At 33.9% G+C, this 144,179-nt stretch overlaps 5 protein-coding genes across 7 annotated transcripts; 1 reads left to right on the top strand and 4 right to left on the bottom strand.

The window, feature by feature from the left end:
* Positions 1 to 3,870: 3,870 nt before the first annotated feature.
* LOC106128309 (uncharacterized) lies at positions 3,871 to 5,086 on the bottom strand. Its single transcript, XM_013326626.1, has 3 exons — positions 4,865 to 5,086; positions 4,602 to 4,748; positions 3,871 to 4,210 (listed from the first exon to the last, which is right to left on the bottom strand). The coding sequence occupies exons 1-3, from the start codon at positions 5,033 to 5,035 to the stop codon at positions 3,974 to 3,976; spliced, it is 555 nt and encodes a 184-aa protein (XP_013182080.1). The 5' UTR covers positions 5,036 to 5,086; the 3' UTR covers positions 3,871 to 3,973.
* A 25,316-nt stretch (positions 5,087 to 30,402) lies between these two features.
* Tob (Transducer of ERBB2) lies at positions 30,403 to 61,831 on the top strand. 2 transcript variants are annotated; one of them, XM_013326945.1, is made up of 4 exons: positions 30,403 to 30,694; positions 58,115 to 58,413; positions 59,172 to 59,263; positions 59,828 to 61,831. In XM_013326945.1, the coding sequence occupies exons 2-4, from the start codon at positions 58,125 to 58,127 to the stop codon at positions 60,164 to 60,166; spliced, it is 720 nt and encodes a 239-aa protein (XP_013182399.1). In that variant the 5' UTR covers positions 30,403 to 30,694; positions 58,115 to 58,124; the 3' UTR covers positions 60,167 to 61,831. The 2 variants fall into 2 exon arrangements, with proteins under 2 accessions (XP_013182399.1, XP_013182400.1); XM_013326946.1 differs by lacking the exon at positions 30,403 to 30,694 and adding an exon at positions 42,908 to 42,963.
* Positions 61,832 to 62,001: 170 nt separating this feature from the next.
* Positions 62,002 to 72,492, bottom strand: LOC106128358 (zinc finger protein Xfin). Its single transcript, XM_013326700.1, has 5 exons — positions 72,164 to 72,492; positions 71,393 to 71,539; positions 71,222 to 71,302; positions 70,780 to 70,860; positions 62,002 to 68,278 (listed from the first exon to the last, which is right to left on the bottom strand). The coding sequence occupies exons 1-5, from the start codon at positions 72,302 to 72,304 to the stop codon at positions 63,938 to 63,940; spliced, it is 4,791 nt and encodes a 1,596-aa protein (XP_013182154.1). The 5' UTR covers positions 72,305 to 72,492; the 3' UTR covers positions 62,002 to 63,937.
* A 1,458-nt stretch (positions 72,493 to 73,950) lies between these two features.
* Positions 73,951 to 114,788, bottom strand: Rab26 (RAS oncogene family member Rab26). Of its 2 annotated transcripts, XM_013326702.1 has the most exons (6): positions 114,469 to 114,788; positions 111,228 to 111,389; positions 110,686 to 110,796; positions 76,179 to 76,287; positions 74,855 to 74,965; positions 73,951 to 74,504 (listed from the first exon to the last, which is right to left on the bottom strand). In XM_013326702.1, the coding sequence occupies exons 1-6, from the start codon at positions 114,472 to 114,474 to the stop codon at positions 74,260 to 74,262; spliced, it is 744 nt and encodes a 247-aa protein (XP_013182156.1). In that variant the 5' UTR covers positions 114,475 to 114,788; the 3' UTR covers positions 73,951 to 74,259. The 2 variants fall into 2 exon arrangements, with proteins under 2 accessions (XP_013182156.1, XP_013182155.1); XM_013326701.1 differs by lacking the exons at positions 110,686 to 110,796; positions 111,228 to 111,389; positions 114,469 to 114,788 and adding exons at positions 77,301 to 77,411; positions 77,789 to 78,049.
* Positions 114,789 to 139,882: 25,094 nt separating this feature from the next.
* Positions 139,883 to 141,701, bottom strand: LOC106128285 (uncharacterized). The gene is made up of 3 exons (XM_013326593.1): positions 141,206 to 141,701; positions 140,613 to 140,795; positions 139,883 to 140,304 (listed from the first exon to the last, which is right to left on the bottom strand). The coding sequence occupies exons 1-3, from the start codon at positions 141,653 to 141,655 to the stop codon at positions 140,167 to 140,169; spliced, it is 771 nt and encodes a 256-aa protein (XP_013182047.1). The 5' UTR covers positions 141,656 to 141,701; the 3' UTR covers positions 139,883 to 140,166.
* Between the last annotated feature and the right edge of the window lie 2,478 nt (positions 141,702 to 144,179).

Here is a 144,179-nt window from a genome sequence, read left to right as displayed (position 1 = left end):
TAATATTTGAATATGAAATATAATATCGAGTAATGTATTTGATATAACTTCCTCGACCCTATCTTAGCAATTCCATTGCAAACGACAATTATATTGAGTGACTATTAGACTGAGTTCAGTGAAACAATTGAACGTTGGGCGGTCATTGAACTCAAGGTTAATAAAGCATGAAAATACAAATGGTAGAGTGCAACGTCGATGCATACAGGATCATAGATCAAAGATACCGTAGCTCCGTTGTATCAGTTAATAGATTGTTCACCCCGCGAGGTACACGACAAATCTAAATGGACCGATAGCATGTCGAGTTATAAAGCAAAGATTATAGATAAAGATCTAAGAAGTGTCCAATACACCAATGGCATCGGAATTAACAAGAAGGCGTCTGAATTTTTTAAAGACTAATTTGAGAGCTTCTAACAAATTTTTCTATCATCATCATCATTAAAAGCCCTTTATACGTCCCCACTGAGAGACTCGGAGGCTACACTGATTATAGTTATATGTAGCATAATCAGGAGTGAGTAGACTATACCAAGCAACGCTGTCCCTGTGCGTGTTGGTTGACTTCACACATATCTTTGAATTTGCAGATATGTGCAGGTTGCATCAATTTTTTTTTCTTTACTAAGAACGTCGGAGAAATATACATATTATGAAAAACGGGAAACACATTGGTGCAAGGCGGATTCGAACCCAGGACCTACAGATTACAAGTCAAGTGCTTTACCCCTAGTCACAGTCGCTCTAATATTCCAATACCAAACCTTATTTGACATAATATTCCCTTATATCTAACCTTTATTATCAAATAAGATTAGTACAAAAAATACGTGTGATCTGTGTAGCACCTATTATTGTACTAAATTACAACAATAGTTTGCCGTAAAACATACCATTTTATGTCTCTATTATTGAGTGAAAAAGTGCGATTGCATTTAATATGAAATGAATTTTCAGTACGATATAAATCACTATAGAAATATTCAACGAAATTCAGATACATTTTAGTGATGAAGTGCTTGAATGCAGGCATCGGGAACGCATTTGATAGTCATTAAGTAAAACGCTGCCTCCGCCAGTGGGTACTCGTGTAAATTTAAACGCTCACTGAATTCCCAAAGTTAAAAGTAATTGCTACATCGCAATAAAATTACTATTTTACTGGTAAATGTTTTGTGAAGTAACCGGTTGCATGAATCTTGAAAGTATGCTACTGTAGTACTTCAAAGATACGTGTGAAGTCAACCAACCCGCATTTGGCCAGCGTGGTTGACTATGGCCTAATCACCCTTAACTTAGGGTAGGCTCCGAGCCCCTCGGTGGGGACGTATAGTGAGCTGATGATGAATACTTGTAAACACTTTTATTAACTTGTTGTATTTACTGTTCCAAAAAGAAAAAGAGTGATGACGGTATGCTTTTAAACAAGTGTATAGACAGTGGAACCCTACTTTATTATCCGAAGGAAAACATATTTAACACTTAACAAAGCGACAAATGTTTTTCGGACACTATACATATTCGGTAGTTAATTAATAAATCGATGATAAAATAAATTTGTCAGAAAAAAATATCAGATTGGAAAGAAATCTTTAAATCTGTAGAAATGTATCGTATAATTTTGGATTTCTTAAGTGTTATAAGTTGCAACATAAACAAAGGTCGGGTGGCAAGCTTTCGTGACTTACTGACGTCATCGCGCGCTGACGTCAGAGCCCGCTGCGTACATGTGGGTCAATAGAGCGCCTGTTTGCCTGCCTGCCCGGCCGGGCTGCACCCTGTAGCTCGAAATAGGTCACTGTTCTAAAAATACTCACCTAGCTGCAGACGCCTTTTCCCTTTTGTCGGATTACATTTGGAATCTTAGTGCGAATTAGGTTATTAAAATATGAGATTATTAATTAATCAAAATTAAATTGGTTTGATAAAATAGCTATTATACTTTACTGTTTATTGATCAATTTTTAAATTTTCTTCTACAATACTCAAGTTACACTTAAGTAAATTTTCTAAGTAATAATATTTGCCTTCAAAAGGCATCCGACATTTTCGCCGTGTACTGAATTGGCAGAGCTCCTAATGTGCTAAGCTTGTACCATTTAAAGAATAACTTAACTTAAGAGCTCCCGACTGTGCTTAAGCTTGGGCTACTTATTATATTAGTTTGAAAAGTTAGGTCATATTCACTTGTTTACTTAGCTGTAACAAAGGCCTGTTCATACACATAAATATGAATTATCCACAATAAAGCGTAGACTATATTTAATTATGGTAATCTACAGAAACAAACGACCTTGTTGAATCATAATCTTCAATGTCAATTTTTAACAGTGGTAGAGCCCGCTTTAACATCTTCGCACGAATCGGCCCCGATCGCCCGGTGAAATACCACGACCACACAGAAGACAGGCGTGAAGTAGAAGCAATTCCGCGTTTCGTCTGATGAGTGTGCGTCCCGGAGGCCTAATTTAGTCCTCTTTCCCTTCTCATCCTTTTCTTTATAAGGAAAGAATGGGAAGTGGAAGTGGACTTTCCGGATGAGAGGATGCATGGAAAGGAAAGATATTTTCTTTTTGTGCATTCTCTTCTCCGTTGATTAAAGGTAGGCAACGCATATGCAATTGCGTATGTCTATGGGCAACGGTCACTTCGCTATTTCAGCGATTTCATGTGGTCGCTCGCTCGTTTGCCACCTTATGATATAACAAAAATGTTATTTTTTTTAAAAGATTTTTTATACTTTTTTAAGATGAGAAAGAGGTTATAACTGAAGTGAAACTCACTGGCTAGTTATAAAGAAATTAAGAATATTTAAAATAAATTAAAAGAATTGTTAAGATAAAATATTATTAATTGTCAAATTTTTATTAACCCCTTAATTCGACGAAATGCTTTGTAGCAATTTTTTTTTTAGTAAAGTCATACGTAATTTTCTCTAATATAGTTAAGTAGTTTTTTTTTAATTAGTTGTTCGTCACATTGAACTCCATGGAATTAAGGGTTAAACCATATAAATTCGGATGGTCCTTTAGAATTAAATGAAACATATTTATAAGAAGTCTAAAATAATATATATCTCATATCTTAATAAAATTTCATGCAATGCTTTTATTATTCAGTCTGGCCGCAGTTGACTTGCTATTGTTTCAGCGAAATGGTCTCTATGCAAATATATCGAACATGAAATTACGCCGCCGCCCCTTGTTCTGTTTCATTGCAGCAACGTTCCTAAATTGATTTTGGTGCACACAACTATAAATACAACTGTAGTAAATTACTACGAGTTTTATTCTACACTAATATTATAAATTGGAAAGATTTGACTGTTTGTTTGTATTGAATAAGCTTCTAAACTAAAGAACGGATTTGAAAAATTCTTTCACTGTAGGAAAGCTGCAAAATCCTCGGATGTCATAGGTTATATTTTTTTTAATTCTGCGCAGACAGTCGCGAACAATTACCAGATAAATACAAAATTCACTTAATATTAACCTTGGTAATTTACGCGTGTGCCTACACGAGGCATGTACCGTTTACAGTAATGTCTTACAACAAAGTTTAGACAGTTTTTGAGCAGTTGTTTCATAATTAAAACCAATTTAAATGTAAGAAATATACAAAAAAAACCACAGAAATTGTGGTAAGATATTTAAATATATTTGACTCTAATGGTAACAGTTACAGATGTTAATGTGGTAAAAATCTTTTTAATATCTATAATAAACGATTACGATTTACTTCTGTGATTATTTAGTTTTGTTTAGTTAACCTTCTGAACTATTAAAATTGTGTGGTGTGATTAAAAGAGTGTTTAATTCCGGCAACGGACTGCATCCTCAAAGAACACTCGCACATAACCCCAAAGGTACGTATGTATGTGACTAGTTAAATATCATATTCAAATTATAATCATTAACAGATTCCGATCTAAGTTTAAGGTTAATCTGTGTATAAATATTTCAGAACGAATTCAATCCAAATAAATACCGAACGTTGTAACTTGTATAATTGCTGTGTTGACCTCTCGCCTGAGGTCAACGTAGCTGTCGCGTTCGTGGTCCCAAAGAAATGTAATAGCGTTGTTGAAACATTGCGCCCTCTTCTGGGCTATCGTCACAATAGTTATGATTCTATAACGATTGAAATTAAGATCTTTTATTTTACGCATCACTTCGCCTGCTATACGCAAAGCTAAGTTTGGAGTCTCCTGAAAAATTCATTAAAAATAATTTAAAAAAAAACTTTATTCTAATTTCCACACAAGGGCAGGAAAGGAACAGTAGTCGTTGCAGTACAGTCAGCTGGATAAACTTGTATACAACTTCGATTTCAAAAATATGTATGCACTTTACCGTCCTTATGCTTCTAACCATGAATACATGCCAATAATAAATACGTGCATACGTATACTCGAAACATAAGGCGGATACAAGATTCTGTAGTCATATCTATGCAGTTGACTGTACTTGATAGTAAGCGTGCATACAAAGAAGCAGTACTGCCTTGTCCACTGTTCTAAGTCATTATGCTATCCTGGTATGAAACTAGATTAAGCGTTAGATAAAATTAGTATACTGAAGCAGTTTATTGGAACTCACTTGATCATTATACTTGTGATCGGTAAAAGTTTCGTCTAATATTTTATTAGTCTCCATCTCCACTATTTCGTTATCGAATTTCGTTCTTGGATCCAACTGGTACGTAGGTAAGTACATTAATGGAGGTCGTCTAAACTCCATACCGACCTGGAAGAAAATTGAAAAATTAATTGATAATTTTATCTGTAGGTCCTGGTTTGGTCACCACTATGTACAATGTGTTATTCGATTTTGGAAGAGGCGCATTGATTATCAACATTTACCTGTGATGTTCGTTCAATTGGTCTAATGCCTGGAACTCCAGTAAAGCCAAATGAAGCCTTCCTCATCCTTAGCCTGCTGATGGACTTAGGGCCAATATCACCGGCTGATCTCACCATAGACTGACTCTTTAGAACTTGCATTGATACTTTACTTTTTCTTCTTTCTTCCATTTTTAATATGAATATACTTTTCGGATGGTGTAAATATTAATTTAAATAATTATTATATGAATTAATTCATTAAAATTATAATCACAGTCAAATTAAATAATGTATATTTGGTATGACATTCGTGCATTATTATTTTATGTGACAAACGAGAAGGAAGATTTTAATCAAAAAGTATATCGCCTTTTTCCTCTAAAGAGCACAGATCATTTAAAATCAAAAAAGTATATAAAAAATAAATTCTAATTAAAATACTTTCAAATTACTTTGAAAAATCTAATTATGCTACTTATTTTATTACAATACTAAGGGCGCAATTTTATAAGTCGATAACTCGGTCCTTAAACTGCAATCGAGGAGTTGCCGGATATGGACCATAGTTAATAGAAAATTATCGATCGATGTAAAAAAAAAGTGTCGCGCAGGGCGTCAGTTGATAAGTATAATGTGCGGTGAGGCAAAGAAAAGACTATCGCCTAACGCATGCAGGCGCTAACAAGTCATAAAACTGTACCCTTAAACTTTTAAACCAAGCCAAGTTTAATAAATTACTTTTCCGTGAATATGATGTAATAAACGTTAAAGCACAGTTCTATAAACACATTGGTTACAAATGAAATGGAAATACTAACACTGAATAAGTGCAAATAGAGGTTTGCTTGAAGGATAAGGGCACCGACCGCCAGTGCAACGGACTCTATTATTTCAACTTACCACATCTTCTTTCTACCTGATACTAACTTTATAAATGAAAAATGTAATTTTCTTTCAACGTGCTTCTACGAATAACATAGATTGAAATAAAGACATAGCGAGATAATGGTCTTCATTTGTTCTATTTTTGTATAGAAATAGCGTTACATTAGTTATAGAAGATTTTACCTTTTGAAGGGAATTGTTTGATAATTTTGCCAAATAACGTCGAAAAAATAATTATTTTTTGCTTGAAAAGACGATATAGGTACTAATTTATTTTATTTTCTACAACGCTTCAATGTTTCATTAAAATTAGTTTTAAAATAATAACAAAACTTAATTAAAATTCTATTAAAACTGCATCTCTACTATCTCTTTGTGGCACAACACACGAAAGTCCTAAACTATTTTATGAGTTAACGGATGAAAGTTTTTGATGATTTTGTTGCATTTTAGCTGAGAAGTATTTTAATTTTAAAACATTATACAGTCCTGAGGTTGGGGTTAATAACTTGATACCTGCAACATAAAAATTTATTATTCATATAAATACTGAAAGTTATGTAATTAAAGTTGTTTTATGCATGTAAATAATATTGTGAAGATGAAATGTTACTAATATTAAGATGGAGGCATACGATAGAACATAGTCTGGAAGAACACATAAGCTTTGTTTTTTTTTTTTCAATTCCGCACGGTTAAGTCGCGGGCAACAACTAGCATTGTATAAAGAACTAACTAGCTGTAGACCGCTACTTCTCCGCGCGGAATTAAAAAAAAGTATCCTATGTGTTTTTCCTAACCATGTTCTATATCTATGCCAAATTTTACTCTGATGCAGCCGTTCTGGAGATACCTTCTAACAAACATCCACCCATATTAACTTTCGCATTCATAATGTTAGTATGTTTTATTTTCTTTGAAGTTACAACATAAGTTTACATTTTTATTTTTTCACATTAAGCTTTCTCGTGCATTGGTCGACAATTTCAAGTTTCATTATCTCGCAATATTTGAATCGCAATTTGCATGTTAAAATCATTATAATTTGCACGTTTGCAATCGATAACAATAATGTCAATAGGATGACCAACGTATTTTTAATATCGTGAGAGGTACGCAAACTCGCTTTATCAACGCCAAATATTCCAATAAGGATGAAATAAACAGAAAGGGACAAAAATTCTCACAGCTTTAATATGAAAAAATGCTTTGAAAGCATACTCTCCTCTACCTATGAACTGTGCAAACATATTTTTATTTATTTATTTCAGATATGGAAGTGTTATAGATATATAAACCTAAATAGGTATAATTAAAAAATATATAAAACTAATAATCGTATTACAAATTTTAATTTTTTTGTACCAAAAATTCAGTAGAGTCTATTCGATCATATACCATTTTCAAGTTAGTTTAAGTGATTGTAAAATCCTTGAAAGTTGCAATTTTAACTTAGATTTAAAGGTAAATAAAGAAAAATAATAATCGTCAATACAAAATAATTTATATCTCTGATAGATTCAATTCATTGTGTCGGAAAACAATAATGGCATCTTTTGTATTTTTTGCTTTACTACTCGACAAGACGCTAATATAACTTGACAAAGAAAATGCTTCACGAGCTATTTCTTTGTCAGGTCGTATAAAAAGTAAGTTGAAAGTTTTATATACGAGTATAAGACATTATTAAATTGTACAAGTAATAAAAATAGAAAAATAATTATATTTTTTTAATAATTTGCATATTGACACGGAATCATATGACATATTTTTAGAATTATTAATGTATTTCTACGGATGTTTTTATGCGTTTGAATTTAACATTATGTTTCAGGGTACTGAAAGTACTATAATGTACAAAAGTATAAGTTTTTACCAACATTCACTTGCCAGAAATTTATATTTTAGGGCGAATTTTAAGGTTTACCTATTAATTACTATCATGTCCTCCTCTTTTGTTCTTCTCTGATAATAGGATTTTTATTAAAAGAAAAAGATGTTTGGATAGTACTCTGCAACTGCTTTGTAGCTTTCAAAGCTTTCAAAGGTCGTTGACCTTGAACTCGATGCATCACGATTGTACAAACGGCATGTATTATTCCTCGTCGTTTGAAGAAAGAAACTTGTCTCTACAAAAATATAAAGTGCTTTTGTAACATCACGACATTGTCAAGATATTTGAATTGAAGTTGTAAAATATTTAGTAAAACGTTGCTTCAAGTTTTATTACAGTTAATTCTAAATATTTATTCAAATCTGAGCTTCGTAGCTTATAGTTTGAAATTATTTTCTGGATAAAAGTGTGCACTTTGACTGCCAAGCAATATAAAAGTAAAATAGTAGGTACCCAAAATAGTATTAATTACGTAATATAACATATAACGTTATTTCTGAATAAAAGCTTTTAAATGTAAAGCACATAATTGATAGCTAATAAATTATACTAGATAAAATGAAAATAAAGAAAAACACAACCTCAATTTCGATCTTGATTAGAGTTATAAATATTTTGAAATAATAACAATATATCGGACCAAACACAAAGTCAAATCTTGATAGAAAGTAACAAGGTTACATCATCAAACGTAAAATATACAATAAGTTTGTATTGAAATTTTTGTGTCCCCAAGGGACGAAGCGAAACTGTTTTCTCACTGAGTCGTCGTAACAGCTAGCGTTTTTTCTTTTGTTATAATAAGATGTGATTGCTTTGTTGAACTAATCGTATGTCAGTATTTGAGATCTTACACAAAACATAATAGCGATCGCTCAATACTTCGATCGCGCATAAAGTGAATTTTCCAAAATATTAGTATTTTTTTAACAAGACCATTTGTCTATACATACTTTCAAACTCCAATGTAGACCTTTAGTTTTTATAGTAAACTCTGAATGTAACAAATACAAAGTCCTCTACGAAGGTAACAAGTTGTCTGGAAAATGTGTAAATTTAAGTCGGCCTCGAAGCGTGTAATGCCTTGCGTTGCCGGACTAATTACATTGCTGAAGCCAGGCTTAGGGCAAGCAATTTAAAGCTCCTTCATACTGACCTTATTCATACCCTATTTTAGTTCCAGTACATTTACAACTGCCACTGGACTTTTAAGTCTTAATTAAGTACATATAGCAATTCATAGTGTTTGTAAAAGTTATTTTATTCAGTTACTGTAAGTTTTCACTGCACAAAAACCTATTCAAAAACATATTGTTATCTCTATTTCTTTAAAGAATATGAAAGGGATGACAATATGTTTTTCCTGACACGTGTAGTATTTCAGTGTAGGTGGAAACTGAGAGTTACAGAATAAAACTTGCAAGTAGTTCATGGTCAACGAGACGCAAGACCTTTGCATACAAGTGTGCAGTTAATTGTGTAGAGATGTTTCTTATTTAGATGTTCTTATTTCTAATTTTAAACAATGAATACATTTTCTTTATTTTTACACGAAATATATTGTAATTTTTTGGAACTTTCCCCAAGAAATTGAGAACACTTTAAAAGAAAGCGCCTTAGCATGTTCGAACCTTCAAAAGTTCATACTTTTACATTTTCAATTTCACAAACAGATTACGAAGTCCGAGGTTTCCTCGAGCGTTTACATTCCAGAAATAATGAGGTAGGTATTATGCAAATTGTATTCTCTGCGCGAGATGATTTGCTAAGTGAAATAATTTTCTTTATACTCCTGAGGAAATAAAATAAAATTGCCTCGATTCCCGGGAGACTGTCATATTTACCTATGCCACTTTTCAACTATATAATTTCGAATTTTTAGCCCTCTTTTGAATTTACATAAGCTATTTTGAATATTGAATTGGATATTCGGAACACAACCAATAAAATTAAATTAAAAAATAGAGTGATGTAACGTAACATGTAAAATGTTTTAAAACTTTCGTACTAATCATTGGCTCTTAAGTTTAATCAGAGATTCTTATTGATTCCTAGTTCGAAGTTGCCTTTTTTTCATTTTTAAATATAAACTGTTTATTATATGCCAGTATCTTTGGAACCTCGCCTAAAGGAACTCCTTTTAATAATATATTTTAGTTCATTATTCGTTTTTAATGTCATAAATTTAAGACTCTTTTACATAAATAATATGTGACTTAAATAAAATATCATTACAAGTATTACAATATGTTTCTTATTAAAATGTGCATATTCCCGCACAATGTTTTTAAATATATGTTTATGATTTTTACTAACATCTAACGTCAATTTTATGTTAGTAGAATTTAGGATTGTATTTTTGTAGTAATGTGTTTTTAGGCGGTATCGTATTTATTATCTAGAACATAGGATGTCTATAAAAGTAAACAGGATTATTGAACTCTGACACAGAACAAACAGTATTAAAGTTGATATATCTCCAGTCTGGATGTCATTGAACTTATGAAATACTTTTTTATTTCATTTGAAATCCTTTTTTGTGTGTCCTTAAATGTAAATATATTCCTGAAAATGTATGTGACACATTTTCATTTAAGGACAAACCATATTTCGTTTTTTTTAATTAAGAGCCATGTGATATGCAATTTTTTATGCCAGTTTACTACGCCAGTCCAGTGCATAATTAAGGACAATTCGCCATGGGTACTGATGTACGTAAAAGGTAAAAGAAAATACTCCGTTGATTTCCTTAATGATGATTATACACAATTGGATATATTATTTTGTAAAAAGATATAAAATATAATAAAGAGGCATCTAATAACGAGATACAAACATGTTGATTATTATTTGAGCGGGCGTTCCCGGGGGCAGCCGCGGCCGGGGCTTGGGCGAACTATGCTCCCAAACAAATATATAATTCAGGCTTTCCTCAGGTACGGATTTTCATTACTCCCAAAATAAATTTGCCAAGCTACGTTTTAAGTTCATTGCCCTTTGGAATTACAGGGCCAAACATACATATAAAATATTTGGTAGGATTTTTATCACTTTTATATGATTGCTACACTTAAACACTAGATTTAGTTAATAAATAACAATAATATCTTCTACTAAGGTTTGTCGATTTGTCGCTGGCGTAACGATTTCTTTAAAATTGTTGCGAACATATCAAGTTTATTCGACTTTTTTTGGATTATAAAACCGTTCAGTTTTCATTAAAATTGTATAACTGAATAAACAAGTAAGCACTAAGCATATTAGTTTTTCAATTTTCCATATTAAATATTATAATTACATGCAAATTTAAATAAGCTGATTTTAAATTGAAATCGTTACTGCAACAAATATTTGTTTACGCTTATATTAATATGCATTTGTAAATATGCAGTGTGATGAGCAAGCCAAATATTTATCTAGTTTGAAATAAAAGTTAAAGTACGAAAATACAGATAATAAAACAATAGATATGGTTTAATTTAACAATTACTGTTAACAATAGAAAATATTTCAGTAACTGAACTACTGCAGTTTATGTTATTACGCGAATGTTAAATTGACCCAATGAGAATCTATTTATATAGATTTTGGGAATATATATGTTTTACACAATTACCTACGTCTTCCCTTGAACCCAGGGACCTGCGGCAGTCTTTTGAATAAGGACAAATATATTTTTAAAGGTCTTTGTAAGAGGCGAACGTTCATCATCATCAGCTCCCTATACGTCCCCACCGAGGGGATCGGAGCCTACCCTAAATTAAGGGTGATTAGGCCATAGTCAACCACGCTGGCCAAGTGCGGGTTGGTCGACTTCACACATATCTTTGGCCGTAAGAACGTCGGATAAATGTACATATGTAAATCGGAAATAGAAAAACACATTGGTACATGGCGGGATTCGAACCCAGGACCTGCAGTTTGCAAGTGAAGTGTTTGACTCCTGAGCCACCGACGCTCTACGCGAACATTAATGATTCGAAATTCAAAACGACGATTTTCTTTTATTTTGTTCAATTTGACTAAAGCCTCTGACATCATCCTTGATAATTTAATGCTAATAACTTTCTCTTTTGTTTGCTTTTTTTTCATTATTTTGTGTAGGGATTAGTTGGTTAAAGGACCTTTTAATTATAGTCAAGACTAAAGAAAGGAATAGAGACGACACGGACTGTTTGTTAGTTTTTAAATTGGACGACATCGTGCCGAACGTTCACAGCAGTCTACCAATTAGTTGCAGCTGCAAAATTAATTTGCCTTGTTATCGAGACTTGTCCTTTATAGTTATTTTTTTAGATAACTCTTTTTCATTGTAAAAAATAGTTAACAAGTCTTAAGTTAAAATAACAAAGTTTTTAAATTAGTATTCAATTTTTTATCATTGCTACGTATATGGACGAATAGATTAATAATCTAGCCTACTTTTTTTTAAGTTGCTGGCTTTAAATGACCCTTCGGCGGCTTCTTTTTTGTAGAGTCATGAAGTAACATAGTCCTAATTCTCATTAAATAAAGGTATAATCTCAAATTATACAATGATGTTGTCTTTAACTATAACAATAATAACTTTCGACTTATAAAAAATTATAAAAGATAAAAATATCTGCCTTCTACTTTAGTCACCGATGTTAATGCATAATAAATTACTGTACTATTTATGTACTTGTTTTTCGAGTGCGTTTAATAAATCCTGCCCTACATTGATGTAGGTCAGCCTCAATTCTATTTATTTGGAATATCGTAGTACAGCTTGCCAAATACGCAATGACCTGAAATTGGTCGACACGCATAACAGTGTCATATATGTTAACATCATTCTATGTCGATAATGTGTGCTATTACTGTTATATCCAAATTGAATGATTCAATTTAAACATTATCCTTATTTTAGTGATATTTCAGACCAAACTAATGAATATAATGGCAGCTAATTACAACTATTGTGGTATTTTTGAAATGCTTTGCTATTATTATTTATAACTCCGATATAATTTAAATTACAGCGTCGGTGGCTCAGGGGTTAAGCACTTGACTTGCAATCTGCAGGTCCTGAGTTCGAATCCCACCATTTACCAATGTGTTTTTTGATTTTCGATTTACATATGTACATTTCCGACGTTCTTACGGTGAAGGAAAACATCATGATGCAACCTGCACATATCTGAGAAGAAATTTAATTATAAGTGTGAAGTCAACCAAACCCGCACTGGGCCAGCGTGGTTGACTATGGCCTGGTTACCCCTAACTTAGGTAGGCTCCGAGCCCCTCAGTGGGGACGTATAGTGAGCTGATGATGATAAAGGAACAACCTCAGATGGTGCTTTGTCAGTTAAAAAAAAACTAAAAAAACATTGTCAATTTGCTATTTACATACATTTATCCGAGAGATTCTCACAGATTGACAAAAGAATATGTTGAAAAATTTCAAATTAAAACACTATGTTTTATTTAAAAGTACAAAGGACAACAGCAGCGTAGTGTCAACTTTTAAATTGGATGGAAGCACTGACCGCTTGCACGAACTCAGCAATTAGTTCCAGCGCTGAACCAAGCATTTTGCTGCTCGAATACCACGAGTAATTTTTGTTTGCATTTTCGACAGCTTAAGGTCAAAATTACTGTTACCAATGTATTCTATTTTGTATGGTATTAAATTGATTAATTTAAGTCGAGATTTGAAAGTACCTTATAAATAAAAATAGTTATTCTCATTCCATCTACTTATTGCTATTAAGAAATATCCAGGGGCTAAAACTGAACTATGAATAATTTAATATTGAATAGGTAAAACAAAGTAGAATATATCGAAATAAGCTTGTCAATAGAACTTTCATTTTCTTTTTGACTCTATAAATAAGGCTCTCGCATTAAATATTAACTCGCGTAGACAACGGATAGTCTCGCTCTCCTAGCCTTTGATAAATACGCTTCCATGACTTTTTAATCCCGTCCTGTTTCATTCCCCGGAGATTGTTTTCGCTAAGACTGCTTCACGAATCTTTTAATCGAAATTCGATTTTTCTAGAAACAAATATAAACAATTTCATATTACGTACATACGTTTATGATATAATTATCAATGTTGCAAAGAAAAATATTAATTTGTACTTCAGGCCATGGCATGCAGAGGATATGCGTAAGAAGGGGGTAGACTCGGATATGACGGCTGATAGAGATGTATGGAGGAGTAGTACATGCTGTGCCGACCCTCGATAGGGATAAGGGCAGGTTGATGATGACTTCAGGCCATGGCACCATAGCGAAAGATCCTAAATATCGAAAATTTATTTAAAGGGATTAGAAAATAGTAGGTATTTATACTCTTTGGAAAGGTATAAAAGAGTAGGTGGAATCTTTTGAGTAGCTCTCGATAAAACTTGAAGTATTCATTAAGCAACTAGAGTAACTAAGAGCTTAAGCATTAAAATAATACGGGTATTAAAACTAATAGATTTTACTATTAATACAACTTGCTATATTAATAGACAAGGAGCCTCTATCAGCAATATTTGACTTTCCGCCTACGATACGAAACTAATCTGTCTAAGAATGGTACTTGAAGCATTTAGCTATTTCTGTTATTATATTTGAACCACCTCTCTCAATATATCTCACTAATATTAAGAATAGAACGTCTGCATGGATCTTGCTGAAAATTGGCAAAGATGTAGAACAATCTGGAAAAACAAAAAGACTACTTTTACAGCGCGGGCGTAGTCGCGTGCAAAAGCTAGTTAATAATTTTTTTTATTAAGTACTCATCAATCAGGATTCTGTCACTATTCACATACTTAGAAATAAGTAGCATCTTTTAAAAATTAATTTTCGCTTCCTATTTACTGGACGGGTCGAAAAGTTGACTATAGACAGTCCTTTAAAAACCTTTTTTTTATTAATTGTACGTTTTATAAACGACCTCAAGCTTATAATATTAACAAGGTCGATTAGTTTATGAATGGTGATAATTTTTAATATTACTGTAAATGTGTTTCTACCATTTTTTTTGTAATTCCTTTAGCGTACACTTAGTTTACGTATACCTCATCAATCTAGTTGTTATCTTGACATTGTATAAATGATAAGAGATATCAAAATGTGTTCGTTTAGTTTTCCATCCTGTAATATTAGGAGACGTTTGTTACGATAAAAGATAGATTCTGGTCTTTTGCTTATTTTTAACAAACAAGTTTATTTAAACACACCATAAAACAATTTACTTATTTAAGTATATGTTAAAGTTTTTACACTATATGCCTGTACGTTCCATTCAGGAGTAGCAAGCTCAACCACACTCTGCACAACCCCGCGTTTTATCACACCTTCACACATAGAACATATAAGTAGTCTTAATAAAGTCATTACCATATTTTCCTGTGAAATATGAGTGTCTTCCTAGCAGCCCGGTGTAGAGTTTAAGTACCGCAGTCAACACCTAAGCTAGCATATGCTAAATGTCGTAAATAAATTATAATACAGAGTTTAAATTCGATCAAGATGAATGATTCCATAGTAGTATATTTAATTCAAATTTAATTTAATTACAACTAAAAATAGTGGTACATATCTTTTCGTCTGTTTCTATTCTGTTATGCATAAACAGCTTGAATATCGTTTCCAAGTCGAACTAATGTTGGAATAGCCCCGAACTAATTTATCAAGCCTGTTCAATCCGTCACTGTCGTGTCGCGCTGAAGCCAGATTGGCCTTGTGTACGATAAGGAACCACTGAAGTGCTGCCATGGATTTACAGATTAATTATCGTAGTTATAACGTGAGAAAAATGTATCTTACTTTACTTCACTGTAAAAAATATAATATAACAATATGTATAAATTTAATATATGCATTAGCATCTTACAAATAATCTTTAACCTAGGATTCTCCCATGGGAGTCCTACGTTAAAGAGTATTTGTAAGTAGAGTACTTTTAAAAGAACTTGCTAATGTTAGCAAGTTCTTTTCTTACTACTCTACTCTACTCTACTCTTATTATTTCATGCTATATGAGTTATTGCAAGATTAATTCTTTACTAAAATTAATATATAATAATAGACAACTTATCTTTTTAACTAATGTGATTTTTTTTAATTAATTACCAAGCAATTATATTATTACATCTAATTTAGGATCTCTAATGTTGAAATGCTGGAACAATACAGTTGAATGACTTTAAGCCTGTTGCAAACTTGAGCATACTCAAAGGAGCTCTGACGAAGTTAAATCCACTTAAATTCACGTACACGGTTGAGGACGCAGAAACAAACAACAACTTAATGTTGTAATGAGCTTTATCTTTGCTAGGAGCTGGAACGGAGGCTTCGTGATATCAGCGCCAGGTGACAGACACAGAGCGAGGATCAAAAGGATTTTAATTCAAAGATTTGTTTAAATGAAATATTTTGCTGTTTTTGACGGGATATTGTTCTTTCTGGATATTTTTTTAAACTTAAAGATAAGAAACTATAGTCTATGTAGACGCTGCAAATTATTTTTATATCCTATGTTATAATAAACGATAACCTACTACTTTTTTCCTTACATGAAAAGAGCAACTGTATCAATGTGTTCTTACAATAAAAAGTTCAAACCTTTATTATTTAAAGAAATGTGAAGAAATATTTCCATACTGTAACTTTTAAATAACGTAATTACTTTTTAGGTACGTAAAAGCAATCGAAGCGAAATATTAACTATAATGAGAGTTTGTAAGGTCAAAGGTTTACTCGCTCGTTGCGGGAAACGTTCTCCCACCAATATCGATCACCTGTGCGCAATGGGCTCTGAAACAGTTGAAAATGTCAACGCTTGTTAATATTATTTCAAAGGCAAATGAAACCCCTGACTTTTAACCTTCCGAGAACGGAATATTCTTTATGTCAATTAGGAACAATTCGGAAAATTGTTTGATTAAAATTGATGAGAACGTAAATTGCTTTTTAGTGTTTGAATTTAAATTTTTTTCCATTCTTTTCGTAATCTTGCTAATATTAGAAATGCGAAAATTTAAATGAATGGATGGATGAAGAGATGGATGTTTGAAGGTATCTCCGAAACGGCTCAACGGATCTACACGATATTTGGCACACATGTAAAACATATTCGCTAAAAACAGGTAGTCTACTGTTTTAATTCTGCACGGACGGTGTCGCGGGTGACAGCTAGTCAAAATATAATTCAGGAGCTAGTCAAATTATATTTGTCAGGAGGTTAGTAGTTCAATTAAAATTAATAAAGGTATGTCAGTTTTATAACAGTATCATTTTTGGGTACCTAAATTGATTTCGCCGGTAATTTTGTTCTTTCACGTAATATGTTACGATATCATGCGTAAACTCATTTAATATGTACAAAAATATAATATTTTAGAAATTGTTATTTTTAACTCAAGACTATATTATTAAATTCAATCGGTTCTATTCATTATTCCTTTCAGAATATCTATGTTCAATTTAATTGTTCAAAGTTAGATAACGAAGTCGATCTTGCAGTAATCGTCCTAATCCTTTTTGCATTCACCCCGCACTCGTACCTGCAAGAACATCATTTAAACTCGCTACTTCAATTTAGGAGTTTGCTTCGCTACAGAAAGTTGAGCAGACTTTGAAAATGATATCCAGTTGAAGTTAAAAGTTGATCGTTGCAGTTAACGATGAATTTAATTGGAACGTTTGGATTTATAAAACATTCGTTTCGAATACTTTCCAAATTAATTTTAGATTCGTAAATGTATAATACTTGAAAAGATACTTCTTAAGAAACTTGTGTAAGTCACTATTTGGAAAAATTATGATATTACATATAAAAGGTTAAATGGTCAGTCTAGACAATAGCATGTTTTTTTTCAGTTTGTAGAAATGATTGACTCTTCGAACCTTAAAAAAAATTAACAAGCAAATTTTAGTTTTGAATCTAGCTCGCTCCTTTAGTGGGTAAAGGTAATCCAATTTTGTGGAGAGCTTGAATAGACTCCGAAATACGGCGAGGCCTATTGCTATGCAATATGCGAAAACCTCTCTGAATCCATATCTGTTTTCTTTGAAATTCCAACAGCGAATGTATTAAACGCTATATCATAAATCCATTATTATTTTCTTTCTAATGTTTAAATTAAAATTAAAACATTTTTAAATTTAAAAAGTTAAAAATAATAAATTGAGGCAGACAAAGTCGGCTTTCTTCAAAAATTGTTTTCTTATTTAATTACGCCGCAGGGAATCATTTAAGTAATTTAAGGAAAGGGAACAGCCACAAATTTACATAAAAACGAGCTTTCTTAGTATATATTGAGCTTTTAAGTCGAACTTAATCCTATTGTAGCTTCGTTTAAACCTCTTGCGGTTTAAATGCTAACTATTTAAACCTTAAGTTTACGTATCTATGTAAGAACTATATTTTAGTACATAGTTTTGCTCAAACAAATGATACACGATATTTTATACTTGTATTAGATAAATATTCAATCTCTTTGGTAACCCGATATTGTAAAAAAAAATATAATTCATGTCACTACTACAACCTATTGGTTTCTGAGACAAAAGATGTATAAAAAATATCGCCATCCCTGTTATTGCCTTTGACAAAACAGAGATAACAATATGTTTTACGCGGGAATTTTTGTCTCCGAAACCCACTGTAAATCGTACAAATTGATTCAAATATTCAATAGGTTCTATTTAGAAATAAAATCTTGTATTTGATATAAATCGTATATTGTAAATAACTAAGTTCATACTTCCATCCACAGATGTCCTTTAAATACGGACCCTTAATAACGCCCTTCCTCCCTTAATACGCCGTTTGTATATGACATTAAAATATATACGAAAACACATAATAATCGTGAATTACAACTGTCGCATAGTACATCACTATTGTCTCTGTTTTCTTCAAATAGAATGAAAAGGACAGTAATACGTTTTCTGTTTCGACAGTGAAAACATTGACATAGTAAATTACTGTCATTAAGGTTAAAATGATTATGGTATTAAAAATGTGCCATTTTGCCTTGTGTTACCTCAATGAGTTCTTTGGAAAAAGGATGATGGTTTTGTATTTTCACGTTTATTACTTTTTTTACTCGTAAAATAAATTAGTATCATTTTGCATATTTACAAAGCCTTTATATTCAAATATATTTATTAAATATTTTGAACTGTACTTTTTTAGTGTTTGATCTGTTCAATTGGTTTATTTATTGAATAACCATTTAGTATTTACTGCAAATAGCATAATACAATATTACACATCATTAAATTATTCAAACTTTCGTAAGACATTTAAATAAACTGATATAAACACGGCTAAACTCTCACGGACGCGGTCCGTCGCTTTCGTCCGCGAAATAGTACCAATCCCACTCACCCTGAGGCCTTCCTCAGGGTGAGTGGGATTGGTACTAGCCCATCGGGAGCCCTTGCTCCCGATGGGCTCGAAACTAGTCGGTGCCGCCACCGGATGAATCTTCGTGAGTATTTAGACGTTTTTATATCACTTTTATCATCAACTCCGCATGCGTCGGAGGCAAATATCAGATTAGACCGATGTGGCTACCTTATTCCCCAAGCACTAATTTATGTATATCCACTAATTAAATCCATTCTCGAGGGTGTAAGGTGAGAGAAATTGAAGTAAACTAATTAAGAACAGTTATATTGCCTAATGTTTAATTAAACGAAAATAAGTTAGAAATACATGTAGCAAAAGGTCGAGCCATTTATCTTAAGGTACACAATGTTTATTAATTAAATTTGCATAGTAAAAATTAATGATATGATCATTATGAATTATAAACATCGTGATTATTTTACTAGCTGTCGCCCGCGACTCCGTCCACGTGGAATTATTAAAAAAGTTGTAAGGTACCATATGTGTTCTTCTAGCCTATGTTCTACATCTATGCTAAATTTCAGCGAAATCTGTTCAGCCGTTCTGGAGATACCTTCAAGCAAACATCCATCCATCTATCTAAACATTCGCATTTATAATGTTAGTCCGATTTTAACATATTCAAATCATGTAAGTGTTCTCAACTCAACTCAAATTCATATAAAATTTATTAGAATGTAATATTAAAGTAAAGACTTAAGTTTAATTTATTCATTGGCATGTTGTACAAGTATTTGCAACATTGGAAACAATTTGTGGTCCTTTGTGATGAATTATTTTGTAGCAGCTTGCGAACTGTACGAGTTTATCGCAAGTTTGTGTACAAACTAAAGATTCACGAATCTATTTTGTTAGTTTAGGCTCTGTATTGGATGATGTTACCAGAAGTTTTCAATGCAAAGTAACTCTACTTACCAATCTGTTCGTTTAATTTTGTGATAACGGTTTTAATCAAAAATGGTTAACAATATTTTCGTATACTAAGGTGCTTATGATAATCTGATCACACCATCTCACTCTGATATTTAAATGTTACTTTTTATTTTATTAAAAATCCAAATATTTTCTGCTGAGTTGCAGGACTTAGAGGACGAAAAGAAAAACATCGGAAGATTAATTAAATCGTAATAAATATAATAAATAAGGTCTTGATAGATAGACGGACGGACAACAAAGTGTTCCTACAACGGTTCCATTTTTTTCCTATGAGGTACGGAACCTTAAAAAACAAGTCCACGTATATCTAGGATCATCTATTAATTAATTATGCTTATAATTTCATTCTTAAATTAAAACAAAAAACTAATTCTGTCTTCAAGGCTTTTTACGATAAAGCGACGTCGACGCCTGTGGGAATAATTTTACTTACACAATTTTTTTACCATTCACAAACATATTGCTTAAGCAATATTAAAATATTCCTGAAGTAATGTTATAATGCTTCTAATTATAAAATTGTTTTATATACATTCACTAAATTTTATATCAAAAACATGTAACAGTTCTGAAGCGTATTACAGTACAGTACAGTATTGCCAATATTAGTTACATTACACGTTTGCAGTTTATTTGTTTTTAAGTTGGCAACAACTACGGTAAATTGATTACGTAAGACTTTGTTAGTGCGATAAGGTTTTGTTGCACAAGTCCGTACGACGATAAGACGTATTGGCGACGAATGTATAAACATTCGATGCAATAATAGCATTGCATTCAAAATGTGCAGTTTCAAAATAATTTTGCGACTTATCGTCACATTATTTACAACGGTTATGCGAAACTGAACGTGTTAATTATCTTTTAAATTAAATTTGTAATTGCAAATTTGAAATACCTGGATGACTTGTATTTATTTATTTAACTAGCTGTCGCCTGCGACTCCATCCGTGTGGAACTAGTAAAAAAAACTTAATTAGTAACCTGTGTGTTATTCCATAATATTTTCAAAATCGTCCCAAATTTCAGCGAGGTCCGTGCCAGCTGCATGGAGATACCTTCTAACAAACATGTAACCATCCATCTTAACATTCGCATTTATAATATTAATGAGATGTAATAATAAATTGTCTAATTATCTGTCTCTAACTTTCGTACCTTTAATTTGCTTCAATGAGATATCAAGATAGAATATTTTATCGCAAATATTTTGAAATTATTGGGTATTGTTGAGAGACTTAAATGTTTCGTATCAACTTTTTTTTACTTAAATTACTTTTTAATAAGTTTTCCTTTTTTTATAGACCGAACTGTGTGTACACAGGACAATCGAAGAAAACAAAAAATATGTTCAAAAATTGATCTAAAGTAATTCTTGTCTCTGGGGTCAATTTTCTGATTAGATGAAGTATTTACTTAGACTCCAAAGGGGATGGTGGCTAGACTGTTATATTTTCTACCCACACAACCCTCTTACATTTTAACTCTACAGAGGTATTCTTCAATTCAAAGTAAATTAATTCCATTTGGATGTTTATAAATCGTTTGATACTTCTTTCGATAAATCATTTTTCTTATAAGGAAAGGATGGGAAGTGGAAGTGGACTTTCCGGATGAGAGGATGCATGGACAGGGAAGATATTTTCTTTCGGTGCCTCTCTCCTCCGTCGATTTAAGGCAGGCAACGCATATGCGGTTGCGTATGTCTATGGGCAACGGACACTTCGCTCTTTCAGTGATTTCAGGTGGCCGCTCGCTCGTTGGCCACCTTATGATATAAAAAAAAAACAAGAATTCTATCATAAAGAAATCACAAAAATATAAACTAATTGATTAAATTAAAAATACGAAGAAGTTGCTTTAATAACACTTCAAATTAAGCAAGAAACTAATATGTATGTGATACAGCCTTTCATAATCTCCAACTTAGTAATAAATTTAAGTTATATTTTCATTTCTAAGACAATAACTTGTTCTGTTTATTAAAGTGTTTTCAACAAAACAGAAACATTAATAACCATAAATGAGTCGACAACAAAAGTCGACCTTTGAAAGCTTTCATAATTAATATTATAATCCAATCTAGTTATTTAAGACCGCACTCAGAGCGAATTACGAATTTAGTTAATTAGCAACTGTGATTTAGCTGCTCTGATAGGTGTTTCATCCTTTTTAATTAAGCTTGTAAACCTGCTTTATCTTAATTCACTGTTAGCATTATAAATGTGCCAGTAATTGCCTCGTTTCGCCTTTTACCAACATTGTTAGAGTGTTGTACTAAATTACGTTAGTGGTTACCACTTTGTTATCGATTCACTAAGCCTTTTTGACTTTTGTAGTACGAATAAATACGCCAGAGCGTCGGTGGCTCAGGGGTCAAGCACTTGACTTGCAATCTGCAGGCCCTGGGTTCGAATCCCGCCTTGTACCAATGTGTTTTTCGATTTACATACTATGTACATTTATCCGACGTTCTTACGGTGAAGAAAAACATCGTGATACAACCTGCACATATCTGAGAAGAAATTAAATGATATGTCTGAAGATAACCAATCCACACTGGGCCAGCGTGGTTGACTATATGGCCTAGTCACCCGTGACTTCGGGTAGGCTCCGAGCCCCGCAGTACTGATGATGAAATACGAATTAATATACAGAAATACTTATTTATTTCGTTTGAGGATGATTAAATTTAAAAAAAAACGTATCAGTTAACTTGGGACTTCCCAGAAGATTGGAAATTGTTAACTTGTCTGTAAATTTGTCTAGATATAAATATTTAGAGATAGAATTGTGAGGCAACTAAAATGTACTTTATCGAAACTGACATATTATCATTTCTTATCTGAATTTGATGATAAGCGAGAGTGGCGCTGTCTGTAGATTTAATAGAAGTTATTTGTGATGCGATGCCTAGTGTAACCATCACTACATTACGCAAAATAACCAAATAAAGTTAAGTTACCTAACATGAAGTTTAATTACTTTTTACGTAATATTTAACCTTAATGCATGTAATAAAACCTTTTTCTTTCTTCTTCATCATGGATAAGTATTTGTTTAAAGTTATTTCCAAAACCGCTGAACGGATCTCAATGAAATTTTGCATGCATATAGTACATAGTCTGGAAGAACACATAGGCTACTGAATATTTTTAATACCGCGCGGATGGAGTCGCGGACGACAGCTAGTCTTTTAATATCTCAAACTGAAATAAATTTCCTTCAAGTAATTTATATTACCAGTTTAAAAAAAACAATAAAAAGCCAATAATATCCTTATTTTTGTGGCAGCGGGAAGTCTTTTCTTATAACTTTGTTTACGCCAGCCTTCGAGGCCCTTCGTGTCTTTTTTATTGAAAGCGCTGTTTTTCACGACGGAACCGTGTTTAGGAAGTAAGAAATGCATCTCGTTTGACCTCGAATTATATAGATTCTGTCACGGTCTGGCGGATCTTATTACATTATTGTCGGTCGATAGATTAATAAACTTTTTAGAGGTAAAAATATAATATTGTTCACGATTTTAAAATTCAGTCTTGTTGACTTTTGGTGGCCGCAATAACATATATGGAACTTGGCAAAGGTAACTATTTGGTAACAATCTTTTAATTATTAAAATTCTCGTGTCACAATGTTAGTAACCATACTGCTCTGAAACGGCATGTTCGATTTTAATGAATTTTTACATGTGTATTTAATTGGTCTGAGAATCAAGAGAAGAAAGAAGAGAATTGTAGATAGATAGTAGCTATCTATTTTTTAACCCTACACGGTCTGAGTCGCGACAGCTACTATGTAAACATCGTTTACGATGTTAAATAACACTCGCAATATAATGTAATGTAGCACATTATATGCCGATTTTGAAAGCTATTAACACATTATTTCGTCTCGGCAAAATGGATTCTACCATTAAACAAAAATTACTCGGCGCTATTTCTAACTTTGTACGAAGGCAGGGATTTTGTCGTGTCATCGCGGAACGATTTATCATTGGACCCGCGCTGTAGGCGACGGCGCTTACCCTACTGCCCCAGACGGAAAATCAATATCGCCTAATCCCGACTAACATAAATAAATGTAGAGATGAGAGATTCCCTACACGCTTGTGTAGTCAGATGTGTTAATCAATCACTCCAGATCGTCTAATGCCTATTATTAACGAGCCATTTACTTCACAATACTTTCAATGTATTGACCTTATCTGTCTGGTGTTTATGTCTGCGTTTTACTTATGTCCTACATAACAATAAATAAAGTGCACAAACTCCTTGTATGTGTAGATACAGTATGTTTTAGTCCTAAATACTAAAAAAATTGTATAATAGCTTATTCATATAAAATTATCATACTGCTATCACACTGGCGATAAGAATATATTATTTTCTCGATTCAATGGAACAAAGAATCTATTTACATTTTTAGGGTTCCGTACCTCATAATAAAAAAACGGAACCCTTATAGGATCACTTTGTTGTCCGTCCGTCTGTCAAGACCCTTTTTTGTGTAACTATAATTTTACGTTGGTTCTAAATGCAAATAAGTTTATGTTTATGTACAGTGGACACGTACCTTAATAAGAACTTAGCAACGTTGTAGAGAACTGAAAAACTAATTACTGATAATAGGACATTTCACCTTAGCTATTAGTTGTTATATTTACAATAATGAAAGGTCGTGAGACACGATCTTGAGACTACTCAGTAGGTACCTAATTAGTGTGCTTATAGACTTACAACGTCTAACATTTCTTTGAAATAAAGAGCTCTTGCTACACATTATTATTAATATTAATTATGTAATAGTAATGAGGAACATTGGTGACTCGGGGGGAAATTACTTAACTTGTAATCTGCAGGTCTTGGGTTCGAATCCCGACATGTACCAATATATTTTTCGATTTTAAATTCACATATGTATATTTTTTATTTATTCGATGTTCTTACGGTGATGCAAAATATCGTGTTGCAACCTGCACATATCTACGAAATTCAAATATATGTGTGAAGTCAATCAACCCGCACTGGGCACCGTGGTTGATATGGTCTAGAGACCCCTGACTTAGAGTAGACTGCGAGCCCCTCAGTGGGGGCGTATAGTGGGCTGATGATGATGAAATAATAATAGTGGTAGACCCTCAACAACAATATTTGTTGAGTGCACGAATCAACCAGGTCGACCGATGCTAATACCATGACATCACAGAAGTCAGGCGTTACAATAACTATATTCGCTTAAAATAACGCAAAATTTCTTTGGTGTTCGATGAACATTTCGTCTAGATTCTTTACTTAGTAAGGGCTGGGCGTAGCAATGAATTTATGCAACTTTGGTTTAATTTAAACGATTTATTCCGCAACAGCGGTAGGAGGTTCATGTTAATGGCCTAGAGGCGGGCGTGTTATGCCTGTTAAACATTTTGCGTTTAGAAACAACCGATTTTAGCTTTGTTATACATGCCTTCAGTCAATATTAGGCTTTGTAGTGAAATGAAATTCATTCAGAATATATTATACATATTTGTTAACGAAACTTTTAGAGGTATATATGTGTCATCTAGACCTCAGTCCCTTCCATCCTTTTTTTTTCTTTCATTCGTTTAGTCCAAAAATGCAAAAATCATGCAGGTATTAATCTTTTAAGTAATTATGGTTAGTAAAGATTAATATTGTATTATGTAGGGTTGTAGATACTAAAAAATAGTGTAAGTGTGCGTGAGTATATAATGTAGTAGAATATGTATTAATACGAACACGGAGAAGCTCGGGCCGTGCAATGTAACGTCGGGAAACGATCAATAAAATACAGGAACACGAATCCAGGTCACAATACGAAAGCCTAAAGCTCTCCCGGGAATTTACTAATGTTCTATACAACACAATTTTATATTTGGGAAAAAAACGAATGCTTCGTCTTTATGGTGGAACCATACATAGACTTGTTTTAATTTTTACAAACTCTCATTTAGAAAACATTCTTAAAGAATATACTAAAATTTTAGAGAAACATAAGAAAGTAGTAGACAGACGCGAAATATTATAAAATTTTTCGTTTTATAGAAAATATTTAGTATAATAAGGTTCAAATAACAGTAAATAACATCGCTAACTCTATTATGTATTATTTTCTTTGGTCCGTGTAACAGAAACAAAAGAAATTGTGCTAAAATGACTGCTATTTGTTAAACTAAGCGTAAGTAACGCTTATTGGATATAGAGTACATTCTGCAGCATTATTCGTGCATACGCTGAAATTGAATTGAGAAGCATTTACTAAAGCCAACGCGGTAAGACTGCGCATACAACAATTCCATTTTATGCGATTTTAGCTATCGCCTGCGACTCCATCCGCGCGGAATAAAAAAAAAACTTAATTTGTTACCTTATCCAGATCTGTGCACTGTTCTGGAGATACCTTGTAACAAACATCCATCCATCCATCCAAACATTCGCTAACAACAAACTAATAAGATATATGTATATTTTAGCAAATTTAGGGAAGTGTTATATATCTTCCAAATTCCTGAGCTAGGATTATGTGGTATTAGACCCACTTAAATCCCCTCGGCCTACCACCATTTACATTTACACTTTAAAGTCGGATTCTTGTTTCTTATTTCAATATTTTCTTAGACAATTCCTCGTAGACAACAAGTAGTAAGATGACGTCACGAGTCACGTGAGCACGATCAATATAACTCTGTTCAAATTATCTCGATACATTGCGCCATCAATCAAGACATGACACCTCAGATGCGTAAAGGAGACTTTGGCATTGTGATAATAAGAATTGTATGTGAATTTTTATACCACGTTTTATAAAACATGTATATAAATACGGAAAGATATGTAATAGACGCAAAATACACTTAAAGTAGTTTCAAAACTTGCTTTAATTAGTAAATTTCGTTGTCAAAGATGACCCTTAATTTTTATATGTTTATAAGAAGGTTAAACCCTTCTTTTACTTTATTAACACTGGCAGTGTACTCGTATCAATAACTAAGTTACTACAGATATGATGAAGAAGAAATCACTTAGTTTGAATAATTTCTTCAGCTTGATATCTCCTGTGTATGATAGAATATGGGCTATGTTTTAACTTATTTTATACGTTCTTTGTTACGCTAACTCTTCGTCATTGGATAGAAACCATGTGCATTGAAATATGTTGGATTATTCTCGTTGTTATCACTCAACTCACAGCGCTGCGGCTTCAATTATTATTACAGACATAAGTAGGCATTAACGTGTTATGCCCAATGACGTCATAAAGGGATGATTGTATTTAGATTGACGTAACATACGGATTTAGTAGAAACTTCGCAAGCGAAGCAGCATGAACACTACGAGAATACATATGCCTACAAACGTATAACAAGAGTTTTAATAGTATAGATGGATGGATTGCGTGAAAGGTGACATGATTTCAAAATGACTGAAATGAGGGAAATTGGATTGATCTGGTTCGACTCTACAGTCGTACCAGATCTTCGACATCATGTAGATGATTTGGAAAAGAGTAAGGAGATAATGATATGTCAAAAACCCATCATTTGGTCTAACAAAGTCATGGCTTAATAACTGAAATGATGTTATCATTTGTTTATTTCACTACATTGCTGTCTCTACCGTTTTATAACGTCCAACTGATATTTTATGATATATTATTGTAAATCATTCACTACGATAAGAAATCTCAAGTCTAATCTTTACAAAATAAGATAAAAAGCAGTCTGTAAACGTAACCTTTTATCTAAATGTTGATGGTACGTTTTTTAAATAAAGTAATATCGTCTTCCCCTCACGTTTGATTGATAAAACGGTCTCTATAGCTGAATAGAGAATATCCTAAATAATCAGACCTGAATAACGTAATATGAAAAAGGCAGATTAATACTATTCATATATATGATAACTAATTCACTCCCATCCCAGAGCCACAGGAACAAAAAGGTTTTCAAACTCAGTGTAGCAATTCTAGAATTGTTTAGATTTCTTTGTGCAAAAGTAGAGTGGAAAAAGATTTATCGGCGGTCATAAAAGCTTTTATAGACCAGAATCGAATCAAATTTATTTGTGACCTTGGCTTGATAAACTGGATTATCGATTAAACATATAATAAAAAGAAAGCTGGTTAAAATTCAACACCACACTTTTGCCAAAAATCCTTTAGCCTTATTTTAAAATCTACGTTCTTTCTTTTGAATAAATGAATAAATATTATGTCTGAAGTTCAAAAGGTTACCGAGTTACTAAAATATTTTATTAATATATTATGGTAGTGCCTGTTACGTAGAAATGAAATGGAATTTGAATATAGAACAATAATAATTTTCAAATATCGTCATATCTTAAATACATCTTACTTCTTACTAATATTTTAAATGCGAATGTTTAAATCAATTTTTGTTAGGAAGTAGCTCCAGAACAGCTGCATGGATCTCCCTATAATTTGGCATAGATGTAGAACATATTCTAGAAGAACACATAAGGTACTAAAGGTTATTTTTTAATTCCGCGCGGACGTTGTATAGTCATGATATAAATTTTAATGTTCTTTATTCCAAACTAACTCATTCTTAAAATATACATATTTTCATGTTCACTGATTATAGAAAATATTCTTCAACTACGGATATTAATTTCTTTGATATTATATACATACTACCTGTCGCCCGTGACTTCGTCCGGAAATAATAATAGTAGTGACCGATTCTCAGACTTACTGAATATGCATATAAAATTTCATAAAAATCAGTCAAGAGTCACAAACTTCGTAACTAATAAGACACGAGAATGTTATATAAAACATTTGGATTATAGATATTATGAATTCCAGACTTAATTTTTTACTAACTATTTTGTGTATTTTACAATAAGCAACTTTTCTTACACCCTCGGAATTAGTCAATTTAAAAATTATTCTGAACTCTACCATGTATATAAACAAAACAAGTGAAATGCTCTTAAAGAGATCATTGAACTCGCGCTTAGCGGAGCTATTTCATTTAAACTTATGATAGTCTTCATATGAGGAGTGCATCCATTTCGTACACTATCGTATTAGTGGTGGAAGTTTTAAGAGCATTTGACAAATTTAACAAATGAAAAATGTCTGCTGGGAGGTCGCAACTGCAGTTAAGACGAGATGATACTGTTTTGTTTATTGCTTTTGCAAAATGCTATCTTACTAATATTATAAATACGTATGTTTCGATGGATGGATGTTTGTTACAAATTGCTTCCAGAACGACTGCATGGATGTCGCTGAAATTTGGCCAAAATGCAGAACATAGTTTGGTAGAATACATGGATTACTAATTATTATTTTAAATAAATCCCGAGCGAATGAAACTGCGGGCAAAAGCTAGTACATAAAATATGGTGTTCAAATTTTAACTCTAAAAAGTTTCGATACGTAAAATGCAGTGAAATGTGAAAAGTTAATTAATTATTTTCAACTGAACATAGTAAAGTACATTGTTCTTATAGTTTAAGAATATTTATTGGCTAAAATTTTACTGAGTGATTTTATATAATCTGACATAAATATCTTAAAACTTCAATTGTACAAAATGATGAATGTACCTATAGAGATAGAAAAATATAATATGTGAAAAAGTAAGGAACTAATGAAATGGAATTTCACGCGTTCACGCGAACACATATTGTTACATAGAAGTACGAGATAATAATACAAGATGATTGCTTTTTAGCGAACATCACGTGAGCTGAATGCAGTCGTGACTAGTATAGTCTGAGCCTGTTCGCTCTACTAACAATCTCTAACAATCACGACTGTCGACTGTCGGCTAACACCTCACAGATTTCATTATAGACTTCAGTCGCCGGGCGGAAGTAGCCGTCCTATAACGATGTCATTCAAGAGCGCTGAGAAACGGTAAACCTTGGAAATATAAAACTTTCTATTGCTTGTATAAAATGAATAGTCACGATAGTTTTGCCCTATTGAGGCAATCTGTTACAATATCCGCTTTTACTTACAATATAAGCATCGGTCTTGTTCGATCATGCAAAAATATATTATTTAAATACTTATCAAAAATTCTAGTTTTGGTAAAAATCACTCCATCAAATTGAAGTCACGTGAGCTGTGTAAAAGTTTGGAAAGGTGTACAAACCGGCGTAGCCCTTTGTCTCTACGTCGGCGGTCGTTCTACGAGATCGTAGCAACGCGGTTCCGGTAATTACTACAACTGACTACGACTAATATCATTGTTACGTCCTTAAACTTGTCAAGTGTATCAGCATGGTAGAGTGGGCAAGTGCAGGCCCAGTCCCCGTGACCTACATCCGACGACCCTCGCTCGGGAAGCTGCTAATTTCCACCATCGCGGGCCGGAGCCTACGTCACGCGGGACCGCGGGGGGCGGGGGACGGTAAGGGGACGTAGCGACGGCCCGCCGGCTGCCTCGCTGCGACCAGTCCGCCGCCCAACTCCGCTCGGTGAACACGCGCCCGCACGTCGAGGCAAAACAACACTTTATCCGCGATCTCGACTTCGACCTCAGTAACGCCGCCTGAACCACGAGTGATAGAACTATATTTTTTTTAAGTGAGTTAAGAAGTTGGAAGAATTTTTTTAAGAAACTTTGTGATAGCGACTCGGGCGGGCGGAGGTTCGGGCGCGGCGTTCCGCTGACACAGTGGCAGAGTCTCAGTCGGCCGCGGGTCCTCGGGCAACAAGCACCATCGATTTTCTTCACACGAGTGTACGCGAGGTACGTACAATCACGTGCTAGTATTTTCATCGTGGCTATTTCCACGCGCGTCGTATTTTCGAACCGCTTAACGTTCAAGGCCGGGTATGTTTGCGTTAGGTATTACGTTTTCGGTTTACTTACGTATTCTCGTTTACCTAATTGTGTTATGTCTTATCTATCGTAACTTACGACTGAGGAACGAATCGCTTTCATGACTTCACAGCCTTTAATGCGTGATGGAAATAAGTAACACGTCGTAACATAAATTATAAACAATTGTGGTTTTAATAAAGCTATTGATTATATTGACCATATAAAATAATCCTAACAATGTAATAGAATTAAAATGATGAATTGCCATGATGATTGTGGTTTGATCGTGACCTAGACGTAGCGAGCTATGCCGCCTTGGCGTGTGTTCAGGCAGGGATTCATTCAGACGATAATGTAATTACGTTCAAAGTACTCTCGCACATTTCATCTATATCTCGCAGCCAACGAAGCTCGCAACCGTACAGATTTGAATATTAAATCATACCTTACAACGTTATTTAGGCGCTTTTTATATATTTAAATTCCATAAAAGTATACCAAAACTTTATATAATATATGAAAAATCATATTTCAACAATATAAAGCATTGCAATAACAAACAAATAACGCAATCGATTTAATGTAATATAAACTACATATTGTAAATTGTAATACAGAAGTTAATCACACTTTTATATTTTTGTTCAACAATAAATCCATATCAACACAGTACCCTTTCATCGGCAGAGCAATAAACTAACTTTATTAGATTCTTATCGTAATACCTACTGTTGAGACGTGATCGAAACAAAAAAGTTTTCATATGTAACCGGCTGGTACAATGTTGCTGTAAACGAAAAAAAAATTAACTAATTTGAACTATATTTTATAGAGTTTCGTGGGACAATTTATCTTACGAAACTGGTTAACTTTGTCATCGTTATTTTTATAAATATTTTTATTTGAAAAGTCAATTTGACTTAATAAAATGATTTATTTTTTTATTGCCTTAAAAGACATTTAAAAATATACATCCCGTAGTTACTTAATCATAAGGTCATACGGAAGAGCAAGTATAATATGAATTTTATAATAGTGAATACAAATTGAAGTTTTCAGTGCGATATTTAAAAATTAGAGATGTCCGGAAAATGTGATTAAAATGTTCAAGATAAAATTCTTTTAAAATTTGAAAAAGACTTAATATAAATATTTTCGCTACTATGCGTGTTAAATAATTCGAAGTCCGAACTTCGCCGACCTGTTGCAAAATTATTAATTATCTATTTCCCAATAAGTTTATTCCAGTGTTAAAGTAAACATTTCGAATTTAAAGGGAATTATTAAACTATCTAATATTATTAGAACTAGCTCTTGCCAGCGATTTTGTCTGCCCGGAATTAAAAAAGGAAACGGGATAAAAAGTATCCTTTGTCCTATTCCTGGTTCTAAGTCCCATTTTCAGCCAATTGGGTTCAGTCGTTTTTGAGTTATAAAGTGTAAGTAACACTTTCTTATATTATAGATTTCAGGAATACAGAACTTTCCAGTTTATAATTGCTGATTATCTTCATGCATACATACTTATACTCGATTATTTTTTAACCTTGAAAATATTACGCGTGTAAATACAATAATTAAACAATAGTAGTGGACATGTAATTTGAGTGGAATATTTTAAATTACAGTACTGAAATCTCCGCCAATTGGTTAACTTTTGCGTTTATCTCTTTTTTATATAACAGAAGGGGGAAGATATATCCCTTTGCAACAAACCCTGAGTATTCTACTTTTCTTTTTAATTTTCAAGAGTTTTGTGTATTTGAAAATACTATGTTTATAACGCGTAGGAGTCGCGTAAGAGCGTCGGTGGCTCAGGGGTTTAAGCACTTTCTTGCAATCTTTAGGTCCTGGGTTCGAATCCCGCCATGTACCAATGTGTTTTTCGATTATAACATACGTACATTTATCCGACGTTCTTACGGTGAAGGAAAACATCGTGATGCAACCTGCACATATCTGAGAACGAATTCAAAGATATGTGTGAAGTCAACCAACCCGCACTGGGCCAGCGTGGTTGACTATGGCCTATTCACCCGTAATATAGGGTAGGCTCCGAGGCCCTCAGTGGGGAAGTATAAATGAGCTGATGATATATATATGTTTATAACATTTACATAGCTTACTATGTTAATATAAGTGAAGCCGTATACAATATAAAATCATCTTCTAATCTTATTAGATATATCCGGTTATTTTACTAGAGGTTTTATAGTTATTATATATTTAACTCTGATGTTAAATCATATCAATACCCGACCCAAAAAATCCTAGTCCATTTGTATTTATTTCTAGCAGAATATAGACAAGGAGTTATTACTATACAAATTTTACTGTACACTTAAATATTTATCCGATATAAATATTCTGTTCATTTATTACGTTAAAGGGATACTAAATTTTTATCAATTTAAGGATATTAAAATCATGATTTTAGTTGTTACTGTGAATTGCAATTACATCGCAACATTCTTGTTTATAACAATTAAAATAGAGCAAAATATCTTTACACTTGTTTAAAAAGTTTGTCTATGGAGTTAGTTGGGGTGGATACTGACGGACATCTTGACTGTCGATGTTATTCCGTATCTGTTAATTGTATAAAGGTCATAATTTCCAACATATTGATGTGCGGCTGGCACGTATCGATGTCAAGGCGAGTGCGCATCGCGGCCGCACCGAAGCCGTGACGTAGTTCAAATCTCGCGCTCGCGACAAAAACGCACGACCCATTTAAAGTTATTAAACAAACAGAGCAAGATTCTATGTTTGTATTTAGATTAACACCAACGATGTTGATACAAACTAAAATTAGTAAAACGCGAATGCAATTGGGTAAAAAAGTTAATAAATACTTTAAATTAATTTCATTACATTGATAACCTGATACTTGTTTCATCTTCGTTTTTTTGATCGGATGGAAAGATAGAGAAAGTTTTCTTGTGCTGAATATATCTGAATATAACGTCAGTGGCTCAGCGGTCAAGCAATTGAATTGCAATCTACAGGTCCTGGGTTCGAATCCCGCCATGTACCAATGTGTTTTTCGATTTACATATGAATATTTATCCGACGTTCTTACGGTGAAGGTAAGCAACTTGAAGGAACCTGCATATATCTGAGAAGAAATTCAAAGATATGTGTGAAGTTAACCAACCAGCACTTGACCAGCTTGACTATGGCCTAATCACCCAAAACTAAGGGTAGGCTTCGAGCCCCTCGATGGGGACGTATAGTGAGCTGATGCTGATGAATATATATAGTTTTTGGACTATGTTGATTCTAGTTTATGTTGTATGTTGTACCACAATGACTTTGAGTTCATTATTATTAATTTAAAAAAGTAAAATGTAACTTACTGAACAATTTATTTCATTCGCTGTTGGATTTATTTCGTCAGACGAAATAACCCTTTCGTGGTCACGCGATCGTTCCGAAGTATTTTCCTTCCCTAGCACTTGTTATGGCGCCCTGCTTTCATTAGAATCGACCCTTTTCATTTATATAATTACTTTAATGTTTAATAATTATAGCTGAAATTAATAAAAATTAATGAACAATACAGTATAGTCGGTTTCAGTATTAATGTTCGCTAAATTGTCAACAATACATCTAAATTACCTAAAAAAGAATTAATTCAATTGGATGACCTTCAGATAGCAATTTTTAGTATTACCATATTCAATTGTTTGATTAATATCATAAAATAATCGTCTATTAATTTAAGATGTAACGCATCTCATTCCTTAACAAGAAAGTAAATCTATGGATCTAAAAAAAAAGAAAAGCAATCTTGCCTCTACGTAATTTTTGTTGTGTTTAGAATTTAAAAAAAAAAAATCTTTTTCCTTCTACTCGTAGATAGAATGATGTACATGTTCTCATTACAAAGCTCCCTCAGGATACAATGCCTTATACGATGTTATTTTAAATTAAGAATATGTTTTGAATTTAAATACAATTCAAATATCAGTTGCTAGCTATTTGAAGCAAGGATGTTATCTTTATGCCATGTTTTTCCATTGCCTAAAAACATTTACATCTCTATTTTTCCAACATTATCTTCTTGTACAATCAGCTGCATAAATATGCATACATTTATAAAACTTTAGAAATTTGACAACGCGTTTGGTTTCAAAAATACGTAAGCACATCACCAATAGCAAGTACTCATAGTTGGATACATATTTATACAAATGCATACATATTTATGCAGCTAACTATACAGATATTTAAGCGGAGAAAATCCATGGCTACCTTTTCCATTTGCTTTCTATTTGAACGATTTTACCTCTTATTTATTACTTAATAACATAAGAAATATTCTAATATACGTACATAATATTATACGTAACATAATCATTGTTATAACGAAATGATAATGTAGCGATAAACACGCAATATAACTATTTGCTCAATGAAATTACTACGAACCCGCCTACATAAAGTACCAACATAACATAAAATGATTAATCAATAGTAAGTGCTGTTACTAACCATCGAAAGACACGATACGAGTTTAGACGATTTTTAAACTACATTTTTGAGTTTACTTTAGTAGCCTGACATTGTCTATGTCTAAATATAGCCTTTGTCATCCGGGGATAGTGTAGCTTCCCAACAGTGAAAGAATTTTTCAAATCAGTTGAGTAGTTTCGGTGCCTATTCAATGCAGAGAAACATGAAAGCGTCAATAGCCTAATGGTTGAGGATACGGATTTCCGATCACGAGGTCGGGGGTTCGAATCCCGCCATTCGACTATTGTCGTAAACCATATCCTAGCACAAGCCTAGAGCTTAGTTAGAATGGTAAAAGAAATATTAGTAAATTTCCAAAAAAAAATCTGCTAATATTAAAAAAAAACAAAAAAAATTAAATATTTCCTCTTTATACAGTACTATCTCAATCAATTTATCGTAAAACACAAAAACCCATATTTTTTATGTCTGTAAAAATATTTCGTGTTATGGCTTATTAGAAGCTAGATACGTCTACGTTAATCTGCTCTGATTTGGCAATGACTTTGAAACTTTAAAATATTCATTATAGGTATGTATTATTGTAATGTCATACTTGGCACATTTCTCCTCACTAGAAACGTAAAGAGCTTCTGAGAAATTGAGCAAACGATTTTTAACCACCTTACAAATATTCTAAATGTTGTTGTATGATGTTGGTATCTCCGGAACGACTGAACGGATTGTTATAAAATTTGGCACACAAAGTCTGGATGAACACAGGCTACAGTTTTTTTTTTAATTCAGCTCGAACGGAGTCGCGGGTGACCGCTAGTGTTATAGATCAATCCAGTGACACTTCGGTATGTCAATCATTCTTTGATTCACATCGCATGTGTGACAAAAGTTATGTAACTTTGAAATAGGATTTTGTAATATAAACTTGACATTCTCTTAATTATGCTCTTATTTGGTATTAGTATTGATTTGTGAGACCTTGCTATCTGCATAATTCGTTTTATATTATTATTTGGCCTTTTTTAAATTAAATTAATTTGTTTAATTATATCAAATGCCATGTAGTATCATTATTTTTGGAATTATAAGGTGGCAAACGAGGAAGCGGCCAAATTAAATTCGCCGAAATAGCGAAGCGACCGCTGGCCATTGGTATCCACGATAGCAGATATGTTTAGGGAATACTTTCCTTTACTATGCATCCCTTAAATTTGGCATACTTATAGAACATAGTCTGGAAGAACACATAGGCTACATATTTTTTTTTTAATTCCGCGCAGACGGAGTCGCGGGCGACCGTTAGTTTTTTCATAAATACTTCACATACCATTAGGATTGTTGACAAACGCTCTCTCTATTTCAAAAGTGCCTATTGAATAAACAATATTTAATTATATTAAATAATAAACACAACCAGCATTTGCATATTGACCTTAAACTCATTACGTATGAATGAGTTGATTTCTTTAACATAATACTTATAGAAATTTCATTTGTGGTTATATTTGTGTCACGGTTGTTACATATCTTTGTAATAATAAACCTATTAGCAGGGGACAATATACAAACAATTTTTCAGGTCAGACTTAATTTATATTTTCCCTTTCTAATAATAAGAGGTGTTTGATTGAATAACGAATTTAAACTAACTCTTGTTCAATCTTAAAACAATAATTTATAAAATTCAGAAATTCAAATGATAAAGGTCGCTGTACACGGGCAACTATTAAGCGATACTTAATACCATTTAATAATTCTCTTGATCAAAATGTCAAATGTAGCCTTAGGCGTCTAAATATATTTTGATATATACATTTAAAGGCTTAATTAATTTGCATTGGAATCAAAACATGGTCCGTTAATTATCTCTATTGTTTCGTTAAAATGTAAAGTAAATATTTGTGGAAAGAAATTAAGTAATAATTAATAGTAGCTTATTAAAACATTAAGTTAATGAAATAGTATCTTAATAATCGTAGGTATTTTAAGACATTGTAAGTTAGAATCCTTTGGCGCGAATGGCGCGCTTTCGTTACCAATTCAAACGTCAGAATGATTAGTGTGGTTATAAACGTCGACATAAAGCAAGACTAGTGTTGCGCCAGTACACCGGCTCAGTGTCGGATTTTCTTCCTAACAATATATAGATTAATTTAAATATTCTTCTAAATTAAATGACAGTATATTCATGACCCAACTTATTATAAAAGTATGTACCTACTTCAATTAACTTATATTATATTTTAAAATAAACTATAAACCGTTTATCGCAAGATGCACACTACAGACTTCAATCTTATTATGTAGATGTGATGCGACTTATCGTAACTTCTCGTTTGTAATAACGATTCGTCCTTTTGTACAGACTAATTTAAAACTAATTTATTTAAAGACCGTTCTTCATCTTTTACAAGACTGTTGTTTTTATCAATATCGTAAAATATTCTTAACACGAATGACACTTTTTATTTTATCACGCTAACTTCGCAATACTTCTTTGAGGCATTTTATTTTACTAATATTATAAATGCAAAAGTTTAGATGGATGGATGTATGTTTGTTAGGAGGTATATCAAGAACGGCTAAACAGTTCTTGATTAAATTTTTAATAGATATACAACATAGTCTCGAAAAATATAATACATAGGCTACCAATATTTTTAAAATTCCACGTGGATTCTTAAGCGATAGCTCAGTAGCTGTCTTCTTAGAATCCAAGATAAGTGTATATTATTGTAATTTATAGTTTAACGACTATACTCATTCTTTGCCAAGTACCAAGCCCGTTAATTTCGTGCCTACACCTGAATATAATTTTACCGCAGTACAAAATGGATTTAAAGATTCATCGCAATGAACTTGACACTTTATGCAATGACGTAAACAAGGACGCGTATCTATTTATAGATAGAATATTGCAGAATCGCGTTTATCCGTACATTTATTATCAACGGTATAGCATGCTATTGTAATAAATAACTTTAACACTGTTTTAGTTAAATGAAATAAAGATTTAACAGCACACAGCATTGTTAGCGTGCTCTGTGCCGTCGTTATCGTACAATTTATCAGCCATAAATTATTGTCGTGTAAAAATAGAGCTTACTTTAGTTCACACTTGCCATTTGACGCTACTGTAACATGCTAAAGAATTATTGAAGTTTTATAACCTTAATTTCTTTTACCTTTTATGTATAACTCCATTACTCTTACTTTCTTTTAGTAAATAGAAAATGTTCATGCTTAAATAGTATTTATGAAACTAATAAATTAATTATGAAAAGATGATTTACTGCAGCACACTATAGTGACTATCACAGTCTTAATATTCTTATAGCTCAATTCAGTTTGCCGAATTACTAATCTTACTAATATTATAAATGCGAATGTTTAGATAGATACATGGAAGTTTGTTTGAAGGTATTTCTAGAACGGTTCAACGGATCTCGACAAAAATTGGCATACGTATAGAGCATAGTCTGAGAGAACACATAGGCTACACTAATTAAGTTTATTTAATCCTGCGCGTACGGAGTCGCAGGCGACAGCTAGTTTTAAATAATGATTACCTTCAATCATGTTTAGGTTCACATTTTTTCTACAGTTTTTGAGTAGATATGTTTATATGTAAACTGTACACATCACAACTGGCTGGAAAATAAAAACGAAAAAATACAACAGTTTTGATGGACATACATGTCATGCAGTTGCGAGTCATAGTGCAAAAAACTCGTAAAGTCTGCGACGATACTAGACAGCGTTGGTTGCAGTCAGACACAACCGCGTGCCGGTCTAGTATATTGGATAATGAGTTTAGATCTATCCGACCTCGAATCCCATCCGCTGTAGTACGTCTCTGTTGTTTAACAAAATAATTCAGTTACACGTCAAGAAAACTGTACTTTTGACAACTCGAACTGGCAACATTTTTTCTTATCGTTCTTCATTTTTTTCACTTTTGTTTTCGTTTCATTCTTGAACTTGAAAACAAAAACGACAAAAATTCGATTATTATTACAATAAGCATTAGCTTCCAGTTATATAATGTTACGGTCTAATAGACCATGTAACAGCAAGCGTGAAGGTTATATTTTTTAACTGAATTATACATTTTGTCATTGTTCGTAATACTCGATTTTTTAACACTTCTCTATAAATTGTTGTCCAACGAAAGATGTTGAAGGTAATTCGAATTTCGAATCCGTTGCATTGTGGCCAGTTCAACCTTTGACTTATTAGGTACCAATATGTCTTTTCGAATAACTTTTAGTAACGATTTCTTTGTTATACATAATTTTAAATGCAATGAGATGCACAACATTTAGTATTTCTGTCTTATACCGTCGCTATTTTATGCTTAAATATATTACGTAAGATGAGAATTTATGGCCCGTTTTACGAACACGTTGGCGAGCACCTAAGCCGCATATGAAGTACCGTGTAATCTTGTGATGTACGTTATTCCATGCGCAATTCATGTGAGACATTAGTGGGTTTGTGCACCGTCACTTAAACCTTGAATTAATGTCTAAATGTTCCCTATTTCATATATTATAGGTGGATAAGCATCCAGTAGAACATTCAAGAATCTTAACATAACTTTTTAAGTCCTTTGCTTTGGACTATTAATTGATTTGTTTAAGTTTTTCTTGGTGTATTTTGTACGATATTATGCAGCTATTTATCTCATGGAGACTTCTTTTACTCATTTGTTTCCATGCCAACATAATTGGAAAGTACACATGGAATTCTAAAGAAAATGACTATAACCATTTAAATAAACTTATCAACATAAATCATGGGCTTTTGAAAATGAAATCCAGTCGTGCGAAACCAAATGCAAAGGCTGGTTTTAACATAACAATAAGAACAGGTAAATCTTTGACTTTTGTTTATTTAAATAACAGTCACGGTCAGTGTTACCTCAACCATAGAGAGTATTGCAAGAGACACCTTCAAACGTCCAAGTCACGTCGTGTAACCGGGAAAAAAGAATAAAAATAAACGGTGTCACGCATCGCAGAACGTCCGCGCCCGTCGCCAGCCGAGCGATGAATGGCCTCCGTGACATTGCTTATGCTTCGTAATGTGCAATGTTAACTGTTTTAAAGTCTTTATAACAATAAGGGCAGGTATACACTGCACCTGTAATATGTTTAATCTCAATAATACCTATATCATTATAAGGACAATAAGTGTTCTTGATAGCGGCAGATAAATCCACGTCCTGCCCTTTTAGTTACTGTATGGTATATAAATGTTGTTTGGTAATCTTTATCCATTTTTCTTACATTTACAATACAATAAAACTTATTTTAAATGTAATATGTTGTTCACTTTAAGTATTAGCATAAAAAGACATATTCATCATCATCATCAGCACACTATACGTCTCCACCGAGGGTCTCGGAGCCTACCCTAAGTTAGGGGATATTAGGCCATAGATAGGGACATATTAAATGTAACATAATTTTCGTATGGTTGCGAAAGTTACCACTTAACATTGTATCACGAATGCAATCGAGGGTTATAAAATAACTGTAGTAATAATTCACCGCTTCCTAAAAGGATATTTTATTTAACCCCCTTGTTCTAATCAAAGTTGACCTCACATTGACCTTTTGGCGTAAAGGTCGCTAACAGTAATGCGGGTCAATAGGTTTGATAGAACACTGTTGGCGCTAATTGTACTGTTTTAAATATGTGGCTAGGTGACCTTCTGACGTCACAAGGTCAGGTACATCGCGTGCACGTCACTACTGCTGTCGGCGCTCGGCCGTGCAAAATGTTATAGTAAGGGTTTGTATACGCTTTTATTACATTAGCCTATATGTAACAATCAAACAATGTAACGGAATCTTTTAGTGTAGCTTTCAATAAAATTATTAATGTAGAACAGTAGGTATCACGCACTATTCTGTTAGTTCTCGGTCAATCGGGCTTAATTTAAGTATACTTTCTCTTCCCACCTTTCTTTTTATAAGGAAAAGATAGGAAGAGGAACGAGTGTGAATGGGGAATATAATATTATCTTTGTTAGAGGAAAGAGAGGGCGGCATAGAGCCGCCCACAAAAAAAATCTTTCTGTGCGATAGATTAAACGTAGGCAACGCGTCTGCAATTGCGAAAATGGGCAGCGGTCGCTTCGCTATTTCCGAGAATCAGGGTGACCCCTTATTCATTTGCCACGTAATAATATAAAGAATCTTTAAAATTATGACAACTGAAATAAAAAAAATAATGTTACAAAATTGAAAAGATAAGTATAAATAAAGTCATGCATAAATATTTATAAATAAATTCGAATAAACTCGTCCATCAAAAGGTCCTCAAAAAAACATATGGCACGGAAATGAGGGAAAATATTACAGTAGTGTCCTTTTACAATCCCACATCAATCAAGTTTTTCTCGCGGCCGTCCCTCGGAATCTATACAAAATAAATGGGCAACATTAATCATTATAGATGGAAGTAGTTTTGGCCCAGTTTCTTTTGAAAATGTCGCCTTTATCGTCGAATATATCTCACGATTTTTTTTTACTTTCCGACATCGTAACGTGTCATTGTACAAACAACGATAATATATTTCTGATAGCAAATTTATTGTGTGACCTTTATATAGACGTTTCATTGCGTAAATGAAAAAGCTTTCGACAATATTAATTCATCTCGTTGACGTCTTATAAAAAGGAAATGTAATTAATTTTCTATTTGCGTCTATAACTTACGATGACGCAAATATCTTCGCAATACAATAAATAGTTATTGACATACCTTCATATATATTAAATTGGGGAATAGTTTCTTTAACAAGACTTCTTCTGCTGGTGATTTTGGTATACTTTAAATGCTGGTTGCAACTACGATTAACTTTTTTCTTTGCGAGTAGTTTAAAAAAGTGCGAGACCTTTATACAACTTAATATTTCTTGATTCCTAAAATACATGTTCATCTTGTTATTGGTAAATAAAAATTATAACAAAAAATTAAATGAAATTTCACTCAAAGGTAGAACTCTAACGGTGTTTTTAAAGTTTTGTAATTAACAAAAAAGCTTGGTTGCTATCGCAAAGGCGGTACACGAAGTTCGTACTGAAACAAGATTATTAAACGTAATAAAAAAGTTTTTAACATGAAAGAACAGCAATCCAACCGCCACTTAGGGCAGGCAAAGAAAGCTCCTTAACTCCGACCTCGTTGCGTTTTTTCAGGCTTACGTTCTACATTTATAAATCTATTCATAATACAAAATCAAAACCTAGTTTTACATGCCGTCCCGTAACTTAATTTAGAAAAGATCCAGATTACATTTCAAAAGTAAAAAGTTCCCTGTGAATTCGGCTAGTTAGTTTAACATAATGTTAAGAGTTATCTGAACGACCATAACGTGGCCTACCGGGACAGGCTGAAAACCAGCTCCGCATGCCATGCGGTTCACGCTGAGCCTGCAGTCCATTGTCGTCATATATATATATATATATATATATATATATATATATTTGTAATTACTGTGTGATTTGATGTATTTGTGTGATGGCAATAAAGAAGTTTTATTATTATTTTTGTTTCTTTTTATCTACTAAAATTCGTTTCCAAGAACGTCTTCATGTAACAACTTACTTAATACTTGTATAACATATTAATAAAGAAAAATTTTTTTTCAGGTAAATCACCGATTCATCTACCACTAATTTCAACTTCACACTTCAATAACTAAGGTACAGAAAATACATCATAACATTATTATTCTGCTTGTCCTTTTTACTAAACTCAAAAATCTACTTATTATGTAGTTTTTGAGTCGTTTTTTGCTCAGTCTCCGCAAAATACTTACATGTGAAGACATAAGTATAATCTCTCATGTCTCTGCGAGTTATTCAACCCTTATTTCAAAGAACTTCCCTTAACTAAACCCAATTAATCTGAAAACTAAAGTAATTTTCCTTAACCATAGTTCAATCTCTATTACCATACAAAGATCTCTATAGAAATCTTTGGCTTTAAAACAACCCACTAACAGAGTTGACTGGCTTAATTTTCCAGTAGTTTAGCAATTACATCATCACTTCTAAACTTGTACGAGATTCTGATCTGTAATTCGTAGTGCCGAAGTGTTAATATCCCATAACTTGACTGCCGCCTACTTCCCATCGACCGAGACCCAGTAGCTTTACTAATGCGAAAACTTTGACGTCAGTGTCCCATATAACGAGAGCAACGCCCCCTCATTGCCACAACTGTTGTAAACCACTAACTTATGTTTACTTATCAAATTGATTTTTTTTTATAAACGACACAACTTTCACTTATTACAGTGACAGTCTTTTCTTCCTTTGTTGACTATTAACATTGTCTTGTGGAAAATTGGATGAATGAAATCATTTTCAACAAACTGCTTCCATAAAAAACTGACGTATTTGGCCATTACAAATATGAAACACTCATCTTAATAGTGCTAATAGCGACCAAAACTTCATTCACGACAAGCAAACGTGATCTTACGTAAGATTTACATTAAATCTTTGACGCTAATGGATCGGGACTAGTCGTAATGAGGCGCTCATGAAAAATGTTAACGCAAATGTTATACGCAATTTCTTAATGTAACAATTTCGGGGCGGGGTATTTTCATAAGCAGTACAGCAAATATATTGCTCAAATCTTACACATTTTTTCTTCAATTATTTTAATGTTTATGTTACATAAGTATTAAAATGATATTAAGATTCACTTTATCAAGCTTAATAAGTTACTTAATGTGTTCATCTCGATCTATTAAAATCATACTTCTTACTAATATTATAAATACGAAACTTTAGATGGATGGATGTTTTTATAGAAGGTATCTCCGGAAAGGCTCAACGGATCTGGATGAGTGGCACAGATGTGGAATATAAGAACATATAGGTTACTTATTAAGTTTTTCTTAAACCGCGCGGAAGAAGTCGCGGGCGACAGCTAATGACTTGTAAAAATGTTAATATTACGTTACTAGGCGTCCACCCGTGACTTCATCCGCTTAAGACTCGTCATCAATTTAATATATGCCTACCTAATGCCACTCAAATTAATTTAAATAAAACGTTGCCTAACGAACTGAAAATATTGTATTTATTTTTGAATCAGTGTCAATACAATCAGTCGTAATATACGTATAGCGTGACTATTCACCTAACTACTTTCATATTCATTTATTAATGTCGGAAATGTTACGCATAACATACGATTTTTATTTAGTACTGACGACACGTGTGACCTTCTATTTTTGTTTTTTAATGTTAAATTATTCAAAGCATCTTCAATGCTGATCTATATATTTAATCAAGTACTATTGTTATAAATTCATTTGATTAAAATTAAAACTATGTTATAAAAACGTACTTTATGTGTGTGTTTTTGTTAGACCACTGCAAAAGATTTCTGGTTTTCATAATTTAAAAATAAAAACACTTCCTACTACTTTTATGAAATGGGAAGATCACGACACCTCTTTCATAATAATTGATTCAGTTGTTTAGAAGCCAGATGGTTTCAAAAGGACCTACTTACATACATACAAACCCAAAGACACAACACTTTACTCTCCTGTGTCAGTCAGGTAAAAATTCTACTGTTCAAATTCGCTTTTAGGTTAGTTCGCTTGACAAATGTTTCCTGCTCTATTGCCCAATTTATTTAACCTTCACCTGCCCTTAAATCGTTTGATTACGAAACCTTACATTTATAATTTGGAGCGTCATTTCATTGACATTGATCATAAGTAAGGAAGAAACCTTGACATAGTAATTCATTATCCTATTGTTATTAGTAAAACGGATTAAGCATTTACAGCTCACGTTCTATTGACGAAGGCTATAAAACTTTTATAGAGCTCTAGGTGACACAGATCTCTCAAAAGATAGCTATAAAATCAATATGTTTATAGAACAGTATAGTTATTGTCTTTTTATCAAACCTTAACTAACACACGCCTTGACTCTATTATCTCTTTCTACCTAGCTTGTATTCCAAATGGTGCTGGAGTCGGTTTTTCTAATTATTGTCTTCCACTTCGTTCTATCCTTGACATATTCTGAGACATGGGCTGAAACCCATGTCTCTGAGTACCTTACTACCTTGTCTTTAGTCTTATCATTACTATACTAAAGCAAAATGGCATAAAATTTCGTCCAACATCTGCTATTTGGAAATTAACTCATATCGTAAAAACGCAATCCACTGATGCACAGTTATTTTAAAATTTTAGTAAAGCATTTTTAAAAAATCTTTGAAAAAACTATTGGAAATACTAAGAGGCTTGCTTAAGCTACATACAATGCCATAACAATCGTATTTAATTGGCATTTTAATTAAAAACCACGCTTAGCGTTCAAGCTGAAGGTTACTCTTAATTAGAACTGGACAATATTAAACTGTTTAGCTTCCTTACGGTATTTTACTGTTACATATTTAAACTAGAACTAAACATAAATGAACTTACCTTAAAAAGGGTCTTGAGAGACTGACGGACGGACAACAAAGTAATCCTATACGGTTCCGTTTTTATCCTATGAGTTACGGAACCCTATATATGATCTTTATGTAGTAAATACATATATTAACATTATGTATATGTGTACGGGATTGTACTCAGTTTAAAGTTGATCGTAAAAGTTATGTTCTTTTGTAGCTTGTTATTTAATACGAGGAGTCGTGTTTTGAAAATATTAATTACTAAGACATTAAATTTTATCAACAACTCAGTTACTTTGTATTCGATATAATCAAACTTTGATAATTTCGTAACTTAATTGGTGCGTTAATTATTCGCTTTTGCAGAATTAATTACACGGCCGTGCGACGGTAACTAATTTTAATACATTTTGTTGAACTAAGAGCGATATTCTCGAGTACGTTTAATCTCGTATTCGCAGTTTTGCAATAAACATTATGAAACGCAAACCAAAATCGATAACACAGATTATATTTTGATGTTACTTTAACATGCTCCAGCTATAATGTGGCGTATATGTTGAAACTTTATTTAACATTTGATACGTTTGTACTTTTATCAAACTTTTACTGTATTATTGCAAGAAAATATTCAGACAATGTTTTGTTGAACACGTCTTTTAACCCTTTGAAAGCCGGTAGTGACTGTTATAACCGACCACTATAATTACGTTATTCTTCATTTGTCAAGATCGCATTTCGAAAGCCTACGCATAATGATATTACAATATTCATGTTTTCTGGTTTTGTTTCACATTAGCGTGCGGTAAAGGGTTGATAATAATCTGCAAAAGGTTATAATGACTTGTATAAGGTTCTATATCCAGCATAGAATAGCCAGAAAATAGACATTTCGTTTTTATGATGTTTCTCGATAATACACATTATGTCACGTTCTTCTTATCAATTTAGAAACGTGACAAGAGATGTACTTATCAAGATAACAATCCTAAAAATGATGATTCACAATTGTAGACATTTTACTGTCAGTCTAAGGCATTATGTTTTTCTACTCTCTTGCGTATGTTCAAACATACACCTGCGTATACTGAGGCTTATTGTTACAAAATGTCTGCTCTGACGTCAACGAGTTTATTGCTTTTGCACATATAGTATATTTACTCTATGTGAATTTGATCAAAACAATTACTGATACCAATTGAAACAAATTTCATCATCATCATCAGCTCACTATACGTCCCCACCGAGGGGCATGGAGCCTACCCTACGTTAAGGGTGATTAGGCCATAGTCAACCACGCTAGCCAAGTGCGGGTTGGTTGACTTCACGCATATCATTGAATTTCTTCTCAACAAACTAATCTAAATATTTCAAATTACTTAAGAGCGTCTGTGGGCCAGGGATTAATCCCACCATGTTCCAATGTCTTTTTCGATTTACAAATGTACATTAATCCGACGTTTTTACGGTGAAGGAAAACATCGTAATGCAATCTGCACATATCTGCAAAGAAATTCAAAGATATGCATAAAGTCAACCACACTAAGTTCGTTATGACTTGCATTACAATATTAAGTATTTTACAAGTACAAGTATTATCATATTAACGAATGCGTAAAGAAATAAATGGTATATTAGTTAAATAGACTTTTTTTGCTCGTTAGAATTATTATTATTAACTAGTTGTCGCCCACGACTCCGTCCGCGTGGTTATATAAAAAAACTTAACATATAGATATGTTAAATAAAAAGCAGCTCTTCAAGGCATAAATTCGAAAAAAAAAGATAAATAGTATCCTATGTCCGTCTCCTGGGTCTAAGCTACCTCCTCACCAGTTTTCAGCCATATCGGTAAAGCCGTTCTTGAGTTATAAATAGTGTAACTAACACGACTTTCTTTTATAAATAGACATTGAAACAATAATTTAATACTAGTTGCATCACCAAAATTGTAAAAAAAGCCTTGTTAATCACCCACGACCCTTATACGTTGAAATATTTTCTAATTCCGTGCCTATTATTTAGGCTATGGTGAAACTAACACGAAAACTGTTCCATATACGAACAGCAATGTGTACATGGTTTAGCTAAACACTGATAACCCACATTGTTATCGTTATATCCGAAAAACACATGTGAAAGTGCTTTTATCTGTAGCAATTTGCATAGTTTCTGATAAAATAATTTGCTGCAAATATAGACCGGTGTGTTTGGTATTTAACATGAAATAAATCAGTTAAATATTACTTCTTACTAAGAGTATTAATACGAAAGTTTGGATCAATTGATGTTTGTTTGAATATATCTCTAGAACGGCTTTATGGATCTCGATGAAATTTGGTATATAATAAATATTGAATCTAGTGTGGCAGAACATATAGGCTACTCATTATGTTTTTTTTTTTATTCCGAGCGGACGGAGCCGCGCGCTATAGCTAGTATACTTTAACTTTTAACTCATATGTAACTTAACATGAAATAATGCAGGTAAATTGAATTATAAAACTCCTAAGGTCCATCTTCATACGAGTAAAAAATACTAGATAATACCTTTAGTCTTGTATTCATGCTATGGTCATATCCTATATTCGATTTTATTATTGTTACCCATAATTACATTTAAATGTTTTATACTTTTCAATTATATGAACATGATAAAACTTGCCATGGTAATTATAACCCTGTTTAACCCGTTTTTTAATCTTTCGTTATCCTTCATTAAACTGATACTTGCCAGTGAATGAACTTCAAAGCGATGTCGATGTCCTGTAAATTAATACTGTACCCCAACTCGACCTAAACCGGAAGGTATTCAAAGTTGATGGCACTTTGTCGCTTATTAATCGGTATGTCGCCATCTAAATGGCAAAAGGGGACTTTTTGTTCACTATAAAAATTTAAATGGTCCTTCGAGGCAGATGAAACGACTATTACTACCCTACATCAATATAATCTCTATATAACCATATATTATATGACTCTTTTAAAGTAAATGGCTTTTTGTACAATTTTTTTTGTAGTATTGTTAAATAAAATTCAAGTCCCTGTTCAAAAGACCTTTGATTTTTTTTAACGTTGAGAATTATAAAATTTGATTAGTGAAGGTTGGATACTTTATTATCTTCAATCTCAGACGAACAAGGATAATTAAAGCGACCCCAACAACCCTGATTTACATCCGAAACTAGCGGCCTTGTTTACGCAAGGCGTTGTAACGATAAGCGCATACATATTAGTCTACTACTAGGCAATAGAAATAATATTACCTAACTCTAAATATAAATAATAGTGACTGAACATGCAATTCTTTTATTGTTGTGTAACTCCGAAAATGATTTTTTATTTTTTGGAAAAAAAAAAGATTTAAGAGAGATGTCATATTATTTCAGTTACATGAAAGAGAAGAAAGATATACTAAAGTTGAGAGAGAAAGAGATAGCTATACTTGTAACATTAAAATGAAAAATATTTTTAAATACGAATTCTATATCACCTTTATAATATTAAAATATCAAAGATTAATTTGTAATAATATTGCATTTTATTATAACAATATGATATTATAAAAACTTGTTTTCAAAGCAGCCAGAGGCATTTTTCATTTTACTTTATTCAGGCATGATGTTTAATATTCATGAAATTATTTGCCAAATTAAAAAGAGTAAAACGAATTTTCAATGATAATGGAAATTAATATTATTCTTATTTAACTCAGTCTACTTAAAATACAATGAATTTATGAATGAAATAAGGTTTTTATTTATTTAAATTGTAAAAATTACCATAAAAGTACTTATAAATATTTGGCTACATCGTATTAAGTGTTTGAAAACCCAGAGTGAATAGAGTTAACCCTAATCGGGAGGCTTGTAATCCTCCGTAATGTGGGTTCTACTTTTGTCATGGAAATATGAAAGAGGAATCGCTTTACATAATCTATTATAACTCTCATATCTTTCACATTTTATGTAAATTACAAAGATGTTATAACGCGCAACATAAAACCACATATATTTTGTGTATAATATTTTACTGTAATGTTTAACAGTTTTTTAGGATTCCGTACCTCATAGGAAAAAAACGGAACCCTTATAGGATCACTTTGTTGTCCGTCCATCTATCAAGACCCTTTTTCTCAAAAACGCGTGAAGATATCGAGCTGGAATTTTTTATACTAAAGGCAGTTCGATACCGTAGACTAAAAGGAACAGAATATGATAAAAAAGAAAGGTTAAGTCTTAAATATTCGTTCAAAAGGCAATAATTGCTAGAAAAGAAGCGTCTTAGGGAATATTCTATACGTTTAATATTTCTCTCGCGATCCGAACATAAATATATTCAATAAATACCAATAGGGTACCTTTAGGCATCCATTCGTCGCTCGCCATTCAAGCGTAAAATATATTTAAAAGCTTTCAGAGAGCTACAAAAATGTAGATGGAAAATATGTCCTCTTTTTATCGTCTCTAGACGTCATTAAATTCAGCTCTATTATAAATAATTTCGTAGCTCTATTTTTAAAATGGAAGTGTAACTGTTGCAATAATGCAAAAATCTACTAAAGTTTTAATTAATCTAAAGTTTTTGACACGAGGATTTTATTTGTTAGTAACAAAATCTTTATCTCTTGGTCGTGTGAGCGAAGAATCCAATTGTTGATATCTCTCCGACATCTTGTCCTGAAATTAGAATTTTTACATAACTACGTTCTCTTATATTTTATTTCGTAAAAAAAATGATTTCTGACATTTCCTTGTCATTTTTGGATTGTCGTTGCCCTCAACTTCAATACTTCCCTAAGTAGGAAAACATTGACGGAGTAACTCTTTAGTGTTAATTAAATGATACTATGATTGTAGCCACGCTCTAACTTGTTCACAATTGTAATGTAATTTACTTAATGTACGTTACTGTGAAGTAGGATTCTTAATCCACTTATCCTAACAATGTAGTAAGTTATAAACTTTCAAGTCATAAAGTAACTTACGACTTTGTATCTGATAATGACTTGAATAGATACGAAAACGGAAATTTTTACACGACAGATTAGCTAAAGCGATTTGAACTGAAGGTGAAAAGGATTAATATACCTACGGATTAAAGATTCTTGTTGAAGCACCAAAAGTTTAAGTAAAGAGATTATAACACTTACGTCAACATTAACATGTTTAAATGTTTAACCTAAATAAACATACAATCAAAATCATACAAAAAATGTTAAAAAATATATAATAAACTAGCTGTCGCCTGCGTTTCCCTCCGCGCGAAATTAAAATAAATTCCAGCTTAATACCTTCACGCGTTTTTGAGAAAAAGGGTCTTGACAGACTGACGGACGGACAATAAAGTGATCTTATAAGGGTTCCGTTTTTTTCCTATGAGGTACGGAACCCTAAAAAAACATAATTAGTAGCCCATGTGTTCTTTCACACTATGTTCTATATGTATGTCAATTTTGATCGTGATTCGTTTAGCCGTTCTGCAGATACCTTCTAACAATCATCCATCTATCCAAACATTCGCATTTATAATATTAGTAAGAAATAAGTTGGTGTTTTATTGGACACATAAATATTTAAGGTAGATTTCTCATATTAAAAACACTGAGATTTCCTTAATGTCCGAAATAGAGAGTGCAGCAATTAGCCAGTAACAATGTCTAAAATGCAACAAGAATTTCCCGTATAAATAATTTCATGTTGTGAGTGCTAATGCTTCAGTAATAACTAAATCTTACAATGCCGATTTGATCAAAATTATACGTAGGTTTATAACAAAACTTTATTGTTTTTTGGAAAATAAATAGAAGCACCAACAAAGCATTGAACGTGAAGCAAATAGAAAACATCTTTAAATATGGATGGAAGTTGAATTTGCTCTAACTATTTAAATCGAGCTAACAGTAGCTTTAGTTGAGTATTGCAATATGAACTTTGGTACTTTCAACTTAAGTGATACTATCGAATGAGGGTTATAAAGGGGTTGTCGGGCAGTGGGGCGCCAGATCGATAACGGGGGTACAGATATAAATAGGACAGACAAACTCTAAGGCCGTACGCCCCTAACGCTCGGTTTCATTCTCGTGAATCGATTCAGAGATGAGATGCTGTAATAACCTCACTGGTGTCACAGCCGTTTGCTAAATTGATATATGGCCAAATGAAACTGGGACACAATAAAATTCTTTTATAGTATTCTGGCCTCGCGTGGAATTCGTCACAGATCTTCTGAATTTTTACGAGATATCGTAAAAAAGAGAAAGGTTTTACTACAGTAGTTACATTTTCAGATCCGTTTGTTTAATGAATTTCTTAATTTGATCGTATTTAAACTATTGTTTTATTCTTTACTTGTTTTGAATAGCTATATACTATTTAAAATGATTATACACATAAAAAAATGTGTGTAAGTATTTAATAATTAATAGTAAATAAGCATCCAATAATTTTGAAAACATAATAATTTTTACGCATCAACCTAATTTCTTAATTTAAATGTTTCATTTGTGTCATAAAAGATTAACCGACAAAAGAATGTTACGCAATTATTAAACGACTCCATTAATTACACGCTTAAATTGTTACCCTTGTCCCCACGCGAAGGTCGTGATGGGAAATGATAGCGATGTAGCGTAAATCAAAGACCATCAAGTTTTGATAGAACTTTGTTTTTCTTCAGATAAAGGCTTAATATAACATAGAATATGTATAGTATGTTGTATGACCGATACTACAGAAAAAAGGTTTAACTTGTTTAATATCAATCTATAATCAATAAGCCAAGCCATGCAGCTATAGAATTCACTTTTTTCCGTAAGGCATCTACAGACGATTATTCGGATCTTTATTAAGTCGTTGTACGTAGAGAGCACAATATTTGAATAGTGTAATTTCTTAGAATAAGCACAAAAGCGTGAAAAACATGTTACCATTTTTGCTAACATTGGAAATAAAAATTACGTCACAAAATAAAAGAAGATCTACATTAAGCTGGCAGAGTTTAATAAATTAGATCTTGTTAATAATAATGGTGCTTTCTAAGCGCAGCTGATACATACGAGCCGTGAAGTTTGAAGGTCAGGATAATTAATTCGGCGGGCGCTAAATCACGTACACTGCGAATAAATTCACGAGTAGATGTCGCTATATCACTCGAACGACAGCATTTATTGACTTTTAGCATCTAGCGCTTTATCTTGTCTGTGGTTTATTGTCTACGGAATATTCTCGAGAGGGTTTTTTCCGGATTATAGTAAGAGCCATACAAAACTCATAAAGAATAAAATAATTTTATTGTTTTGTTTTCAATTTCTTAATATTATCGTTAATCATATTTCACGTGACCTTCGTTTAACGAGAATTAAAAAAAATCTTAACATTTTTAACGTCCATGGGTTTCAAGTTTATTAAAGCTATCGCATGAAAATGATCACATGAAAGTAAAACTATAATAATAAAGTTCTGAATGATAGTGATAGTGTTATATATTTAAATTTAAAAAATATATACTTTTCGTACTTAGATAATATTACTTAGAAATAACTTAGGTTATTTTCTTTGCTAAGTTACTGAAAATTCATCTGTAGTGAGTTATGAAGTTTCGCTACCTACAGCCCGCATAAGGTTTCATAAAGTTAATAACTTCCAATCATTCCCAGTTTCCAGTGAATTTATCGTAGCACCACCCTGTATCAAAGTAACTTATCTCTTCAAACTTGTTCCCAACCCTTCAAAGAGCTCCCAAAGTCCTTTTCATTTATTACAGTAGAAAAACATTTGCCTCGTTTCTTATCTAAAGCCTTCTTATACGACAGATAGCGTAATTTCAAGAGAAAGGGTTGTCTTTCCGACAGTTTGTTTTTATGTTGGGCGCAACAAAATGTGTGATTTTATTTATAAATATCCATTCAACTTTATTCATTCTCTGTGTCTTTTTATTTAATTTTATTCTTGTTTGTCTTTTGTTTATATTATCTTTACAATTTTATTAAAAAAGATTGAAGGAGGTTTAAACAATTCGACTTAATTGGAACTTATTGATATCTAAAATCAGTATAACTGCAACGTACCTCATAATTCTTTTCCTGTAGATTCGCCTACACTACTAGGAAATATAGGTAAATTCTAGGATTACTATGTTAAACTAACAGACGTGAAGTGGAAGCAATTCCGCGTTTCGTCTGATGATTGTGCGTCCCGGAGGCCTAATTTAGTCCTCTTTCCTTTCCTACCCTATTTCTCTTAAGGAAAGGATGGGAAATGGAAGTGAACTTTCCGGATGAGAGGATGCATTGAAGGGGAAAGTATTTTCTTTCTGTGCATCCTCTCCTCCGTCGATTAAAGGTAGGCAACGCATATGCAATTGCGTATGTCTATGGGCAACGGTCACTTCGCTATTTCAGCGATTTCAGGTGGCCGCTCGCTCGTTTGCCACCTTATGATAAAAAAATAGAATTGTTATCTATCGTATGAATTATGACAGCCAAAGATTTAGGAAGTAACGCCGACGGGCTATAATAGTCTATACATTTGGAAAATTGCCAAAATATTCTTCACTTTCCATAACTCACTCAACACTACTTCGTCAGTTCTTCACTAATTAACTTTTCACCTAAGTATTAAAAATATTTGAGGCATTTAAAAAAGAAATATGTGAATCATTAAATATTTATAGATTAGTTAAAAATGTTAAGGCCACCATTAAAATAAAACAGTATGTCTCATGATTACATTTCTACATTAAGTATGAGTAAATAAAAAAACGCAAACATATAGAAAAGATTTTTTTTATATCATAAGGTAGCAAACGAGCGAGCGACCACCTGAAATCACTGAAATAGCGAAGTGATATGCCATACGCATATGCATAGACATACGCAATTGCATATGCGTTGCCTAACTTTAATTGACGGATGAGAGGATGCACAGAAAGAAAACATTTTCCAGAATGCTATTCAACATCTCAGGAAGCTAGAAAATATCATTGAAAAGTGTTTAATTTCCTTTACGTCTGGAAATAGAATCTGAATTATTCACACCTATCAAAATAAAAGTTATTGAAATTAATAAAATGTCTGTGTTGATTTATTGTTGCAATCAAAATAAATAACTATACAATCTGGCAGATAATTTAATTTATAACGTTTTCGATGATGTGATTAATAAACGCCCATTGATGTCCGGTTAACCCAACGATGACGTCAATACAATATTGAAATTAATAACTCTGGTAAAAAATAATTGTAATTCAGTGAGATGATTTGTATAAAGCGAGTGTGAATAATTTTTAATTATTTTTTACCATTATAAAAAATAATTAAAAATTATTTCTAATCGATGTTTGATGACAATGATCGATAGAAGTAATCCAAGAAATTATTAGTTTTAAACTTATTAAATAGTCGTTAAACTAGTAGATTAGTTCCTTTTTCAATATTGTGACAAACTGACAAACATTGCGATATTTCAATTTAATAGTGGTAGAGTCTGCAATAACATCTGAAAATGCGGATGCGGATCGTCAGCAGTTATTTCGCTATTTTGGCGAATCTAAATAACCGCTTATTTGTTCGTCAACATATACTATATAAAAAATATTTAATCTGAAAATCTTTCAACTAAATCTAACTCCTAACTAAAATATATTTCCAGTCAAAGTTATTTTGTCGTTAAAACGCGACCGTATTTCTTTCAATCTCTTATAACAGATAACAGATCGTCCTCACATCTCATGAGCACCGCAGTCACGTAGAAGAAAAATAACTCACGGAGTCAAGACGTCTTGGAAATAAGAAGCATCGACAATGTACAGCACCCGACTGAAATGCACAATATCCATCCACAACTACTCTGTTTCAATTTCTTATATTAAGGAAGTTCACTTGATAACATAGTTCAATGAACTTTAGTGAGTTTCACACGAGGACAGCACAGTGAGGTAGATTACCGGCATTGTTTAAACACATCGCCGATAAAGCTGTTTTTACAGTGAACATTTAAATATTAGCAGCTGGTATCTGTCTTTCTACCTTCGTGTGAGAGTATTACATACGTTTTTAAATATCATAGCTTGTTCGATGCTTTACTCAATATTTGCTCATATGTTTTTATCGGCTAAAGGATGGCAATGATGGAAGATTAGCTGGTTGTACATGAATACTTACAAACACTGCTGACATAGGAATCTACATACATACATCTATATGTTGGTACTTACATATTCACTTGCATAAATGTATCACAAATTCTTACATTTTTTCCTTTCCATAGACTGAAAGTAGAAATTTGTAAACCAGCGTTTTAATCTTAGCCAGCTTTTTAAACTTAATAAGAAATCTAATTGCAACATCAAAACTAATCTTCTAATATTATTTTACATTAATCCCAACATATAAGTAAATACGTCAAAATTGGCAAAGACATAATCCGTCTCTGGAAGTAGGTTTAAATACTTGTCGCAAAGAACTTGAGATGTACAAATCCGCTTAAGCCTTATGCGACTTGGAGTGTCTACGGAGTCTCAGATCTTTTCGGTAAAAGACATATAAATGTAGATGTTCTTAGTAGAAAAATTATTAAAGATAAATATTTTGTATATAATAAGAAAAGATATAAGAAAAAAACGATGTTTAGATACAGAAGCTATTCTTTTCTCGTTGGAAAATTGGAAAACATATTCTGGAATTTATTTGCATATAAACGAAATGAAAGAATAACTATCTTGCTTAATCTGTATCAGAATAGCGATAAAATGTCGAAGGATTCAATTAATCTTTGTTATCCAAAACAATATTAATTCAGAAGTCTGATCAATTCTAAATAAATTCTTAAATACAGAATTAATAAACAGAATAACAACGTAAAAACTAAGGGGAATATAAATTTAATTATTTCTATTCTTTACTAAAGTAATATTCAAGGGCATTTTTTTTTAATCTGGCGTTATTAAAACGAATAATTTTTTACATTTTAAAGATTTTAATTTATTTTATTAAATCGAATCGAATAAGAATAGTTAAAATTCCCAAGACACTACTTAAATATAGTTTGCATAATAACAGTTGTGCGAGTGTCAGGGCCGGCGCACGTGACCCGAGCCCACAAATAGCCAGTCGTACCACACCGACTGCACAACGTGACCGGAAACTTTCCTCCTAAAAAAATATTGTACAATTAAAATATGAACTGTACAATCACTCACGTTATTTATACTCCAAGGTCTTTGTTTCATCGGTAGTGTTAAGATCATTTAATTCGTAGGTCAGTTTTATATAAAAGTAATCAATCAAAATTGTTTGATAACAGGCCATTTATAAATCAGACTTTGCACGATTTTATTTTTCTAAAAAGATCTTTTTTTTTTTGTTTTTATGTCATTGTCATTATAACTCGATACTTACTCTATATAACGTTAAAAAATTAGAATTTTTAAAATCATGTTAGTTTAAACATAATTGTTGAAAAAATAACTTACGACAACAAAATTTACTTTACAATGTAAAGAAGAAATTAATTCAATTATACATAAAAAATTCTTCTAACTACAAATCAGTTTTAAAGCGTAAATAACTTATCTTTCATTGTTAATGACTTTAATTCTATTTATATAATTGAATTCAAACGACCTAGATTAGTTAAAATTATAACATAGTTTATTTTGCACGGAAGCGTACTTGTAAATCTCGTTGGACAATATTCACCCACTCAGAGCAGTCGCTCGCAGAAGGTCGGCTAATTTTGTACGTGAAACGATATTAGTGGACGTTTCATGGGCAGTGTGAGGTCGGGAGCGATGACCGAATATCAAAATATACGCGGATAAAAAAATTCACTCTAAAATAGAAACGATTGATCGAAATAAAGAAAAACAGATGTTAAGTTGATAGATTTAGATTTAATTAAGGTTATTTTTGTATTCGAGGAAATAAAAATAGATCCCAAATATTTGTAACTGTAATTAATATGGTAGAAAAGTACGATACGTGAATTTCAAGATTACATAATTTATTATTAGTATTAAATTAATATGAATAATAGTTGTCAGCAAATCATCGCGATAACAATAGATCATACGTACTTATGATGCCCTAGTGGTAGCTACTAGCTAACTACGATGTTTACGGAAGCAATATGATTTTCCGCTGCGGAAACCTCTCATTTAAACAATTGTTACGCTCAGATAACCAGCCACTGTCACGCTTAATAATCGTAGAGGCCGTAACTTTATAATTTTACGCATTACCTATGTCATTATCTTATTACTACAATATACGGCTAACATATTATTAACTTGACATAGAAGCAAAACAATAAACAAGTAATAATGAATTGGAAATATCTTTAATCTCATCCTGTATGCAATAAGGGATGACCTTAGAAGTAAAATAAGTTTCTAATAGTAAAATTTCTTTGTCCACAGTAATAACAAAATGCATATTGAAGTACAAGTCGCGCTCAACTTCGTCATATCGTACCTGTACAACAAGCTGCCACGTCGGCGCGTCAACATCTTCGGGGAGGAACTGGAGAAAGCGTTGAAAGACAAGTTCCGCGGCCACTGGTATCCTGATAGACCGTGCCGTGGTTCCGCATACCGCTGCCTCAAGACCGGCGGACCTCTCGACCCCGTGCTTGAACGAGCTGCGCGCGAGTCTGGCGTTCCCGTAAGAGATGTGCTTGAACATCTGCCGCGGGACCTCGCCGTTTGGGTTGACCCAGGTTATTATACACTTTTTATCTCTCTTTTTTTTAATACGGAAACTATTAAGCCACTAACTACACAATTTATATCCATGTTGATGAACTATTTCGACGTCTGATTTTACTCTTGTAACAGTCTGATCAACAACAACTGCTTACCAATCACATTAATTGTTTAAAGTGATGTTAGTCGTAGAAAAAATTGTCCACTGACTAACTGCGCCTAAATGAAGATAAATTTAAAATATAACTGGACGATAAAAAGTTTTGTTTTTCAAAAACAGTGCATGTTTGAAAAACGTTTTTTATTATAAAGTTTTTTATTTTATTTTATCAAGGGAATGAACGTGCATGCGGGCTAACGGTAGCTTAACAAAAGTTTTAACGGATAGAAAAAACGCAATGTAGTCCGTGACATAATACGATATACTGACAAAACTACATCAGTTAACCACTAGGTTTTCACTACCGAATCACATGAGCAAAAAATATTGTCATCCCTTTCATTCTGTTTGGAAAGACAATGACAGAAATATTCTTCTGTACATTTGCTTCAACAGTGAAAACTTACGGTATTATTGTCGCTTGGCATTGCACAAGGCGTTAAGTAGTCGAGGTCAGATGGATAAGCGTCAACCTGTGACAAGTACTTAGTATCTATGCATATTCAAAACATAGTAATTTTAGACTGCTAAGCCTAATAATATGTTTTTTTAAAACAATAATACATATGTACCCATGTTAAATAATAATGTTTTATGTCATATTACTTCCAGGTGAAGTTTCCTATCGCATCGGTGAAAAAGGCGCTGTAAAAGTTCTCTTCAGCAGCGACGAAAGAGCGGCCGACGAAAGGACCGACAGAGAGGTAACTATTGTCTAAAATATTATCATATTTCAATAGACGCTTATCTCTTCATATATTTTAATTTAGATTCTCTCGACAACCAAGTAGAGGATACGCAATCACTCAACCAGTACAAAATTGCAATGTCTTTTTTAATTAATGAAAAACGCATGGTAACAATTTTTAATTTTAAAGCCAAATCAAGCGTTGTGATTAAACTGCACCGCGTGAAGTGAAGCCTGTGACAATCGGCCAATCAATACGAACCGCAAACGTGATCGCCGGGTTAACTGCCAACGTTGTAATCAGATTTATGACAGCGTACAGAATCGATTTTCCGTACATAACTCGCGTATTGATGGCCATTGTCTCGAAAACTACGAGATTTATTATTTGTAACATTCATTACACATAGCACATTTTATGGCATTGATAAAGAATAGCCACCGCAAACATATCTTCCTTAATGGCTCGTTATACTCATGTTTTTCGGTAGAACTTTTCTTAGTAATGCACGTATAATTTTGTAAAACCCATGAAAAATATTAATGATGATATATTATAATACATTTAATCTGTTTTTAGGTTACTCGCGCGTTTAACCCCGAGGCGCAATGCTTCCGGCCGGTGGAGCCTGCGGCTCCGTCGCCACCCGCGCCCGCTGCCTTCTCGCCCGCGCCGCCATTCCGCGCGCAGCCGCTCACCTTCACCACGGCTACCTTCGCGCAGACTAAGTTCGGCAGCACCAAGCTGAAGACGAGCAGCAAACGCGCCAACCGCATGTCGCCCACTGAATTCAGCAACTACATAAAGCAGCGTGCCGTGCAGCAGCAGCTGGCGGCGCGCGCTCTGTCGCCGGCCGCCGACGCGGGTGCATACTTCGCGCGGCGGGAGGCGCCGGCGCACTTGCTGCTGGCCAACTGAGCCCGCCGCTTGGCCCACCGCGACCCCCGCGACCCATAACACCCAGGCCGCCCCGCGCGCCCATAGAGTCTTTACTTTTGTACGAGAGAGGCGCGCGCTGCGATTTATTTTTTTATTTTCCGCGGGGCCGCCTGCCGCTTGTGATAACCGTACGATTTTCCATAACTTTTTGTATTCTCGTTCGTTACGTCGATGTGTAAATTTATCGATAGGAGCAATAATCGGCCGCGCGACTCGCCGGCGATTTATTTTCTTAATATTTAAAACGTAAGCCGAGTCGAGTTTTTTGACGTCTTCGTTCGATATCGATGTTGGTAGGGTGTGAGAGCGAGGCCGAGTGGCCGCGCGCGTTCGCCGCGACGCACCTTTCGAAGCGAGCCTCTATACATACGTCCTCCGATCTAAGAAACTACTGATATTTAATATGTATAAATTACATATATGTATATATCTACTCGTACGCGAAACGTCTAATTTTTCACGTGGAAACGAAATGCCAATAGAGAAATTACGTATTTTTAATATTGAAATTGATACTTGTAGCATAATATATAGAGTATGTATGATGTGTATGGCATGGCATGCGTCGCAGTGGAGTGGAGCAGTGGGGTGGGCAGGGCAGGGCATACACAGTCGGCGTTACGCCACGGCCACGTTGCATATCTGCCGGCCGCCCGCCGGCGCCGGCGCGCTCGGAGATCTCACCTAGTTCTAATCATCACTCTTACGATCGTACCCTTGTAATAATTATAATATACATAAATATAGGTCTCGTAATATAGCTACGTTTCAATCTAACAGTATTTTTTTAAGAAGATATTAGTCCTTGTGTACATCGCCGGCCACGCCCGGCGGCCGGCCTTAGTCCGTACGGTATACTTATTGTAAATTTCTTATAAAAGACATGAATATGAAAAATGATAGAAAAAAAAATATTTCTCAATTCATATAATAACGGGTGCATGCGAATTCGTGGAAAATAAAGTACTATGTGTTATTTATCTTTTTTATATTTGACTCGGCACTTGGGCTCAGTGTTTCAATCGAGGTATGTAGCGGTATGATCGGTGTGCGCAAAGCAGGGGCGGGTTCACTTCCGCCGCGTCCGGTGACTCGTGCGCTGCGAGCTGCGCTGCCAATGTACATATTATAAGCAATAGCAAGAGCAGGCACGCGGCGCCAGTGACCGGACGCGGCCACCTCCCCCCTCAACACACTATGTTCCGATGCGCAACAATGACAAGGTGTATAGGGAATTTGCATCTATTTTTTTACTATTTTTATATTTTGATGATTTAGATTTAAGTCTAGTTGTATGATTTTAATACTTTATGGATACCCTATTCTTATTAAAAGGATGTGTAATTGTGCAGCGGGCTCGATTGAAAACCTGACCGAAACGCTACAGTATTTTGTAGATAAAATCTATAATGTAAGTCTAAGATGAATAAACTTTAGCGTAATGAGATTTTTTATTAATAAAGATAACTTTTTATTTTCTTTCTTTTGTAAGATATATTCGATGGAAGTGTTAAAGATAATATAATATTTGCATAATATAATGAATGCGGTACTCCATGCCCGCGAATATAAATTAGTCAATAATAATTTTTCATATTGTTGTACGACTTTTTAAGTTTATATTAAAATGTTTTGTGCAATCTACAATGTGTTTTAATTGAAAACAATATCCTTTTGACACATATCCAATTCCAATACCCATAAACATACATATCCGTCAAAACAAATTGTCATCCAAATGAAGTTCCATACTCCCTATTTTAGTTGGGTATGAGTAGGTTTTTTTTTTAAATTTAAAATGAAAATAAAAGGCATAATTTAATTAAGTCACTTTATTTACCAAACCACAATGATGACAAAATTAAACCTCATCTATGGCCCACAAAATTATTATTGAATATTCACTAGATGTGAATTTCCAAATCAAGTACCATCAGCAACATTTACCAACATTCTTTAACATGACACTTCTTATAATTTAATTTGTATTATAGTTTTCTTAAAAATATAAATTAAAAGAAACTTAATATTTACAAGTTTCATATTGATAATCGAAAACATATCACAATAATTCTTTAAATAGTGTTTGAAAAACATTCAATATATCAGTCACATGGGATCTATTCTACGAAGACGCGAATTATACAAAAACGGCTTACAGTAAAGACACGGCACAGCAAGCAGGCGTGGAACAAAAAAAAACGTGGCACCCGGCATGAGTACAATTCACATAGTGTCGCCTATCTACATATTAAATTGAAAATGTTTTAAAGAGGTAAGAACCTGCGCCTTCACTTAACGCCGTTCCTATATAATTTGCGCCTAAGTTAATTCAAAGCAGACTTTTTTTTCAATAAATTGGCAGATTTTTTTCAATCAAATGCGATTCACGATATAAAATTAAAAAGATTTCATTGCCTTATTTTTATTTTGAATGTGAATACATTTGACATAAGCATGATACAAAAAGAAAATTTGGTCTAGGTGACAAAAAACTATTAAATGTTATGTTGATTAGATCATTTAATTTTAATATAATAAAATACTCTTTATGTCTTCAAATAGTAAAAATCGTACAATTTATTGTATTATTTTCAATATTAATAAGATACGCTAAACATTTATTATTTAGCTATACATCGATTATTTTTTGTAAAATATGGAAATGGATTTATGAAACTTTTTTTTATTCTGAATAACATTTTACATTTATAGTTTATCATTTACATACGATAATTTACAGTTTCTTATATTAAAAAGTTTAACCTAAATTAACCTACATTTGAAATGAATCAAGCAAATTTTTGGCACTATTATATATTACCATAAAACTAGATTTAAGTCGGCTGTGCAAAAGTATATCGTAATTTCTTAGGAAATTTTAATACATATTTTAATAGATTTATAGTCTAAAATGTACAGTTCATAACTCGTAGGCCCGACGACATATAAGTATAGACGAGGAGATATGCCATTAGTGGTTAGTTCCATGTGTATAAAATATACATGTTGAAATTACTATGAAATAATCAGTACATTGTAACGAAACTTAAATGACCATTTTTAGTCAAAAAAATTATGAATATCCTAACGAATTATCGTCATGATAACTATTTACATTAAAAATGTGTTTTTATTTCCTAAACTTAAAATATAAAAAAAAAATCGACACCAATCGCAATGACTTTACCCAAAACAAACAAACGATACTTATACAAGAAATATAAAAATAAAACCGCTAATTTATGACTGGGTTTGACTACTTTATAATTTTGGCCCATTGTTCCAATAATAATAGTAACGCATGCATATAGAAATACAGAGGATATTTTTTTCCCAACACAAATACAAAATATCATGATAAGTACGTCCGACTCATCAAATGCGAGTATGTAATCACCATTACAAAATAACATTTGCAACAGACTCCCAAAAATCACAATGAACAGAATAGTGCAATAAATAACACAAATGAGCAAAGACTTAAAATAATAAATGAAATATAAACTTCCTATGCATTAAAGAAATAAAACCAAATAACAGTCAAGGAATGACAATGCCATGATACTCGAAAGACTTTAAGACAGTTACACTGCTGTATCATCGAAATAAGATCCAAAGATCGCGTAGCCTATAATTATTTACAACTACGGAAAGATTTATGGTATCAGTTGACTCACTTTAACGTCGACTCTATAGGAATTAGAGCTATTTCGCCGTAGAAGCCGGAGATGGCTGGCCGGCAGACGGTCAGTGAGCCATCTCAATGTGCCGCTGCAAACTCTTCTTGTTCATGTAGAACCTGTCACACATCGCACACGGGAAGAACACCTTCTCGTTGTCTGAGTGCCGCGCGCGAGTGTGTGACGATAGGTCGATTGCGCGCGCGAAGTATACCTTGCAGATGTTGCAGTAGAACTTGGTAGGCGTGGCGTGCATGGTGCGATGCGCGATCAGGTCTCGCGGCGTCGCCACGCCGTCCCCGCACTGTCCGCATGTAAACTCACCCGGGGGAGGAGCAGTGCTGCCCTCATCTTCAGATTCTCCCGAATCATCACCGTGTTGCATGGCGCGGTGGGCTCTTAAAGCGTTCTCGTTATCGCACTGTGCCCCACAAACGTCGCACGCAAGGCTGTCGTCCTCGTTCTGATCCGCGGCGGAGGAGCTACCCTCGCCGCCGTAGTGTTTCTTCATGTGGACGATCAACGTCGATTTGCGCGTAAAACTCTTCTCGCATACGGGACAGAACACGGAGTTAGGCTGGTGTACCTCGTCCATGTGCCGCTGGTAGGCCGCTCGCTTGGTAAACTCTTTGTCGCATATGTTGCAGTACCTATCATCGGCGCCGGTGGACGAATTGTTCTGTTGTTCTAATTCCACAGAATCGTCGGAACGCAATTTCTTATTGGGATTTACGACTGTGACCTCGACTTCCGGTGGCAGTCTCCTCTTGGCAACGCTGGCGGGTGTCGGCGTCGAGTGGGAGACGCGTGCGAGTTGCGAAGGATCGACCACCTCGTGTTTACTGACCTTGCTAGTGACTTTATGCTGAGGCATCCACAGGCCCGAATTGTTGGCGGCCGCTTTGCCATCCGGAGAACGCAAATGCCAACCACGATGGCTCTTTAGTGCAGAAATAGAGGTGTAACTCTTGTGACATATTTCACAGTCGAAGGTCTGGGGCGATGATTGTACTTGGTTTACGCATTGGTGGTTCTGCAACGCGAGCAATCCGACGAATTGTTTGCCACATTGGTCACACGGATAGCGGGCTTGATATTCCGCACTGGGGTCGACCGAATCCTGATCACCGTCATATTCCCCTTCCAATTCTTGGGTAACCTCTTGTTTAGTGGGACCTTGACTCGCATTATATCCAAGCAACTCTCTGGCATGCGCAGCCTTGAGATGCTCATATAATTCTAATGTGGAATTCAATGGTTTTCCGCATATTTTGCACATTTGCGAAGAAGACTTGTGAACGTTCTTTCTGTGACGATAGTAAGATTTTTTGTCTGAAAAAGTGATTTTACAAATAGTGCAACTTGATCTGCCGCCTTCTCCGGCCATTATTGGTGAGTCTGAGCTGCCGCTGGCGCTGGCGTTGATGATTCCGTGCTTGGCGCGTTTGTGTTTCCACAAACTTGTCCTGAGAGGAAACCGTTTGAAGCATAATTCGCAGGAATAAGGCGCGGCTTCCTGTGGAGTCTGTACGGTCTGTTGTTGCAAGTTGTTTGCTAAATTAGTAAAATTAAAGCTATTGAATTGCGGCGTCGAAAGGACGGCACCATTTTCGTCTAAATTGTATTCGTCTTCTTCGGTGGATGCCTGCATAGTATTTTCCTCGCTATCATTTCGGTCCGTTGTATCCGCATGTAGCACTTTCTTGTGCTTCCAAATATTTTTCTTGTGCATGAAACCTTTTCCACAGATATCACAGGAGTAAGGCGCATTCGGAACGTTACAATTTGGTTTGAAAGAAAGATAATTAGGTTGTACCATCGAGAAGGATCTAATTGGCTTGCCGACAATTTGGGGAGCGAATCCTTTAGGTTCGCCGGGTTTTCTATTGGTGGTAGGGACCTTGGCATGTATGCGCATATGATTCGAGTAGGCCTGTCGACTTTTAAACGACCTGATGCATATGTCGCAAAAGAAGTCATAGTCCACAGGCGCGTACGCCCCAGAGGCTCCAGGATGGTTTTGCTGAACGTGTTCCGAAAGCTTTTGGGGCGTGCTGTAAGAATTGGAGCAAATGTTGCAAGGATAAAATTTAACTCTCAAATGGGTATTTTTGTGCTCTGCGAGTTCCGACGGTCTTAAGAATTTCTTGTCGCATTGATCGCAGTGGTGAGCGACTTGATTATGTTCGGCCACCTGATGATCCGTCCAAGCGTCGACAGTTTCGAATATGGCGTTACATTCTGTGCAAGAGTAGTGGTATTCCTCGGCTTCCTCCTTCACTAGCGACATGTCGGGCTCGTTGCTCTGCATGCCTAATGTTCTATCAGAATGCTCCATATAGATGTGCTTGTTTAGATCAGCAGCTTGCTCAAATTTAGAATCGCAGTGCTGGCAGTAATGAGGTTTCTCCTCGTTGTGAATAATCTTTAAATGTTTAACTAAATTTGGATAGCTACTGTTCTTCTTCCCGCAAACGGGACAATCGGTCGGTCGTCCATCGACGCATTTGTTCTGATTATCAGATTGGTCGAAGTTCCCGGCGTGTACGGCTAATGCGTGGTCGTTGAAATGTTGCATGTTGCCAAATCTTTCGGAACACAAATCGCATGAAATATAAACGGTGCATTCTCCGTTGCGTATGTGCCTCTTCCACAACGCCTTATCTTTGAATCTCGAATTGCAGTGAACACAGACGAGTTGCACGCGAGACTGGCCATCTTCATGCACATCCAGCACGTGTTTCATTATAAATTGTTTTAATTGGAATTTAGCTGGACATAATTTGCAAGCATAAGACCTAGCATTGAATATATCTTTATATGCTACTTTGGTATCTTTAGGTTCATCCTCTAGAACTAAATCTTCGGTGATTCCATTTTCATTGTAAATAATCTTCCATAGATCTGTGCAAGTATTGGAGCGCATGTGACTGAGCAGGGCGCCGATATGGCCAAACGTAACAACGCAGTTGTAACACGTGTGTTTGGGGACTTTGTGTCCATTTTTCTGCAAATGTTGTATGACAGCTTTGCGGCGTGGATGTTCTCTATCGCAGCAAAGACATCTTTTTGTATTAATCTGTTCAATTATATCGCGATATTTGAGTATGAAATCTCTCTGAGTCTTTGTCACGTAAAGTTTATCAGGATCGAGTTCCTTGACGTCCTCTACTGTGTCATTGGGGTCGGCCGTTTCGTCCAGATCTTCATCATTTCCTTCACTGTTGTATGAATTTGTTTGCATATCTTCATTGATTTCGACAACGGGTGCAATAGGAGGCAGTTCCTCATCATCATCATCTTGATTATACTCCATCTGATCATCGTCTCGTTCATCATTTCCTTCTTCGCCTTCTTTGGTTTCATGTCCATTCTCTTCATCTTCTCTGCCATCGTTCTCGTTGCCGACTTCTCCATCCTGGCTGTCGCCATTGTCATCTGCTTGATCATTTTCATTGTCGCTTTGATGTCTTTCCATGTTATTTTCATCATCATTATCCATTTCGTTACCTTCTTCCCCTTCATTTATAACCAGATGATCACCACCACCGCTTTCACCATCACCATCGCCTTCACAGTCTCCTTCATCTTCACCAGCATTTTCTTTTTCACGAGCTATCTCAATCTCATTTTCAGAATCCATGTCAACGGTATCGTAATTATGACTATGATTATTATGCATTTCACCATCGACATCATCATCATCTTGAGGAATAAAAGTGTCCGGTTCTGAAAGTATAGTCTCTACCTGAAACGAAGCTATTTCCGGTTCAGATATCAAAGTCTCAGGACTTTCCGGACCAGAATTAAGAATTTCCGGTTCAGATACCAAAATTTCGGGTTTCGTAGTCAAGAGAGTCTTTAGGATTTGTGGTTCCTTTTTCTTTATTTGTAAGTCTTTTAATGCCTTAATACGAAGCGGGTATGGCAAATTATTTTGGTTTCCCTTTGGTGTTCTCACCGGTATCGGTTTTGGTGGGGCAAGAGCCTTATTCTGTATGATTTTTGCATTAATCCCTTTAGGGATCAACTGCATTTTATGACTAATAGGATTAGGCATGAGCCTTGCTTTGGGATTGAACGGATTGGGTCTAAGTTTTGGCTGCATGTGTGTGTTGTGTGATTTTTTGGCTGTTACTTTGTTAGTATATCTGTCAAAACTGTGAGCATTAAGTTCATGTCGCCTGGCGTTATGTGAATATCTGTAAGATCGGCCGCACACGAGGCACTCTTTAGAAGCTAGTTGTTGGATCCCTTGCCGAGCGTGCAACGTCTCTCCTGAGGGACGCATCACAGTAATAGAGACCTCAGGCATAGCTGGCATGCTGGGATACTGTTGAACGGACTCATGCATCTCTTCTTCGTTCATATCTTCATCGTCCTCATCGTTATTTTCGCTCTCCATCCCCTAGAATAACAAAATTTATAAAAAAATTATTTTGGAGCCAATATAAATTTTTCAAAGTATTGCGATAAAAAAATCAAATTTGATTCATCCTTATAGCTATAAACACACTAATTGCATTGACTTCCCACATAGTTTAACATATTATGGTAATATTTAAGCTTAACCACTGCAGGACAGAGGATACCCCTTGACAATATGTATAGCATTTTGAGATATTGGACAAAGTATCCAAATAATCAACTGTCAAAGTTAACCATGATAGAAACTTTGAATCAAAACAAAAATATATTAAAATTAATTTATTTATAATCTAAATTTTATTTAACAATAACAAGCTTATAATTTCAACTAAAACAATTCATATTTATAAATTTTAATCGCTTTAAATTTTACTAAAAAAAAAATTTAATAGCATGAAGCAACAACTACATATATTAAACAAAATAAAAAAGAAGTGTTGCGAAAAAAAAAGATTACATAACTTTTTCCTACTTGTTAAAAAAAAACGATTAAATCTTATATTAGTATAAAATGACCTATATTATCTACAGCATATTAAAAAAAATTGAAATGTCTTTGTCCAAAAATTTAACAAAACTTTTTCATGTGCAAAGTTGAACTTAAATAAATCTCTCAAACCTATTTAAAAATAGGTCAACAACCAAATCACAATAACTAATATATTCTCTATGTACCACACATTGAACAAATAAGCACACTATGCTCTTTGCAAACAGAATATCCACAATTATTACAACGCTGTTGAGTTCTTCGATCTTTTTTTGTCGACTCGACACAAATTTTACATCTTATCCTGCCTTTCGGTGTTGCAAACTCTTCCATTGTTGTAAATCTTTTAATCTTCAATTTATTTTCCAATGGTACAGTAAAACTTTTAGTTTCCAATAGACTAATAGCTAATTCCTTGATAAACAAACGCCTATTAACTATTTTGCCGGAATTCTCAGACACCCATATAACTTGAGCATTCACCGCTGCTATGTTTAATAACATAAAAAACAAGGAATGAGCCCAGTTGTTTGAGTTTTGCATTGTTGTGTAATAATGCATTAATACATCTAAAACTTCTACCGCAGACTGATTTTTTTTATAAGTCGATACAACTGAATCTCCTTTACCTTTGTTTCTTTCATAAAACCTCGGTACATTACTTAATATATTTATTGATTTATGTTTAGTATTAACATATGAAGTTAAAGAAATATTTTCATCAACATAACCAGTAATGAAATCTTCACTTTTTCTGTGGTTGTTGAGAAAAAATGGTGGGACCACAACATTAGAAGGATTAACTGCCAATATAGTGAATAAATGATAATCATTTCTCAATGTTTCCATTAATGTAAAGGATGTGAACCAAGAATCTAATATAATAGTTCGACCAGAGCCTGCCAAATGTTGCGCAACTTTCTTAACAATATCTTCCGAACTTGAATATGGGTCAGTGATCACATCAATATTACTGACATAAAAATTTGTAGGATCAACCATTAGTATCATTTTGATACCACCTTTTAGTGGTTTCTTTTTAATGTTGTATCTAAAAGGACAAGGTCCAAAAACAGGAATGAGTATTTCGTCAATAACAACCATGTCATTAACATCAAAAACTTCTCTACAATTCAATGCAAACAACTCGAAAATTGTACGAATAGGTTTCATTATGTCATGTCTTGTATCTCTCACATTGACTTGATCAAAGCTCAAGTTCTCAAGAAGAAATTTAAATCGTTCAAACTTCATTGCATTTTGAACACACACAATGCCACAATCATTAAGCCAGAGGTCACTGTATTTTTCATTTGTAGGCCGCAGTATTCCATGCAAGTATAAAATACCAATAAATGTTTTTATTTCACTCATGTTTGTGAATGCCGAATAATTTTCCTTGTGTTTTTCAATTTTTTCATTTGTAGCTGTAACTATAAGCTCCAATATTTCTTCAGTGAAAAACAGTTGCCAGGCATTTTTTGGCAGCAAACAATTTCTTTTGTCCACTTTGCGTTTTCGTTTAAAGGCTTTCTTCCCTTTGACATTGTCATTATTTATTTTAGACAGTAAAGGAGTTTTAGATATAATTTGTTCATTTCTACATAAGTAACCATTTTCACAATCAAGGTATTCTGTATTTATGTTACAACTCAATTCAGTCTCAGAGTCAGAGTCATGATCAGAGTGATGTAACACATCACATTCTTCGGTAGACTGTAGAGAGTCTATGACATCATCTTTTTGAACTAGATCCAATATTGCATGTACCCTTTGCCAGTCCATCCGTGGATCTACATAATTCTGTGAATAAAATTAATTCAATTAAGGTATTCCCACATCCATTTTGTTTCCTGATTCACATTACTAATACAAAAATTATAAGAAGTACAAAGAGTATCAAAAGAAAACAAAGACATATCAATTTTTATACAATGGTACAATTCTCAGTGTTTAATGATAAGGCAGGCATGAATATGTTTAATCTTTACCTTATCACTCCTCGGTGTGAGACCCAGTGAAGCCAAGATAGGAGGGCCTTCTGCTTGCACTTTGCTCGATGTAGACGCACACTGGAATGGATCATGATAATATTGGTCAATATACTGTGTCATAAATTATTGCAATATATGTATAAAAATATTATACTAAAAAATAACATTACATCTGTTCTGAAAAACTAAGACATATAAGTATCAGCAATAACTTTAATTCCAAGAAATAATAACAAAACTTCATTTAAATTACATTGACAACACTGCATATTTAATGCCCTTGACACTTATTTACAGACAGCCAACATTAAGTATCATATTTAAATTGATTGTTTTTGATTAGTAATTAATATTTTCCCTAAGCAAAGTGCTAAAAATATTTTACTTACTTACAACAAATGAACTCTAAAACAAATGACATAACTATCACAAAACATACCTCAAGGTCAGGGTATGATCCTTCAATAACCACTCCATCATCATATGCCTCATCAGATAAAGGTTCACTTTTAATTTGCACCTGTGAAAACATAATTAATTTATGTAAACAACAATCAAGTTGACAGTTGTAAAACGAAAATGGCAATGGAAAATCAAAGAGAGAACCAACCTCTTCTAGTTGGCTGCCATCATTTTTAATGAGTGTATGTAGTTTGTTTTGTGACCTTTCACATATATCCTTAAAAATGTGCCAGTTATTGACATTGTCACAGCATTTTCTGCAAACATTAGTTGGCAGGTCGTCATCTTCGTTTATCTGAAAAATAATCATACGCAATCAATGTATGAAGGTCGACGGACGCATTTCATCAGAACGGGCGAGTCGAACCGCGCCTCGTGTGTAGATACGACGCGAGGAGAAACTAAGTAGGCGTAGGTATAGCGCGCGGCCGACGGCTGCTCCTCGACCGAATAAGTAGAAGCGAGTCGAGTGGCAACCAGCGAGCCCCTCGAGGGTTACCGCGATATAGGCACACACGCACACATGCACGCCGATAGCGAACTCACGCAGACACCGACCGACGCTCGATCCGTTCGAGGGATAAGCTGCACTGGCCTGGTCTCGTCCGGTAAATCAATACATCCAACGCCATGCCTATCTGGCGGCACGCAGACCCCCTCCCGGCCAGACCCCCGGGAATAATGCCAAACCCGACCCTCATAATGCGCGCCATTCCTCGCCGGCTGAACGGAATGCGACGCGACGCGGCCACGAGCCGAGCGATAGCGGTGGAACATTACAAAATGGTGGACGATCTTACGACATCTCCACCTCGACACAGCGTTGCTCGAACAGGGACGGATGACGAGTTCTCACGTACACCAAGGGTCTACTTTCACTCAAAACACGATTCCAACGCATATTTTAGAAATTACTTACCTCTACAGACACGCAATCCCTGATTTTTGAGGCGAGGCCAGGAGGTTCCGAGTCATCCGAACTGGTGGTAGGAAATATCGGCAGTAATTCGCCTCGAGATGACAAGCACAGTCTACAAACACGATCATAATTCACACGCATTGTAAATAAACAATTTTTTTAAGTATAAACTTGTACAGCGCTTAATAAACGGACGCCATGTCACCACGAACACTTCAACACAATACACTGCACATCGTTCTAGCTTGAGTATGAAAGCGGCTGATGATGAGCATGAGAAGTCGATGTTCGGTCGGAATAGCTGGGTCGAGTCGCCGACCACCTGTCGTTCTGCGCATGTGCGCGTAAAACGGTAGCAAGAGTGCCAACATAACGAAACAAACGCGCACTTAAAAGTCAGGTATCATCAACTTAATAAGTTACGCTCGTTTTAAGGTCAGTACTATTTTGTTGAAATGGTTACTAAATTAAATATGCGAAAGGTTATAATAAATTGATGTCCAACATTGTCTAGTAAAAAAAAAGATAAATAAAAGTTGACTCCTTAAAACACACTCATCGAATTGGAAAAAGTAAATAAAGTAAGACTTTTAGAAATACGAGCTAGAGCCTTTTGATCGTGATTTATATCAATAATAACCAATTGCAAGTATTCCTCCGACAAAAAGGACCAGAAAGCGTTTTATGTTACTATGATTTGATGGCAGAAAGAATTTTTGCTCTCCTTTAAATAGTTTAGAACCCCTGGAATATCTTTCTGTCTCTGTCTAAATTGTGTGACGGTAGCGCTAAATTCAAACGTGAGTGAACTTAGCAGCTGTTTCCATGAAGCGGGAAATATGAAATGAAACGACTTATCGCAATTTAATATCTTAGAATCTCCATGTTTTCAAAGATATAAAATTGCTGCATCTATTTTTGTTGCAGAATATAATTTAAAATAATATTCCTTTGACCTCCATAATATTTTGAATAATTTTAAAATCTTCAGCTCAACAAAAGTTTTTCAGTGTTGCCACCAAAGAGTATATAAAATAATGGTTGCCACCTTCCAACGTTACTGACGTTTAATTGTTATTGCTAACTTTGCTTCAGAACAAATAGTATTTTGAATAATACGGCTAAAATACGATTTTTTGCTAGCTTCTGTTTCGTTATTTTAATAAAAAGTCGTTTCTTCGATTTTTTTTATATTTTTAAGTTTACCATAAAACTTGCAAATAAAACACTTTAACATGTTGTTTATTTGAATTTTATTACAAGCAACATTTAATGCTACACATTTACAATTATTGCACAAATATTAACATGCATATGTTAAGTATTTTCTATATATTTTTGTATATTTATTATCACTACATACATTTAGAGTTCTTAACAGAATTATAATTAATTTTGATGCATAGGATGATATAGGATAGGATAATTAGCATTTAAGACATTTTAAAAGTTGATGATATTTTTTCTCTTAAACGTTATTTTTGTAATCTACATGTTTATAGATATAATCTTAATTTTGTAAAATTAATAAACATATTATACTTTATTATGTACTTTGTGCACATTATTCAAATAATGCCATGATATTTTTAATTATTCTATTAATTAAATTACCATACCAATATCAAATAAAAAATATATTTGCTTAAAAAAAACATAAATATACTTTATGATAAAGCTATTTTATTAAACAAGCTGTGTTAAAAATTTTTGCAATAAGTAATTTGTAGTGTCGAAAAATTAAATAAGTTAAAATTAAAAAAAAACTCAGTTCTTCTCAGTTTCTCAAAAATTAGCTATTAAGCATCGTACGATCAAATCCTTTGCAATAAATACTCATAAAAATACATACAAACGCTTGAGGCAAAGTTGTGCAGATACGTAAATGGTGTTCTTGGGTAACATAGATAAATCCCAAGTGTGACCTAAGTTTAAAACAGTACTTAGTAGAACACGATGAAATAAGTTTTTCAAGATCTTTAATAATATACACATTTAAAATATACACATGCCGGAAATAATAGATGCGAGTTTGGTCCACTTCGAATCGCTGGCGTTCCAAATTCAAAAAGTGGCGGGAAAACGTGCATATCAGTTTAGGAACATGGCGGGCACGAAGACCTTTGTTCTTCTTGCGACGGCTGCGCGCGCACCGCCAGGCGTGCTGGGTCGACGGGGTTCGCTTTCGCGACGAGAGCTCGTGCCACATGGCCGAACGCCGCTTCCACGTTCAGTCCGGTTTTAGCTGACGTCTCCATAAATGCGACTTGATATTCTCGCGCTAGCCGCTGCCCCTCCTCCCGCCGCACTGCCCTCTCTAGGCCGCTGTCCGATTTGTTCCCTGCAGGAAAATGGAATGGTTATTTCCTCACAATGTATTTAATCTAGAATATTCCATATAAATAACAAATATTATTGTAAGTCGTAGTCACAATATATCATAGTGCTTGTAAGAAAATGACTATACTTTCCATAGGATTTGTCGTATATGTCTGACTGTAGAATAAATATTTTACTTGGACGAGATGTGGTCATTGATAAGTTAGGTGTGGCTAATGATAAGATTAAAATTGCAGACCGAAACAACAAACATTATGCATCTTTTAAAGAGGCAAACGGTTGCTTCAAAGTGCTTACCAAGACCATATCATGCCCTTAGTCTTTACTAAGAATATGGAGAGAAAAGTTTACCCAGAAGCATGATGACAACATCGTCCTGTGCATATTCTCTTATCTCGCCCAGCCACGCCCGTATGTTGTCGAAACTCGTCTTGTTGGTCACATCGTACAGAAGTAACAGAGCTACACAACAAGCATAAAAAACTATATAATTATGACTAAGGCACGTGACATATTATAGGACAGTCTACGCCTATAATTCTAGTTTGTTTAACGTTTTTACTTTATTTTTATCCTACTATTATAAAATATTTACCCACTTAATTAAATACCTGGTTTACATTGTTTCAGTACAGTAAGACATATTATAAACACGACCTGGCCCGTATGGACCAAAACAAACCATGCCAGTTTAGGGCTACTGTCCTACTGCACTGGCATAATGTAAAACAGGCATAAAATTATTAAAAACCTTTAAAGTGCTTTTGTTTTTTTTTTTAATTAGTGTAGCAATTCTAAGACAATGTTATTATAATTTATATTAATATTAAACCATTGGACTATTGATAGTTTTTTCTAGAGTTATTTTCACTAAATTATGATGTAGCGACCAGTGTAACATTCATAGCACGATCTGTTCGACTCATTGTTCCTCGCTCATTGATTACCAATGAGTAATCAATACGACCTAATTCATACGTCGGTCACATAATGGATATCTGATGTAACTTATTAAATATAAAGCTAATTAAAAATTACATATTTTTTGTAGCTAACTTTTTTAACAAAGCGATCGGAATTTAAACTGTAATTCTTTTTTACTGTCGCACAGTAACAGTAACAGAGTTGTTGTCACTTAAGGTGACACATCGTTTAAATTTTAGATTCAATTAATCTATTTCAAATAGTAAGGTTAAATGTTATTTTGTAGATGTGCGACTCGGTAATGGTAAATATGTGGCCAAGTCGGCTTACCACATGTACACTTGATCCGGTTTGTGATTATGGACTACCTGAGAACGTCAAACCATCGCACACCTTGTCGGTTGTAGGTATACTCGGCACGACCTAATTGAGGTCATGTCTATTGGCTGTTCAAATTATGTTTTCTAGACATACTTTTTCTATATCGAAATGTGAGTAGCATTATGCGGATAAATAATATAAGTTTAATGCTTATTAATTAAACTAATTCTAATAAATGATAATTTCACAATATGTAACGATAATTTAACGATCTTTAATTTTATAATTGGAATGACAGTAAAGGTGAACGTCGTCGCCAATAGATGGCGCTTTTTTATATATCCTGATTTGTTGTTAATCGGATTGTAATAAAAAACAAAACTTAAATGAATCCTAACTAATAAATCCTTTCAAACTGAAAAATAATTACCATGTGCATCTCGGTAGTACGCATGAGTAACGCTACGGAAGCGCTCCTGGCCCGCCGTGTCCCAAATCTGAAGCTTCACTTTGACGCCGTCCACCGTCACTACCTTGTTCTGCAACAGATGGCGCTATGAGTATCAAGACACCACTATCGAATTAATTATTTAATTTATTGGAAAATAATTAAAAATTTAAAATGAACACCTAGAATTAAAGAAATACTGCTAAAAAATGATTCGAATTAATATTTCTATACAATTTACAGCGTTATACAATTTGAACATAAGTCCAGTTTTCAGTCGTTACATGTTTCTTGAAAAGACTCCTTCGATTTTTTTAAAGTACTATGGTAAGGCATAGTCCAAAAAATTCTATGGATTTCCTAACTCTATCAATTTATAACGAATGGAAACAAGTTTTTATATTAAGTTATCCCGTCGGAATGAATAGCAGTCGGCGACAGATGCTATAAATCAGCCGACAAAAAACTGGGAACAAAAAAATTCTACGTAACAATAAATCAAGTCAGTGATGGAGTCAGTTCACAGCTGGCTAGGGGCGTGCTTTGCGCGCGAAGCAGACCAATAGCGGTGCGGGTACCAGGGCAACAGCACTCGTGAGTGGCTCGCGGCGACCAAACCCTTGTTATAACTTAATTGCTTTTTTATTTTATAATGCGGCTTGTAACTAAAAAAAAACATCAGCCGGCCAGATATGTTTTATAGACAGTTAATAATACTTTTTAAAGTCACGGAAAAGGTTTTATTCGTCATATTGGAATGCGGTTATAAAACTGTATAGCATAAATTTGTTGATATTCTCATTGGCTTCGCTTTCGTTTTATATCCATAAATTATTTGTTATTATTAAGGTAATCTCATTGTCCGATATTCACATTTAGTTCAAACTTAAACTACTGTTAAACAAGTTTAGTTAAATACTAGGCTCCACATTTAGAAAGTAATTTCCAAGCTCTTTTGTAAACACTTGATACAATTTTTTTTCTCATATGACATCTTTGACTTAATAGGTAAGGAACATATCTAGTAGATATTAAAATAATATCCCTGTTAATATTTATGATAGGTATTTTAATGCAAAATGGGTTCCATGTTCCTTCAAGTACCCGAAAGTCGATGCCGACAGTGGATATGTAGTTGCCTGCGAGGAAAGTTCCATCGCGGAACCGCACTAGCATGCAGGTCTTGCCCACGCCGCTGTCTCCCAGCAGCATCACCTGGAATACACAATCATTTATTAAAATACTAGGTGTAGCCCGTGACCCTGTACGCGGGGAATTAAATAAAACTTAATTAGTAGTATATTTGTTCTTTCAGACTATGTACTGTATTTAAGGTAAATTTCAGCTGGATAAGTTATGCTGTGGTGCAGATATCTTCTAACAAACATCCATCCATCCATCTATAATATAAGTAAGAAATGCATAAAGCGAAAAGCACTAAAGGGTTGATTGTTAATAAATCTTAAAGCTAGCTTAAATATAGGCCAAGGTGAAAGAACTGTCCAAAACATATTGCCATCCCTCTTAACATCTCTGAAAAGGAAAGAGATAATATATTGTAACTTCGACGGTATGAGATGGTATTAACTGACCTTTCCAAATACATCAAATTTGTCTTCTTGTTTGTTCTGCTGGTCCCAGGTGTCAGTGGGAGAAGGAGGTTCGCTGTGCGGCATCACGCCTACTTCTTGATCACTCTTGTCATCTTCTTCTCTTGCGTCTGGGAGATTACGTGCCCATGTCGGTCTAACCCTCCCTATTACCACTCTCTTCTCCATTGGTCTGTTGTCTGTTGCGTTCGGGTTCCACATTATGAGTTTTAAAGTTAACACATTTCTTTAGATTTTCGCACTAAATTAATTTATTGTTCACTTTCTTTTTCTTAAATTCACTTTTTATTATCTACATAAGTAATAGTCACTTTCGATAAAATGAAATTAAAACAGATATCGTAAATTCCGAAGCGCTAATAGCCTAATGGTTAAGAATTCGAATCCCATTCAAATAATTGTATAATAAAATCGACAAAAATCTGTTAATATTTTATAATAAAAAATTACTCTAAACAAGACATAGCTTCCAAAACTGTCTCTATTTATGTCTATACCTTAGAAACCTCAACATTAATCTTATTAAATAGCACGTAAAGGGATATTGAGGTTAATTTAAGGTTGAACGTATCGTTTGATGTAGTTAATAGTTAGAAATGGAATTACTTTAGCTCGTGATGCTTCAAACAGTTTTTAATCAAAAAGGTCGCGTGTATTGACATTTTCCAGGCATTAATTAAATCGTTTGTAACTTGTGTGGAGCAAAACTGAAACTTTTTACTTTGTGACATCGTTAAAAATTAACAAAGCATCGGGATGATTAATTATTTGTACGTAAAATACTTTAGTAAGAAAATTATTATCAACATTATTAATTTTAAAAATCGTAAAATACGATAATGTACTATATTAGTTTTTAAGTGCAAATATGGTCATGAGATTTTTTTTTTTAGAGAAAGGGGCAAACGAGCAGCGGGAACACCGAGGTGTTCAACGACGCCCATGGACATCAGCAATACCAGAGGAACCGCAGCTGCGTTGTTGGTCTTTGAGATGGTGATACGCACGCTTATTGAAGGACCCTAAGTCGTAGCGGTTTGGAAATACCGCCGAGGACAGACCATTCCACAACGCTGCTGTGCGAGGCAGGAAGTTTCGCGGTTCTGGATTGCCATCCATCACAATGGTGTGGATGGAACCTGGCGGTCTGTCGTGTTGTCCGATGACGGAACTCGGCGACGGTTTTTTGTATAACTGTTAGTTTTTGAGGTCAAAATCCCCGTCGAATTGTCTCTGTTTTATCAACGATGACATGGATGACGATATGGTTTATACAGAGATTTTGGTCTCGGAAACCTACTTTACATAATCTACTAATCAATATTACACAAGTATGAACTAATTAAGATATACGAATGTGCATACAAAATTAGTTTTAATTATTCTACAAGGATAAATTCTTGTATTCATGTGCTATATATTTGTAAAAGAAGTAAATTATAACCGGCTTTTAAGAATTCAAAGCTTTTAAAGATGCCTTTGATATACGCTGGAAGGAAAATTCGTTTGAAGTGTTGCGTAGATAATTAAGTTACTTGAAATAACATTAATACTGCCGGAGGGGATTTTTGATATTTCTATAACGTTCATAGAATAATCTTAAATATATATTTACAAGTAAGTAATAGATAATTACAAATAATTAATTAAATTGTTTGAGACACATTTATATAACAACAATAAGAACATAATTTTTGTTTCAGGACGGCAACTTTAAACACAAAGAGATAGATTTATAGATAACTAATTTGACTGTCGGTGGCTCAAGGGTTTAAGCACTTAACTTGTAATCTACAGGTTCTGCGTTCGAATCCCCCCATGTATCAATGTGTTTTTAGTTTTTCGATTTACTTATGTCGAACGTCGGATAAATGTACATTTATCCGAGGTCCTTACGGTGAAGGAATATCGTGATGCAACCAGCACATATCTGCAAAGAAATTCAAAGATATATATGAAGTAAATCCGTACTGGACCGGCTTGGTCGACTATGGCTTAGTCACCCGTAACTTAGGGTAGGGTCTGAGGCCTTTGGTGGTGACGTATAGATGATGATGATTTAAATATTTTTAATACATATTTTCATATTAAATCTACAGCAAGAGAATTGTTATTACAGGACGCCAATTTTAAACACGGACGACATAGATTTACGTGTACGTGAAATTAAATTGACTTATATTGTACAATGCCTTATAAAATTAAGAATTCAGTTATTAGGAATTATTGAAACTTTGAGGGATAAATGTGGAAGAATACAGAAAATACTTTTCCTTAGTACCACATTATTGGAAACTGTTCAAGCATACGTTCAACTAAGGACTGACACAGGCTGACGATGACGATGAAATTTAAAAAGGCTCTGACGATAGTAAAAATGCAAGACAAAGTGGATAAGCTATTGTTTTATAAGTTAAAAACTGTCAAATTAAATGAAGAAATTAAATCTTATAATCAGACTTGAAATCAGATAACGGCTCTCAAAAACATTTGTTAAGAAACTTCTCTCTTTATGTCTTACTGGTATTATATTAAACTTAATCAGGTAATACAATAAGTTTCAATTACAAATTAAAGCTCAAGTTTCTAATCAATATTAATTATATTATACTTATGTATCTCAAGTTTTTGTCGCGTAATGATTACTTATACATAGTTTATTTCAGCTCCCGGATTCGTTAATTAGTAGCTATGAGGCCTTAGTGTAAATTGCTATTACTAAGTCTACATTTAAGAAGACCGCTTAACCTTAGTGTAGGTTTATCTCATTAAATATTTACTAAGGGATCGTCAGTTATTCACATGAGGTTAAAAAGGGGGTTCGGAAAATCACGAAACATAAGAGAGGAGGGATGGATCTAATATAAGTATCAAGTTTAGTTACTTTCTAACTGATGAGGTTTTAATGAATAAATTAATAAAATCTTTAGAAGTTTAACAATCTGTTCGCAAAAATAAAAACACGTGTCTTTAGGTTTAAGGGGAGGAGTTGGCTAAAATCACATCACATATAATAAGACAAGAGTTGAGGGTCAAATATGTAGTTGCTAAAAAAACATCACGTCATTAATGGGCGCCCCCCAAAACACTCTGTATATGGCAGTTAGTCTTTCAGTTACTTATATTTTGCGTATTTGAATAAATAAGTCGTAACATAAATTATTGCTTTTCAATTCAAATGACAAATCAAAGTTGCGAGCAGACGGTCGTCCGACACGTTCTGATCGGCTCCCGTTTGAATTTATTTAATGAGAAAACTTTTTCTATTTGAACCAGACGAATGGTGATTTCATAGACGATGCGAATTCACAGTCAGTAATTATTACTTTTAAAAACATTAAATTGTTATTTTCAAACTAATTTGTATCTAAAATATATTAAGCACTGTAATAATTAGCAAATCTTCCGGAGACCCATACAAATATATCTTTTTACTTTTTTCAAGGAAACTGCAAAGGAAAGATTTTAAGTTATTGCAATTTAGAATCCATTTCTTCACAATTCGTCTGCCTTAACGTGGATTTATGACACCAAAATCTCAGTATAAAAGGTATCATGCCAACAAAACAATATGTTTTAATCGAGGATTTTGGTCTCGGAAACTCAAGATTAGTAACGCAAACACATAGACATTTTTATTTATATAATCATAGTTTACCAATGAGTTAATTAAATGATTAAGTAATCAGGCGTATAGAGTGTCGTAAGCTGATCAATAGCTTTGTTGTGATACCGCTAATTAACTGTTCAATGCTGTGCTATTCACACCTACGGAAATTATTGCGCAGCGATTAGTTGATATGACATTATATAACATCTATGTAAATCAACGTTTATATATAATATTCTATGTATCTTAACCATAGACTAGATTATGATCATAGTTTGTTAGGATGGGCAAAAATCGAAAAGCCCCTGTATAGAATTTTTGGCATTAAAACAAATGACTTTCGACTTATAGATTACTGGGTGTTGCCTGCGACTCCGTTCGCGGGGAATTATAAAAAAAACATAATTAGTCGATGTATTCTTCCGTACTATGTTCTCTATGTATGCCAAATTTCATCGAGATCCGTTCAGCCGTTTTAGACATACCTTCAAACAAACATCCATCCATCCGTCCATTCGAGTTTATAATATTAGTTAGATATAATAAGTAAGATTTATCTTTAGGATAATATGTTTGTATGAGTAATTCTGGAAAATTAAAGTTCTAATTTTATACAAAGTATAAAATAAAAGAGGTTAGTTTTTTTTTAAGTTAAATTTGCTTGTTGTCATTATTTGCAATGGATTTTTTTTAGGTAGATGATGTTTTTCGATTGATGGAACGCGTAATTAAAATGTCCGCCCCACGTCGGCTACACTGCAAAAGCTTTTAAACGAACATTCGCTAATTAAAAATAAAATTTCTGTAACATCCGTGTATCGTGACACGGAAGCTTGTAAATTGAAAATGTAATGAAAGTCGACTGAAAATTTTAATTTTAAAAATTTCATTAAAATGCTGAATTTCTGATAATTGTATACTGTTGTTATACAAGTGGAAACTTAAACTAACTTTCAACATCGGTGATGTTAAATTGTTAAGAGAATTATAGATAGCAGGGAGTATGTTGAAGTGAACGAGGAACAATTCAAAACATTAGTTTGTTACAAGTTACATAGTATAGTGCCGCTGAAATTGTTAATTTTCCTTAACACATGAGACATTTTTAAAATGATCATGTCACTCACACACATCATACGTCCCTACTGAGGGGCGCGGAGCCTACCCTAAGTCACGGGTGACTAAGCCATAGTCAACCACGTTAGCCCAATGCGGGTAGGTTGACTTCACACATATCATTGAATATCTTCTCAGATATGTGCAGGTTGCAAAAACGCATTGGTACATGGCGGGATTCGAACTCAGGACCAGCAGATTGCAATTCAAGTGAGCCACCCCAGAGCCACCGACGCTCTTTGTTTTTAAAATAACAGTATATAAATATTTTTAAAATTACTAAACCAACTATGTTGTACACGATTTTGAAGATTCCAATATTATTATAATAAAAAGTGAGTTTGTTTGTACACAGTATAGGTGTACGACTCAACGACCGAGTCATGTTGTAAATTTTATATCTAAAACGAATATTAAGAAATGCGGCCACGAACAAGCCCGCACCATAAAATATTTGCAGCCCTAAACTTCTCTTCGACAGCTGTAAACAACAAACTTTTATTAACTTCTCAAGTTTTAATTACCGCCCATATTGAAGACAAAACATTAAGCTCAAAGCTAGGGTTGCCAAAAAACGTACGCAATAATCGAATTAAATTATCTTTTTTTCTTGTAGGAACTAATGAAGCATAACTAAGAACTTTCAACTTTCCTACCAAACATTCCGATTGCATTATGAAAATAAAAACCAAAATCAAATCCATAAAGAATTGGTCGAAACGCTTAAGACTATTAAATAATAATATTGTGAGCACTGAAAAATGCTTTGATTATTTTAATTAATTATGAAAAATTTTTGTATATGTAAAAAAAATTGACAAAGATGACAACCCTACGCAACTCGAATCGCAAAGAGCGTTAAATGAAGCTTAATGGCAATCTGAAGTATTTAATGAAACATTATTTTCTGAAGAACAAGCTGAAGAATTATGTGGTTTCTTTCATAGACGGGAGTAGATAAATTAGCATTACTTTTAACTCACGTTAGCCTTTCTTATCAGTACGCACTGATGAAGGCTAAATTGACTTGGTTCGATAATAGGGTAAATATCTGCGGCAGCATCCAAAGCTAGTAAACCGTAGTCTGTGCCGGCATTTATTTTGTACCGTCACGGATTTAATTAGCGAAGATCACGGTCGAACACATAACTTTGTCTTGGTTACTTCAAAGGGTATTAACGTATAGGTATTTAGTACCGGGTATTCATGCTTAAATGGTTAATACGAAAGTCGTAAAAATAACCATTCGAAATTATCAATTGATTAGATGTTGTTTTGTTTTTTTTTTAAATAAACAACTCATGTCCGTCTCAATTATTAGGATTTTCTCTACTCCAAAAAGCACAATGTAAAAATTACGTACTTAATAATGGAACTAAACTAAACAGATGAACCTATGAGCAAAATAACAACTAAACATTTAAATATATTAACGACTACCGGTCGCCCGCGACTCCGTCCGCGCGGAAATAAAAACAAACAAAATATAATAGTTCTGCCAAATTTCAGCGAAATCCATGTAGCCGTTATAGATATAACTTCAAACAAATATCCGTCAATCCCTCCATCCATCTCAACATTCGCATTTATAATATAAATAAGATAATATAATCATCAAACTATTGCCGCCCATTTGAGATTAGATTGGAGATATCTAGATCTACAATCAGCACAATTAATCTCTGAGCTATCATGGTGTTGAGTCAAGGAATACAAATGTTCAAAGTACTATGACCTTCACAGTAAAGTGCTACTCTTTGCCACCTAATTGGTTTATTGTTCGATATAAGCTGAGTAGCTTTAAAATCCTTTTATCCCTAGCCCGCGGCGCTGCAACCGCTTTGCCCAGCTTTTACCTTGATTTATTGATTTAAAACGATACATCGTATATGCGTTTGCAGTAGATGCTATATTTATATAAAAATACGTTTAAATTACCGTATTTCGGCTAATATATACTCAAAAAGATTTTGTTAGCTTCGTTTTTTCAAAGAAAATAAGAGACTACAGTGGTAGAGTCCGCTTTAACATCTTCGCACGAATTGTCCCGGATCGCCCGGTGAAATACCACGACCACACAGAAGACAGGCGTGAAGTGGAAGCAATTCCGCGTTTCGTCTCATGAGTGTGCGTCCCGGAGGCCTAATTTAGTCCTCTTTCCCTTCCCACCGTTTTTCTTATAAGGATGGGAAGTGGAAGTGGACTTTCCGGATGAGAGGATGCATGGAAAGGGAAGATATTTTCTTTCTGTGCATCCTCTCCTTTGTCGATTAAAGGTAGGCAACGCATATGCAATTACGTATGTCTATGGGCAACGGTCACTTCGCTATTTCAGCGATTTCAGGTGGCCGCTCGCTAGTTTGTCACCTTATGATATAAAAAAAAGACTATAATGACCAACGTATCTTCGTCGTCTTTGTTTACAGTATTAATTAATAAAAAAATTTTTTCGTCATCTCCAGTGATGTATGAAATGAAAATATTCTCATATGCACTGAACTGTAACCGAAGTCGACTGCAGGTGTACATTTTAACTAGATGGCGCTGATTGCTAATAACAAGTGAGGAACGATTCTATTGGAACATGTCTCTTGTGAATTAATTAAATTTGCTTTTTCATTGGCTATGATAGACTCTTCGGTGTAAATTCAATTACTTTTAATTCATTTATATCTTACTTCATTGAAATAGATTGGAATTAAAAGAGTCTTTAAATAAAAACACTGCGTATAATTAGCGAAAAATTAGACATACGTATACGTGATTATTGTAAGTTAATACGTTAGATCAGCTTTAATCTAAGGATCCTCTGCGAAGCTATCCTAAATATTTAAGCGGCACTATAATGATCCAGAATAAAAATCCCTCAAAACTTCAATAAGCTACTGTAAGTTAGGACGAGAAAAGAATTACAAATAAATTAGTTGAATATTCTAGACTTATTTTTCCAAAAATCTTGAGAACCGCTGCATTAGATCAAATTATTCGGATGTAACAAAAAGAACCTTATTATAGAATTAATTCTCTGACTTTGGGGATGCATTTTTTTAATACTTTCATTTTATTTTACGCTCTATTTTCTATTCGATTCTACTTTTTTAATACGTCTAAATAACGTTAAAGGTTCTTAGCGCTCACTTGTCAAATCTTAACGATATATTTAACTATGGTACACGTATACTAATTAATAGAAAATATATTAACGTAATAAAATGTACGCAAATATTTAATTGCAATTAATTTTGAGAGACAGCGAACAAGCTAACAGACAGGTCTATATATTGATAGATACGTCTAACAACAATGTTACATGAATTTCATTAGTGAATAGACGCTATGTGTAACAATTACATTGCAATTCCCTGTTGATATAATGCAAGTAACAGTCAGTTTCCTCTGTGGTATGACAACAATATTGCCATCCTACTCACTCTCTTAGAAGAAACTGAGATAGCTATATTCTTATGGAAGTGGTAACTTACAGTTTTCATATATCCTTTAACTAGCTGCCGCCCGCGATTCCGTCCACGCGGAATTTATTTAAAACTTAATTAGTATGTGTTCTTCTCGATTATTTTCTATATCTATGCCCAATTTCATCGCTATCCGTTCACCTATCAGAAGGTACCTTCAAACATACATCCATCCATCCATCTAAACATTCGCTTTTATAATATTAGTAAGAAGTAAGATATTTGGAACTTTGACACTAAATAATTTTAAATGGATTTGTTATCTTTTCTTTGTGTTCCTAATAAATAAGTGTTTGTAGGTGCATCTGTTTCTAATAAACTTATATAAAAAACGAAAAGATCGAAGGAAAACGTACTTATCTAGATAAAATTTTCCGTAAGATTGGAAGATATTCTGGGAAATAAATACGTCTTAAAGTGTAGGAATAGATGAAACCTCTAGAGGGAATTGAAAATACTGTGAAAGTTTCTCAGAAGGTTTCTTGGCATGTACTTTTTTATTTAGCAATTGATAGTGGTAAGAGATTTTACGTTTGTAATTGCTAGATATAATTTCCGAACATAATTAATTAGTAATTTAAATTTTACATATATTAGACAAAAAAGATATGGCATGTAATATCATTGCTATGTGTTGCTCATTCATGTAAAGGTTTGTATTTTTTTTTTTATTTTTTTTTACATTTAGTCATAACACATAAAATAATATGCCAAGATTTTAACGTTAGGTTATTAACTATCTGTCAAGACCAGGCCCGGTGTTGGGATAGGGCGCGGTTGGGTGACCGCCCAGGGCGCTTGAGACAAGGAGGCGCTACGGGTCTGCGAATTACATATCGCACACATAACCCTTGTTAAAGCCCTCACCCTCAACATGGTTAAAAAGAAGGCGCTAGTAGAGCTTAATTCGTTACTAGTCAAGACTAATAATTTTCGATTCTTAAAAAGTTTCTTACATGAAAAATGCTCAAAATAAGTTCGTAGTATTAAAACTTAATATTATATGGTCCGTCAAAGCTTTATGAGTTTCCCTTTGATGTTGTAAAATGTACAAAATCCGTTTGAAGTGAGTTGTAATAAAGATAATCAAGTCTCGCTACATAATATTACGGATCCTCTGAAGGCCGTTTCGTAATTGCAATGACAGCTTTTGTATCTCGAGGGGAAACTCTCGGAATTAAGAAAATAAAAAAGAACAAATATTGTTCCACTTTACATTTATTTTAAGTGGTACTAATAGTTCCGTGGTGAAATAATTAATGTTAAAAGCATCTTAAAAAGCAACTTTTTTCTACCGTAAAACGGTATTGGTCATGATTGTAGTCACTTCGTATTTTGCACTAAGAATGTATTTCAGTAAAACAATGTAGTGTACCAAACTTTGTCTTCCTTTTAAGTACCAATAATCAACATTTAGTATATGCAAAAAAATTATAGAAATTAATTAAAAAATATAAAATTATTTCCACACACTGTACATAGAAACGTTACGCGACAGTAAGTACAAAACATGTGGACTTGTGCCCCGGTTAAAGCTCAGTGTGCAAACTAAAGGGAATCACTTCCACACGAGTGGGTCCCTCCATTGAGCCGTTACTTAGTTATTTTTAGTTGTGGGAGGGTAGTTCCGGGACACGAGCAAATACTGGAGAGGGATAATGTATTCCCCTGTTTGTTTAGGACCCATGTAATTTATTATAATTTAGTTGAAACCTCTCATTTTTCTTAATAATTTGAATATTACTACTACGAGTAAGCTTTAAAAACTTATAAGAAACATTAAGAGAGTATAAAATCTACTTTTAAATTCCTGATAAACAGTGTTAAAAATAGTTTTAAAGGAAAGAGTGGAAACGGAAATATAAGAAATTATGGATTTTAAATTATATCTATTAATATTGTACTTTGAAATAATATTTAATAATTAATTTGATTCTAATTTTATATAAAACGAGTCCCACAATAAAGTGGTATGATTAAAAGTGGATATGCACTGTAAAGGAAATTAAGTTTGCACGAGTCACTTCGACACGAAGTGGTTTTATTTAGCTCCACAGGGGTGGCAGGACGCAGGGCGACGGTACTCGAACAGGGATGAGATATTATTATACATAATAATTATATTTATTTAGGACGTAGATTTTATAAAATCGAGATTGTATTTTTTACATTTTTCCTGCAATACCTAGTGTATGGTGTGATATTTTCAGTTTGAATGTCATCGTAATATTCAAATGTAAACGAATCAATTAATAACAATTTAAATTCCAAAAAATAACAGATTTTACTTAGTTAAAATAAGGTCTAGTATATAGTAGGTACCTAGTACCCTATATCTATATGTATAAGTACTAGGAGATCATAAGCCTAATTTAGGTGTCCGGTAATATCCGAGCGCTCGACGCGGCGTGCACAATAAGCTCTGCTTTGCATATTATCGCCTGTCAATAATGCGAAGCCTGTATTGTTCACAATATTGCGTTGCTAGAGGGTTTACCGTACAATGTATCAAGCGCCTTATACGTACGTATGCATATCTTTTGAAACAAGCATATCCCAAGTCTTTATTTTATGTTAATTAAGTGTAATATAATTTCCAGAAAAATAATCATGTATTCAAAATCATAGATGACTTTGATTTCAAAATATGTACTGATTTTTCTTAATTTTTCGTTATACGAACACCTGTCAGCAAAACTGTCTACGGCAGTTTACAAACGAACATATCTGCACATGACAGGGATACATGACATCAGGCGGGTAAACCAGTTTTAAATAAATGAAATAATCAATATGTATTTTTGCGAATGTTTAACGGATGATCTTATTTTTTTTATTTTTTTATATCATAAGGTGCAAACGAGCGAGCGGCCACCTGAAATCGTTGAAATAGCGAAGTGACCGTTGCCCATAGACATACGCAATTGCATATGCGTTGCCTACCTTTAATCGACGGAGGAGAGGATGCACAGAAAGAAAACATTTCCATGCATCCTCTCATCTGGAAAGTCCACTTCCACTTCCCATCCTTTCCTTATAAGACAAAGAGTGGGAAGGGAAAGAGGACTAAATTAGGCCTCCGGGATGCCGCACATTCATCAGACGAAACGCGGAATTGCTTCCACTTCGCGCCTGTCTACTGTGTGGTCGTGGTATTTCACCGGGCGAGCCGGGCCAATTCGTGCGAAGATGTTAAAGCGGACTCTACCACTGTTATTAGTATTGCGAGATTAATTTAGTTTGGTGGACTGGACATTTTATTCTTAAGATTTTTATTCATTACATAGATTTATTAATTTTAATAAGACGTGATATCAGAACAAGAAAATATAAATTTGAAATATTCTCACACATGCCCAACAAAAACAACTTCAAATTTAGTTACACTTCTCGAAAAAAATAACTGTCCGTCGCTAATGGGCAGCCATTGTAACAGCGTCAGTTGCCGTTTTAATATGGCTGCAAATTTAAAAGAGGGAAATGGATCTGTCCGTAAAATGTTTTTTAATGAGCAAAATAAATGTTTTTTAAGTTCCTTCTGTGTAAAATACAAAATGGACATTAAAGTTTTTTCAAGTCAGTTCTTTTTTAACTCGAATAGCTAAGAATTATTTTTTTGTGAGACATTATAGTCGACTTATTCTGCAACTGTCTCGGACTATCTTCTCATACTGCAAAACTTTTCATTACTTTTTCACTTTAATTCAAGGCTTAACAACCGAATTGTCTGGACATTTAATTTTAAGCGTTTATTATCTTTAAGTAACATAATATTAAAATTATAGATATTCTTAAATTCTTTGAAATTAAAAAAAAAGATTTAGGAAATCGCGTGTGGCACATATTTAGCAACATTGAAAATGTCTGGCAATAAAAAAGTTATGTCAGGTAGATTTATTAAAAAGCAAAAATTTTATAATTACGCGTTTTAAAATGATTTTAAAATCCAGGATAAGTACGAGGACAGATAGGATGCGCACTAATGAACGCAACCGTTACCAGACTGCCAAGACTCTATCCGAAAGAGGAAGAAGGACGACATATCACAAAATCAGCTGACCTGAAATTCTTTCTTTTAAAACGTTGCTAGCTCCCGTACCACTCACTAGCAGATCGTATAGCAATATGGAGGAACTAGATTGCAAACAAACCGATACGCGCATTACAACTCAACTACAGAAGTAATTAATAGTTGCTGCGGTTAATCGGAATGGGTCAATGAACAAGTATAATAGTCAATTTAATTGCTTTAGTATCAAATACCGAGTTTGTAACATAAATGGTTTTGGTTAATTAGTTTATTTTCGTAATATTGAAATAACGAAAACGCTTAATAAAACTATAACTATAACTACATATAGATTGCTGATTTAGAAATACAGTTGATTCAATAAAGTTGTTAATTAACTTAAAAATATTAAGTTGTTTAATATCTTTGCTTAGTTAAACACTACTAATTATTAGTTCTTAAAACAACTGAGCTACGCATTACAATAATCTTTTAGTATTATTAGTAATAATGCTTTGATGGTGCGTCTATTTTACAAGAGACACGGAACTTCGTTCACGACGTTTGAGTCGACTTTTTTTGCTCTCCAGTGTAACTTTAAACTTGAGCCATAAATCAATGATTTGGTCCGGATTAAATAATCCATAAACTATTGGAGCGAATAACCATTTCCAGTGGTTAATCATGTCGCATCGGAGGCTATCCCTTTGTACATAGTCTGTGAAAAGGCATTTCAGTAGAACACGGTCGACTAGTCTCATTTCACGGCCGGCACCCATTATGTTTTATCGTCGCTTCACATTGACACAAAATATTAAACAAATTTCGAAGGCTCCTATGTAGACTATAGTAAGCCATAATTTTATGATTTACTATCTATTTTATGTTTTAAAATAACTTGATTAATACTAATTATTGTGTAAAGATAATAACGTTACAAAGAACTGTATTTAGGTTGTCTATTGTATATTCACGTTTCATCATCATCAGCTCACTGTACGTCCCCACCCAGGCTCGGAACCTACCCAAAGTTAAGGGTGATTAGGCCATAGTCAATCACGTTGGCCAAGTGCTGGTAGGTTGACTTCACATATATCTTTGAATTTCTTCTCAGATATGTGCAGGTTGCATCACGATGTTTTCCTTCACCGTAAGATCGTGGAATAAATGTACATATGTAAATCGGTTTTGTATTCACGTTTGATGCGTACTTACAAAATTGGCGTTTTAAACATATGATAGTTTACATTGGTACCATTGATTTACTATAAAGGTTTTTTGTAACCAATGTCTACATCTATGCATAGAAAGTCAATGCATAATGTTTATGCGAAGATTTTATAATGTATAAAGATTTTATTTGCATGTTTATTTTTAATACTAAAATGATTTGAGTATATTTCAATTTGCACGGAACTCCCGGATTTGTTTACATATTAAATATCGTGATACGATCTGTTGAGAGGTACACGGCTGTCATAAAAGTTAACATACGCAGTATTTGTTTTTTATTTGACTACTCGTTTACATCAAAAATTGAAATTGTATTATTGATATTACATCATAAATCAGACCTTAATAGAGATAAAATAATCAAGAGAGAGAATTTACAGGAATTATATAGAGATTCTGATATCAGACAAACCCGGGAAAAAGATATAAGATTGTTACTTCTTAAAGTCCTTATTTATTCAGTCGAAACTAGCTTAAAATCAAACCCAGAAAGACGGGAATTCTATTTGAAATATCAATTTTAACAGTATACTCAATATGATTTGTATTAAAAACAATTTAACTACGTATATAGACGTCGCCGGCTTCCCTTTTCTGCTTGAATACACAAATATACAGAGGACAAATTCAATAGAAATGATCTTACACGTGTATGTCTTTATGTAAACATTCAAGGCCTCATATAACAACTAACGCTTTGATAACTGAGAGCCTAGTACGAAAATTTGTTAGAAAGTTTTCGTAACGTATCGATAAAATTTGTATTAGATTTGAACAGCGCCCCTACAAGTTACACAACGACAAATCATACTAATATTATAAATACAAATGTTAAGATGGATGGATGGTAAAAGGATTGATGGATGGATTTTTTTTTGATATCTCCAGAACGACGACTGTATGGATCTCGCGATAATTTGGCGTAGATGTACGATATAGCTGGAAGAACACATAGGATACTAATTAAGTTATTTTTCTTCTAACAAAAGGAGTCGCGGGCGACAGATAGTTTTGTAAAAATATTAAAAATACCTTTTTAAATAAAAATAACTAAGTAGCTTTAGTAGGAAATATTAAATTTTTGTAAGAGAACAAGAACATGTCAAATAAATGTTCGCCTAATGAAACCCAAGGGTCGGCAAAAAATGGTAAGAGGCTTATAAGGTTTTCAGAAACCCTCAAAAGGTTTATATAATGTTAAAATAATAGATATATTGTTACATAGTTATTGTTGGAAACATATTTAAGAGAGTATTTGATGACAAATATTATTGCATAAAATAAATAACGGTTTTTTTTCTATATATTATCTGTCTGCTACAAATTTTCGAGAAAATAATGTCCGTATGAAAGATCACAAGGAATAAAGTCGTCATTTTCTTATGTAGCTGTTTTCCGTTACACGAATTGTATAGCAATTTTTTAGCTTTTCATATTCATTCATTCAATCGTTCTTTTATTCATTCGTTCAATATAAATAAATTAGGGACTTGATCTTTATATTGAGTTTTATTAGAAAATTACACACTTCAAACGCTAATTAATGTTAATACACGTTTTTACGGTTTAAAGTTAGGTATCCTTGTAAAAAAAATATATCTTACTTCTTACTATATTAGTATCTTACTAATATTATACATGCGAATGTTTAGATGGATGTTTGTTTGAAGGTATCTCCAGAACTCTCCGGATCTCGCTGAAATCCGACATAGAATTAGAACATAGTCTGGAAGAACACATAAGCTACTTATATTTTAATTCTACGCGGACGGAGTCACGGGCGACAGATAGTATGTATATAATTCATCTTGTTATAGTAATCATACGAAGTAAATTGGAAATTCTGAAAAAAGCTCCCGAATATTTCGAGAAAGAATCGACTTACTTTCATGTCAATGGTTCAATGAATGTCTTTAACATAAAATAGATTGCCAGCCAGTGTTTTTATTCGACTCCCAACTCCTTCTTTACAATAATCACTGTAATAAAAAGCTGATGAAATGGAATTAGCTACATTAAATATTCTTATTTTAAATTTCAAAACGGATATAAATTCTATGAAAAAAGATGAAACTGATACTAATTGAAAAGGATTGGTGGACGAAAGGATTTCACTGCACCAAAAAATATTTTTTATTTCACAGATTAAATAACGTATCATCATCATCAGCTATACGTCCCCACCGAGAGGCTCGGTCCCTACCCTAAGTTAAGGGTGATTAGGCCATAGTCAACCAAGCTGGCCAAGTGCGGGTTGGTTGACTTCACACATATCTTTGAATTTCTTCTCAGATATGTGCAGGTTGCATCACGATGTTTTCCTTCAGCGTAAAACGTAATAACGTATACGTTATATATAAAGATATATATATAAAGAAGTATTATATAAAACTAAACTTAAACATACATTCATTGCCAAAAAAATGGAAAACTAAATTCTATGTACCCATCTAAACTAATTTTTATTACATAACCTCAAATTGTTTACATAGTCGCTATAATTTCAGTAATGAAGGAGGCGAAACTAAACAAGAAACAGAATAAACAAACTCAACTCTTTCAACGACGCGACGTCTATAGATCTTTACAACTGGTAGGACGAATTCACTCCCCAAATATCAGTGCAATTATTTTGAGTGCTGTGAATTTATTCAAATTTTTGTAAATGTCGTGAATCTACGAATTTTCAAATGCTATTCAAACTTTTTTGTTACTTTAAAAAGAATGCTATGAAGAAATATTTGTTAATAAATTATACACTGTTATCTGAGACTAAAATCCTGTCATCATCTCTGTAGTCATCTTTTTGTCGTTTTAAACCTCGGGTCTCGGAAACCCACATTAAACATGTGAGAGATATTATTTTAAATTAATTACCGACATAGTATAATAAACATAGCCGTTTTTAACACCTTACAAATACATTTCCTAAGTTATTTATAAATTAAAACCAACAAGACAAGTGTACAAAATAAAAATAAAGAATTGGAAGTAAAGTGCATCGTAATTTTGATTCAAAATTCTGTGCAAAAATTATGTCAATAGAATCAACGATGATTGTTTGCGGTTTATCTGAAGAATAAATTTGTGCACTGACAAAAGCCGGACCAGATGCGGAATCTCGTTAATATTCATAGAGTCCGCATAAAACAAACTCCTGCTGTGAATTCGTAGGTATTGGATTTAAAATAATCCCCGTTAAAATAGAAACATAGCGACTTGTTTTAACATGTAATATTTTACTTTTCGTCAAAGAGAAAGAAAGGTATGACAAAATTCATACAGAACTATCTAAAAAAATCCTATAACATTTTTTATATCGTATTATTAAAAAGCATATAGCGTTGTTTATAACGAAAACCCAATTTTTATATCTCCGTAAATCCGCGTTTGTTCCGGGTAATCTCCGAAACGGCTGGGCCTATTTGGAAGGGACGTTGGCGGGGAGGTAGGTTAATATATGCAACCTTATTGCAGCATTTCACCGATATGGGTAGGAAATTATTGTCGCCGACTGTTCAACGTACAGCACATTGATTTTTTTATTGTGGCATGGTGGGAATATGGTCAATCTGAGCTCTTCATTCTTCCTCACCCTCTAAGTCTTTTAAAGTGCAAGGCATTGTTATTGTATTTATAAAATATCAAAAAAGGGACTTAAGCACGCAAATATATAAAAGTTGACAGAGTAAATATTTTGATAAAATTTAATATCATGTATATTGTCGAGTCTCGGCCCTTTTAAAGTGTTCATACTTGGAAATAATTAAGTTACATCGTTATTCTAAAACTTTTTACACGATTGAAATCAATCCTAATCGTATTTCGTGGGAAAATTACGCGACTGAATAGGGTTTTCCGCAAATAAATTATAAAGTAGGTGCAAAATGTTTGTATAGGGACATTTATTTAGATTGATGGATAGTCCAGTATAAAAGTATAAAGCGATTTGGGGAAAAGTTTTTTGCAACTTCTGACTGCGATATACATAAACACACTGATCAAATTTTTACCCATCCTTTTTCAAATATGTTATATTTAACTTATTTAGTTCCTACATTATTATCTATAAGGTAATGAAATAGCAGATAATCTAGCAATTTCGAAGCATCGTCGAACTATGCGTACTATATCGTAAATATAAAAGCGGATGTTCGGAGAACCGAGGCTTTACAGAAAATCGATAAGAGACTCCCTTTGTGCAGTCAATCAATCAATGGAATTATATTAGGCATCAAATGTAGTATTCTAATTACTGCACTCTATATTTCAATGTACTAAAACTTTTGAAATAGGTAGAGTTATGTAATGTCATTAAAATTGTTCTTTTTATTAATCAGATATCTCATATACATATACAAAGCAAAAGAAAAGGAATAAAATTTAATCAATCTTTTCCTGCCTTAGAAAGCGTTGGTGGCTCAGGGGTTAAGCAATCTGCAGGTCCTGATTTCGAATCCTGACATGTGCTAATTCTACATTCGATGTTCTTACGTTGAAGTAAAACATCGTAAGACAACCTGCATATATCTAAGAAGAAACTCAAAGATTTGTGTGAAGTCAACCAACCCCCACTGTGCTATCGTGGTTGACTATGGCCTAGTCCCCTTTAACTTAGGGTATGCTCCGAGCCCCTGTGGGATGTGTACTAAACTGATGATGACTATTCTGCCTACATTGTAAAGCTGAGACCGAGATTCAAACAGTTTATTGTTTTTGTTTTTTTAGTAAATTTTCTAATATTTCTTTTACCATTCCAACTAAGCTCTATGCTTGTGCTAGGACATAGTTTACGACAATAGTCGAATGATGGGCTTTGAACCCCCGACCTCGTGATCGGAAATCCGTACCCTTAACCATTAGGCTATTGACGCTTTTTAAATTGGTTTAAGTAATCGAATAATTCGCAAACAATACAAAATTGTGTTTATAATTTATTTTACCGTAATTATTTAAGAGTAGCAATAGACAATAAAATAACAATTAAGTGGGCATTGTTAATTTGCTTAAGGCTTCGAGGAAAGTTAGCAAATTAGTTGCGTCGTAGAGCATTGGACGCCGGGACGCTGGGACACGCTTTGTTCAGTTCGCTTCGGTCGGCACGTTTATTACGACTAACAAAGACTTCCCAACCTTGTCGCAAAACACCTCGTACAACTAAATTTAATTTAACTTTAAATAATAGTTAACAGAGGACAAATAGGACTGATAGAGAAAGATGGTGACGGGTTTCACCCAAAACAGGAGACATTTTAAACGCATTGGACTGGATTCATAAACTCAAACCAAAATAATAATTATTCTTATAATTGAATATCATAAAATAATGCTGTGACTTTTAAAGTAAACTTGAGTATTGGAAAAAATGCATCAAACTGTTTTAATGTCTGAGCAATTTCAATTTTCAATGTTACCGTGATATTCCTCGACTATCAAAAACCTTTTAACTAAGTATCCCTCAATACAGATTTATAGTACACTAGTTGTCGCCCGTGACTCCGTCCGCATTGGATGAAAAAAAACATAAACGTAGCCTATGTGTTCTTCCAGATTATCTTCTATATGTATACCAAATTTCGTTAATATCCGTTCACCCATTCCTGAGATACCTTCAAACAAACATCCATTCATCCATACATTCACATTTATAATATTATTATAGTAAAATTATTTAATACATAATTACCAAAATGTATGTACTGTCGGGGAATCTGGCGGTATTTTATCTTATAAGCGACGGACGTTGATATATGTACGATCAATTGCTTTTTACTATTATGACGTCGTCTCCTTCCAAGAAACAAGCTAATTTTCCTCTAAGTGGACCACTGCAAAGGGCACTGACTGTACTAGAAAATTACACAATGCCTTGACTGACATCCGCACAAATATATTTCAGATTTTCAATAGAAATACAAGATCGTTATCGGACACGGACGACTCTTGTTTCCAGTTCAACAACTCAAATAAATGAAATCGAAGTGAGAACGATGATTCGAATTCGAGTAGCGTAATAAAGAAAATTACTGTCGAGTTCTTAGCGAGTCAGTGAGAACGGCTTATTACGAGTTACGAATAGAACTCTTTATATTGAATACAGCTGCGTTCTTATTGTATTCTATTACAAGCTGTCGCCCGCGACTTCGTCAGTGTGAAATTAAAAAAAAACGTAATGAGTAACCTGTGTGTTTTTCCAAATATGTTCTACAACTTTGCTAAATTTCATCACGATCCGTTGTGTCATTCTCGAGATTCCTTCTAACAAACATCCATCCAACCATTCAGCCATCTAAGTTTCGCATTTATATTATTAAGTAATAAGTAAGATTATTAAAAACCTAAGAGTATACAACTGTGACATCGTTAAAAGTTTAAAATAATAATAATATGTATTATTTCTATTGTTTTGATTCAAGTTATAAAATGTTATATACAATAATTATAATTAGGTGTTGCTAGCTGGGAACCGTCGGTGGCTTAGGGGTCAAGCACTTGACTTGCAATCTACAGGTCCTGGGTTCGAATCCCGCCATGTAGCAATGTGTTTTTCGATTTCCAATTTACATATGTACATTTATCCGACGTTCTTACGGTGAAGGAAAACATCGTGATGCAGCCTGCACATATCTGAGAAGTAATTCAAAGATATGTGTGAAGTCAACCAACCCGCACTTGGCCAGCGTGGTTGACTACGGCCTAATCACCCTTAACTTAGGGTAGGCTCTGAGCCCCTCGGTGGGGACGTTTAGTGAGCTGATGATGATGATGAGGTGTTGCTAGAACTAATAATAAACGATATGGTTTTCTACAAATGGAATGTGATTTAACTTTTTACTAACAGCAAATTGGAACTATATTTCGTATGAAACAAAATGGAAAAAAACACAGTTATTGCTTTTGAATTGAGCAACGTCACAGCTCCCGCGAAGCCTTTGTTTTGTATCGAGTGTACACGTGTCAATTTCGTCAGACCTTTTGAATTAGTTTCGCAACACCGGATAAAAAATTTTATCGTCCAAACAAAAGACATAAAATGAATATGTCAAAATTCCTCGCAGCTACTTTCACTTTATTTCATAAATATTGAAATTAAATGGAACCAGACGAAGTCTCCATTACTGTTCAAACTGATGATGCAAACATGACTAGTCTGTTAAAAAGTCTATGATTACAGCCTCATGAAGGTAAAATGATTGGTTTATTATAATTTCCCATTTCCATTGAACTTGACTATACAGAAAACATATAGTTATCTCTGTCTTTTAAAGGAAATGAAAGAGACATTTGTTTTCAAATGCGTCGAACGTTAAAACCCACGGATAAAAAAAAAACTCTTTTTACTCTTTGCAAAGAAAAGTAAAGCTATAAATCTCACAAACAACTCCAATCCTAATGATACGATTTACATTGAAAACCGATTTACGTTATCATTAATAATGATTCGGAATTGATGATAACCAGACCACACCCTTTTCCTTCGCAATTTGTTTTAAATACGATCCTAAGCTTCAATCCTTCAAACAATCGTTAAATATAAAATGGTGAAGAAAACATCTCTATTTGAAATTTTCTTTCAACTGCCTAAGGTAAAGTAACCAAATAATAAATCTGAAGGTTAAAGATAAAAAGTCTATACAATATTAAAAAGATTTATTTAAAACAAGTAAAAAATTATATTGTAACTAAGCTGTCGCCCGCGACTCCGTCCGCGTTGATATATAAAAAACTTTTACTCGCATTTATAATATTAGTAAGTTAAATAAAAAGCAGCTCTTCAAGGCATAAATTCGAAAAAAAAAATAGTATCCCATGTCCGTCTCCTGGTTCTAAGCTACCTCCTCACCAATTTTCAGCCATATAGGTAAAGCCGTTCTTGAGTTATAAATAGTGTAACTAACACGACTTTCTTTTATATACATAGATTGGCCAATTACAAATATCCATTGTTTCATTTACAAGTTCTTAAAATTAAAAAGCAATTAACTATAAAATTGTTTTGCATTTAAAGAGTAAATGTTCGTAAGAAGCAAATAAATAAGGCTGTTTGTAAGAGCTATAACTGTTCATTGTTACTGGAACGAACTTCGCTTTAGCAGTTTCCTGTCTAAAATACTCTCTAAAGGAAGCTATCAAATCTTACTGGCGCAATAAAATACCTACAAGCGACGTTGTAATAAATCTACAAAGCCTATAAATAACCTTTTAACTTACGTTAAACCAAACTAATTGACTGCTATTTAACAAAAAAAGCATGGTTGTCATAACTATTTAACCTCTATAAATAACTTCATAAGCAATTACATAAAACAATTTAGAAGAATAAAGAGAAAATAAACAAAAAAAAAGAGATTGAATGAGGATGGATACAAAGTGAAAGACAAAAGAAAGTATGGATGGATAGTGTGAAAGAGGATATGCGTAATGCGTAAGAATGGTGGGGATTCAGATATGACGGCTGATAGAGAAGTATGGAGGAGTAGTAGAGCCGACCCTCCGTAGGGATAAGAACAGGTTGGTTATGATGGTGATGATGATGAAGAGTTTATGTTAATATACTAGTCTATTTTAAAACGCGTTGAACTCAACATTATTCACAAATATAGCAAGTAATTTTCAAATTTTTGCATAACTTTATAGACATTGATTACAGAAAACAAACTATAGGGTGTCCACATAATATTTTTCTACGCAAATTTATAAGCGTAAAAAAACTAAATTAGCTTTTCAAAGTGATGTTATAAGTACCTAAATTAAATAGGTTATAAGTAATTAAATGTGGGATATTCGTATTAAGGATTACAATTTAGAAAGGCAAATATATTCTAGTCTGTTTGATTAATAAAAGGTTCATTGATCTTTGGAGAAATGTGAAACCCTCAATATCAAGTTATGAGTGATATTAATTTGATTGAAACCGGGATAGGTATAGCTGGAATTAAGACGATGATAAAACTTTGTACGTAATATAAAGCTCTGTTTATATATAAAATTAATTATATACTTTATCTTATCGTATCTTTTCTCAGTTTGAATAATTAAATAAGAATTAATTTCATAATAGCAATTTCACGGGACGACAAAAAATGAGAAAACAGAATATTTATAAAGTAGAAAATTTTCTAAAGTAATCTTTATTATTCTATTTTTCACCTTTTGATTTTTTTTTGGAATAATTGTAGAATTAAATTAATTCAGGATTTCATAAATATTAACCAATATGGTTTCTGAGCTCGAAATCTCTGTATGAAAAATCTTTTCATCTCTGTAATTATCGTTGACAAAAACAGCGATAACAATATGTTAGACACAGGCATATTGGTCTCAGAAACCCACCGTAATTTGCTTAATATTATTTTTAGAGTTTATACGATTTTATATCGATCGTAGTAACAAACAGTGAAAATCTATTAACTAGGTCAGTTCTGTTTGCTTTTTTAAAAATCAATCGAGCCCCGGCGCCGACGAAATAAAAACGAAATTACTTTGTAACGAAAACATAACCAGCATTGAAGGTGAAATTCAATTAAAATTTTACTTAATAATATAAATATAAATAAATCAAAACAGATGGCATTGAAAATATTACTTTTAAGTGAAAAAAAAGATTTGCTAATAATTTTTAATGAAATGGATATCAAATATAATTACAGACGAGTGAAAACCAAAATTAAATTATTAGGATTACTAACTTTAAATAATTTTGTATTCACAATTAAATAGACGTCTATAAACAGCTTTCACCTATCACTAGCAGTTGGCCGCGACTTTCGCCGCGCGAAAATAAAAAAAAAATCTAGTAATAAATGTCTACGTCATCCGGGGATAGTGTAGCTTTCTAATAGTGAAAGAACTATTCAAATCGGTTCATTAGTTTTGGAGTCTATTCAATACAAACAAACAAACAAATCTTTCCTCTTTAGAGTACTAGGATTGCCTTGTAGAGTCTAGAGTGCCTTTAACAAAAACATACAAATTTTTAAAACGATTCCATTTAATTTAACATATAAATATTAAAATCAGATAAAACTTTATTTTATATCAAAAACCAAGCTAAATATGAAAGTGTGCGAAAACTATTTCCTTTTTATAAGCGACATTCATTAGCTGTCGGCTCGAGCTCGGAGAGACCGAAGCCTTTTATACTGGTTGCTACCTAAAACACATTTCCTTTCATAATTACTCGTGCTACATACAGACGGAAGTGTGGGCCCGCGGACTTCGCGATGAATACATGCGGTTTATTTAATTGTAAAGAAATAAAAATATGATATTTTATTCGTGAGCTCGTCGTCATCAGCTCACTATACGTCTCCATTGAGGGGCTCGGAGCCTACCCTAAGTTACGGGTGACTAGGCCATAGTCAACCATGCTGGCCCACGGTTTGGTTGACTTCACGCATATCGTTGAATTTTTCTTAGATATGCGCAGGTTGGATCACAATGTTTTCCTTCAACGTAAGAACGTCGAATCGATTTACATATGTAAATCGGAAATCAGAAAACACATTAGTACGTGGCGGGATTCGAACCCAGAACATACAGATTGCAAGTCAAGTGCTTAACTCCTGAGCCACCGACGCACTCAGATTCATGAGTTACTAACAACAAAAAATCGGCAATCGCATTCCGATACAATTGGCTTTCAACTTATTTGTGTCAATTAAATTTATTGTTTACAGATATTCAATTAAAAGAAAAAGATGATTAACACATACCGACAAACCTTATGAACACTTATATTAATTATTCACTTTCTGAAGTTACCTAAAATTAGGAGACACAACTGAATTTATATATGCAAATTAGCTAGTAATTCTATAGCACTATTTCTTGACGGTAGATGGCGACAAACACAAAAGCGCCTGTTAAGATATACATGAAGGCAGCTAATAAATTGGCAGTTAATAATAGCCCAAATTTAATATTCTTAATTTAGATTTCTTTGCAAATAATCCGCCAACTTCTAAGCCCCACCAGGTGAGACAATGTCGTGCGGATATTAGATCTTTCCTCCCGCATGCCTGTCACTCACCAGCGCTAGAAACTAGAACACTGTAGTTAGTCCTTTTGTTTGGCTAACCGCATTTATTTGCACGAATTAGCTTGCGAATATTATATATATTTGACACAAATACAAACTATTGGTATCCCCCTTATACTCATTGAAAAAGAGAGAGAGTATCTCTTTTGTACAAGTATTTCGTCATGCGAAACATGTCAAATGAATTTAAAAACATTTTAATTGACTTTGGAATTTTTTAATACGATACTTTTCGTACAAACAGCATGTGTATAAATTAAGAGCTTTTTAGGAACTTGGTAGATAATTTGTAATCCCAGATAACATGTGTAGTTTACGTGCGTTTGTGTTTAATAATATTTTAAAATGCCCTAGACCACATTAGTCGTGTGAAAACTCAATGAATACAAATGAGGTTCCACGTCGAAAGCAATCAATAATCATTTTGCATATTCAATATATTGGATTTAAAGAATAATATTGGTTTAAATCAAATTGTATAGATGTATTGACTGCGTCATAATTGCTACGAATGAATAAAAAACTTTTTAGATACTGACGTCAGGTGTCGTAAACGTAATTTGAAGATAAATTCCAAGATTAAAATCAAATGAAATCCTTTGTTTAAATAAATTAACTCTATTATAAATTATTTACGACGTAATTGTAGTCATCAATAATAATTAAGTCTTCCTTCGACGCATACATATCACTAATACTGTTAAAATCTTATTAGATGCATTGTAGTAAGCTTTTTATCATCGTCAGCTCAATATAGCCCCACTGAGGGGCTTGGAGTCTACCCAAGTTAGGAGTGACTAGTCAACCACGCTGGCTCAGTGAAAAACACATTGGTACATGATGGGATTCGAACCCGGGAACTGCAGATTACAAGTTAAGTGCTTTAACCCCTGAACAACCGACACTCTTAGCGTAAGTTCTTAGCGGTATTTAATTTCTCTGTTATCGTTTCTACGCGATTTTATGGTTTTAAAAATTTAACCCAAACTGCATGAAAAAAGGCATAAAATCGTATATAAAGATTTCTTTGTCTCCTTTTAGGTACATGATTAAAAAAAACAATAAATTAAAGGATTTACCTTACAGGCAAGATGATGTTCAATTTGAAAACTTTGGAAGTTGCTCACGTTTTCACCCTAAGGCTGTTACAATGTTCCTACGAAATTTCGACACAGATAATAATTTTTTTTGCTGTACAAAATGTTTTTAATATTTATATGTCTGTGGTAACATAACATAATTAGAAAGTGTACATTTTTAATTCCAGTTGACTCACTTTAATTACTAGTATTTCTTATTTATTTTTTTAACTTTGTATAGTTATTTTGATTAAGTATCAAAATAATTAAGATTCAATACAAGATTTATTAAGTTTAACTCTACAATTCTTTCAATTTTCTTACGTAGTTTTTATTATAAGATAATATGTTGCAATAACACTGTCCAGACGCAGACATTGTGTCTGTCCTTGACATTTGATGGCACCGATAATTAAGATGTCAAAACCAAAATCGGATTGAAATTATTAGCGCTATAGTATCTACTATTTAACTATTTACATTAAGAATCATTATATACAGCTATATATCATGACAGACTTTATATGTTTAACTACTAACAAAGATAGCTTATGTCATCCGGGGACAGTAGACCTTTTCAACAGTGTAAGAATTTTCCTAATCCGTTCAGTAGTTTCAGAGCTTGTTCATTACAAACAAACAAACAAAGAAACAAATCTTTTCTATTGATTATATTAGTAGAGATAAATACATATATTTATAATTGGATTTAGTATAAATTATTTTTATTCATACTTAAGCTAAAGAGTCGAGTTATTGAACGAAGTCCTTTAAGTCAAATTCATTAAAATATTCAATAAAATTTAAAATAATCTTTATATATGAATAAGACTTCTTGTTTGTTTGTTTATATTAACGATGTAAATATGAAAACTATAGATAAAGGGTTTAATGATACAGTAAAGTGTATGATAATAATTTCTTGCTTTTCCCAAATATCCAAATAAAAAAGCGAGCAATCGAATTGATAAGTTATCAGTTATGTTATTTTATTTATGTTAGTTAATTATTTTAGCTTTCCTTACAATTTAATAAATCAAACAACATATTCGATGTTATATCGGAGATTCTAATAGCTTCGTGCTACGAAATTGTTGCTCATAGGAGAGAAATTATTTCATATTAAATTTCACGTATCTCAATTAAAACTGCAAATTGCTAAGGGTTGTAAATATAATTAATTTGATGTGACGTCATTGTAATTACTTTGTAAATAATATATAATATATATATAATTTATTTAATGTATATTCTTTATCACCCTTAACTTAGGGTAGGCTCCGAGCCCCTGGGTGGGGACGTATAGTGAACTGATGATGATGATGATGATGATATTCTTTGATATGGTAATATTAAAAAAATCATCAATAACGATTAATCTATATATAAATAAAATTGGAGTGTCTGTTATATTGAAATAACCGTTTTTACTATATATACGCGAATAAATATACGATAAATACACCAAAATAACATTTTTTTACAACTTTCGTCTGTTCCGGGTAATCTTTGAAATGGATGGACCGATTTTGACGAGACTTTTATTGATAGCTGATGTAATTAGAAGTAACTTAATACGTATATATATAAAATGTTTACCTTTTACAGCACTTAAAATATATAATGACAAAATTTATATACTAACAACCAAACCGAAGGTATTTTATAATTTAAAAACAATATTCCTTGTAGTTAAACACTTTTTTTAAAGGAATAGATAATTATGGATGCGCGTCAAAATAAACTTTTCGCGGGAAATCAAGCGAGGAGCGTCCCGGGGGAGCGTCGACGGAGCCCGTCATACACCGACTGCTCGTAAATCCTAGACCGCTCCTGATTCCCATCTAGGGACGCACCCCCCTCCGCGCGAGCCCTCACCCCCTCGCTCGTTACTTCGGCAACCCTATTGAGGTATAAGCCGATGTCGCTTACGGCTGCTAATTATTAAGAAAAAATGTTAGTTATTGTGTTAACTAAATGTATTACTGCAAAAAATTGATGTAAATAATTATTTGTAGTTAAGAAATTAAGAAAAATATTTGCGATTAATATATTTAATAAAAAGACCTTTAAAATTACGAAGTAAATAATATCGCTTTGGATAAGCATATTTTTACCTATGGCTAGGATTTAAAATTGATTATATTTTAAAATTCCCCTTCTGTTATAAAAAAAAAGAAGGTTGTTAATATTGAAGTTATTTGTTTGTGAAATATTTGTTACATTCTTACAGACCCTTATCTTGAATTCTACTTACTAATACACATCGTATCTTATTACGTTACGTTAAAAGACAAAAACCATCAGTGTCGTAGAAAAAAGTAGACTAATAAAACCGAATAACCGAATAAATTGGCCTTCATTACATAAGGACGTCCTTTCTTTATTTTAGTCAAGTAATCTTAAATAGCCTTTTGAAAAGGCTGAAGGATCTGAAAAGTACAAGAGACAATATTGTAAAGAATTTTATCATCACAAAAGTTGCGAATCGAAAAGTTACAACAATGTTAACATCGACTTGGATTTAGACTTTCAAAGGCTTGAAGTAATTATCTCATAAGTTAGGCTTGCAGCTAGGGCTACCATCTTTTCTGAATTGTCTTTAAATTTCCTTAGCTTAGAGATGCAGTCGTTCAAATATTTTAGTGACTCTTAACTTCGTGCGAGTCGCTGCGCAGAACAAAATATTAGATGTAGCGGAGCATTGGGGATGTGGGGGAAGGGCACTGCGCAGCGCGCCGATGACCTTGGGCCGCCAAGAAAATTGAAAAGAACTATAGAATATAGGCATAGAGAGAAAAATGCGTTATATTATCACGGCTTACTTTATTACTTGCGACGACTATCCAGTCAGTATCCATAGCCATTATTATAGGCATTGAAGTTATTTTTATTATTTATCAAATAAATACAATCAGGCAAGAGCTTGGCAAGGCAAATCAGGTTTGACATTGATGTTTCGGTTCTGAGTCGCTAGATGGCGTTGATAAGTATGTGGAATGTCGCTTATTTTATTCGGGAATACATTTATTGTAAGTAAGCAGCCCTACTCGTAAGTGACAGAAGCCAGTTGTAATAATCCTTTTGCAGGTGCTAGTCTATACAGAGATCTTTTATTGCGTTAACGTTAATTAGCTTAAAGAAACAGTTGTTTTATGATGTTTGTATATTATACCAGAGCAGGCAACGAAGTAAACATATTGAGTGATGGACAAATATTACAAGTTAAAATAAAATAATCATACGTTTGTTTATACCAATCCAACTGAGAATTTCAATAAATGTAGTTATATTTTAGGCCGGTAGGTGGCGTTAGTAACATGCACGGTTACTTAGGAGTCTCAGTAGGGAGTAATTTTACTACGCCATGTATGGTTTGGTACTCTGAGGAAATAACGCTTTATGTACGTCTATTAAAATAATTGTTTTATAATAAAGAGATTTGTAATAACTTTTAATTACAAACTTTAATTACTTGTCATCAGATTTGATATTAAATTAATTTATTTGCAATAAAACTTTTTAAAAAGAGATCCATCACCGCGGCCCGGCTGTAAAGCCGAAAACAAATATGGCGTCGCCTCGGCTTAAGGATCAAAGTTTAAGTAATTAAGATGTAACTTAACAGCGCTCCGGTTATATTTAAAGGCATTCTTGAATCTAATATCCGTTAACGGGAAGCTATGAAAACCTTGACTGCATTTTTTATACAAAAACATTTTCTTCAATTTTTCCCTGAAAACATGGCTTCATTATATACCTTAACCAACACAAAAAGAAACTACTTTTTTTATTATATATCATAAGGTGGCAAACGAGCGAGCGGCCACCTGAAATCGCTGAAATAGCGAAGTGACCGTTGCCCATAGACATACGCAATTGCATATGCGTTGCCTACCTTTAATCGGAGAACAGGATGCACAGAAAGAAAATATTTTCCCTTTCCATGCATCCTCTCATCCGGGAAGTCCTCTTCTACTTCCCATCCTTTCCTTATAAGAAATATGACGGGAAGGGAAAGTGGACTAATTTTGGCCTCCGGGACGCACACTCATCAGACGAAACGCGGAATTGCTTCCACTTCACACCTGTCTTCTGTGTGGTCGTGGTATTTCACCGGGCGAGCCGGGCCGATTCGTGCGAAGATGTTATAGCTGGCTCTACCACTGTTTACTTTCTTACAAACATTTATCCATCCATTTAAACATTGACATTTATAATATTAGTAAGATTCTTTACAATAGTTTATGGATATGACAAATAAATAATAGCCAAACAGATCTTGTTTTATACAAATATATTAAAAATGAATTAATTTCCGATATTATAAACAGAAAAGTGTTGACCAATAATATATTTTCCTTATTGAAATTCTCAAAACGTCAATTTAAACGTCACTCTATTTAATTAATTTTATCTGTGAAATTATTTGCAATACTCGCCAAGAGTAAATTAAACTTAATTTACGTTTATAACGACTTTCCAAAATAAGTTAACATCACTGTTGAAACTGTCTTAACTGTGTTAGATTAGATGAGAATTAATTATTAGTTAAAATTAATTATACTCGTTAAAAGAATAATAATAAAATGTACAGAAATATAAAAAAATGATTGCATTCATAGAGATAACTTAAGTAAATATTGGCATCCAAGCACATAAGTTTTTAAAAATAGATATCGTTACATCTAGACATTACAAAAACAATTCTATGAAAACATCCAAATGTTCATCTAGTTGCAGCGAGTCGAAATAAACAGAGACTGCGTATATATGTGTGGAAGACTGAATATTGATGTTTAGTTACGCGTTGATATATTCTCGCACTGTTTATCTATACTGATATATAAAAACGGCTAAACACTCACGTATATTCGTCCGGTGGCGGCACCGACTAGTTTCGAGCCCATCGGGGATCTTCATCAGGATGAGTGGTACTGGTATTATTTCGCGGACGCGGCCCGTCGCTCACTCTATGTTTATCTATGTATTTTTTTGTATTATTTTAATTTGTCATTGTTATGTGTTATTTACTGTTATTATATAATAAAAAATGTCATCGTGTAAACTATTATGTAAAGTGTATATAGTGTCAAATTGGTTTTATACTTACTTTTAAATAAATTTAAAAAAATCTTTGTTACAAAATTAATGGGTAAATGTAGATTTCCCAATAAGCGTATTAGAATAAAAAGGAATACTCTGAAAGCAACTTATCTATTTAACGGGATCCTAAACTAACAGTCTTATAGGATGCTGTCCTTTATCCCAAACATTGAATAAAGACAAAATCGTCTTATATAGACCGCGGCCTCTGACATAAATTGATTATCAAGTTACAAAGTACATTTGAACTATACCATTTTTTTTTAAATCTTACTTCTTACTCATATTATAAATGCAAATGTTTAGATGCATGGATGGATGGATGTTTGTTTGAAGGTATCTCCAAAACGGCTGAACGGATCTCGATTAAATTTGTCATACATATAGAACATAGTCTGGAAGAACACATAGACTAATTATGTTTTTTTTAAATTCCGCGCTGACGGAGTCGCGGGCGGTAGCTAGTGATAAATGAACCAAGGTTTACAACAAGAATAGCTCTTAATTGTTGCACATAAATATACCTAAATATTTGAGTTTTCACTGCCGAGACATACGCAATAAACATTGACTCTCTCTTTATCTTTTAATCGGATAAAACTTCATGATTTACGATGACACTGGCTGTCATCCACGACTACGTCCACGCGGAATTAAAAAGAAAACTCAGTTCTTCCAGGGTATTTTCTATATTTATGCCAAATTTCATCGAGATCCATTTAGTCGTTCTACAGATATCTGTTAACAATTATTCACCCATCCATTCATCCATCCAAACATTTGCATTTATAATATTAGTAAGTCTAAAATAACTGAAATAGAAAAAACTGCTTCGCTTTCGGAAAAAACTTTGAAAAATATGTCAAATAAAACTCCTCAACCCAGGCGATAAGAATCTAGGTTTCTCGTAAAATATAAATAAAAATATCTGGAGTACATTAATATAATACAAGTTCAATGACAAAATCTAAAGGTTTCTTTGTCCGAACGAAATCCGAAGCCATAAACATCATACCGCAGAAAATTACGACCGGTCTTTGAGATTCTAGGTCCAAAAGTAGATCACTAAAATTGTTTTATGTCTATTATCAGCCATATTTTTAGACAAACATAAAAAAACTATTCTTATTTAATAACGCTTTCATACTTTAACTATTGGTTTTTGACCTGTAAATTAAATATCTACTAATTTTCTAGTTATTTTCCTATTTCTGTATTTCTCATTGAGACTTTTTATTTCGCAGATAAACTTTCCGAGTGCTTTCATCGACTTCGTCAGCGGAAAATAGAAAGCCAGACGTTCCAAAGATCACATGGAACAATCTCAGCCTTGCGGACAAGACTTATGTCAAGACAAAAGGACGAAAATAATATTTTTTTTATTATTATCAGCAGCGTAAATAAATTACGTGTACGATATATTATTTTTATTTCTTAACAAACATACAGATACTCCAATTTTATTAATATATATAAATTAATTTAATAATATTTTAATGTACATATAGGAACCATAGAACCCTTTTCACATTTCTTATGGATTAAATTGAAGGCTAAGTAGCTTCCGTCATAAACATAAGATCTCTCACAAAGGCACGTAAGAGCGCGTCATTAAAGCATACCAACTTACTTTCTTATCTACCTGCATTAGGTGTGCTTAGGATAAACGATTCGGGTCTATGTGAAATAATTTACTTTGATGATCGCTAAAGAAATCCTTATTTCCACAAAAGAAAGGTAATGTAGAGTTAGTAGTGTATAACAAGATGGCAAATGAACAAGCAGTCACTTAAATTCGCCGAAATAGCGAAGCAACCACTGCCCATAATCATCCGCAAACGCCGAGGCTTTTTATCTTTCATCGATGGAGCGACGCACTATTAAATTTCTCCTGAATATGCGTCCCTTTTTCGTAAAATCCACTACACCTTAGGGAAAGAAAGTCTTTCCTTACAAGAATAAGATTCGGTAGGAAAAGAGGACTAAAATTAGGCCAATGGCACGCTTTCTATCTAACTGAAAATTGTCATTTGTCTGTAGCTACACATATTTTGTGTAACCACTGATAACTGGATTGCTAGACTAACAATTATACAAAAAAAAATGAAAACGGGCTTTTTTGATACTGCACCCAAGACAAAGAAGTCTTATCCACACCGCTGTCGTCCAGCAAAATTGTTTGTGCAATTGCATGATATAAACTTTCACTTACCGTAAATCCAATGCCGACGGTTGCAGAGAAGTTACCCGGCTGGAATTTACCCGTCTCAAACTGCACGAGTAGGGAAGTCTTGCCGACGCCGCTATCGCCCAACAAGATCGTCTGTGCAAAAAACATCATATTTGTATATTTGTATTTACAAAAAGATTCGTATATAATATATATTATTTCTATAATAATTTATTTAATTAAAACTCACAATGCTAGTAGACAAAAGTCAAAGAGAAATTAAAAAAATCTTTCTTACGCTAAGCTTTTCTTGTTATTTCCGGTTTGTTGGTTATAAGTGATGACTGATATTTTCCTTGTAAAGTTAACATTTTTAATTTGTAATTGCAATCGCCAGTTAAATAGATTATTTTTGGTTAGGTTGAGTATATCTATATAAATAAAAGCATAAATGAGAGAAATGTGTCATGGTAGCGTAGTGGAAAAAGGGTTTACCGTCAAGCAGGAAACAGAATAGGCATATGGGAGAATGATAGCAATCAGTAGACTCTCTGTGGTGGTGTGTAATTTTCATACATGAATACCTTGTGAATAGGTAGGTCTTCATCAAGCAGCGAGCGCGGTATATCAGTAGGGGGCCGGTAGTCCGGGTAACCAGTAGGGGAGGGGGTGCTGCGGGGCGCAGGGGCACGCAGCGTGTCCTCTTCGAACACGTCGTCACTCATGCTGTCGTCTGTTGTCACTTGCTGGAAACAATAACCTTTTAAAAGCCGGGATATAATGAACCATTAAGTTAACCTTTGAACTGCTGGAGTCTATTAAATTACAAAAATTTTCGAAGCTCATGTAAACAGCTAAAACCAAAGGCATCAAACCAACGAGACGTTGAGTATGTAATAATACATAATCTACCTTTAATAGATAGAGGAAATGAAATATCCAAAAAAGCATTTTTACGTCAGTTTCGCGGTAAATGGAATCCGGAGTCCCTTCCTTAATATGTGGCTTCACGATTATATTTCAAGCTCGAGTCTTCATTTTATTAAACAAATGCCTTTAATTAAACTCATATAAAGCTTGATTCCCTTTTCATATGTCTATAATTATGGATTACCGGCCGTAGATATGAAAGTAATAAGGGTTATGAAGGGCAACTTTAATGAAAGTCATAACATTTGTATTGGAAGATATAACTTGTTGCTGCGCAATAAATCTTATCATGAAAACAGATCTAGAACCTTATCTTAACCTTAAAACTTAAGAATAGTCTTAAGAATTTATGTAGAAGATAAAACTATAGTAGGTACCTATTATAAAAAAGATTGTAGAAATTTTACTCAGTTGCAGTCCTTTTGTAGAGTCTTCAAACTAAAACTACATTAAGGGTTACACTTAGAGCTTATTATGACTTTCAGTCATCATCATCATCAGCTCACTATACGTCCCAAACACGGGGCTCAGAGCCTACCATAAGTTAAGGATGATTAGGCCATAGTCAACCACGCTGACCAAGTGCGGGTTGGTTGACTTCACTCATATCTTTAAATTTATTTAGGCGCCAAATTACATCGAAGAAACTCGTAATAACTTTGCAGATATTTTACTAAATACTATAATATTTTCAATTGTATTCAAATCTATTGATTTTAGTTCAAGTGTCAGTCCATTTTGAAAGCGTCTTTGTTTACCAAGCAATAAAGGGATGGGCTTCGTAAGTGTGGGGTGCAAACAACAATACTCTTTACGCCCCATTACTCGGGGACGTGTGTTCCTCTATCTGATGTCCCTTACTACAATAGCATAATGATATTCATCGTAACCCCGCAGTAACACGATGCATTGCCGCGGTCATGTCTTATCGCTTATTAATGCAAAAGTTACTACAAAATACAGACGAATTGATAACCTCCATGTTGTTGAAGACGTTTAAAATAAATAAAAAGATCTGAAAAAGTATTCGTAAAATCAAGACACAAATTTTTCTACAATTTAAAAAAAATATTGTAGAATTATATTCTAGAATATAGCTGCATTGGTGATGTGTGCGATGATGTTTTTTTTAAATTTGTTTTGGTGGTTATGAAGTAAAAAGCTTTCAGTCATCCTGAGTATATTCGAATTTGTAAGAGCGCCATCTATTGTTACGTCTCGGAATTGGGTCAGAATGTATCAGGAAACTTCTCGTTTTAGCGCCATTTGCACGATATTTCAGCAAGTTTAAACTGGATATTATAGATGTCCCATGATATATGAGTTTTAAATGTCGGACAATAATTTCTAGTATAACTTACCCTTCACCATTGCATTATTTCATGTAAATTTAATTGCCAGAATACTGGTACCAAAAATTATTGTCGTCCATAAAATTATCTTTAGAAAACTAACCGTTGAATTCGGAGTTCAAGAAAAAAGAGTGTTTTGTCAAAGATAAGAACAGGGATGACGATATATTTTAAATAGAGAATTTTGGTATCAAAAACCAGCGTAAAGATATCAATCTGATTTTGTAATTTGTACCAGAAAATCATGGTTATTAATGTTAAATAATTGTATTAAAAACAAATAACTGCGTGAATAAAAAAACATAAAAAAATCATCCCAATATAGTAATTTACATAAGCAATGTTTCTTGTTAAGCGTAACGTGACACAGACCTTAATTTACATATGCCGCGCCACACACGGACAATACGGCTTTATTTACATATACGTAATATAGAAACAAAGAGTCAATGGCGAATTAAAGTGATGTTATTGTACTAATATCGATATTTTATGAATTAATGTATTCAATTTGTTTTAATTAAAGAGGATTATGAGTTTCTTGAAAAGGAAAACCTCTCAATTTTTTTTTAACATTACTGTGTTACGATGTTTATTATTAAACAAAAATACGTCATTTCTTTGCTGATGTTACGTTATTTTGTTTACAATTATTATAACGATTATTTAATTAAATCAAAGCTGAAAGAAGAAAAAGTGCATAAAAGTAATTTCATGAAAACAAAATATGTCGAGATTATAAACAATAATCAACCTTATACAGAACAGGAGCAATAAGAAAAAATAAATGAAAACTAAAATATTCGACTTTTTAAAACTAAACATTTTTTATCGATAAAAATTCATCACTAGTTATTGTACTATGGGATTGTGTAAATGTGGGTCAATGTCGGTCTGCATTCAACTGGTGTACCTCCTCCCTTACTGCCCCCACTATCACCCTACACCTCCCACCTCCTACGTCAATACAATACGTCACCCACATAACTAATTGAACCTATTCAGAAGCTATTGATTTTTATTTAACTTTCTTGATTGCTTATCTAACGTTAATTTGTTTGCTCGTTTATCGTAATCAATTATATGAACTGTACTGTGAAAATATTGACTATAAATATAACTTATAAGCTTATAAAAATATTTTAATTTTGTCGTAACGGTTTTGGATTTTATAATTATTTTTGTAAAATAACTACAAAGTTATTATTTTATCTACAAAGATAGATATTTACATTTTATAAATTCCAATAGCAACTGAAGGTCAAACCTATTAGCGTTTTTTAAATAAACATTACGTCAAATTTCAAAAGCTCTTTTATTTTTATTGTCTGTTAATAATTAATTAAAACTATAAATCAAAATGGGCATTCATAAACGAGCTTTTTGATTAATAGATCATTTTCTAATAGTTTTCTTAAATAGACATTTGTTTTAATAAAATTAATTAGCGATGTAGATTAAGACAATCTTTATATTTTGACCCAGACACTTAGTATGTTAACACACTCTTACGAAACTGAAAAAATCAATGTTCAATACTTACGTTCATTTCTATTTAACAGTGATCGCCTTCGGAAACATTTAAACAACCTCGTGAACACACTATCATAAAATATCTTGCGATAAATGATCACGCAACATGTTTTCTACTTTCAATGGCACGGGCGTCACAAAATTCCAACACACGCGACTGAATATGACGAAAATTCAATTCCAAATTCGGCAATCACGCCCACATACCGTTTAATACAAATTATTACGAAAAAGCACAAGTCCACAATAATATTTCTTTTAGTGTATTATTTTATCACTAGAAAAGATATTCTGTGCTGAACGTAATGTCGAAATTTTGAGGTTATCTCGCGGATCAGTAGGAAAGACACATTGCGGAGAAAACGCTTTTAGGGTTGAATTTCCCTCGTACACAGCCTTGTATGTGTGTGTTTATCGCAATAAAAGTACCCTTGTGTACGAGAACTATGTACTTATTGATGTGTGCGTAAGGTCAACCAATGATACTGTACTGGTGTGCGTGAGAGCTATCATAAACGGAAATGAATTTCCCGGATTTATCTCAAGATATTTCTAACGATTTTTATTTCTATATGAACTTGCGTAATGTTTTAGTAGATAGTGTAATAATACTATTGTTTAAAATAGATATCCGGTATTATTATATTACACTAATAAATTGTAGATTTTTTGGATGTAATATATCTATATAGGCAACTTAAAGATCGCATCAATCGTAAACTAAACTGCTACATAGGTATTTGAGGTTAAAGGTATGAAATCCTATACAATCAGAGTATAATATTAATTTGTAAACAAAATATAAATTGGTAAAGCGTTTAAATGCAGTCCATTTTATCTTTTTAATAATTCATGGAAACTCTATCTCTTGTGAAGTAACATTTATAGAAATCGATTCGCAACTGAACTTCAGATGTTTGAACTACGTCATACCTTTTCAAATTAAAACAAGTTGAATTAAATTAAAACAAAGATTATTTTGTGATACGAAGTGATGACACCAAGAATGTAAATTAAAAACATTTATTTTAAACAACTTTTTTAATTGAATCTTCTTTAAAAATGATGCTGATGTGTAAAATCGAGATTACAAATGGTTTACAATTTGCAATTTTCAGTAAACAACTGATGATTTATTATTGACACTATGTTCTAGGAAATAGAGTTCAAAATCAACTAGCATCTTGCTAATTATAAACACAGGGATGAGTAAGGAGTATGAAAAGCAAATTATAGTAATTAGTGATGTTAGAAAGAGAAGAATGCTCGTTGGAGATTCCTTGTATATCATAGTGTACAATGACGTGACCTATCATTAAATCATATCTTTATTAAAAAAAACACTATGGTTGTTAATAATTTTTTTAATACATTATGATTGCAAATCTTTCCTATGTTCAAACTCTTACTAATTCATGTTTAAGTTAATTTTATTAGTTTTTTTTTATATTCGATCTTTATCTACATAACGCTACGAGTAATCATTCAAAAATTGTCTATGTGTTACTACGTTGCATTGCCATGCGCGTTACCTTTGCCCGACAATCGATGAAAACCTCATTTGTTGTTGTTTTATCTCGCTCACACGTTGTGCATCCCACTCACCTGTCAAGAGACGGTCGACGTCACAACTAGAGGACGTCACTCTTGCAAATCGTTTACATATATTCTCATAGATGGCGTTACTAGTCACAGTGGTAAGTTTTTTTTCTAATATTTCTTTGTTGAGACGCATGTCTGCGTCTATTAGTGTGACCGCTTTTAAGATTTAAGGATTTTGAGGAATTATGGAGTATCTACATAAATGTTCTTCTTATGGATGGATCATAGCAAATGCACCTATTTTTCGCAACATGTTCTTCCATTGTTGCATCGTAGCAAGAATTAAAAAAAAACATTGGTTTTCATCGGCTATACAAAATTGACATAGCAAAGACTTTTTTAATTTATATAAAAATCAATAACTTTTGTACTGCATAATTGTAATCAACATCAAAAAAGTATGAAAAACTCACGGCATCTGTGTTTAATTAAAATCTTTATTCTTATCGAAGTCGTAAATTGAAAAACGATTATTATTTTCTTCACAATAGCCGGAAGTACGGGCTGAACGCAGACGTTGCCGCAGGCACAAAAACCATCGTTAAAAAAATAAAAAAAAAACTACGAAACATCCGAGCGACCGCCTACCGCAGCCAAAAATAAACCACAAACACACCTTTACTAACATACAAACACATTCGAATTAACTTTACAAAGTAATTTAATACTTATTCCAATGCTATAAAGTTTAAATTACAAGCCACTACTCTAAAAAGTTCAATTCTTTATGACCAAGTTAAAACACTCCCGTGGTTACATGTCGGGAGTAGAAATTATTTCCTGAACAACCTCAAGTTAAACATCGGGTTTTAAATAATAAAACTCAAATCGATTTCAGGTCCCAACGTTCATTCAATTAGGAAATTTAACAAGCATAGGTCGAAGAACTTTTAATCTACACAATTTATACTCTTTTGTTAATAAGCTAGCTCTTCACCACGATCCCAAGCGAAGCTAAGTGATGATGTAGTCTAAGGATGGAAGGCTCTAGCTTAGTAAATATCTATTTACTCTACTGTTAAACAAGTTGTACTTGGAGAGAAAAACTGACGTCGCCAACTTGTTATAAATTCAAAAGTTACGACATACTTAAAATTACTTTCACACTTTATTCTGGATCCTTTATACATATTTAACCGCAGGATTTTAATCAATATTTCTAGGATTTCGGAGCAGGGCTGTCAACTATATTTTTCTACGTCATCTACTAAGCATCAAGGTGTGATGAAATCTTCCAAATGGTGAGAAGACGTCGATTTTTTAGTCGTTCACTCTGTTAATGTCTCTGTAATGCGTACATTTTCAATGTTGACATTTCAAAGCGAGTATTGGTTCAAATTAGCGTTACCAGGTATCCAGATAAATCCGAACATAGACTTTTTGATTATGTGTCGAGTCAAAAAAACGATGTCCTTGTTGTCCAGCTTTTGTAAGGTATTTTACATTTAGAACGGCCGTTGAAATCTAGGGCGTCATCCAGCCTTTGTACCCGAATGTTCGGCCCATTGGCTGGTCTATCCGACTATTATGTTGGCAAACTGGCAACCCTAGTTCTAATTTTTTAAAAAATGTAATAGACAGAGGCATAAGATTATTTCATGGAACCATTATATCACCAATCGGTTCAGTTATTACACCTAAAATCACTCTTCTCGCTCAACAAACTCAAAGTATAAAAGTAATAAATTAATTATTTGATTGTATGAAAGTTTAAATTTTTAAATATCGCCAAAACTACATCCACTCGTCGCTAGATGGCGTTAGCAGTTCTCAACATTGTTTACTTTGTCCAACCAGCGCATTGAGATAAAGGAATAAACAGTCGAACCTGGATAAGGGAGAATCCAAATACCTAATATAGCTTACTATTATACTTCTTAATTAAAACTGACATGCAGAGGCGGAGGAAGGCGTAGGCGAAGTGGGCGATCGCCCACGGCTTTGCGCACCGGGGGTCTACTCGCCTTTAAGTTATAACCATCTAAATATTGCCGTAATAAAATGTTTGAACTGACCTAACATCTATTTAATTTGCATGATTAAATAGAGTAAATAAACCTTACTGTTTGAATAACATTAGAAATCGAAAGACAAGATTTAACAAAAGATAGGCAAGACAACTTACCCAAAAAAATTTGCTCTTGCAATGGCGAACCATTGTCGACATGCAGAGCGTGAATTCTAATTGCAATAAAAAAACTCCTCATGCACATCATTAAAGCTACTAATCTTGGTATAATTTTCACTTATAAAAACAGACATTTAATGGAAAAAAGCTTTACAATCTGCTGAAAACTCCGTAAAAATTTATATAAAAACAGGACATGCGCCAATAAGCTATTTTTAAGAGTCTGCTTCACCTTTTAAATGTTTAATTATACCTAAATACCTAAACATCTATCAATTACCGTCTCAATCTATCTTATTTTTTTTACTTTCTTCTTGTTCTTCTAGTGCCTCTTCAGTCTTGAAGGTTGGCCGCTAACTTGGAATATTTGGTTCTGTCAAGCGCAAGGCGAAACAGTTCCTCTGCTGACCTAATCCCCGTCCACTCCCTAATATTACGTAGCCACGATTTTTTCCTACGTCCAGCGCGTCGCTTGCCCATCATTATCAACCGAAGTAACTTGTACCTGTCATGCCGCAGCACATGATCCAAGTATTCCACTTTACGCTTTTTGACGTCTGCATGAATTTTTACATTATAAGGAGGCAAACCAGCAAGCGGCCAGCAGAATTTGCCGAGATAGCAAAGCGACCGCTGCATATCCGCCACTGCAGATGCGTCGCCTACATTTAATTGACGTTATAAAAGTATCTTTTAATGTTTCGGTAAATGAAAACCACTTCCTACTTTCCTCTTTCCTTTAAAATACTTGCTTTTTGTAGAATTAGGATTAAGGTTTCAATCAAAATCTCAAATAATTAGAAAAAGATGTTTGGCAATGTATACAGTCCGGTTGTAATTATCGATGTAAACCCATAGTTTCAAACAGTACGTTTTCGGGACCAATCATTTCAAAGGCAGAAATTAGAATAAGTGAATGCCTGTGTTTTTGTCACATTGAAAGGACAGATGTTTTTAGAAGGCTTACAAGCTACTAGCAACTAACAAAGGCAATCGGCAAACTAGCCGATTTATAAAAAATATGTTTTTATAAATCGGCTCAACCGATTTGAGATGTGCTATGTAATTCGAATAGGTTTTTTCCCGTCGCATAAAATATTAAGTTAGGATCATAGTTTACAAGATTTACTTATCCGGCAAAACAATTTGTTCGCTGTCTGAAAATATTGACAAAAATATGTTGTAGCGTCGATTAAAAACAATGTATTTTGCGGTTATTTAGTATTTTATAAAATAGACTGAGTAAGTTATCCGTACTATTACACCGCCGCAAAGAATTAAGTTTTGATTAAGTAAAAACGTATAAACGTACGATATCCCTCTCATTTTGATAAATTTGCGATAACAATATGTATTTATACGTGTGTTTAGGCAATAAAAACTCTGGTAACAAGATCGACTTTGCTCCGCTATGCTTCGCGTGCCATTCATTGCTTGTTTGCTATCCCCTAGGATAGAAAAAAGGATGTAGAAATAACGAATACGAACCCATTCTCATCAGTAATTATCCTCCACTTATACTTTAAAAAGTTACCGTGTTTATATTAAAAAATTATGACACAAACTTATCACGTAAGTAAAAAAAACATCGATAACATTTGACATTTCCTTGATCTTACTTCAAACTAATTAATTCGCTCATTAGCTTATCAAATTATTCGTAAAGAAAAAGAATTTACGTCGTAAATTAAATTGTAAATCTTTATTAATTATACCTAGTGTTGAACATCGCGCGTCGTCAATAGAGCGGCAATACAAGGTCACTTTGTGGCAAACACGATGCGGGCTGGCAACGTCGCAACAGACAAGGAAACAAGGCAAAAGATATACATGTTGTGTGTGTTAGAAAGAGATAAACAAAGTTGAAAGCGCCGTTATAGAGTGAACAGTCGAAGTGAGTGCTCGTGACCCGCGAGAAAGCCAGACAAGAGTCAAATTAGTAAGGAGAATAAATTAGATACGATATTTCTGCCAGAGAAGTAAAATTTTAGGGCTTCCATTTTTTTTCTCGGTTGTTTAGTTTATGATATATCAACAAAATTACTGTAGACTCTAGAAATGTAATAACGTTAACACTGTGTTCATGAAATATTTAGGCCTATATTTCCCGCGTCGGATTCTTACTTCTCTTTATTTCTAGACTTAAATTAATGACAACTATATCTTGTCGGACCATCTTTTGTTACTTTGTTTTTGTGTTTTTTGATTTTAATTATTTTTTAAATCAGCAACACAATTATTTTGAAAATAACTAGAGTGACAGAAATAAACATTGAAATAATTATTTGCCGACGGTGCCTAAATAACAGAGAAAAATTACTTGTAAAACTTTATACTTCTCTTGTCAAAAACTTCTAATCTATCAACAAATCTAATTTTGTATGAAAAACATATTTTTTTTGTATTTTTTTACTAAACTAAAAAAAACAAAAATAATAAAAAAAAAACGTTTGAAGCCGGGAGTAAAGTACCAGGCGCACAGGAATCGGTAACGCATATTTAGGCCTAAACGACAGATCTGGCGCCATACAGTCGCCTCCCGGCCCGCTATCCCGAATATATTTACACTTATTTTACACTAAAATAATAATAATATGTTTTTCGATAGCTATTAATTTACGTTTTCTCAAAACCTTGATAATAAAATAAAATAATTTGAAAATTAAAGTTGTTTCCTGTATTTTTTTTTATTCGTAACTGCCAGTATTCTATTCAATGCAAAATTTAAAATCTTTTTTTTTGGAAATAGGTTTTATACAAATAGAACAGGAAATTATAAGGTAATCGGATCCAGTTGTATAATAGAAACGCAAAGCAATATGAAGATTTTAAACTTTTAATGAGCTCTCTCTTATTATTTTTCAAACATTTCTTTTGAAATCTGAAACCTTGAAAAAAATATATCAGATATCATAAAATTTAACTTCCAATATTATACTTATATTATTAGATGATTTAACAGTGGTACAGCCCGCATCTGACATCTTCTGGTATCAGAAAGAAGGCAAGTGTCCATGCCTGCGGCCAAGTTCCAGTATTCTTCTTCTCCCCACCCTTTTCTTACAAGGAATAGATCGGAAGAGGAAGAAGATTTGACATCTGCATATAGGTAGCGGTTACTATTTTAGTAATTCAAGTAGCCTATTGCTTATTTGTCACCTTGAAGACTGAGAAATATTTATAATACCAAAATAATCAATCGTGGCCGAGTAATCAATAAACTTATACATATATTTCCTTTTTTTGGCCATCGTTCTTCTCATTTAAATTACGGTTCCCGCAAAACTAATATTTCAAATATGTAGTTTAACAGACGCCTAAAAAGCCCAACCCATTATTTACAGGTAAAGAAGTTCCTTCAAGAAAAAGGACACAGAAGACAGGTGTCAAGTGGAAGCAATTCCGCGTTTCGTCTGCTGAATGTGCGTTCCGAAGGCCTAATTTAGTCCTCTTTCCCTTCCTACCCTTTTTCTTAATAAAGGATGGGAAGTGGAAGTGGACTTGCCGGATGAGAGAATGCATGGAAAGGGAAGATATTTTCTTTCTGTGCATCCTGTCCTCCGTCGATTAAAAGTAGCCAACACATATGCAATTGCATATGTCTATGGGCAACGGTCACGTCCCTATATTAGCGAATTCAGGTAGCCGCTCGCTCGTTTGCCACTTTATAATATAAAAAAAACATAGTATCTTCACATTATCACGATTGCTGTATCATATACTTTACCACAATATATACAACACTATATAAACAACAATAATTTTTAACTAAAATGTTGCCTTTACTAAGAAAACCGGAATTTAGCACGGATTATATAAGAATTCTGTTAAAACCTGGTAATGACAGCCACGCGCTAACCTATAAACTCCACCGACCACCGAGACAAATTTGTTAATTGGGAAGACGATAAACAAGTTTGCGAGTTTCCGTGGCAAACAAAAGCTACCTAAAAACCTGTAAAATTTCCACTACGCCAGATGCGAACTGTCTAGACAAATAAATTAGTTAAAAATCCATAAACTACAACGCAGTTAAAATTCCGAGTAAAACGACAAATAGAAATTAAACAATAAAAAAATTATGTTACATTGAATTTACCAATAACTGGCTAGAAACAGTTTAGTCTAGAAAGAATAAAATTGTGTTACCGCTTCATACACCTGCAGGTCAAAAAAGTTGTAACGACTTTTATACCAAATGCGGTAAATGGCAATGACATTTTTTGCGTCTCATGTTGACGAAGAAACATTATGTTCATAGCTACCTTTTATTTCAAACTACCTAAACATACTATAAATTTTGATGTTTAGATGGATGGATGGTTGTTTGTTTGAAGGTACCTACGGAACGGCTCAACAGATCTTGATGAAATTTGGCACAGATGTAGAACATAGTCTAGAAGAACACATAGGCTACTGTTTTAGTTTGTTTTTAATTCTGTGTGGACAGAGCTGCGGGCGACAGCTAGTCACCCGCTAATCTAATACGTCAGTTCCCCAAATGACGTGTATGTCAACGAGGTATAAGTGTATTCATATATCTTAGCGGCTCAAGGACATCTGCGTTCTACGCAATGCCCTTCCCCGCTTTCCCTGAACGACTGCAGATGTTAAACCGAAATAATGAACCTGTTAGACGACTGCTGCAACCACTAGTACAGTAGCGAGAGTGTAATTTTTTTTCCACAGTACATTTTTTCCACCTCGGTCGGCACGCATCTGTCAGTATCCGCCTCTGTCTAGTAACTACATAGGAGTCCCATAAAGAAATTAAAAATTAGAATGCTCTTGTATTCAACCCTCACGAAAAAAACGATACAACGGCTCTGCAACTGAGATTATTTTTTAATAAAACTAGACATTTTCCAGACTTCAACCCTCTACTTTCCATTTAAACATCTCCACTTGTCTTATAGTTTCCTAAAATCTGATACGGGACCCTGCCATAGTTCGCCATAGTATAGTTTACGTTTGGCAAGAAAGTAAAAATGATTTCCATACAATCATAAACCTTTAATAAATCTTTCATACAGAAGTACGTAAATATTCACTACGAAGTAAAGTTCCCAAGTTAGGCCTGTAGTATTGCAGGGGCGTTAGCGCAGGCGCAGCGCCCCTCCCCAGGGCGGACGCTCCGCCCCGCGCCGCCCTCGCCACGCCCCTCCGAGCCCTTCGCCTCGGCCCTCCCAATTCCATACAGACCTCTCACAAGTGCTAAGAAGTGCCTACGAGTGCCCTTTTGTTCTTACCATTTGTCTCATCAAATGGGTCCCTTGAGGCAAATAAAAAATGGCGGTGAAACTGGTTTTATGACCTTTTAGAATTGATTGATGGTTAAGTTTGTTCTTGCAGTTTTGTTTTTAATTTGTTTATTCCATTTAGGTTATTTATAACATAGTAAGTAGAATAAAAATTCATATAAATAAAAGTAGATTAATAGTATATTTTTAATCTTGTATTGTACACGAAAGATTTTGTAGGTAAGGGTTGATGTCCTTTGTTATTTTTCCTCTTTACTTAAAATTTGTGAATATTATTTTAAATATTTTTTTGACCTTTTGATGGAAAACTTCGATAACCATAAATGAGCGTAACGGTAAAGGTTTTATTTCTCTACCGGTTATTAAAAAAGATTAAAATATATAATTTGTAAATTTTTCTTTGAAAATTAAATCGTTATTTTTTTAATTAACCAAAAGTACCTACAAAAAAAATCTTTATTAATTACGTTTCTATAATAAGAGATGGCGCTGAAGTCGACTAACTGAGCCAATAGGGCATCCATTTTCTATGTTTATGTTTATTTTTGGTTTTATAAAAAAAAAGTCATTTCGGCTTAATATAACAAAGTAATCATAATAATCTCTATAGTACCTAAAGTGTGTAACGCTAATTATTAACTTAACCCCAGTATTATTTTAGGGGAAGTTACAAGTTAGCGTACATTTTTGAACGTTTAATGCGCTCTCTGGTAAAATTTTCATTTTATACGTACTTAAGTTTACGTAGGTGTAGTGTATGCATAAACGTAGTGTTGTTTGTCTCGAGCGTACACGCCATAAGTACATGCCGGAGAGAGGGGACGTCAGTCGATGTCAGACCTTTGAGCCGGCAACACGTGTCGGTACGTGAACGAGCCAAATATAGCACAACGAATGCTACAGTAGGGATCGTCAATATGATGATATAAATAAATAATAAAGGTTGTTCCTCACCTCGATGAACCGTTCACTGCTTGCAAGTCATTAATCACTCTGTTCCGTGTTAATCGAGTCAATTGACGCGAGCGATGATGCCCTGATGATACACTCATGTTGCATCGCTCCTAATCAGTTACTTCTTAAAATGCTAGTTCACGTAAAAAAAGTGAACGGTTAACTGGCTACGACTTACTGTCCTCCTCGCACAAGACTCAAGCCCGTCTGGTAATAGTTTTTTAAGTACCTACCAACGTATACGATATTACAAAAAAAAACTTCAATTGAAGGTAAACAGAGAGATAGTACGTAGTAGGTAAAAACTCTTGGAGAGGTAAAGTTGTTTTATATTATTGCACGTTACTTCATGTCGGCCTATACAACTAACCTTGAGTTTCTGAGACCAAAATCCACGTTTGAAACATATTATCTCTGTTTTGTCAAACATAATAACGACAGATAGAAATAACGATATGTCTTTTACAGAAATGTTTGTCTCAGAAAGCAACGGTAAGTTATTTTACCTTATTTGGGCTTGTAACTTGTTTTCTTTTATATTAGATTGTGTTTTTCTTTCTAAAGAAACTTTGCAAATATGTTTGTATTATATCTACCAGCGCTATTTAAACACATTCCAAGATTTATTGAACAATCCAACTAATCATCTTCATATTTAATCAATGGAATAATTTAATCATTACCAAAAGGTCAAATGATGAATACAAGCTTATGGTATGAAAACTTTAAAAAAGGACTTCAAAAACTTTTTTTTTCCTATAGTGTACTTCTCAACTTGAATATCATATAAACCAATTGGATCAATAAAGTTAGCTTGGTATAAGGGGCCCGGGTATAGCGGGAGTCCAACCCGCGGGCCGCGCGCGAGGGGCGTGCGCGTAGGCGTGCCTGCCCGTTGTCTGCCGCCACACCTCCACACAACTTCTGCTATCCTGGTACCTTCACGTACTTTTGCCTATCTGACGGACTTGACTGGCATGCCTGACGTGGTTGAAATTGTTTGGAATTTGACGACGTAAAACTTTGTTAGTTGTTCTTCTCTTTATTGTTTTATCAAGTTCGTTTTTAATTTAAGATTTAAAAATTAATTAATATTTTGCAAGTCAAAGATATTTTGAATATTTTGTAGTAATTGCTTTTTTTATATACAAGAAATTTCTTAGCAAAAGTTTCTGTAAAATTCGAATCGAAAATGATTACTTATTTATTATATAGGTAGGTATATATCTATTATGTATTTTTACTTTATTGCCAAATTTGCTCTTAATACCTACCATACTTTGAAAATATGGCATTAAGAGGTAAACAGAAACACTAACGTTCAAAGCTTCAAACTGACCAAAATCTAACAACAGAGGGCAGTACTGGTTCAATCTTTGAACATCACAAACAGATATTCGTTATAAACTTATAAATATTCACTCTTTGCAGTTTTTTTATGAATGCGAATCTTTTTAATAATAAAAGCCTACATTTTCTGTCCAGTTTCTATAGGATATTTAGTATAGTTCGCTATAGTTGGTTAAGCACAGCGCAATGCCTTTTGCCTTAGTTTGACTTTCTGACTCGATTGATACCAGTGAGAGTATCCAGTCACTTGAAAACAGTAAATGAAGCATAAAGGTGGTAATTCAATTTTATCTATCTTTTCTCTATACTAATAGTATAAAGCGAAGAGTTTGTTTTTTTTAAAACGCGCTAATCTCGGGAACTAATGGTCCGATTTGAAAAATTCTTTTTTTGTTGGATAGTCTATTTATATAGGAAGGCTTTAGGCATGTAACATTACGATGCGACCAATAGTTTTTTTTAATTCCGCGCGGACAGAGTCGCGGGCACAGCTAGTTCAGCTATATATTATTTGGAACACATAGTATTAAAGAACTTATGCCGCGGTCGTTTATATACCAAATTGATATGTAAATACATAATAAACACGTAACTTTATTAAGTCTTTCGAAATCAGCTTCTTAATAATTTGGTTTTTAATTGTATTGCGCAATAATATCTTTAACAGAATTCGATAGATCATTTGTAACAGTGGTAGAGCCCGCTTTAAAATCTTCGCACGAATTGGCCCGGCTCGCCCGGTGAAATACCACGACCACACAGAAGACAAGCCTCAAGTGGAAGCGATTCCGCGTTTCGTCTGATGAGTGTGCGTCCCGGTGTCCTAATTTAGTCCTCTTTCCCTTCCAATCTTTTTTTTTTATTAGGAAAGGATGGGAAGTGGAAGTGGACTTTCCGGATGAGAGGATGCATGGAAAGGTAAGATATTTTCTTTCTGTGTATCCTCTCCTCGGTCGATTAAAGGTAGGCAACGCATGTGCAATTGCGTATATCTATAGGCAACGATCACTTCGCTATTTCAGCGATTTCAGGTGTCCGCACGTTCGTTTGCCACCTTATGCTATAAAAAAAATTGTCTACGAAATCATTATACACGTATAACACACCATAGACTAGAAAAGTAATATCTTAATAAAGATAAGGCTAAGTTTCAATCATTTTCCTCTCGTCATTGTGAAAGATATTTTGAAGGCAAGAGTAGTTTTTGTCGTATAGAAGTAGGTGCTTACTGTTTCTTATTTAATCTGTATGTGCTTATATATTATAGTTTTATTAGCATTTAATGCTGCAGCGTTTAAAACAAACTACGTATATTTACCGTGAATTACACACGACCAATCCTGCCGTTAACTGAAATTACGAGTCTAACGCTTCAATTGTTGACTTGTCTATGTATATTTAATTATAAGGTGGAAACCAGAAAGTAGCTATCTGAATTTACCGAAATAGCCCGTGACAACTAGTAAACCGGCCGGCAACGCATCATCGGTTCCTCTGGTATTGCTGATGTCCATGGACATCGTTGAACACCTCGGTGTTCCCGCTGCTCGTTTGCCCCCTTCTGTTATAAAATAAAACCGTCAATTTCACATCTGTTGCCTACTTTAAAGCGGGGAAAGCAACGCAGAGAAAGATTTCTCGTCCCCTGCTCCGTCAGATCCCTTTCCCCTTCTCATATTTTCCTTAAAAAAAGGGTGGGAAAGGAATGAGGACTAAAATTGGGTCTGCCGCACGCACTTTTATCAGACGAAACGCGGAATTACTTCCACTTGACACCCATCTTCTGTGTGGTCGTAGTATTGCACCGGGGAGCCTTCTAAATCGTGCAACAGATTTTGTTGTTGCTGGCTTCTATTACTGTTATTTTCATGAAAATTATAATTTCCATTCGTATAATCGTTCTATCAAATAAAACAATGATAGTTTCAAAGAAACCAAGCGTGATCAACCGACGATCATTTGGATAAATTAAAATTAATCCTAATAAATTTACAAGTATTTAAGCATTTGCATATATAACTTCAATTAATAAATCGTTCTAGAAAGAAATATAAATAAATACTAAAGTAATTGCGCTAGTGCATTCTTGGCAGAATGCGATGAGTCTGTCCTCTTTTAACATATTATTTTGTTGCATGATGTCAGCTCTTTCCCTCTTTAACTTGAGTCGTTAAAGTCGATGCAGTCCATTGGGTTTCCATCCAATCGTAAAATATATGACAGTAAAAAAAGATGACCGACAGTTTTGTGATAAAAGCCTAACTATAACGTTTCGGAAATCATGTTTTTTTATGGAAGAAATAAACAAACCGAGCATTTGACCTGAAGTTACTTGACTATCCGCAGTAAATAAAGAGCTAATGCGTTGATCACCTTTATATTTAGGGAAGCTAAAGATTTCTATCTATCGACCACCATCTTATCCTCGGATAAGGACCGCTAATGGTTTATCGAAACGCAAAAATTCTACTACACCCAGGACCTGCTTGCGATTGAGAGCGATAGGACTGAAACAATTCCTGCCGCCGTGATCCGTCATCAGGCGGCACAACAGACCGCCAGCTATTATCCACATCATCTCAATGGTTGGCAATCGCGAAACTTTCTAATTCGCACAGCCGCGTTGTGTCAATCCTCGGCGGTATTTCCAAACTACTACGACTTAGGGTCCTTCAAAAGCCGGCGTTTCGTCATAAGCCGGCAACGCATCTGCGTTCTGCTGGTGTTGCAGACGTCCATGGATCTCGTATTATAGTAAAACGTAAATCTTCGAAATTAATATTGTGTTAGTAATCGCTCAGTACCGGCATTCAGGCATAAAGACTTCATGTCAACTGTATAGGTTACCTCCACCGTTTTGAAAATCTCTGCGACTTTTGTCAAGACGATCTTGACAAAGAGAAAGCGAGCGTGGCTTTGACGACAAAACAAATGTCGGCGACGCTTGCTTCTGGACAAACCTCTACAACATTGTATGTCGTAAGAAACTTGGCGACTGAAATCGCTGGCTATCAAAGATTTACCTAGCTACTAAAATCAAAGTTGTGTGTACGGAACGCGGACTACGCGTTACTCGAGACTCAAGTATGCAATATAAGTTTCAAAGATTTACGGTTCCTTGTACATGAAGGGCCTACGAAGACTTGTTAAACCTTAATTTATAATCTCCGATAGCAGACTGTTTCACCTTTTAACCGCAAACGTTAAAGCTACGGCTAAGGACGTGCGATCAAGTGTGTTTTGTAACATTGTATAATTCCCGTTGAATATAATAATTTAGTTAGATGTTACCATGTAACATCATGAGGTTTTCATTGTATCATTGTTAATAATTAACACTAACTACGGCTATTGTTTTTTTTTCTTAGTTTATAAAGTTTCAGTAAATTTTTATCACTTTTTTTCGGTAATATATTTAACATTTGTTTGTTTACAAGCATTTAAATTGTAAGTTAGTAATCAGTTCGCGATACTGGTGCGTTTTTATTCATTTTATCAATCCCAGTTTTCGTGACTCGGCAGTTTTACTCTATTGTTTTTGAAGTGTAGTTTCGTTTTGTTTCGTGTCTTACCGAAAATGCGAAAGCAAAGTATAAAGACCATATAGTCATTTTTTTATTATCTTTGCAAATCTGAGAGAACATTGGTTTTGTATAAGCGGTTTGTCGGTGGAAACCCACTCTAAGATTTTATGAATAAATATTTAAATAAATGTTTTTTGGACATGTTTTTTCTTAAAGATTATACTTTTGACTTAGGATTTAAGAAATCAATACTGGTAGAATAATAAAGAAAATCGGTGAGGCCTTCAGTTATTTATGGCTGGAATTATATTTTAGTAGTATTATAAATATTAAAGGATTGATTGGAATGTCTACAAATTGTCTAATTAAGCAACTAAAGTCATATCATGAACAAGGATGAAATAAAAAGAACTTATAAAAACAAAACTCGTGAACTTGTAAATGGGGCCGCACCTGCGTAAATTTTAAACTAATTTGATACCTACGGAAAAGGTTAGGACCGGTCCGAAAGGTATTTATGAACGAAGCGTGGTGTCGTTTACATGCATTCGTTATCCGGGCGACAGGATCGATGAGTCCGCTCATGCGCGTCTACAGCTCCACCACGTGGCCTCAACAGATGGCGTTGCCCGTCATTGCGCATGCCTCATAATATTGAACGCACCCACACAACTGTATACCCAACACACACGCGCTGACATAAATCATATGTTTGTTCTTAACCATACGGCTTCGAATTACCTTCACGGCGCGTAATGACGCAAGTCTTTATAAACATTAGATTTTCTATCTTAATGCGTACAATTAGATTATAATTTCGATTGTATATCCATCTTTACTAATACAGAAGTGGTCGAGTGAACTAAATGGCTCGCGAGACGTCAATTACCGTCGATTTCATCTGGCCGTCGTCGTCAGTACGATGTTTGTTGTGACTGTGAGGAACGGCCCTTACTTCTGAGAAACTATTTCGTTGCTATTTGATGCTATAAGTAGGCACTCCAGGCACTTCGTAATGTTATGAAAATAATTTCCACATATGATTAATTCAACGTCGTTTTATTACAATTCACGCTAACGAATACAGAAATAATTTGATTCGTAAGTATCTACATTAGTTTTATACTATAGATGGTGATTAAGACTTTTAAATAATTAGTAAAATCCTACTGTCAATGTGCCTAAAACATAAACCGGTTTTTTTTTTTTATTTATTAACTCTTAATGCTATCTTAATACATAAAAAAATGACAATTAACTATTTTACAAAGCAAGGGCGGCCTTATCGCTACAAGCTATCTCTTCCAGGTAACCCAGTGGGACAGGAGAGAATGTCATACATAGAGGGGTATATAACATATAAATATCACGATATGTCAGGAATAAATAAATAAGAGCAAGAATTACCGTTACGAATTACCGTTTACATAATATTCAGACCCTAAAATACATAAAAATGATTATGAGAGAAGTGTAGTTGTCCAAAATATCGATGTTAAAGTCAAAAGTGCCATATCCTTATTTTCTAAGGTTTCCTTCTCACGTCCCTTTTCTCTTTAAAAATAAGCATGTAAAAATAGTACGTACGTTATTGAGATGCTTTTTTGTAAATACATTATTTATCCATATCTAAATAAATATATTAGTAATCAAGAGTATTTAATGTAGATTAAAATTGCCCTGAACAATGTACAATTCTGACAAATAGTTTAAAAGATATCACAATATTAAAAATACGCGCAACGCAAGCAAGCTACTCTCCCGTTTGACATTTCTCAGATCGAACGCACCTATTATTACAAGGTTTTTAATGACAGGATAATGCATACAGGATAATTTCAGCGGAAATAATGAACAGTAAAATCTAGTACTTTTTTTTATATCATAAGGTGGCAAACGAGCGAGCGGCCACCTGAAACCGCTGATATAGCGAAGTGACCGTTGCCCATAGACATACGCAATTGCATATACGTTGCCTTTAATCAACGGAGGAGAGGATGCACAGAAAGAAAATCTATTCTCTTTCCATGCATTCTCTTATCCGGAAAGTCCACTTCCACTTCCCATCCTTTCCTTATAAGAAAAAAGGTTGGAAGGGAAAGAGGATTAAATTAGGCCTCCGGGACGCACACTCATCAGACGAAACGCGGAATTGCTTACACTTCACTCCTGTCTTCTGTGTGGTCGTGGTATTTCACCGGGCGAGCCGGGCCAATTCGTGCGAAGATGTTAAAGCGGGCTCTACCACTGTTAATACTGCTACTTGATATAACTGCAAAGAAATAAAATGCAGGATGCAGGACGAAGTCTGGGCTGGGAGCTAGTTTCCGATAACTTTGACCACACAAATATAATAAAAATCGTTTAATTCTAAAGTGTGACAATATTTGCATTAAACAAGTTTTACAAAAATATATTCCAATAGCTTTTTCTTGGAGGGATCCAGCATGCTTGTAACAAGCATATTGCTAAATAACTGTTGCGAGCAACTTCGTCCACGCGGATTTGTAAAAAAAATATCTTTCTCACACGAGGATAGTGTAGCTTCCCAACAGTGAAAGAAATTTTTAAATCGGTTCAGTAGTTTCCGAGCTTACTCAATGCAAACAAACAATCAAATCTATCTTTTTTATAATATTAGCATATATCTTTTCTTACTAATATTATAACTGCTAAATGTTTGAATGTTTGTTTGAAAGTATCTCCGGAACGGCTCAAAGGACACATAGCATTAAGTTCCCGCGCGGATAAAGTCACGGACGACAGCTAGTAGACTGTAAAATAACATTGTAGACACTTATTTTACACACTATGTTTTTGGAAAATATTAAACGATAAATTGATAACGCTGAGCTGAAAGTTAATTTAAATAATGTTGGCATTATTTTTACAATTTTGTCAGACCCGGTTTTAATCGCGGCGGTACGATTATTAAATTATAAGGAAAGGCACTATGGGATTGACATGTCCGATAAGGGCAAAAATCTCAAAAAAAAATTGCGATTATTAAATCGTTTAGCATAATTAATTATTAATTTTTACAGTCAAAGCCCTTAATAATTAAGTTATACCTTATTCTGTTTGCCGGTAACCAAGTTATAAGCATTATAAAATGGACGTGAAAATAATTTATGCCTACTTACATAAGTTTATTATAATCAATATAATGAGTACCTGGTTGCCTTCTGAATGCGAATTACAGCAAGTGGCAGTAAACTTAGTCGCAGTAAATTTTGCGACGCGCCAACTTTGCAAACTTGAAGAACAATAAGAACTCTGTTCTTACACTTAGAAAACTTATTCTTGTTAAAGTTTTGTCTCCGTCTGGTTCAAGTTGTAATATATATGAGACTTAATTCCTTTCTTCTCTATTCTTGTTGTTTTACTATAGTTGAACAACAAGACAACAACTTTAGTACGCAAAAATTCTATGATTATAAGTTGTACTTATTTTGAATACTCAGGAAAAAAATAAGTTATTTTTCTCCATCAATAAAATGCTTTATTGGTTTCGTTATTTTTTTAAATATTATTGTTTATTCATGCCATAGATATAACAAAAACCAGTTCGATCGCCTCTTCATCACGTGATGGCTCCGTTAATTAAAGGGCGACAAATGCTCAATCGAAACTGGTGACAAGTACCAGGCGCGCATAATAAGCTAGGAGTTTATCCGTAGATATATCTACGGGACGTCGTTGTCACTTGATGCTTTACAACTGGCGATGTCTTTTTGTTTTTCTTTTTCTTTTCATGGATTATCATCGATAATATTTAATCATTAATTTTAATTTATTCCTTATTTAAATTCAATATTGATAAAAGAAATTAATAAAGTTGTTGAAGACGAGTTTTTAGTCTTTTGTTATTAAAAATCTTTTAATTTTTTTTGTTAGTTTCTATTTATGTACGGACCTTAGCAAAACATTAGTCATTTTATGAATTTGAATTGTAAGAATGCCATAGAATTGTACAGAGAGGGGATCCCGCGTGGGTGGGCGTCGTAATGTTATTCTCGATGGGAGGCGTTAATTTATTGATGTCGGGTTATTTACTTAATATTATTTAATATGTAATAAAACGATTGACTTTTTATTTATTACTTTACATTACGATATCGCTCATGGGGTGATATAATTTTCACCAACATCATTCACAATAATGACAGTAATTTTCATACTTTTTAGTTAAACTACTGTAAAATATATTCATGTGCGATTCAGATTTTAACAAAAATTTGTAACTAAAGTGTTCTTTAAATTTTTCTTTGTAAACCAAAAATCATCATACATGCTGTAACGGCGTTTGGAACGTAACAAATAAATCGATTCAAACGATTACTTTTGAATAGTCAGCTTAATCAGATGATACCTGAAGGTAACGGCAACGTACTGGCCGAAGCCAAAAATACACAAACATCTGCCGTTTTCTCAGGAGCGTGCCAAGTTCCCCTAATCTCCCGCCAAAGTACAAAGGAATCATGCTGTGGTGGGAGCGAGATAGAAATATATGCCACGTCAAAGTGCGAGAGGGACAGCAGATAAAACCGGAACATTGCACAAGCGGGTCTCGGTTGACGGGTCCCGAACAAAACGAACGAGTCGGGAGGCGATTAAAATGCGCCGTAACATCGGAATGAATGAAAATAATAAAAAAAGGCTATAATTGCGTAACACGAGGCCAGCGGGGACTTGGTAAGGAATAATGATCCAGACCCGAAGAGTTGTGAGCTCCTTACTTAATCAAAAAAAATGTTTTAAACGGATAGAAAAAGATAATTTATGGAGGCCACGTAGGCTTTAATTTAAGATAAACATACAATTTAAATAATAATTGCGTACAATTTAAAACGCCAGCAACGTATCTGCAATTCCTCTGGGCTTGCAGATATCTATGGGCGTCGATGATCATCACCATGTTCCTCACGCACCTTTACCCCTTTTCTTTAAAAAAATATTTTACAATATCAAACACAAGCTTTACCAGTTGTATTGTTAAAGCTTCAAGGAGGTGATTTAATTTAACTTTATATCAGAAGATACTCCTACTTTATCAACAACTAGCTGTTGCCCGCGACTTCGACTGCGCAAAATTAAACAAAAACGTTATACATCTATGTTAAATTTCAGCAAGATCCATGCATCCGTTCCGGAGATACCTTCAAACAAACATCTATCCATTGATCTAAACATTCGCATTTATAATATTAGTAAGATGGTAAAACCAACAGAAACGGAAGTTACCGATGTATTATCACAAGAGACAAGCGTGAAGTAGACGTATTTTCAGCCAACTTTGTCCCTTTTCATTTCCCCCTTTTTATGCGCTTTCTGTCTAGTATTTAAAATAGGTGGTTAATGCTTCTTGAAACCTATTTGCGGGTTCGCCCCTTCGTACATAAGACAACGGAAATCTTCGAAACTAATAAATGTATTTTTGCATTGCGAGTGTCGTGTTGCGTGCACTCCGCACACACAACGTTGAATCGTCGACGGGAGTCGTCTACACGGTCATTACAGGAATAGCGACTATCTCTATACTTTTGCTCCGCCATCTTGAAAATCGCAGTCACTTTTGTCACGACAATCTTGACAAACATGTCGCGAGTGATTACTTTTGGCACCTAAAGATTAAAATGTCCGCGACGCGCGCCTGTATACCTATATGACATTGCATTGCGTAAGACGATTAGCGACTAAAATCGCCAGGTTTCGAAGATTTACGATTTTTGTACGAAGGGCCTTACCCAGACACCCCTGACTAAAGATTGTCGTTTAACATAATTTGAAAGCTTGCTTGTTCCCTGTCTCCGTACATAAAAAGTACATCTCAAAAGAACAAAATCTGTAGGCAACTCCAAGATTTTTGGTTTATTTACAAGTAACCAAATGCATTAGTTCTAAGATAGTATAATTAGCTAAACGGTTAGTTGATTTATCATTGTTAGCTATTCCACGATTTACTGCAACCGCTTTTTTTGTTTTATCTTACTATTACAAATGCGATTTTTTAGATAGATGGATGGATGTTTGTTTGAAGGAATCACAAGAACGGCTGAACGGATCTCGATAAAATTTGGCAAAAATATAGAACATAGTCTGAGAGAACGTATAGGCTACTAATTATGTTTTTTTTTTAATCCCACGCGAACTGTGTCGAGGGCGACAGCTTGATTTTAATATTAAGACATTTATTAAGCTAACATCGCCCCCATAACTATTCATAGTAGCAATAAATACGTTAAAAGATCATTTACCACAGACAATTTCTAAATTTTACCATAAAATGTCTCTATTTCCATCACGAATAGAATAAAATCGCCCATAATTATTACGGACAATATTTCAGCAGTAACAAACACATAATAAACGGCGTTTCAATATGTACTTATCGGTGAATGATCGTACAAACATAATGGATTGTGAGGCAATGTAATAAATTACTTCATAAGCGGTGTTCAGAAATTATTAATAGTATTATTAGAACAAAGACGGCGGGCGTTGTTAGAATGTATCTGTCATTCACATGAGCGCGCCGCGGTGGGTACCGCCGGCAGTGCGCGCCGAGACACCCGTCTCGTCCTATGCGACCCTGGTACTCACAACTACTAGATAGTGTAGAAATAGTTGACCATAAAATGCCGTCGGTTAGTTTTCGGCTTGTTGTTGTTTGTTTATGTTTCATTGAACTCGGTAACAAATGTTTAATTTTATTTTAATGAAAAACATATGCTATAATTAAGTTTATATTAAGTGAGAAAAATTTGACATTTCTAAAAATTAGTTGCTGCTGCTTTGTTACTTTTTAAGAATTATAAAAAAAATATGAAAGAAATGTATGTAACTTGATAAGTACATGAGAATTTTATTCAGCAGTAAAAGGAAAACCCAATGAAGGAAGAGCGTCTGCGGAAAATACAGTAATCGCTTCACGGAACTGGAGGTATCTCGCATCATACATTATCTCCACTTTGTTTATAGAGTTATGCCGGGATACTATTGGGTTTATCGGTTTAAGGCAAAATAAAATGTCAGTAATAAAAAATCAAAGAAAAAATAAAAAGAAGATCTTAGTAGATTTAGATAGAGTCTTCTTACTCCTTTAAGTGTAGTTTCTGACAGAGAAGACGAAGCGAATTTTCTTACGTCAGATAAATAAGACACTGGTCCTTTGATCAATGTTATCAAGGCTTGGTGAGACCAAGATGTCTCAATTGATGTATTTATTTATTGAAAGACGTCAAGATTAGACCGGAGTCCGATATGATTTTACATTTACATGGGAATTATAAGGGCTGTGGTACATCAACGGTTAGATCCGAAACTATAAACAAGATTAATCTAATATTCTACTTTTTAAATTTTGGCAATAAAAAAATCCTCACAGTGTAAGGTACCTTAAACATTTTTGAAACACAAAAATGAATGGCTAATATAATAGTATATTAAAAAACATCAGATATCCTGTAACATTAGTATGTATACATAACATAATACGTTATTGTTTACAAACATGAAAGTGAATAAATGCAATTACAACCAAGTAATATAGTTTTTTTTATAAATCCGGAAGAAATATTATTATCTCTTGAATTTTTATCTCGACTCGTGTCCAAAGGCCTTAACCAGCAATCATACTACGTCAGGGTCGACGCACGCGAAAGCGAGATAGCAACACACAGCCTGGTGTGCAAGAGAGAGACGCGGTACGTAGATGTGGCAGCGAATACGGTCGTAAAGTAAAACGCGGTTTTTGCTTTTCGTTCCATTTAGCTTGAAGGAAATCTGCTGGGCCCGTGTTGTTAAAGAGAAAAAATTGTAATAAAAAGTTAATCGTATTATTAGAGTGTTAATATCGTATAATTAATTAGTATACCCTTAAGTAATCGAAACAGTTTTTTTATACTTAACATATTTGCATTGTAAACATTGTGAATTAATTAGATATATAGATAAAGACTTTCTGCTAGCGTTTATTTGTTTAAAAAGATAAGTGTCGATACATTACCTACATATAAGATTTGATATCGCAAAAGATTCGATCGAAGATCGCTTTTAGATTATTTTCGTCTCGCAGAAACATGAAATTGTGGGAAAATATAGCATTTTACACGTCGTGAGGTAACTTAACCACAATACTCTCGGTTAAAGTTAAAGTCCCCCGAAATTAAAATCACCAACGTGCTTTTGTCTAATTAAGTTTTAGGTCTGAGAGCCATCAGATGAGAGTTTTCACTGGTAACCTTAGGGGATATTTGCACAGGCTTATTTGAATTCGTATAAGTTTCAGATTTGACTGTTTTTGAACTGATTGCTACTTATCTATTAATCAATTTTATTAGTTTCCTAATATTTAAGAGACCAATTAATTTACTATTGCTTTTATGTATATATATTTCTTTAACGAATATATTATCATATACTTTCTTTGAATGAATGTGTGTGTGTGAAAGCTTCCCAGGCTACCAATTAGGCTATCGCTGACGTGGGATAACATCGCGCACTGCACAACGCACCCACGTCATTGTTTGTTTTGTTGCTTTAGGTAAGAGTATAACTAAGCCGTGTTTACCCAATTTAGACGAAGAGACCCTTTACGTGCATAGTGCTACAAATTATAATACAAATACCTACCTACTTTATATCTAAGCCAGTTGTTAGGCATCAGTTTTATATTAGAACTAATGTCTGATAGTCATAACTTTTTAAAGTTACGTCATCGTAAAAGTCTGTAGTTTCTCATTCGGAAAACTACGATTTTTTTTATTTCAAAAGGTGGCATACGAGCGAGCAGCAACCTGAAATCGCTGAAATAGCGAAGTGACTGCTGCCCATAGACATACGCAATTGCATATGCGCTGCCTACCTTTAATCGACGGAGAAGAGAATGCACAGAAAGAAAATATCTTCCCTTTCCATGCATCCTCTCATCCGTAAAGTCCACTCCCACTTCCCATCCTTTCCTTATAAAGAAAAGGATGGGAAGGGAAAGAGGACTAAATTAGGCCTCCGGAACGATTAATAATATACAAGGTTTTTAAACTTAATACAAATAACTACAGATATATTACTTCTAACTAATATTATAAATACAAATTTTTAGATGTATGAAAGGACAAAGTCTATTACTTTTGTTTTTTTCCAACTTCGCACGGACGGAGTCGCGCGCGACAGTTACTCTACCAATACATGATATCGTAAAGTACGTTCTTATTTCTTTATGCGGAAAGAAATAAATTCTTTTACTACTCGAGGTTATTTCATCCCATTTGCCTGTTAAAGGGCATTCATATCAATTTGTGTAGGTAAGTTAAAGTGGCCGTCTCGCACCCCAAGGGTTGAAGGCCCACGGTACTGTCGTCGTAGGAAGCAATTAGGTGAGCCCTCGCCCTTCGTAAGCCCTCCCACCTGTGTCTAGCGCAGTCAGGGCTGCCACTTAATTGACCGCACACAATATTTAAATCGAATGTAGACTTTTGACACTAATAAAACCCCTAGAACGTTTGTCGTAGGCAAAAAAGTTTTTCCGAAAATAGAACTTCTTAGATTACTTTCTAAACTTGAGTACGTATTATCTTGTTGTCTCTTTCACTCTCTGGCCTTATCCTACAATAAGTTTCACGATATTCTCGTTCGTGCGTACAATCTTTTCCCTCCATTATGACGTTCAATACTTAAATCAGGAGAACGACGATTTTTAAGACAAGTGGAAAGTAGCCTCATGATCACATGAACTAATTTACAGTACTGAGGTATAGCCTGGAAGTGTTTGTTAATAGATAAGCAATTGATAAAGGCCGGCAACGCATCTGCGGTTCCTCTGGTATTGCTGATGTCCATGGGCGTTGTTAAACACCTCGGTATTGCCGCTGCTCGTTCGCCTCTTCTGTTATAAAAAGCAGTTAAAATTACTATTGTCAAACTTTAGACCTCGGACGTGTTGTCAACCCTAATCATGTTTTGGTATAGAGAGTTAAAATTGATTTTGGGCACCTTCATTGTTTGTTTAGTTGTCTAGTGACAATGCAACTGTCACTAATTACATCCATATTACAGTTAAATACCACTTTTTTATTACGATAGATATATTTTAATACTAGCTGTCCCCCGCAACTCCGTCCGCGCGGACTTTAAAAAAAATAATTAGTATTCTGTACGTTCTACAACTGCCTAATTTCAGCGAGATCCATGCAGCCGTTCTGAAGATAATTTAAAACAAACATCCATACATTGAAACATTCGCATTTATAATATTAGTAAGATTAAAAATACAGTTTTGGAGCCGTTGGTAAAATACACTATTATAATAATAAATTTTACTAGCGTACCATATTTGACCTTTTTTTAAGTCATACGCTGTCTAATATAGAAAGTCACCTCGTTTATTAACCCCAAAATGACAACAATTTACTGCAATAATAACATAGGGGTAGAATCGATAAGGGTGGGGCAGCGTTTGACACTGATTGGTTTCGCCACGAGCAGTTGTTTCGGACTTGATAACCGGAAATAATTTCATTCGAAACCGTAGAAAATGTGCGATGATAGATGAATTGAAATCAAACAATATTTTGTCATTTTTACTTCAATATATTATTACGCCAACGAACATAATTATAATTATCTTCGATAATATATAGATTAAATATTTACATAAATCACATACTTTTGTTGTTATCTAGTTGTTTTCAGGGTTCCGTAAATCGACAAGAAAAAAACGGAACCTTTATAGGATCACTTTGTTATCCATCCATCTGTCTGTCCCTTTATTTTTCTTAAATATTTAAGATTTAGAACACATAAGCATAATAAATGCATACATTTTTATGGAGACAACATAACCTCACACTACATTAGTTCTTTGACTCAATAGTAGCAGAAATATAGCTTTAATTTTCTTCTTGGGCGACTTCAGTCTCCTCTTGCGCGACTTGTAGGACTGCTTTCTGTATCATTTGCATCAATCTACTGCGTGCCTCTTGAGAAGGCAACTGTCTTAACTGCGACGCTACGAAGTCACCAAATACCTGGGAGATTAACATTTAGTTAGACAATATTGCGTTTGATTTTAGTACCACTTATAAGGCTGTGTGTACAAGATCCTTTGTGACGTCACTCAACTCCAAGATCTAAGGAATGTATGTAGGTTGTACAGAATTGGTACGTATCATTTTGGCGTTTAAAGATTAAATCCTAAAGCTGTTCTGTGAATAACCTACGATTGTATCATTAGCCATAAACATTATTTGTTTAATGAATTGACATAGTTGCAACTTACGACAAGATTTGTCACCGTTAAAAACATCTTGTTCTAACAAAGAAAATAAAGTTGTACCTGGCAGTCATCAGGACGGGGTTCCTGATTAACGAGTATGACCGGTTCCTCGTTCCAGACCTTCTGAGGTAGAGGATTGGGTGACGAGGAGCAGACATTGCGCACCATCAGGATCCGCGGGCTTTGGCTCATACGGCCTCCCCTGCCGAATGCCACTTCCTCCTCCGCTTGGAACTCTGCTAGCTGTGTCGACGACCACCTTTATTATTGCTTATATTTCTTTCTATTTATTTTCAATATTAGTTATAGTTCATATCAAGAAATCGGCAAATGAGTATATCACCTGGTAGTAAAGAGTAGAAGTAGAACAGAAGTCAATACTCAGCTTCAAACTTTTATCCGTGTAAAGGATTAAAAGATATTAACCGAGAGTTCTCATTATTCCATTATAAAAGCAATTTTTCATCCGCTTTCCATTCGCGGTAATAACGTCCTCTTTATAATATAAAAAGGACGTTATTAATGGCTTAAATAACATTTAAGTTATAAGTAATCTAGAATATCTGTTCACTCCATTTATATCAAAAATACAGGATCAGGAAACACAGACAATGCAAAGTTGGAAGTAAAAAAGATTATAACAAATAGCGTACCGCAAGGTTGACCCCCTTAAGGGGTGCGACGAGTGGTACGTCGAGGGGGTCGGGGGGCGTGCGCAGTAGAAATGACAGCGCGTCGAAGTAATCCCAGCTGCTTATCCCCGCCGCCACCAGGCCCCCCGTCCTCTTCCGTATCTTCCGCACTTCGTTGTTAAACTGAGACCTCAAATTGTGTATCTTTCGACTTATCTCTTCCAAGGTCGTATCGAAAATGCCCGCCAAATATTCCATTCGGGCTTGCCGGGCGGCTCTGTCCTTATTCGCCGGATGTTTTACGTCCCACAATTCCTTGCACTCCTTCTCCATAGTTTCGATGAGTTTCATTGTGCTCTCAGTGTTCCAATTGTAACGAACCTCTTTCTTGTGCGTCGGTGATTCAGGTTCCGCTTCTAATTCGATCTTCGGTAGCGGCATATTGTCAAATGAATCCGAATTGGAATCCATAACAAAGCGCAGTTATAGCAATGACGCACTGTCGCTCTAGCGAGACTGCCGGCGACTGCGGAGAGCGGTGTCGGCCGGAGCGGCAACGTCGCATTTGTTCGACGCAGCGTTGCCGCTCCGACGATTCAATATATTGCAACCATAGAGCTTTGAATTCTAGAGTTGAATTCTTTTTACAATAAAAATCCGTTGTCTTCAATTAATAAAAAATATAGTTTCGGCTCAACCGCCTTTATACAAAACACGACGTCTTTGTGTTAGCTGTATGTATGAGGTAAACAGGAAAATAAAACGTTTTAATGAGCAACATTGTGTGGGACTTTTCTAAGACTACGAATTTGTTGTATTAGAAAAAATTAAAATCAGGAAAGTGAACTTTAAAAAATGTTGGTTGTGTTTACGATACCTATATCTAGGCAGTCACCCTAACATTGTTCTTATAATATTTTCAAACCAGATTAAAGTATTACTTTGATACCTAAGAATGAAAAAAAAAACAAATCGAGGCAATCAGGTAACACTACATAACCCTAGGGGCTTTATTATAAGGTACAAGGACACGCACAAGTTGTAATTATCCCTCATTCCATAGCGCATCCAATTACATTAGCTTATTCAATGATATTAACTGAGTAATTAGTGGGCACGTTCCAAATGAGCTTCACTTCTACAAACAATCAAAAATGATCTTTAAAGACTGAGCGATAAAATGCACATCCGCGCGCCAATGAAAATTTCAACAGGGCTGGACTTTTTAATAGAAATTGAGTATTAATTTCAATCTTTATTCTTATTAAGAATTAATTGTTTCTGAAGTTTATTGGTTCCTCTGTTAATAATATTTAACAATTATATATAATCATCATGATACACCTAATGTGAAGGAGTACACTGGTGGGGCTAAAACTAGATGGATGGGTTGCGAGAAATGATCCACATGGAAGTGACAACTTAGGTGACGGAAGATACATCTGGAGAACGAAAACTTGGAGCGCCGACCTTACGTGGGATAATCAATGTTATGATGATAACTCATTTAGTATAAACGTTTCAGATATCTTGGCGGCTCTGAACTTCGCTCGAGTCGCTGTGTCGAACGCAATTTAAAGTGCGGCGGGGCGTAGCGGGATGAGGGGGGGAGGAAATGTACAACGCGGCGACGACCTTGGGCCGTCATGATATTTGAAAAGATTTTGTTACGTTAAAACGATATTTTTAAATTCGAAAAAAAAACTACAATAACTTCACTCAGTTTCTTTCGGAGAAAAAAGAAAGATTCACAAAAAAGAAGAGAAAATACGTAAACATTTATCTTGCGAAGGAGCACAGCAACCCTTTGTGCAACGTTCGCATATCAACGAGGCGTGTATCCGCAGCAATAGCAGCCACACGGAGTACGGACAGACAGACGGTGACGTATAGACGTATAAATCAGTGCCGGTGGACGACATTTTTCCGGAACTCACCCCCGCCCCACCCTCGCACGCGTCGAGTGCTGTCTCGAGAGATACGGTGCACAACTATGTACCGACAGGAAAAATATTTTAAAAAACATATTTAATAAATTGCATACATCGTTTCTCAGTAGAACTTTCTGGATAAGGCCATCTAAAGATAAACAAGATTCAAGCGATAGCCTCAAAATACTTTGGTACATTTTAGAATGTAAAAAATACTTAAAAACTTTGTTTCAGAAGACGTCAGAGCAAAGGGTCATACAATTTACAAGTAAAATTTTTCTCATTTTCTAAAATTTCGCACATTTAAAAATATTTATTTGCTATCTGTACATACCGGGGCGGGGCGTCTGCCTCATTATTTAGATATTAATCCTCTCCCGGCGTGCCCTGCACTGCACCGCGCCGCTGCCTCTCCGGCCCGCTTTAATTAATACGCCACGGTTGCGGGCCCCGGTTTACAGCATCTGGATTATTTCACTATGCACCGCAATTTGTTATGCAGAATAACTTCGAAGTTTTCATAAGATAGTTTTTTAAAAAATAGCTATAAAATTGAACACATTCGTTCAAACATAAAATCGAATTTAATTATTATTAATTTATAATCACTAATAATTGAAAAGAAATAAGATCAGGCTATTAAAATCAATTAATATACGTCATATTAGCAATTTACATGACTAACTACCTAAGTAATAAAAAGTAGTTAATTCCGTTACCAGAGACCGCGTCGGCTCTATTATTAAAGTTAATTGAATTGTAATTAAGCAATTAAGTTAACTAATAGTTACCGATTAACTTCTAACCCCGTTAATTAAATTGTCAAAGACGTATCCGCTACTGATACCTGTGTTATTTATTTTATTACTTCGCAATAAAAGATCCGATAAAATTTAACGTGCACTCAAACATAAAAATACAGGTGCGCTTTCTTACGCACAAAGCTTTCTAAAAATGGCGCAGAAACCTTAATTACTAAATGATAGCTAAAATACCACACAGAAGACAGACGTTAAGAGGAAGAAATTATGTCTGATGAATGTGGTCCCGGAGGCCTAATTTTG

This window comes from Papilio xuthus, unplaced genomic scaffold (assembly GCF_000836235.2).
Source record: "Papilio xuthus unplaced genomic scaffold, Pxut_1.1 DF828780.1, whole genome shotgun sequence".
NCBI lineage: Eukaryota > Metazoa > Arthropoda > Insecta > Lepidoptera > Papilionidae > Papilio > Papilio xuthus.
This window is presented reverse-complemented; position numbering and strand designations above follow the sequence as displayed.

What these genes read in the sequence shown, in the direction of transcription:
- LOC106128309 (XM_013326626.1), bottom strand. Translation starts at nt 5,035, where the DNA reads ATGGAAGAAAGAAGAAAAAGTAAAGTATCAATGCAAGTTCTAAAGAGT. An exon ending in CAATTGAACGAACATCACAG is followed by an intron (nt 4,749 to 4,864) that starts GTAAATGTTGAT and finishes ATTTTCTTCCAG; the next exon opens with GTCGGTATGGAGTTTAGACG. An exon ending in ATCACAAGTATAATGATCAA is followed by an intron (nt 4,211 to 4,601) that starts GTGAGTTCCAAT and finishes TGAATTTTTCAG; the next exon opens with GAGACTCCAAACTTAGCTTT.
- LOC106128358 (XM_013326700.1), bottom strand. Translation starts at nt 72,304, where the DNA reads ATGCGTGTGAATTATGATCGTGTTTGTAGACTGTGCTTGTCATCTCGA. An exon ending in GGGATTGCGTGTCTGTAGAG is followed by an intron (nt 71,540 to 72,163) that starts GTAAGTAATTTC and finishes ATTATTTTTCAG; the next exon opens with ATAAACGAAGATGACGACCT. An exon ending in GATCATACCCTGACCTTGAG is followed by an intron (nt 70,861 to 71,221) that starts GTATGTTTTGTG and finishes GATCCATTCCAG; the next exon opens with TGTGCGTCTACATCGAGCAA.
- Tob (XM_013326945.1), top strand. Translation starts at nt 58,125, where the DNA reads ATGCATATTGAAGTACAAGTCGCGCTCAACTTCGTCATATCGTACCTG. An exon ending in CGCCGTTTGGGTTGACCCAG is followed by an intron (nt 58,414 to 59,171) that starts GTTATTATACAC and finishes TATTACTTCCAG; the next exon opens with GTGAAGTTTCCTATCGCATC. An exon ending in ACGAAAGGACCGACAGAGAG is followed by an intron (nt 59,264 to 59,827) that starts GTAACTATTGTC and finishes ATCTGTTTTTAG; the next exon opens with GTTACTCGCGCGTTTAACCC.
- Rab26 (XM_013326701.1), bottom strand. Translation starts at nt 78,007, where the DNA reads ATGTGGAACCCGAACGCAACAGACAACAGACCAATGGAGAAGAGAGTG. An exon ending in AATTTGATGTATTTGGAAAG is followed by an intron (nt 77,412 to 77,788) that starts GTCAGTTAATAC and finishes TGTGTATTCCAG; the next exon opens with GTGATGCTGCTGGGAGACAG. An exon ending in CTGTCGGCATCGACTTTCGG is followed by an intron (nt 76,288 to 77,300) that starts GTACTTGAAGGA and finishes CATCTGTTGCAG; the next exon opens with AACAAGGTAGTGACGGTGGA.
- LOC106128285 (XM_013326593.1), bottom strand. Translation starts at nt 141,655, where the DNA reads ATGGATTCCAATTCGGATTCATTTGACAATATGCCGCTACCGAAGATC. An exon ending in TTAAGGGGGTCAACCTTGCG is followed by an intron (nt 140,796 to 141,205) that starts GTACGCTATTTG and finishes TCGTCGACACAG; the next exon opens with CTAGCAGAGTTCCAAGCGGA. An exon ending in CCCGTCCTGATGACTGCCAG is followed by an intron (nt 140,305 to 140,612) that starts GTACAACTTTAT and finishes TTAATCTCCCAG; the next exon opens with GTATTTGGTGACTTCGTAGC.